Source organism: Carcharhinus amblyrhynchos, chromosome 7 (assembly GCF_965287045.1).
Source record: "Carcharhinus amblyrhynchos chromosome 7, sCarAmb.v2.hapA, whole genome shotgun sequence".
In the NCBI taxonomy this organism is placed as follows: Eukaryota; Metazoa; Chordata; class Chondrichthyes; order Carcharhiniformes; family Carcharhinidae; genus Carcharhinus; species Carcharhinus amblyrhynchos.
Window position 1 is genome coordinate 80,783,317 of NC_137330.1, and position 144,179 is coordinate 80,927,495.

The 144,179-nt window shown below is 41.6% G+C and overlaps 1 protein-coding gene across 5 annotated transcripts; it reads right to left on the reverse strand.

The window, feature by feature from the left end:
- Nucleotides 1–11,532: 11,532 nt before the first annotated feature.
- Nucleotides 11,533–109,045, reverse strand: fbxl4 (F-box and leucine-rich repeat protein 4). Of its 5 annotated transcripts, none has more exons than XR_013887028.1 (9): nt 108,921–109,045; nt 100,720–101,315; nt 92,452–92,782; nt 42,711–42,955; nt 40,062–40,275; nt 26,231–26,302; nt 22,809–23,121; nt 13,372–13,825; nt 11,533–12,190 (listed from the first exon to the last, which is right to left on the reverse strand). XR_013887028.1 is itself a non-coding variant. In XM_080192653.1 (8 exons), the coding sequence occupies exons 2-8, from the start codon at nt 101,220–101,222 to the stop codon at nt 13,662–13,664; spliced, it is 1,842 nt and encodes a 613-aa protein (XP_080048779.1). In that variant the 5' UTR covers nt 101,223–101,315; nt 108,921–109,045; the 3' UTR covers nt 12,985–13,661. The 5 variants fall into 5 exon arrangements, 1 of the variants encoding a protein (XP_080048779.1); XR_013887025.1 differs by having other exon boundaries at nt 11,533–12,429; XR_013887027.1 differs by lacking the exon at nt 108,921–109,045 and adding an exon at nt 101,866–101,891 and having other exon boundaries at nt 11,533–12,429.
- Nucleotides 109,046–144,179: the final 35,134 nt, after the last annotated feature.

A 144,179-nucleotide genomic window follows, 5' to 3' on the forward strand; every position in this document is an offset into this window, starting at 1 on the left:
TAAGAGAGGGGATTAAGGGTTATGGGGAGAGGGCGGGAAAGTGGAACTGAGCCACGACAGATCAGCCATGATCTTATTGAATGGCAGGGCAGGCTCGAAGGGCTAGATGGCCTACTCCTGCTCCTATTTCTTATGTTCTTATGAATCTAAAACCTTTGCTCTTGCACCAACTCTTGAGCCACACATTCCTCTACCCTATTTTCCTATTTCTATACTTGCTAGCATTTGGCACCATGAGTACAAAAAGCAAAGAAAATTACAGCACAGGAACAGGGCCTTCAGCCCTCCAAGCCTGCACCATGTGGCCCAACTGAACTAAAAACCCCCCACCCTTCCAGGGACCATATCCCTCTATTCCCATCCTTTTCATGTATTTGTCCAGATGCCCTATAAAACTTACTGTTGTACGTGCTTCCACTGCCTCCCCCAGCAGCGAGTTCCAGACACCCACCATCTTCTGTGTAAAAGATTTGCCTTGTACATCTCTTTTAAATTTTGCCCCTTGCATCTTAAACCTATGCCCCCTAGTAATTGACTCTTCCTCCTTAGGAAAAAGCTTCTGACTATTCACTCTATCCATGCCCCTCATAATCTAGCAGACTTCTATCAGGTCGCCCCTCAACCTCCGTCGTTCCAGTGAGGACAAACCAAGTTTCTCCAACCTCCCTTCATAGCTAATGCCCTCCATGCCATGCAATATCCTGGTAAATCTTTTCTGTACCCTCTCCAAAGCCTCCACATCCTTCTGGTAGTGTGGCGACCAGAATTTAATATTATATTCCAAGTGCTGCCTAAATAATGTTCTATAAGGCTGCAAGGTGACTTGCCAATTTTTAAACTCAGTGCCCTGGCCAATGAAGGCAAGCATGCCATATGCCTTCTTGACTCCCTTCTCCACCTGCGTTGCCACTTTCAGTGACCTGTGTATCTGTACACCAAGATCAATATTCTATCTCCCTATCAATATTCTTAAGGGTTAAGCCATTTACTGTATATTTCCTATCTTTATTAGACCTTCCAAAATGCATTATCTCACATTTGTCCGGATTAAACTCCACTTGCCATCTTTTCAACCCTCCAACCGATCTATATCCTGCTGTATGCTCTGACGGACCTCATCGCCATCCGCAAATCCACCAACCTTTCTGTCATCCACAAACTTACCAAAACAGTGAGTTTTATAGGGCATCTGGAAAAATACATGAATAGGATGGGAATAGAGGGATATGGTTCCCGGAAGGGTGGGGGGTGGGGGGGGTGGTTAGTTCAGTTGGGCCACATGGTGCAGGCTTGGAGGGCTGAAGGCCCTGTTCCTGTGCTGTAATTTTCTTTGCTTTTTGTACTCATGGTGCCAAATGCTAGCAAGTATAGAAAAAGGAAAATAGGGTAGAGGAATGTGTGGCTCAAGAGTTGGTGCAAGAGCAAAGGTTTTAGATTCCTGTAATACTGGGACCGTTTCTGGGTAAGATGGGACATGTATAAGAGGGACAGTCTGCATCTGAACCACATTAGGGCCAACATCCTTGCGGGTAGCTTTGCTAGTGCAGGTAGCTTTACTAATCAAACCAGTTATATATATAAATCATTTGGAGGAAAATGTATTACAAACAGCAAAGGTCCCAGCACTGATCCCTGAGGAACACCACTTGTCACAGCCCTCCATTTTGAAACACACCTTTCCACTGATACCCTCTGTCTTCTATGACTGAGCCAGTTCTGTATCCACCTTGCCAGCTCACCTCTGATCACATGCAACTTCACTTTCTGCACCAGTCTGCCATGAGGGACCTTGTCAAAGATCTTACTGAAGTCCATGTAGACAATATCCACTGCCCTATTCTCAATCATCTTTGTCACTTCCTCGAAAAACTCAATCAAGTTAGTGGAACATGACCTCCCCTTCACAAAATCATGTTGCCTCTCGCTAATACGTTCATTTATTTCCAAGTGGGAGTAAATCCTGTCTCGAAGAATGCTCTCCAATAATTGCCCGAACACTGACGTAAGCTCACTGGCTTGTAATTACCTGGATTATTCTTGCTACCCTTCTTAAACAAAGGAACAACATTGGCTATTCTCCAATCATCTGGGACCTCCCCTGTAGCCAGTGAGGATACAAAGGTTTCTCTCAAGGCCCCAGCAATTTCCTCCCTTGCCTCTCCCAGTATTTTGAGGTATATCTCATCAGGCCCTGGGTCTGTCTAAGTTTTGCATGTTTATTGATGTCTTTTCTTTTACTTCACAGGTGATTCAGTCCGACTTGTTGTCCAACAAGGGGCATACACACGGTGGGTCGTGCGAGGGCTGCTCTTGGATATTGCTTCGAGAGTTGCCTACTGCTTCATGTCGTTAGTGTATGCTTAAACTGGACCATCTGACAGGCAACATGACAGCTTGGTGACTATCACTGTTTGCTATGCAGATACATGGATTTGGACCAGTGTCTGCGGGAGTTTGTGCATTCTCCCTGTGATTGCATGGGTTTTCTCCAGGTGCTTCGGTTTCCTCCCACACCCCAAAAACGTGCCCTTAGGCTGATTGGTGTAACAAATTGTCCCTAAATTACTCTTCCCTCAATCTTCCCCAATAGGCGTAGACAAAGGTCATAGGTAGAGGAGGGCACTCAATGTTAAAATGGCGGCGCGGGCTCATTGAGCCGAAGGGCCTGTTTCCCGTGCTGTGTTGTTCTTTGTTCTTTGATTTGTCTGCCTTAATGTTTCTCAAGAACCCAAATACCTCCTCCTTTTTGATCTCAATATGACTATCTACATACCCTTTCCCAGGTTTCATAGAACATAGAACATAGAACATTACAGCGCAGAACAGGCCCTTCGGCCCACGATGTTGCGCCGACCAGTTAAAAAAAAACAACAATGACCCACTAACCTAAACCAATCCCTTTTCGTCCATAAACCTATCCACAGACCTCTTAAACGCCCCCAAACTAGGCGCATTTACAACTGCAGCAGGCAGGGCATTCCAATCCCTCACCACCCTCTGGGTAAAGAACCTACCCCTGACATCTGTCCTATAACTACCCCCCCTTAGTTTAAAGCCATGCCCCCTCGTGCTAGATTTTTCCATCCGAGGAAAAAGGCTATCACTATCCACCCTATCTAAACCTCTAATCATCTTATATGTTTCAATAAGATCCCCTCTTAGCCACCTTCTTTCCAGCGAAAACAACCCCAAATCCCTCAGCCTCTCCTCATAGGATCTCCCCTCCATACCAGGCAACATCCTGGTAAACCTCCTCTGCACCCTCTCCAAAGCCTCCACATCCTTCCTGTAATGTGGGGACCAGAACTGCACACAATACTCCAAGTGCGGCCGCACCAGAGTTGTGTACAGTTGCAACATAACGCTACGACTCCTAAATTCAATCCCCCTACCAATAAACGCCAAGACACTGTATGCCTTCTTAACAACCTTATCTACTTGATTCCCAACTTTCAGGGATCTATGTACACATACACCTAGATCCCTCTGCTCCTCCACACTATTCAAAGTCTTCCCGTTAGCCCTATACTCAACACATCTGTTATTCCTACCAAAGTGAATTACCTCACATTTCTCTGCATTAAACTCCATCCGCCACCTCTCGGCCCAGCTCTGCAACCTGTCTAAGTCTTCCTGCAAACTATGACACCCTTCCTCACTATCTACCACACCTCCGACTTTGGTGTCATCAGCAAATTTACTGATCCACCCAACTATACCCTCATCCAGATCATTAATAAAAATCACAAACAGCAGTGGCCCCAACACAGATCCCTGAGGCACACCACTTGTAACCGAACTCCATGATGAATATTTACCATCAACCACTACCCTCTGTCTCCTATCCGCTAGCCAATTCCTAATCCAGTTCCCTAGATCACCCCCAATCCCATACATCTGCATTTTGTGCAGAAGCCTACCATGGTGAACCTTATCAAACGCCTTACTAAAATCCATATACACCACGTCCACTGCCTTACCCCCATCCACCTCTTTGGTCACTTTCTCAAAAAACTCAATAAGGTTAGTAAGGCACGACCTACCCGCCACAAAACCATGCTGACTATCTCCAATCAACTCATTACTCTCCAAATAACTATAAATCCTATCCCTAATAATTTTTTCCAAAACCTTGCCCACAACAGAAGTGAGACTCACCGGTCTATAATTCCCGGGGAAGTCTCTGTTCCCCTTCTTAAACAATGGGACAACATTCGCTAACCTCCAATCATCTGGTACTATACCAGAGGCCAACGACGACCTGAAGATCAGAGCCAGAGGCTCTGCAATCACTTCTCTTGCCTCCCAGAGAATCCTGGGGTAAATCCCATCCGGACCAGGGGACTTATCTATTTTCAGACCCTCCAGAATATCCAGCACATCCTCCTTATCATCATCCATCAAGTCCTAAGGTCGTAATCCAGAAATTATAACCTTAGAGATCCCGCTATTGCCTAGCTCCCTGAACTCTTGATGCAAGACCTCATTTTTCAGTTTACCTATATTGTTGGTATCAACATGTCTCATGACCTCCAACTCATCATCCTCCCCTTTCAGGATGCTGTGCAGCCAGTGATATCCCTGACCCTGACACCAGGGAGGCGACACACCATCCTGGAGTCATGACTTTGGTGCAGAAACATCTGTCTGCTCCCCTGACTAAAGTATCCTCTATCACTATTGCTCTTCCTTTCTTCTTCCTCCCCCACTGTACAGCCAGACTGCTTATAGTGCCAGAAGCTTGACTCTGACTACATTCCTCTGAGATACCTGCATCCTCATCAGCTTCCAAAATGGAATACCAATATCTGAGTCCCCAGGGGGCTCCTGAACTACCTGCCTGTTCTTTCTGGACTGTCTAATGGTCACCCATTCTCTTCTATCCTCTAGTCTCTTGAGCTGAAGTGTGACCACCTCTTTAAAATGTGCTCTTTAAGACATAACTCTTAACCATGCGGATGACCATAAAACCATAAGACATTAGAGCAGAATTAATTCACTCGGTCCAATGAGTCTGCTCCACCATTCAATCACAGCTGATATTTTTCTCATCACCATTCTCCTGCCTTTTCCTCATAACCCCCGATTCCTTTATTAATCAAGAACTTATCTATCTCTGTCTTAAAGATACCCAATGACCTGGCCTCCAAAGCTTTCTGTGGCAAAGAGATCCACAGATTCATCACTCTGGCTGAAGAAATTCCTCCTCATCTCAGTTTTAAAGGATTGTCCCTTTAGCCTGAGGTTGTGCCCTCTGGTTCTAGTATTTCCTACTAGTGTCCACTCTATCCAGGCTTCACAGTATCCTGTAAGTTTCAATAAGATCCCCTGTCATCCTTCTAAGCTCCAAGGAGTACAGATCCAGAGTCCTCAACCGTTCCTCATACGACAAGCTCTTCATTGCAGGGATTATTCTTGTGATCTTCCTCTGGACCGTTTCCAAGGCCAGTACATCCTTCCTTAGATATGGGGCCCAAAACTGCTCATAATACTCCACATGGGTTCTGACCAGAGCCTTATACAGCCTCAGAAGTACATCCCTCCTCCTGTGTTCTAGCCCTCTCGACATGAATGCTACGGTTCCATTTGCCTTCCTAACTGCTGACTGAACCTGCGCATTGGAGAACATGGATGCTCTCAATATCTCCAGCCACTGCTCAATCTCCAAAGCCCAGAGCTCCAGTTTCTTCAGCTGGCAGCACTTCCTGCACATGTGGTCATCTAGAATGCTGGCAGTGCCCATGTGACAAGCCACACATTCCACTTGGCTGACCTCACCACACATGCGTTAAATGTAAAACTTACGCCTTGGACTAGAACAAATCTAGATAAACTAAGTGACACTTTTCCCAATAATGCTTTTGGTTTTAGCTAGTTAAACACAGTTCCTCATCTCAGTTCCTCATCACCCAATCAGTTTACCACTTTCCTATGACACCACTCTTGGATTATTTCTAAACTCAGTGTGCTGTTTGAACAGGGGCTGTCCGGGTGAAGTAAGTCTGGTCCAGAGCTCTCTTCTGCCCGAAGGTGAGTGATGGCTTTGAACATTAAACTCTTATATTGCTGTCCTGGTGAAAAGTGTTCCTTGCAGGTCCGGTGTTCTCTGCTGCTCGAAGGTGAGTGACTGCTTCGCACCTCACGCTCGAGGTGATCTGGCTTGGGTCACTGTCTGTGGGGAGTCTGCATGTTCTCCCCATGTCTGCATGGGTTTCCTCCAGGTGCTCCAGTTTTCTCCCACAGTCTAAAAGATGGGCTGGTTAGGTGCATTGGCCATGTTAAATTCTCTGTCAGTGTACCCGAACAAGTGCCAGAATGTGGCAACTAGGGGATTTTCACAGTAACTTCACTGCAGTATTAATGTAAGCTACTTGTGACACTAATAAATAAACACTTAAACATTTAAGCAAAAACTTTAGTAGTGGATCTTCAGATCTTGTGGCTGTTTTTGCTTAGTGAGAAGATTCTGAGCTTCCAGTTCTGGTTCTGGCGGCGACATCAGCCAGAGAGGAAACCTGCACAGAAAAGACTCTGGGGTTTGGCTTGGGACAGGAAATATAGATAAATGTGAGTCTGTTTCCGCACAGTTTACATCAGGTGCACTGGCCCATCCCAATGCTGAAACAGGAATATAAAATCTGAATGTCTTTGGAACGTGACCAGGAATAGCGACACTTTCATAACATTAGAAATACATTGTAGGAAGGTTTGAAAGTGCTCTGAAGATCCAATGGACTTCCAGACCAATTTTAACACCCAGCATCGCACTTTATCTCAGCAACATAGTGGACAGTTTTGATGACACTTTCATGGTCCAAACTTTACCAGCCTTTGGAGGCAGGCTGAGAGGTGGGAGGTGTGGTAAAATGGCAGTGATGGTGTCACATGGGGGCGGGGAGGTGATCACAGTGTCTTCCTGCCACATTAGGAAATGCCTGAATTGAATCCAACCAGAGAGAGGTGGCCAATTAATCAGCCTGGTGATAGCCATTTTACGAACCTGAGAACAGCTCCCCACCCCATGGTTTTCCCCGGAGGGTAAGGGAGTGGAGGAATTCTTTTCAGACTGTTCCATAGTCAACCTTAAAGCTCAGCACAGCCTGAGTGTTCACCTCTTTGATCATCAGGAGCAGTCTGCCCAGGCACCTGGACATTCAGTAACCCAACCCTCTCCCTGCAACCTTGGCAGCACCTGTCTCTGTTGGTATCATTGCCGAGAGTGCAAAGTTACTGGCCCTCTGATTGGGCCGGCAGCTAGGAGAGGCTGGGTTTGTCCTTAATGGGGGGGATGGCAGCCTCTTAATTGGCTGCCACCAGTAAAACATCCCCCAGTGCCTGTGCAAACTCAGGAGCTACTTTGATCACAACATTGGGAATCAAGGTATGCTTCTGGCCTGAACAACTGCATCTTTGTATGCCTTTATTTAAAATAGGTTTTTAAATCCATTTTAAAGCTTCTTATTAGGGTTGCTATCAATCTTTGAATGAAGCCTTTTGGCACATTCATTTAGAAGTAAACGATCTCGAGACCTTTCTTTCCAATATCTACTTGCCTTTATTTATTCAAAATCCTATTTTTAATGAAGTACACTTGTTGCATTTAATATCAGGCAGCATGAGGCTTTACAATCAAGGTCACAATTAGCAATTACAACAGCAAAGCGGTGAATGGAGAATTGTGAAACTGCACCCATGGAATAATAAATAGCACCCTTATAATTAGATGGTAGCATTGAAAGATTTTATTTATACAAGAAATATTTATAAAAATAACGACTTTCTTAAGCATCAAACACAAACTTACTTTTATGTAAATAATTATAGGGATGGTTTTGCATTATAACAAGCCTTCAAAAATACAATTCATTAAAAAGTGACTAGATTTGTTAACACACTGCACAAATCAGTGTCAAAGTCAATTTACTGTTTCTACAAAATGCATTTGCAGATATAGTGCAATCTAATGTAAACTAAAATTCAACAGGAAGTTGTATTTTAAGTTTAAAAATGGTCAGATAATACGCTTGGTGTGGTAACTAAGGTAAATCAATAGCAAGAAGAACTTCTTCCATCTGCATTTATTTCACCCCTATGCATTGTTTCTTCAACTGGGTGAGTAGGAAAACAGGTTGTCAACCCTTTGTGTGATCTCCAGCCACCATGTAAATTTGTGACTCTTCCAACCAAAAGCAGATGGTCAGCAGGATGGGGTGGGCAGAAGGCATATTTTTTGCTGAAATGCACTCTATGGCCCTGACAGCATGTGCTACACTGATTCCCGAGTAGTGTGTCATTCACCTTGAGAAGGTTTAAATAACAATGCTATAAAGGAAATGTCTTAATTCCAACACATTTAACCAAGGTTGCTCAGATGTATCAGAACTTTAAAAAGAAACTGCCTAAAATACAAGAAGTGTTTTGGAATTCTGGCAACAAATAAAAGCCTACAAAGCCTAATTCTGCAGAACAACATATGTCTCCTGTAAATCTTTTAATTTTTTTTTAGAAATAGAATCCCTACAGTACAGAAAGAGGCCATTCAACCCATCGAGTCTATACCAATCACAATCCCACTCCCTTATCCCTTTATAATTTACCCACTCATCCCTCTAGCCTGCACATCTCAGGACACTAAGGGGCATGACCAATCAACCTAACCTGCCCATCTTTGGACTGTGGGAGGAAACTGGAGCATCCGGAGGAAACCCATGCAGACAAGAGGAGAATGTGCAAATTCCACACAGACAGTGACCCAAGTCAGGAATCGAACCCAGGTCCCTGGAGCTGTGAAGCAGCAATGCTAATCGCTGTGCTACCGTGCCGCCTATAATTAGAAGTTTCTACTTCCTTGCAATCAGAACATGAATCCCTAGGCTCAAAGTCTGACAGACACCTCTGATGATATACCCACCCACCTCTCCATCATCCACCTCCCCATCAGATTTCCTTCATCTATTTAGAAAAAACAAATTTATCCCTTTCCAATCTCCAAGTCAATTGGAGTTCACTGGTCAATGTTGACACAGATAAGCAATACGAACATCATAAACATAATTAACAAAAACTATCCCCCTCCTCTTTTTCGAATGAATCAATTCACTAGTTCGTATAAAAGGCTAAATAAACAAACAACAAAATTAAAGAGACAACGATAGACTAGTTTACTGGCGTCCTTTGAGAGGAAGGGGAACAACATAGATTACAACATTTAAGATCAATCTTAAGATATTCTAGTTTTGAGCATTATAGGGTTCTTGCGGGACCCAATTAGGTGCCAGAGCTGAAAATGCTGGCTCTTACAGACATTTACCTTGGGGATTTACTTCAAAAAGAGCTTGCTCCAAAAGCTTTCTTTAAGCATCAGTGATTTCACAAGGTTGGACAAATGAATAATATTTTCATAACACCTTTCTTTCTTTCTGATAAAAAAAACATATAGCTTGCTCATTTCCACACCACAGATTGCAAAAACATTTGTAGGATTAAAATCAGCATCCTGTTATATCGTAAATTCTTTATTCTGCTCAAGATTTGCACATATCTTCCAAGGGGGGGGTGGAGGGGGGGGTGGGGGGGAGGGGGAGGCGGTGAGAGAACACCTTAAGTTAGCAAAGTAACTAAATTAATGCTGATTATTTGTAAAGATCCAGCTTTATAGACCAGTCATTTTTTCTTAATGCAAACAGCAGATCTAAGAAAATTATAGCTGTCAACAATATGTACTTGGCTTAGAAAACAGATTGCAATCCAATACTTTACACAAACTAAATAGATTTCCAAAATACTGTACCTTACAGTAACATTTAAACAAGACATTTGACAGAATATTTTGAAACCTGGAAACATATTTTAAGAAAATGAATGCAGAAGACTGTTCTTTTAAGTATCTGTATTGGTGACTCACATTCAAAGTACAATTGGTACAAGCAGGTGTAGAAAGAAGTTAACATTTTGGGACAAAACAGTTTTCCTGCCTTCTTCATTTCTATTGTTTTTAACGGTAAGTAAATTATAAAGCATTTTGGTGGCAATTTCTTATTAGCATTATGTGCAAAACATTACTCATTGCAGGAAGGGAAGTTCTTTTTTAAAATAGTTCAATATGTTTGTCAACTTTTTTTAAAAAATGTTATTCCGGCCCAATCAAGTCAAATTAAAGCCAATTCAGAGTCCCAACAAGTTAGGACATTCCCAATCCAAGCTGACAAGACAGGGCTCTCCCTCCTGTCTTGGGCTTGACCTACATGATCCAAGCTGATTGGAGTAGGTGTAGCTCCACCTCCAAGGCTTGATCTAATTTGCATCTTAGCCAAAAGGCCGAGATGCTGCTTTAAAAAATTGCTTCAAAAGAAGCTGAAATGTAACCTAATGACTTCAATCAAGCGCAGCATGTCGATACTACACTTGATCTTAACCAAGAGGCCGAGAAGTTTTTTTGTCAACTTTATATACACTGCTGAGAATTTAAGGTTACCGGTAATTTAAAAATAGCATGTAAATGTCATCATATACTCTTACCACTACATTTTAAAGTCATTACAACATGACTTCAGTGGGTCATCTAAATACCTGTGGGCATTATTTTGAATTTCCCAGAAATTGATTTCAGTTTAGTTCTTTCATAAACCTGCACTTGCATGATGACAGTCTTAATTCTCTTGTGTGAGTATTATCAGAGATTAAATACACAAAGGACCACATTACCATTCACACTGGCAACAGCTGTCAGACAAGGAAAAACCCACCTGAACTAAAACAACATGGATTGTAAACAAAACAGGCATCAGGAAGTGATCTGAAACAGGATTGCTGTTTTATCTTCATTTAGAGGTATTCTTGACTTTGCTTTTAAATAACTGTCCACAATCTGAGGACTTTGTGGAAAAATTGGGCAATTAACACCTGAGCATTATACAGGAGATCAGAGGTTGGTCAAGATATATATTAAATAATATTTCACATTTATTTAATTTATTGTGCAAATAAGTCCATATTCAGTGAAAACTGTCTTTTCAAAACAAATATACACATATGTAAATCTGATAAGTAAATCCCTGATTTAAGCTATAATAAAAACAGAATATTTTTGAAATACTCAGCAGGTCAGGCAGCACATGTGAAGAGTGAAACAGAGTTAACATTTCAGGTCGATGACCTCTCAGCATTGATCTGAAACATCTCCCTCCACAGATGACTCCTATCTTGCCAAGTATTTCCAGCATCCACAGTATTTTGCTCCTGACTGGAGCCATTCTTTTAAAGTCAAAATTTGTTCCTGATTTAGCGAATGCTGGCATAACTATAATTTTATATAGCATTCAAGTTCTAAGTAACTCTTATCCATTGCAAAATATATTTTCACCCATAATCAAAATGGGAAGGAAGAATCAAAATAGAAATTACAGATACAATATCTCACTGCAGAAGAGAGAGTGAAGAGGAAATTGACCAGCATGTTGCCTGGGCTGGGGTGTTTCAGGTATGAAGAGAGACTGGTTAGGCTGGGGTTGTTTTCCTCAGAAGGCTGGGGGGGGGGGGGGGGGGGGGGAGCTGCTAATTGAGGTGTACTAAATTATAAGGGTCACAGATGGGGTAGATAGGAAGCAACTTTTCCCCTTACTAAGGGATCAACCACCAGGGGGCATAGATTTAAGGTAAAGGGCAGACAGTTTAGAGGGTGTTAGCAATCTGGAATTCACTGCTTGAAAGGGTGGTAGAGACGGGAACACTTCAACATTTAACAAGCATTTAGATGAGCACCTGAAATGCTATAGCATACAAGGTTTCAGACAAGTGATGGAAAGTGGGATTAGGTGCTTGATGGTTGGCACAGGCCTGTTGGGCCGAAGGAGCTCTTTCTGTAAAGTTCTCTTACTCTAAAACCAGCAATCTTAGTACATGGCCCATACCAAATTTTGGAGCTTGCTGGTTTTTGAATAAAGCAGTTCGGGCCAGGTAAGTTATGCAGTGTGTTGACAGTATGTTTTTCCAAGTAAGAATTGCAAAGGGCAACTTTGAAAGAAACAAGAGTCCATGCTGCAAAACCAGCCAAGGCAATTCTGTGGAGTTGCTTTAGATCCGTCAGTGTTACATCGCTGGAAGCATAGCAGTAGTTCTGTAAATGGGGTTCCTGCTGCACTTCAATGACATGTTGATGGTGGGATGGGAGAAGCTCCAAGGAATTTCCAGCCTTACAGTTAGACGAAAGATATCAGTGAAGGGGAAAAGTCAGGTGATTACAGCTTTGAAAAAATGTCCAATTCTCAGACATCATGGATTTTCAGATAGCCAGTTTTGAGACACCGAGCCTGCATCTTTTTAAATATTAACTAAATAATTACGAAATAAACATTTCAGATTATCTAAGAATACATTTCATATCTTTAACTCAAATTCTTTGTATTCTAATCTTGCATCAGGTTTTTCTACCTGCATTAAAATAAAGAAAATCAAACTTATTTTCAAGCATTGTCAAGAAAAAAGGTAGCATGCATAAATTTACTGTTCTAAAGCATTCGATCCCACAACATGGGTAAAAGAATTCTGTACAGGGATAATGTGGTGTGAAATATCAGTGTAGTCACCTTTCAAAAGATTTCCGTCAAAAGTTGATTAAAAGTTTGGCCATATCAACTCAACTCTCAAATGGCCACGTTCCAGCGGGGGATAATGAAAGTACTAATGTTCGCCTTGAAGCATGGCAGCATTGACTTAAATGACTGGAGCTTACCACCAGTCGTTCAGAATATAATTTGTCCATCAAGTTGTATCACGCTTCGAGTTCCCAGCATCTTAATGATGAGGCACAAGAGTGGCAGGGGGGAAAGAAAAGGAAGCAAATCTTGCACTCTGGATCCCACTACCGCATGGAACCTCCTAACCCATGTGCCCAAAGTTGAAACTGGCCTGTTCAATCACATGAAATCCTATGATAAAAACTAGCGACCCTGAGTAGACGTCATCCTCAACTTGGGGGGGGGGGGGGTCAGCTGACGATGCACCAAGATGTTTCATCTTCAGCACTATAATGTGCACTGGAAGTTTTAACTTGTAGCAGGCACACCATTCTTGAGATACTTTGCTCAGTGAACAATCTAATTGTCAGAATGCAAAACAGATTCTCAATGCAAGCTTTCAAACAATGCACCACCACCTTCTGTCTAAACTTCCTTTCTATTCACTCTGCTTCACACCCATTCTATTAAACTACTCCATAACTGGGAAGTATAAAATCTTGTGGCATTTAAAAAATATATGTTTGAGGAAGGAGGAAGTTCCTCAGCTATTTTAATTTTTACTGAAGCAATATATGGTAGTAAAAATACAATTAAAGACAGATCTGTTTACTGTACATTATCTTTATGTACTTACTGAGTGATGAGAAAAACTCATGTCCGGTTCCTTGCAAACCTCCACTTTAACTCATTCATTTCACATTGTCATCATTAATTTAGTTGTGAGAGCCCAGATCAACTCTGCATCGACTGCAATAATTACACCTTTTGGCATCTTCCCAGAATGAAGGACTGCAGTGGGAATGGTGCCAAATGGCAAAGGAATTAAGCTTTTGAATTAAGATTCATTTTGTTAAACCCCAGAAACCAAAACAGGACAAGAGAACTGATTAGTCACTTTGGGCAAGGAGAAACAGTAAGCTTGGGTCACTGGGTGTAACTCTTCTTAATTGACACATTTGGAAAGTTGGCACTCAGTTCTTGCACCACTCGACTATCAATCTGGGAACAGAAGGAAACGTCTAGCAGACAGAGCTCCTTACAGAACTGTAGCAGCTTTCGTAAGGCCCCAGGGCTCACCATTCGTGTTCCTATAGGAAAATTCAAGGAGAATAAGTTACAGGTTGAACAGTCTCAAGGGGTTATTTGATGTGCAACAAAATAAGCCCAGAAAAATATCTCAAAGTTGAATCTATAACAACATTTTTCTTTCAATTCTAACATTGTTATAAAGCCTAGTTTATTGGGGAGCAAATTAGCTATCAAGTGTCATAGTAAAATCAATAACAGAGCATAAACTCCCAATGAGAGGTAATAGGAATGTAGGAAGAGGAAACGACCATTCAGCTCTTTGAGCCTGTACCACCAATCAATTTGATCATGACAGATCTGCATCTTAACTCCATTTAGCAGCCTTGGTTCCATAAATCCGAATACCTTTGTCTAACAAGAATTTTTAATTGACAATTTAGGGGTGAGGTTTGCAGATTACCACTATCCTTTGTGCAAACAAGTGCTTTCCAACAATACCCCTGAATGGGTCAAGCTGCAACTTTAAGGTTAGACTCCCTTGTTCTGCACTCGCCCCCACTGAAGTTGTTTCTCTATATTTACTCCACCATGTCCTTTAATCATCAATTAGATCATCCGTAAATCTGCGACAATTAAGGGAATATAAGCTTCATCAATGCAATGCTTTTAGTTTACAAAATAAATTTTTGTTTAAATTCCAGTGGGATGGTGATTTATCCTATCCAATTTAAGAGTCTTTTGGCTGCTGTCTAAGCAACATACAGGTTTGAAACTGTGCGGAACATTCCGGATTCATTTTATACGTTAAGGTTTCTGAACTTTAAAATGTATTCTTCAACTCAGATTACATGACTGGAAATGACAAACCGTTGCAGCACAACCCGTATGCCTGTGTCTCACAGAACAATTAAAAATTTTTGAGTAAATGCTTCATTCAAGTATCCCCAAAACTTGTTCAACTAGCTTCTTCCACTCTGTCTGAAATCACTCACCGGTTTCCTGAGATTATTTCAGATATCACTAAATTATCTCTTATGGCACTGTAGAGGGGGAGCCAAGGGAAAATTCAGTCTTCAGATAAAGTTGGGTTAGAGGCAGGGAGTGCTAACTAGACCAATGCACGCATACTTCAGTCCTCACTTTAAAGTCAATATATTTAGTTCTCGTTTTTATATTTCAATTACAGATTCCTATGAGCATATTTATAGTATGAACAATCTATCTAAAGTATTCACAATTTAATGATACCATCCTACCAGTTATAGCACCAAGCATCCTTATGTTGTTAACGATGATATATCATAGAATCCCTATAGTGCAGTAGGAGGCCATTTGGTCCATCAAGCCTGTATCCACTCTCTGAAGTATAGTCTCTGAGTATTTTACTCAGACCCTTTCCCCTACTCTATTCCTGTAACCCCACACATTTTCCATGGTCAATCCACTTAGTCCGTATCTTTGGGCTGTAGGAGGAAACCGTAGCATCTGGAGGAAAGCTACGCAGACATAAGGGGAATGTGCAAACTCCACACCAACAGTGACCCAAGGCTGGGATCCAACCTGCGTCTCTGGCTCTGTGAGGCAGTATGTTAACCACTGTGCTGCATCTTCACCAGGGTTGATGCAAATACATCATGGGATAGGCAGTGTCCATAATAAATATGGTCACAGGAGCTCATTATAGAAAAACAGAAAAATCAAATCAAATCAAAAATTTGTCCAGCAGACAAGGGAACCGGTGAAATTCATTGCTAACATTGTCAGGGTGCATCTATTCTGATTAAATATATGTCTGCTTAAAATTATGGAGGGCAATTAATGCAATGAGATTGAGGAGAGTATGTTCCAACTGCATGTCCATGAAAACCAAAGCCTTTTTTTGCAATACCAAGCTGAATGGATAATCTAATCTATCATCTTCCAAGATTCTTTATTATAGACTGTTGGGGCATACTCTCATGACTACTGGTATAGAATAATAGAATGGTTACAGTATAGCAGAAGGCCATTTGGCCTGACATGTCTGTGTGACTCATAATTCCCCACTTTCTCCCCGTAGCCTTGCACATTCCTCTGTTCAGATAATAAGTCAATTTTCTCTCGGATGCCCCGGTTGAACCTGCCTCCACCACACTCTCAGACAGTGCGTTCTGGGTCAAGCCACTTACTGTGTGGAAAAGTTTTCCTCATGTATCTGTTGTTTCTTTTGCCAATTACCCTAACACTGTGCCCTCTGATTCACAATTCTTCCGGAATGGGAACAGTTTCTCTCAATCTACTCTGTCCAGTCCCCTCAATTCTGATTTTGAATACCTCTATCAAATCTAACTCAGCCTTCTCTTCCCATGGAGAACTACCCCAACCTTTCCAATTTATCTACACAACTGAAGTTTCTCATCTCTAAAACCATTCTCTTGGACCTGCCGATCCTCTCCCTAAGACTTTCACATCCTTCCTAAAATATGGTGCAGTTTGGTTAATTAAAAAATGTTTTAAATTGGAAATTCATAAGATGTAGGTTAAACACTGTTTTCTTACAAAATAAATAATTGTAAACTGCAAAGGTGGAAGAACTGCTGTGTAAATGGCTATGAAAGATGTTGGATGCACTGAATAAGTAAGGAGATTTGAGCTAAGGCAATACCAAATGGGATTTGGTTGCTTTACGTTGTATTAATAAATTACCCGGTATATTCTGACAATTTTGGTAACGCTTGAATGCTCTGGATTATTAAGAATTACATAAAGGAGTAATGTCTACAAAGAAAAGTAAGGAAAGAGTTCAGAGCCATAGTACAGATCACCAGTAGATTTGGGTAAAATAGAAGGCAAGATGTAGTCAATGAGGAAATAGTGTATAGGAAATGCCAAGTTTCAGCTTTAAAAGCTCAGAAATTGAAGGGGAAAGGGAAGTTCAGATGAAGTATAGACCTTGAAGTATAGATCAAGGAACAAAGAACAAAGAAAATTACAGCACAGGAACAGGTCCTTCAGCCCTCCACGCCTGTACCTGCTATGCTGCTCGACTTAACTAAAACACCCTACCCTTCTGGGGACCATATCCCTCTATTCCAATCTTATTCATGTACTTGTCAAGACGCCCCTTAAAAGTCACTACTGTATCTGCTTCCACTACCTTCCCCGGCAACAAGTTCCAGGCATCCACCACTCTGTGTAAAAAATCTGCCTTGTACATCTCTTTTAAACCTTGCCTCTCGCACCTTCAACCTATGCCCCCTAGTAATTGACTCTTCCGCCCTGGGAAAAAGCTTCTGACTATCCACCCTGTCCATGCCTCTCATAATCTTGTAGACTTCTATCAGGTCTCCCCTCAACCTCTGTCGCTCCAGTGAGAACAAACTAACTTTCTCCAACCTCTCCTCATAGCTAATACCCTTCATGCCAGGCAACATCTCGGTAAATATTTTCTGTACCCTCTCCAAAGCCTCCACATCCTTCTGGTAGTGTGGCAACCAGAATTAAACACTATATTCCAAGTGCAGTCTAACTAAGGTTCTATAAAACTGCAACATGACTTGCTAATTTTTAAACTCCATACCTCAGCTGATGAAGACAAACATGCTGTATGCCTTCTTGACTACCTTTTCCACCTGCATTGCCACTTTCAGTGACCTGCGTACCTATACACCCAGATCCTTTTGCCTATCAATACTCTGAAGGGTTCTGTCATTTACTGTATATTTCCTATCTGTATTATACCTTTCAAAATACATTATCTCACATTTGTCCAGATTAAACTCCATCTGCCATCTTTCCACCCAAGTCTCCAACTGATCTATATCCTGCTGTATCCTCTGATGGTCCTCATCGCTATCTGCAAATCCACCAACCTTTGTGTCGTCCACAAACTTACTAATCAAGTTATATTTTCCTCCAAATCATTTATATATATTACAAACAGTAAAGGTCCCAGCACTGATTCCTGAGGAACACCACGTGTCACAGCCCTCCATTTGGAAATGCACTCTTCCACTGCTACCCTCTGTCTTCTTTGACCGAGCCAGTTTTGTATCCACCCTGCCGGCTCACCTCTGATCCCATGCGACTTCACCTTCTGCACCAGTCTGACATGAGGGACCTTGTCAATGGCCTTACTGAAGTCCATGTAGACAACATCCACTGCCCTACCCTCATCAATCATCTTTGTCACTTCCTCGTAAAACTCAATCAAGTTCATAAGATGACCTCCCTTTCACAAAACCATGTTGCCTCTCACTAATACGTCCACTTATTTCCAAGTGGGAATAAATCCTGTCTCGAAGAATCCTCTCCCTACCATTGATGTAAGGCTCACCACCTTGTAATAATTTGGATTATTCTTGCTACCCTTCTTAAACAAAGGAACAACATCAAGGACAACATGAGGAACAAAGAAACAACATGAGAAAGAATGAAGTTGACCTCCGACAGTGCAACAAGTCTTTTTTTTTCAGAAAGTGAGAGGACAGGAATGAAAGAAGGCAGAAAAGAAAGAGAAGGAAAAAAATCTTTGAAATTGATAAAGAAATGTCTTGCTGGGGGCACATGCACGGGGTGGGCATCACAACCACACACATTTCAATCATGAAATTTTTCTTAAACTTAATGACAATTGATTAATGCCTTCTAAAATTTACAAGTAAAATGCTTCAATTCTGTAAAATTAAAAAGCACTGAATACTATCCCACAGTTGCAAAAATGGTCCCACACTTGCAAGATAAATACAATGACCCAAGTAAATACCCCAGAATAACAAGTAAGGAATGGACAATCCACATCATCACAGCATAAATAACCTTTTCAGTTGCCCTGCTATGAAATATGCACTTGTCTTTGGCTAGAGCATCTATACCTGTTAAATAGAGCCCTGCATTTAGATTACTGACAAGATAGTGCACAAGATGAAGATGTTGGTAAGCACATACAAATTGCAATGTTTCCCAAATGATTTGGTTTGTAACTTTTTTGAGTACACTATCATTTTAAGTTGGCAGTTCAATGTAATCATTGTAAAGTCAGAAATTTTAAAATAATTTCTCTTGCACCTTTGTTTAAATATTTTCGCAAACTACAACAGTAAAAATATAATCACTGCATTGACATTCATACCTTTGCATACTAAGTACACTCATTTCCTTTTTTATTTCTTAGTGCCGCAGAACTGTACAAGTGGGAAAAATTGCAACTAATGAATATTTGAGTATGTTTAATAGAAAAAATATTTGATTTGCAGCAATATTGAGAGGTTAGCGGGCTAAAAATGTTCATGTATTGCCACTTCAAAGCAGTGCTATATAGACTAACTCGATTCCCCAGAGGCAAACAGTGCTGTGCCTTCTACCTGCATGACTGTGCAGCATTTCTCATTAACAAAACTGAAGAAAGCCACTTTAAAGTGCACTGTGTAAACACATCATCTTTACTTCCATTCATCCATCATCCATGATTGATTTCTAAAAATCTTCTCCAGGAATCCCTCGTGTGCAACTAGAGTTTGGAAGAAGTTTCCCCTCTTCCTAGTAACAGTTTATTTTGCTAGCAGCTAAATATTAAAACCAACGGACATTGTTGTTGGTGAAAAATATTTGCAAAATCCCTTCCTGTTGAATATTACAAGCAGTATTCAATTACAAACACAAACTAATAATTTTGAAAGATATGCGGATGAATAATTCAAATTGTTTTTACTCAGTTTAGCTCAAAGTTTACATTGTTTTAAGGCAGAATCGCAATTTGTCTTTATTTTACTGATGACAGTACTTGCCACATTAAATTCTCATTGAAAGGGAATAAGAAAATAGATGAAATATAGATTTCATTTAACCAAACATCCCTTTCTCTCACTCACACACACAGACACACACACAGGAGGCGACTCTCCCATCCTGCTGTGCTAATTTTTTAGCACAGAAGGCTGGGAGATTTCAGGGGGGCTGGATTAGCGTGATCCGCACTGGGTGTCCAGCCCTGAGCACCTCTCTCAGCGCCAGATTTCTGGCATCGGCAGCCCTGTGCTAGAAATGGGCATAGAGCTGCATTAGGTATGCAGGGGGGATTTTAATAAAATTAAAATACGATTAGTGGGCCCAGGACTGGTTCTCTATCTCTTTCCTGTGCTCCATCTCGTCGTTGTTTGAGATCCGACCAACTAGATGGTGTCATCACCAAACTTGAAAATTGAGTTGATGGGGAATTTGGTCTTACAGTCATAGGTGTATAAGGATTATAGTAAGGGCTGAGGACACAGCCTTGCGGAACACCAGTGTTAAGGATGATCATGGAGGTGTTGTTGTTGCCTATCCTTACTGACTGCGGGATGTGGGTTAGGAAGTCTTGGATCCAGTTGCAGAGTGAGGAGCCAAGCCCCAGGCCATGAAGTTTGGAGATGAGTGTCATCAGAATAATGGCTGAGCTGTAGTCTATGAACATAGGTGTTTTTGTTATCTAAGTGTTCAAGGGTTGAGTGTAGGGCCAGGGAGATGGCGTCCGCTGTGGATCTGTTGTGGCAGTAGGTGAACTGCAGTGAATCCTGGCGGTCTGGGAGGTAGGAATTGATTTATGCCATGACTAGCCTTTCAAAGCATTTTATTATGATGGGACTAAATAAAGAAACTAATACAAGACTTGATGATGAATAACAAATCTGAATTAGTTAACAATCCGATGGTGAGAGAGAATCTTGCAAAGAGTGACCATAAATGATTGAATTTCATCTTAGCTTCCCCAGGTTTCAAATTTAAGAAAATAAACTTTGGACGGACAGAAAATAAATTAAACACGACAAACTAGGCTTAACCATCAATGGATAAACCAACAGACGAACAATGCAAAGCGTTCAAATAAATGACCGATGCAATATGTCCAAGACATTTCTGAAAAAAACAAAATATCCATTTGTGTGGTTGAGGAAGAAAACGAGTTATGAAACAGTTTCAAGCTAAAAGAAAAGGTTTACCCAAATGCAAAAAAAAAGATTTACCCAAATGCAAAAAGTGGAAATCCAGCAAATGGAGTGATGAAAGGCCACAAAAGAATACAAAAAAAATACAAAAGGGGGAATATGAAAAAACATAAGGATATGAAAGCAAACTGCAAAATAAGGAATGAAATTGGAAAGAAAGATGCAGAAAATCAGATAGATGCAGGCAAAACTATAATGGATAATAAAGAAACTGCAGATATGTTAAATCAATGTTATGTGCTGTGAATGAACAAAGGGACTTAGGTGCACATGTACATAAATCACTAAGAGCTAATGCACAGGCATAAAAAGTACCACCACTGAAATGTTAGTCTTTACCCCAACATATTATACATCTCCTAGGCTTTTGTCCAGGCATTCTCAGAGTGGTGTTTTCTGTCTTAATCCAGAGTGATTGCTGAAAGTGTTGATTCACATGATACCTTCCATATCCATCCCTGTATATCATCCAGAAAGTGTAGATGCTGCTTGCCCTTTACTCTGGTGTCTCCACAGGAGCTGCTCACTATTGGATGGACTAGGTTTTTTTCTGGTGGTCTGGACTGGTTATTCCAGTTGGTCGGCTTGATCATGATGATAACTCCCTTGTCCATATAATGTTGCTGTTGCTTCTACTGTGCTGCAGTGTGGCATATTTATCTCTCTTACACATCATTTTAATAGGTGACCAATAAGCAATAACCAAGACACAGTAAAAAGAGAAAACTTGTATGTTCTGCTTTTTGACATACTATTTTACCAATAAATTTCCAAAAACATTAAAGTACTGTACAAATTTAGGTATTAGGATCGTATGCTCAAGATAGGTGTCTATTAGTCTTTTTCATTTACTAATCAGAAATGCAATTAGTGACATCTGGATCCCCAATTAGTCTCACTGGGCAACATTGCTCTAAATTATACATGTGCTCAAGTTTACTTTGTCCTCGCTCTGGATTTTTTGATCTTGTGGCAATTCATTATTTGTCTATATGAGCTATAGTACAGGTATGTTTTTTATATATATATATACACAAATGTAGAACTGGAGAGGAATCAGATTTCTTTTGGTCAAGTTTGATTTTTGTTTATTTTTACGCAACATATTGAGCTGAAGAGGAATGGGGTGCTTCTTTTTGAAATGCTGCTTTAAATTACTAAAATAGAGTCAAGAAATAGTGTGCCTTGCTACTGGACTGACTTCAATGAAGTTCACTAATGCTTTGTACTACATGACATACAGCTCCAGACGTTAGCAGGAAAAGGTGTTTGATATTTAACACGCTTGTCTTTTCTGACTTTTTTGAGGAAGGCATCTTTTGTGAACACAGTATAAGTGGACAAAGCTCATTTCTCTTCATTGGTGGAAGTTTCCTGAATGTTGCTATGTGCAGGTCACATAACACTAAGTTAACAAGAAACAAAGGTTAGTAAGACTATCATTCGTATCCACCCTGCCCTACTGGCACACAGCTGCTGCTTAGGGTGTTTGGAGGCAGGGGATTATCAGTTTTACTGATAACATTCATTTAATTAATAAGAGTATTTCCCTCAGTATATTAGGGATGGGGGAGGGGAGGATTATAACCAAGAACCGCGTTGCTTTAAAATAACATTGTAGTCTCTAAGCACGATTCAAAATGTCACAAACTGCAAAGAATACAAACCAGCTTAATTTTATTGTACAGAGATTAGGCATAAGATCAGACATAATGAATTCCTGGTTTTCTAATTCAGAATATATAAAAATAGATTGGAAGCTGGATCAGAAACTAAAATAAAACTTTCATTTAAAAGTCGAGATCTTTCTGCTTTTCCTGGAAACTTTACCATAGCATGAATATTTATCATGTGTCCAATTTCAGTGGGGCAGTACACACCTGGTTGATACTGAGCTTAGTAAATGAAAGATGAATGCTTTCTGAAAGAATTCAACAGGTGTGACCAAGAAACTGGAAACTGACTTACAAGGGAAAACATATTTTGCAATCATTTTTGAAATCTAACCATTTTTTGTTTTATGAAAGATGCAGAATTCCAAATTACATTCACAAGTCAGTCTGCTAAATTATTTCCTTACCTAATATATCCACATGGAACAGACGAGGGCAATTTGCGGCCAGCTCCTCGATATCTGTGTCACAGACAGATCTATTGGCTGTCAGAAAGATCTTGCGTAAGTTGGGTAGTTTGCGAGCAAGCTTTATAAAGCATCCTGTACTGCTCTGTAACGTCGGGCACCACCCAAGGTCTAGTTCTTCCAGGAGCCGACAGCCAGATACTATAGCAGCGATGCCATTTTCTGTGATATTTTTGCATCGCCACAGATCTAGCGATCGTAGCTTTTTACACTTGGCACCAATCATGCTAGCCACAAGGTCATAGTCATCAACCTAGACAGCAGAAGGTCAACAATCAATAGTGATCCAAATCTCATTTGGGTAACTGTTTTTCATGCTCTTTAGGAACTGTGTTCTGACAAAAGAAAATGCACTTCCATGAAGGCAATTTTGGGGATTTATGCAAGGGTGTGCACTGTACAAATAATATAATACAGCCAACACTTGCTCTGCCAATGCCAAACTAATCAAATGTGCTTTTCCTCTCAATAAGAAATTATCTTCACTGACATGATTTGTAGTAAGAGTGGCCCTCGGCTTATTCTACCAATCTGTTGTTCAGATGGCAATACACATCATGGTAGGAAGGTAACAAAATGATCTCTAAATAATTGTTCTTTCCATGGAAGGTGGCAATATGCGCTGTCAAACAGACTTTCAAATTGGGGGAGGGGGGTCATTAAAATGAATGAAGCTGCTCCAGAAACAAATATTAGTAACATCAACGGAGCAGTTCTGAGGGTAGCAGACCCCAAAATGTCAGGAAACATCCTGAAACAAAGAAGTAATAGACATTTTTCTTCTCCCAGAAGAGAAACACATGGAGCATTTAAAACAGAAATTAATCTCCCTCCACTGGCTTTTCTTCCCCTATATAAAAAGGTACACATTTTCCTCAGGTTACTTGTTATTTTGCTGTGAAAGAATTGCAGCTTAGTAAATGCATTGTTGAATATTTCAGGGTAAATCCAAAAGACAGGGCTATAAAATGCAGAACTGATGCACTTATTTAAAAGAAAATTGCAGAACTATATAAATTAATCACAAATATTTCTCATATATCCAAGCTTATCTTCCCACAACCAAATTAAATGCAAAATGTTTGTTGGATTGTACTGGTCCAAAAGATCCTGTACCCTACCCTTGTTAACACCCGAGTCACATCACAAAAGCCTCAGAATGTTTGAATATTCTTAAGAACTGGATATATACATTAGTTTCACAGGCTGCTACAGTTCTCACAATTATAGGGCTAATAGTTTACTATTCAAGATATTTGAAACCACGCTGTGGAAGACCAACTTAAAAGCATTTAATGCATCTGTCTGAAATTCTTCTCTGATGCGATTTAACAGACACTTTAGATATTTATTTTAGGTTAACATCTCCACCAAACAGCAGAAAAAGAAACTTCATTCAAATGAAGTTCTCCTGACAGAACAATTTCAAAGTCAGTGCCCTTTACTTTTATTAAAAATGATTCAATTGATTTATTTACTGATGGTAAAGGATAGTTTGATTCCTGTTACAGGGATGTGGTGGTAAAACAAAAGTTGCAAAAAAAACAACTCTTTAGATTACAGTAGCTCAAAATCTAACTATTTTAGTTCATTCAAAATATTTTGTTTAAAATTACATTGCATTGAATTGATGGTGAAATGCAAATCAGATATTTTAGCCCAGGGAATTGCTGCTATTTTCAAAAATGTCTGAAAATAATATTTCACCCTAGTGAAATGTAAAATAATTAAGTGTGAACTCATCAACCAAAGAGTGTACACTTCTGATTTTATCCTGAGAGGATTTTAATCTCAAGGTCAACAATATTCACAGAATTCGGCTGCAAGTACAGAACGTTTTGTGTTATTTTCCCCTCATGAGAGGAACTATGATAATTCACTAACACCCATGTTTGCCTGAGTTAAGAGTCTTGCATATTCCTAAAAAAGATCAGTGGGAAGATGCCAAAGTTAACCTGCAGTATGGAGTAGAACCTCATAACAGCATTTCTAATAAAACAAACCTTCCACTTGCATTAGCCGATCTCCTTTAAAGTCATTGAAAAGGCACAAACTATGAAGGGAAGAACATTTTTTTTTGAAGGAATTGCTTTTCTGACTTGGTCAAAGAAAGCTTTGACTATAATTGTAAACATGCTTGTAAAGATTGTAGACCATTTTTACAACCCTTTTCTCACATACAGATAAAGTTTGTGAGCCTTGATATTGTATTTAAAAAGCTTACTTTAAAATAATCATTGCCACCAAATAACTGATGGGATTCACAGTAAATGGCATTTCAGAAAACATCCGAACATGATCTCAGACATTTACTGAAATATAAATAAAAATGTTTGTTTGGAGCAATCACAGGCTGCTAGTAGTAAGAAAATAAAATAAAGATATCTATATTTTTACGAAAAAAACCCAAAATATTTTGCCCCAGAGATGAAGGACCGTTTCTGCATCCTTTTCCTGTGGCATTTAAGCCCACCTTTAAAAAGTAAAATCCAAAGAAAAAAATCTAATTCTAAACAACTGTAAATCTTTAGCAAGCTCCTGTTTGTTTTTATATTTACACCTTTTACATGCCATGTCATGTGTGATCTGCCTGAAGGCAGATCCTCATCTCATAATCCGATCCCGAGCAATTTCCTTCACCGTTTCAGTCGGTAGTTTGCCATTACCTTCCACTCTCAGGGTCAGAATGAGGAGCCAGGTTGCAATCTAGTTCAGCCAGAACTGGAATCAAACCTATTTTGTTGGTGTCATTCTAAACCACATACTAGCTATCCAGCCAACTGAGTTAACCGGTCCCCTCACCTCTTACATACAAGATTATAATTGGAAGTGTTAAGTACAAAACAGAAAATCCCTCACTTATTGCATACTTGTGCATCTTTTGCATCTGTAGATTTTAGAATGATTTGGTTCTGACAAAATGTGGCAGAATTCCTTTGCTCCTTTAGATTTTCAAATTATTTGGTTGTGACAAAATACGGCAGATCAACTTTTCACAAAAGATAAATTAATAATGTAAGTATGGGATAGGTCACCCAAGCCTAAATGATCAGTTAATTTACTCACTGTCTGTTCTCTCATTCATACTTGGAACAAAATTATCAGTTAAGTATTACTTAAGGTAATGGTAAAATTACCTTAATGTGACACCACATCTATGCTAAAGTTTTTTTTTGTTCCATACTTTATATATAAATGAGACAAATGTTTATTGTGAAATATAATAATGTTCTATGAAATGTTTTCTTTTAAAAATGTTACAAAATGGAAATAGGAGCTTTAGAGATTTGTCAGCGCTCTCAAATAAGACTATGCTTGACCTTAAAAGAAAATGATTAGTTCATGCAACTCCAAGTTCTTACCATGACACAGCTGCCAAGGCTGAGGTGCTGAAGTTCCAAGCAGAAGTTCAGAATGCTGAGCAGTGCTGTTTGCTGCCGTTATGGGACACATCAGAGGCAACGTGTATAGAGAAACAAAGGGAAAAGAGGTCAATTAGGCATTAAAGCCTGTCACTGCCTTTCTCAAAATACTGCTCTAAACTTAGGTTACATCTACCACAAATGCAGTTTAATGAGTCCCAAGGTATTCAGACCATCGATTAGCTCATGGCCAAACAAATCATTACAGGCTCAAAATGCAGTTCCCTCTAGATGTGAATCTGCACAGATCGCAGTTACCAGGGGCTCTCTGCCTCTGAACACCTCTCCCTAAGGAGAAATCTTGAAAATGCTGAGACCTTTCACTAACATGCAAGGCTGCTGTGTGGCACCAGAATAGATCAGTGGTGTCCCAGAAATAAAGTGGCAACCGTGACATTCACAGATCAGACAAACCAGAGAAACTGTCAATAGCAAACCACATAGAGTGGCAGGAGTGAACAGTACTGACCACTGTCAGCCAAAGGGTTCTAGTCACAGTTAACTGGAGTATCTGCATGTATAACATACAGAGTAATGTATACTGTGGATGCAGTAAGGATACAATTCAATTAACTAGCTGATTACTGCTGTAGAACTATAGTTAGTCACATCATTTCACCCCCTATGCAGAATTGGGTTTTTGTAGAATAGAATAAATCAGATCATACAAGAATTTATCAGGACCTTATTGGTTATGTAGCAAATCTTTGTGGTGAAATGACAAATTGAGATTAGTCGTTGTTCAGAGCAGTTGTTAACATAGTTACATTCGTTCATTTCACCTGAAATTATTAGGGTTATCAAGTATTTACAGCACTGAAACTAGCTGATCAAGTAGATCCATGACAGGGTTTATGCTTCACGTAAGTTTACTTCCGTTCTTCCTCAACAAACCCCATCAACATATCTTTCTATTCCTTTCACCCTCATATTCATGTCTCGCTTCCCTTGAAATGCATCTCTACTATTCTGTGCCTCCATATCATTTACAGATCCGGGGGGATTCAGAGTTGGAGATGGAAACAAGGATTGAAAACAGCAGAATAAATGAGTCACCGGACCCCATTTACTATTCAACTCTAAACCTGAGTTTGAAACTTTCCACCTCGCTCGAAATGAGCCATAGGCTGAAAGAAGAAAGGTTAAGTCATAAAATTAAACAGATAGATTATTTAGAAAAATACCACAGAAACGGCCCAGGAGAAATAATGCTGGAATGAGATGGTCTTCAGAGGGGGACGGTAGTCTCACACCTCGATCTGCTGCATTCAATCCTCTCCTTAGTTATACTGTTATTTTTGCTTTGATCCAAAACTCTAAGTTGTCCATAGTATTTTATGTTCAATGTATGGTGCTCAGGCTCATGTCAGATGGTGCACAGTACTTTCCTGTATTCATTTAAAATTTAATTCACCATTCACACTGAATTAATTTACTTTCTTGTATCTACTTAATACCAGAGAGTGTGGGGGGGGTGGGGTGGGGTGGGGTGGGGTTGGTGGAGGGAAGGTGGGGACAAGGATCATTTTGATAATTTTCTTTTTTTTGGCAGCAGAATAAACCAAAATCATTAGGATTTAATTTGGTTGTTCATCTCTTTCATTTGGTGTCAGAGGCTGACTTGGATAAGCACATCACTGAATAGATAAACAACAACTCCCCGCACACTGGATACAATTCAGGTTCCTTCTCCTGCTCTGTTCAGTTTAATCTGATGTAGAAATCCTGCCACTTTATAAGGTGTTCTCGTATGAAAAATCAAGCGGCCAGAACTTGGGAAGATATGCCACAGTGTAAAATTACTGGGCAAAATAAAACAAATGAGTACATAAATCAAACCTAGCTGCTGTGGAAAAAAAATGGGACAATATTTTATTTTGGAGTAAGCAATTCCAAGAGATAATGCAGCATGAGTAGGTGCACTCTCATATTTAGCATCTTATCTCACTAGACTGTTTTTGAAATAATAAAATGTATATCACCATGACAAAACTGAAAGAATAACTGTCTCTTACACATATGTTGTTATATCATTTCAACATTACAGTTGCCTTTCATCTCCCTCTACAGCCTCTCTTTTCTCACAAGAAAAGCATACACATGACATATTATTGACACTTATCTAGCCCACACATAGTTAAAAAAAACAACAGAGTTTACAACACCGATATTATCACCCACTCAATTAATCTCTAAACCCCAAAATTAAAAAACACACCAAAAATTTTTATCTTCTAAAAAAATCTACAAAATACATTTAGCCTGTAACAAAAGCAAAGTCTACTGCTGTATATTTAAATCAATCACTTAAAGCAACACATAAAATCAAAAGAATTTTGTTTTTTTTAAACCAGCCTTTCCTTTGCACTGCACCTTCGTTTCTTTGTTCATACCCATGCAATGGGACTATTTTAGCAGTGGCAGTGTGGTATTCATATCTAGCCTTTTAATGGTGATGGTGATTTCACTAACAGTTAAAGACTGAGGACTAGTTATCGAGCTTGTAGCTCGAGTCAGGAATTTTCCTGACTTGCTGGGCCCACTTTGGTAAGAAGTACCCAGAATGTGCTGATTTTTGTCGTGGGGTGGGGTGGTTGGCAGGTACAGATGTGGGGCCTACAGTCCGCAGGAACAGAGCGTAGGTAGCAATGGGGGCAGGTGAATGCCAAGGTGGGCTGGTTAGAAGGTCTGATTTGGTTGTCTGGAACATCCTTCCAGTAGTTTACGAAGTTGTTAGGCCTTCTAGCCCTCACCCCCACACATAGCCACCCCACCACCCTCATACCAACTCATATTCCTCACCCCGACCTCTTGTTCCCTCATACCCTTTGTACCATCTCATGCCCCCTCCCCTTCACCTCAACCCTCCACACCATCTCAATAGTCACTCTGCCAGATATCTACCATAGGAAAACCTCAGGAGGCATGTGGAGAAAAGAAAAAAAATTCTAACAGACTTATACAACTCCCACTCCTATGAAAGTTCAGAAAATCCATTCAAGGCTTTTAAACCTCACATGGTTATTGTAAATTCTATTCTATTCAGATCCCACATCGAAGGCCTTCAATAGTCTCTTTAAGCTCTCAGTCAAACTGTGAACTCAGAATATCCTGCTGAGAAACACTGCTTTTGATTACCTGTCCTAATATCTGTTAACTTTTCTAGAGTTGAACTTTCATCTGGGTGCAAAGATGTGCTTCAATGCATGAATCGCCACTTTTTATTTGGAGGAAGCCTGATTTTCCACTAGAGTCCTGAAAACCATTTTCCACTGACCTTTTTGCAGGGTGAGAATATCTAAGCCGCAAGACACCCACCTAAACCCCAATGAAGTTGTGCTCCCTATTTTAAGTGGGGGGGTGAAAAATCAGATTTCCTCCCACATACCACTTTTGTCTGGTGGTGCGGGATTTCGGAAGCCCACTGAGGGTATGTCAGGTTTTGACTTTGTGAAGAAAATGGAAAACCTGGGAAAATTCAGCCCAATGACTTCATGTTAGTAAATTGTGATTATTTTACCAAGCAATAACAACCAAAAGCACATTGACAGTTGCCTTTCTGACAGGTAGGCACAAAAAAACCTCTAGAACATAAATTTATAGGAAAAACACATACCATGACATGTGCATTTATGCCAAGAAACCACATGAAAGGCCCTAGTGATATCTAAGAGTTCTGAAAACTGTTATAACCATCATACCATAGCATATCATCTGAACGCCATTACTCTTTCTTGTAAGGACTCCACACAACTTCCATATAATAAACACTGAATGTCACGTTCTTCAGTAACCTATTGCAGACCACCCATGCAATCATCTTCTATTGTCAATCTCACAATTATCACAATACATCTGAACACCAATTAGAAGACACCGGACTCAAATGTTATGAACACAATTATGAACAGCTGATGAACAATGAAGATGTCAAAACGAAGTCATTCACATCACACTGCACATACAATAGTAAAACATAGCGCATTTAAATTGTTAAAGGTAAACATATAAAATAGATACTGTGCAAGGAGTTAAATAATGACAGTATTCATCTGGCACTCATAAATCACTTAACCTTTGCTCTCGCATTTTCTCTTGTCATTGGAAAACCTAAGCTGCATCAGTCACATAACTTTAGCATCAATTACTGCAAATAGAAGATTATAAACATACAGAGCTCATCCATTGTGAAGGGAACCATAGAAAAATAGATATATAAGCTGATAGAGTGTGCTATCTCATCCGAACCAATGGCCCCTTCAAATTTTTAGCTCTTGTGGCTCAGGTTTCTTTGTGTATCCCCCACCTCTTTTGCTTTGCCCCATCGTATTTAACCATGCTTTCAGCTGTCTGTGTCCAACACTCTGTAATGCACTCACTCACCACCCACCTAACCATTCCGTTTTCCTGCTTTAAATCCATCCTTAAAATCCACCTTTCTGATCAAGCATTTAATCCTTTTTCTTAAATTTCTTTCTTTGACTAAGTGTTCATCTTTCCTTGCATCTCTGCAAAGTGCCTCAGAACGCCAGTCTTTTTCTCTTTCATTCTTTGAATAGAGACAAATCTTCACAAACTCCTCTGTGCTTTTCAAATTGGTTTTTTAGAGAGTATATATGCGAAACACAAAAGAAATGGTCTTCTATATCAATCTGAAAAGGGGTCCACAGTTTCCTTCTTTTTAAAGACAGACACCATGCCTGCACAAATTTTGATTTGACCTGGGCTGCAGCAACTAACTTGCAGATATTCTCCTAAAACTAAATAGCTCATCTTTCACCAAGGCCTGTGGTGATAAGTGGATGGGATGATGGTGTGGTAAGTATCGCTCTATTCACAGAATGAAGATGATCTTACCACTTTGAATAATCTATTTCCTTCTTCAGATAGCTGAGTGGTATAACTGAAGAGAAGGGAGAATTAAAATGAAGGTTTAATATCAGCTAACAGGATATGCTTCCAAATCTAATGAGCAGTGCCAATAAACATAATTGGAAGTGTCCAAAAGGCAACAGTGGAATGGGTGAAACGGCCTCTGTGCTTTCTGACAAGGGCGATGTAAAATATTCTCATGTATGCTCCAGTACAAAGCATGGAAGGATTTTAATTTGGTCACAAAGTGGATTGGATTTAGGTGAAGTATTTAAACACTCATTTGAGGAAGGCCTCTTCTATGGTATTTGCTGAAGTGATAGTAATGGACTAACAATTCAGGGCTCAGGAGTTCAACTCACCACAATGGAAAGCTGTAAAAATGAATGTAATAATGTAGGCTGGCACAGGAAAATGGCCATTTGGACAAAAGGATAAAACATTTCCCGGAAAATGCTGGAAATACTCAGTATATCCGGCAGCAGAGAGAATTCGAAAGAAAGGACTTCTCCTGATTATTAACCCTGTTTCTCTCTCCACGAGTGTTGCCAGCTGCTACAAATTTCCAGCATCTGCAGTATTTTGCTTCTGAACTGGAGGAAGCAAGCTACCCAAAGTCCACAATGTGCAACTGAGTCTTAATGTTATCTGAGGTGGTGTAAGCAAGTTACTCAATTGTAAACAATTTCTTTACAACACCAATACAACAGAAACATCAAATGCACTTAAGTGTGACGACCCAGGCAGAAGCAGCATGGGACTCAGGTGATTCTGCAAAAATCTTCCTCATTAACGTATTAGCCGATACGCTTTGACACCATTCTGCTGGCTCTGAATCATTTTCACTCTCCTGTGAATATCTTCCCCCAAATCTGTTTCAGCAGCAAAAGGCTGATTGTTAGTACAATATCTTCCAACAGTTGACTTTTGAATTTTTTTTCCAAGGTGTGAGCATTGTTGGCCAGGCTTTGGGAAGGTAGGTGAGTTACTTACTGCAAGATTTCTGGTCTCTGGCATGTTCGTGCAGCTCCAGCAATTACGTGGTTGGTCCAATTCAGTTTCCAGAAATAGGAGCCCCCGAGATGTTGAAGGAGGTAATGCAATTGAATGTCAAGTGTGTACATCAAATTTTTTTTGCTACTTTAAATGTTTTTTTTAAACAGGTCACATAACTTATAGAATTGACAAGAGATAACAAGAACAAAAGAGTTTCGATCTCATCCTTGTGGAATCTCACACTTCATTGTAAGACCACATTATAATCAAGAAAATAGACGACTAACGGATAAGTTGATTCCCCAGCCAGGAAGATAACAAAGATAGGAACATTGAAATTCCTTATAACTGAAGAGGTTGACAGCTAGAATTTCACTAAAAGAAACAATGGATTTGGAAAGCAGGGGGGAGAGCCACTTCTGGATCAAGGTCCTATCCACTGCTAATCAAGAAATGAGTCTCCTCAACTCAGCAAAATCCTGCCCGATATTTCACAAATCTTTTTTAGAGAAGATAAGTGCCAGAGGATTGGTGACTGGCCAATGTATTACAGATTTGAAGAGGGGGAACAGAGTTCACCTGCGCCATAAAATATGCTTGAATTCTTGAGTGTTGAATTAAGGATAAAATATTGAAATATCTACAGCATAAGAAAATAATTAAAAGCAGCCAACACAGATTTCAGAGAGTTAGACAGTGCTTGACAAACTTCATATAAAGTCCTTTGATGAGGTGACAGCTTTGGTAGATGGAGGAAATGCAGTGGCTGTAACAGCATAAGAAACAAGGAGTAGAAGCAAACCACACAGCCCCTTGAGTCTGATCCATTTTTCAATCTGATTATGGATGAACCTTGGCTGCAACACCACTTCCCTGCCAGTGCTCATATCCCGAGATTACTTAAGAGACCATAAATCTATCTCAACCTTAAATATATTTAACACGACTCAATCAAGCATCCACAACCCACTGGGATAGAGAATTCCAAAGATTCGCACCCTTTGGGTGAAGTAATTTCTCCTCATCTCAATCCTAAATTATTGACTCCTTATCTGGTGCTATGTAATGAGGCAGGTAGAATTAGGGACCTTGCAGTGAAGGATCCTCTTGGAGAGAGTGATCATTGTATGGTGGAGTTTCTGGTGCAGATGGAGGAGGAGAAAGTGGGTTCCCGGACGCGCGTCCTTTGTTTGAATAGAGGGGAGTACGGTAGGATGAGAGAAGAATTGGCAAATGTTGACTGGGGGAGCGCGTTGGAAGGTAGGTCTGCTGAGGAGCAGTGGAGGATCTTTAAGGAGATCTTTCTTGGTGCTCAGCAGAAATTTATTCCGATGGTCAAAAAGGACCGTAGGAGGAGAGGTAATAAGCCGTGGATAACGAAGGAGGTGAAGGAAAGTGTTAAATTAAAAGCGGAGGAATTTAGAGTAGCTAAGAGTAGTGGGCGAGAAGAGGATTGGGAGAGGTTTAAATGTCAACAAAGATTGACAAAGAAGTTGATAAAGGAGGGTAGGAGAAACTATGAAGCTGGGCTAGCGCTCAATATAAAAAAGGATAGCAAGAGTTTTTATAAATATATAAAAAGGAAGAGGCTGGCTAGGGTGAACGTTGGTCCTTTAGAGGATGAGAAAGGGGACCTAGTGGTAGGGGATGGGGATATGGCTAAGGTATTGAATAACTTTTTTGTTTCTGTCTTCACGGAGGAGGTGAATAATTTGCCGGGTGTTAGCGATGGAAAGGTGGTAGGACTGGTGGGTCTTAATGACATTACTGTTACTAGAGAGGCGGTGCTCGACAGACTGGAGGGGCTGATTGTGGACAAGTCCCCAGGACCGGATGGAATGCATCCGAGGGTTCTGAAAGAAATGGCGGAGGTGATAGTGGATGCCTTGGTGGTTATTTTCCAGACGTCGCTGGATTCCGGGGAAGTGCCGGATGATTGGAAAACGGCTAATGTTACGCCGTTGTTTAAGAAGGGTGCCAGGCAAAAGGCGGGGAATTATAGGCTGGTTAGTTTAACGTCTGTGGTAGGTAAAATGTTAGAATCCGTCATTAAGGAGGAAATTGCGAGGCATCTTGAAGGGAATTGCTTGATAGAGCAGACGCAGCACGGTTTCATTAAAGGGAAGTCGTGTCTGACAAATTTACTGGAGTTCTATGAGGATGTGCCTAGGGCGGTGGATACAGGAGAGCCGGTGGATGTGGTCTTTCTGGATTTTCAGAAGGCGTTTGACAAAGTACCTCACAAGAGGTTATTGCAGAAGGTCGGGGAACATGGAGTTGGGGGTAGGGTGTTAGCGTGGACAGAGGATTGGTTGTCAAATAGGAGGCAGAGAGTGGGGGTCAACGGGTGCTATTCGGATTGGCGGATGGTGACTAGTGGAGTGCCCCAGGGGTCGGTGCTGGGGCCTCAGCTTTTTACCATTTATATAGATGATCTGGAGGAGGGAACCGAGTGTAGGGTGTCGAAATTTGCTGATGACACCAAGATTGGGGGAACGGCAAATTGTGCGGAGGGTGTGGAGAGTCTGCAGAAGGATCTAGATAGGCTGGGCGAATGGGCCAGGAAATGGCAAATGGAATTTAATGTTGGCAAGTGTGAGGTGGTCCACTTTGGTAGGAAGAATGGTAGGAAGGACTATTACTTACGGGGCGAAAAACTGCAGCAGGCGACGGTGCAGAGGGACCTCGGGGTCCTTGTGCATGAGTCGCAAAAACCCAGCTTGCAGGTGCAGCAGGTGGTCAGGAAGGCGAATGGGATGCTGGCCTTCATAGCGAGGGGGATTGAATATAAAAGTAGGGAGGTCTTGCTGCAGCTGTATTCGGCATTGGTGAGGCCGCAGCTGGAGTACTGTGTGCAGTTTTGGGCGCCGCACCTGCGCAAAGATATTTTGGCCTTGGAGTGCAGAGGAGGTTTACTAGGCTGATACCGGAGTTGAGGGGGTTGAGCTATGAGGAGAGGCTGAATAAACTGGGCTTGTACTCGTTAGAGTTTAGAAGAATGAGGGGAGATCTCATTGAGACGTATAAGATGATGAATGGGATGATAGGATAGAGGTGGAGAGACTCTTCCCGCTCAAAAAGGACAGTAGGACTAGGGGGCACAGCCTCAGGATAAAGGGGGGCGTGGTTTAGAACGGAGTTGAGGAGGAACTTCTTCACTCAAAGGGTGGTGAATCTCTGGAATTCTCTGCCCGTTGAAGTGGTGGAGGCTGCCTCGCTAAATATTTTAAGACGCGGGTTGATGGGTTTTTGATAAGAGAGGGGATTAAGGGTTATGGGGAGAGGGCGGGAAAGTGGAACTGAGCCATGACAGATCAGCCATGATCTTATTGAATGGCGGGGCAGGCTTGAAGGGCTAGATGGCCTACTCCTGCTCCTATTTCTTATGTTCTTATGTTACCTTCAGATTGTGCCCTCCCCCTGTTCTAAATTCCCCAGGCAAGGGAAACAATCTCAGTGTCGGCCTTGTCAAGTCCCTTCATAATTTTGTATGTTTCAATGCGATTATCTCTAATTCTTCTAAACTTTGGCGTCCCAATTTATTTCGCTTCTCATTCCAGGGACTAATCTTGCAAACCTTCACTGTAGTGCCTCCAATTAAAATATCCTTCCTTAAAGATGGAGAGAAAAACTGTGGTCTGATCAAATCCCTGTATTACTGTAGCAAGATGTCTTTATTCTTGTATTCCAATCTCCTTGCAAAAGACTAACCTACCACTTTTGTTCCAATTTCTTATTGTATTAGAATGTTAACTTCTTGTGTGTGCTAAGAAAAAGAACAAAGAAAAGGACAGCAGAGGAATAGGCCCTTCTGCCCTCCAAGTTTGTGCTGATCATGATGCATTCATTAAAAAACCTTTTGCCCTCACTTGATCTGTATCCTTCTATTTCCTCCCTCTTCATGTACCCATCCAGATGCCTCTTAAATGTTGCTAATGTGCCTGCTTCCAGCACTCTCTCTGGCAGCGAGTTTCAGGCATCCACCACTCTTTCCTTAAAAACGTTCCCCTGCACATCTCCCTTAAACATTCCCCTCTCACCCTGAATCTGTGCCTGTTTGTAATTGACACTTCCACCCTGGGAAAAAGCCTTTGACTATCCAGCCTGTCTATGCCTCTCATAATTTTGTAGACCTTTATCAGGTCTCCCCTCAGCCTCCGTTTTTTCAGTGAAAACGATGCTAGTTTATTCACCCTCTCCTCGTAGCCAGCACCATCAAGGCCAAGCAACATCCTGGTGAATCTGCTTTGCACTCTCTCCAAAGCTTCCACATCATTTTGGTAGTGTGGTGACCTGAACTGCATGCGATACTCCAAATGCAACCCAACCAAGGTTTTATATAGCTGCAACATGATTTTTCCAACTCTTGAACTTAATGCTCTGGCTGATGAAGCATGCCATATGCCTTCTTAATCACCTTGGTCACTGGTGTTGCCACTTTTTGAGGAAGTGTGGACCTGCACGCCCAGACCCCTCTATATGTTAACGTTCATAAGGGTTTACCATTTACAATATAATTCATACCTAAATTTGATCCTCCAAAATGCATCACCTTGCATTTGTCCAGATTAAACTCCAACTGCCATTTCTGTGCCCAAGCCTCCAATCTATCTACATCATGTTGCATCCTCTGACAATCCTTGGTACTATCAGCAACTCCCGCCAATCTTTGCGTGATCCGCAAATTTAATAATTAGACCATCCACATTTTCCTCCAGATCATTTATATATATTACCCAACAACAAAGATCCCAGGACTGATCCCTGCGGAACACCACTAACCACAGATCTCTACTCTGACACTCTTCTACCACTAGTCCCTGTCTCCTGTAACCAAGCTTTTTCTGTTTCCAGCTAGCCAGCCCACCCCGAATCCCATCTCTCTTAACACTCCACATTAAATGCTTCATATTTTAAAAAATGAATCTGGTTTACAATTCTTAATACCAAAGTAGCACTAGCAATTACACTTCTCCACATTATACTCCATTTGTCACTTTGATGTCCACACACTTGACTTTTCACCATCGGCAAACCTAGATTCATTCATCCCAATTTCTTTGTCTCAGATCATTAGTACAGAACATAAATAACTGAAGCCCTAGCATTAATCCTTATGGCAACTGGTCACAACTTAAAAATACTCTGTTTAACGCTCCTCTTTGCTTCTTGTCCATTAACTAATCATCTGTCCATGCCAATATGTTACTCCCAACTCCATGAGCCTTTATCTTCTGTGTCAAACTTTTGTGTGGCAATTTATTAAATGTCTTCAGGAATTCTAAATATACTACATCTACTATTCGCCTTCATTGGCCCTGCAGGTCATATCCTCACCTAATAAATTTGTCAGACCCAATTTTCCTTTCATAAAACCATATTGACTTTGCCTGTTCATGCTCTGATTTTATCAGTGTAATGTTAAAACTTCTTTTGTAGTATATTCTCGTATTTTCCCAATAATGAACATCAGGTTAACCAGTTTGCAGTTCCCTGTTTTCTCTCTCTTCCTTTCTTGATTAACAGTGTTACATTTGCTAACTTCCAATCTGCTGCTGGAAAATATCCAGGAATATCAGAAAATCACAACCAGCGGATTTACTATTTTTGTAACTACCTCTTTCAGGACACAAGGATTTTTCTTCATTCTTTCCTGGGATCTGGGCAACACCAACAAGACCAGCATTTGCTGCCCATCCTTAATTGCCCTTGAATGCAGTGGCTTGCCAGGTTCTTTCAGAGAGTAGTTAAGAATCAACCACTTCACTGTAGGTTTGGAGTAACAATCCTTCCATAACTATAACGTTCATGGTGGGAGATATAGGAGGGATGTCCGAGGTAGAGTCTTTACTCAGAGTGGTTGGGGTGTGGAATAGACTGCCTGCTGTGATAGTGGAGTCGGACACTTTAGGAACTTTCAAGCGGTTATTGGATAGGCACATGGAGCACACCAGAATTATAGGGAGGGGATAGCTTGATCTTGGGATTGGACACAGCTCGGCACAACATTGAGGGCCGAAGGGCCTGTACTGTGCTGTACTGTTCTATGTTTCCTTGTTGGAGCATTAGTGAGCCAGGTAGATTTTTATGACAATTGAAGATAGTTTTATGATCACCATCACTGAGACTAGCTTTATATTCAGACTTATTAACTGAATTCAAATTCCACTGGCTGCTGTGATGGGATTTGATGTCCCCATGTCCTCAGAGCATTAGCCTGGACCTTTAGATTACTAGAATGTGATATTACCACTGCACCATCGTCACCCCTCAAGCACTAGGATGCAGGCCATCATCCACTCTAGTGTATCGACTCCATATGAACCACAGCAATTCAAGGCAGCAGCTCACCACCACCTTCAATAAGCAATTAGCGACGGGCAATAAATGCTGGGCTAGCCACACACACATCCTAAGAACGAGTGAAAGAAAAGTTCCTGGGAATTTGTTGGATTTTGGTCACTATGTTTCTTTAATACTTATTCTCTGTTGATAGCAATTATCTTATGTTTCTCACTCTTTTAGCTCCTTGGTTACCCTCTATTTTTGGCATGTAATTTGTGTATTCTATTGTGAAGGCAGACACAAAATACCTGTTCAATGTCTCTGGCATTTCTTTATTTACCATGTCCCTCAGAGACGAGAATTTACTTTAGCTCCTCTCCTTCTGTTTTACTTGTAAGAATTCTTACAATCTATTTTCATATTTCTGGATACGGTGTACATGGGCTGTCAGAAAGCTTTTGAGAAAGTACTACACAGGCTGCTGGAGAGAATGAAAGAGCTTGGAATTCTGAGGAAAGTTGTAAACTGGACTAAAAACTGGCTACGAGGAGGAAAATACTATTCTCAAAGTGTTTGAAAGCGGGGAGAGGAGTCTCACAGCTTTCAGCTCTGGTACGTTTTAAAGTTTATTCATTAGTGTCACACGTAGGCTTCCATTGACACTGCAGTGAAGTCACTGAAAATCCCCTAGTCGCCACACTCTGGCACCTGTTCGGGTACACTGTGGGAGAATTTAGCATGGCCAATGCACCTAACCAGAATGTCTTTCAGACTGTGGGAGAGGAAGCTGGAGCACCCAGAGGAAGCCCACACAGACATGGGAAGAACGTACTGTGGAAGTTCAGGTGGATAAAACTTTTTATGCTGCCTTTATGATTTTACCCTTTTACATCAAAGTGTAGCAAAGTGCAGTCAACCACCAAGTGAAGCTATGGAATCAGATAGAGGGTATTCTCGATAATTGGGCCTGGTACTAACTTGAAGAAAACTGCAATGCAATGGCAAGTTGTGTTAAAAAAAAACTCCTGAGAGAATATTCTGCAACTTCAGTATACTTTATAACTACAGCAGTTTTTTCCATGAAATGTTTTCAGTTTGGACTCTACTACCCACACTCTTAAAACTTTTAGAATTCATCTGCATTCACACAGCTTCATCATTACAGTGAGAATGCAAATTTGCAGCCAGGTAGCAATATAGCTCCCACATTGCAGACAACTCACTGCAGCTCAGACCCGTAGCATAGCATAAACACCACCTTAATTAGCTTTCTACACTCTCTTGATAAAAATAGAACAAGCAATGAGCATTTGTGAAATACTTATTTATCCTTAACTATTACCTGTGATGCTCTAAATCAGGTAAAATTGGCATGATCCATCCAGGTGGCTGGGGTATTTGCAAGTCCACAGGGCAAATGAGTATGACTGTACACAGTCTTAAATCAAATAGAAAATCAAAAACAATGGGACTACTCAAACAAGACAAGATTGTTCATAAAATCCGTTCAGATATTGTGTTAAATTTGTTAAAGACGTGCATTTCCTTCATTTAAAAAAAACACACAAGTATCGTTAAGCAATTCTCTGTCAGTGCCAATCGCCACAGGAGTTCCTACCTCAATTTTTGTGCGGTAAACGACCAGACGTCGGAGACCTGAGATCTTAGCAATATGGCAGAAAGCCCGAGTGTTTAGTTTATCACAGGATGAAAGGTTCAGCTCCTGGAGGTTTGGGCACATCTGAGCAATAACCTCAAGGCAAGTTTCATTCAGGAAGTGGCAGCAGGCCAACTCCAGACGCACCAGCTCAACTCCACACACTTGCATGAATCTGCACAGGAAGCACAGCAATCATAGGGTTAAATCCTGTCAAAGAAGTAGGCGTCAAGCTGTGAGCGTATGCGCCAGACATCACATAAAGAGGCAACGTCAGGAGTAAGCTATAGAAAAACAGCAGATGTTTCACTGGAAGTGAAAAGGTGCAAAGTTCTGAATTAATATATGGAACAGATCTGAAAATGGGTCACTGCTTGCAGATATATTCGTCCAATAGGTAAACTGACACCTTAATTAAAACAGTCAAGTACTGCTGCTTATTATTTTTAAAAATAATCCAACTTGTCAATTAGAAAATTCAGTTCATACATGAAATAAAACAAGTGTGCAAAAACAAATGTCACGATATGATGAACAGTCTTAGCAGCAATGTTATGTCATCCTTCACTTTCAGATGCTGACTGACCTATTGTGCATTTTTGTCATTTCCTGATAATACAGGAGGCAAAATACACTTTATTACCACTTCACCTAGATGAAAAATAAACAAGTGGCTGCGAAGAAAAGCTGGCTCTGTCACCATCATTCAGTGACAGCACAGGCAGGAACAGTTAAAATGATCTGCAGAGTGTAAAAGAACCATAGAACACCAAAAAAATTACAGTAATGATGTAGGATGACAAAAAAGTATCAAATAAGAATTAGTTTTTATTTTCACAAGGCCTCCTCAATGCGCCACATCTAATATAAACATTTGAACAACAGCAAAATACTGAAAAAAGGTGCACTATGCAGTTAGTCAGAAGTTGGCTTTGGTCAAATGTTTATCCCCAGTTCCTCTTCAATGGCAATGTGTAAATCTTTAATTACAACCATAGAACCCTGGAATGTTAGAGTAATTCCTGCAATGTTAGAAAATGGTGAGTTTGATGGCATGTTGCTTGGACACTTTGCAATTATGGTTTGTGCACTTTGAATTGAGGAAGAGAAGAGCTGGCAATTAAAAAAATTGAAGACAATTTTGATTAGTCTGGGAGCACAGCATCTTAGGTTCATAGAATGCTACAGTTCAGAAGGAGGCCATTCAGCCCATCATGTCTGCACCATCCATAATCCCACGCAGGCTCTGTCTCCATAACCCCATGTGTTTACCCTAGCTAGTCCTCCTGACACTTAGGAGCAATTTAGCATGGCCAATCCACCTAACCCACACATCTTTGGACTGTGGAGGAAATCCATGCAAACACAGGGAAAATGGGCAAACTCCGCACAGACAGTGAACCAAGCTGGGAATCAAACCTGGCTCCCTGGCTTTGTGAAGCAGCAGTGCTAATCACTGTGTCACTGTGCCGCCTAACAGTGTCCTGTAGAATGGAATTAATATTGGTTTCGCAGACAATTCCCTTCTCAGCAGCACATGGAAATTCAGGTAGACTGCTGGTTATGTACTTTTCAAACTGCTGGCATGACAACAACTTCAGTGAATATCTGCAGGCACGTCTTCCAACCTGACCACTTTCCTCACAAGAAATATGTTTAGCGAGGTGGGGCGGGGGAGGGGGCAGAGGGGGAGATAAAAAAGATTTCAAACCCTAAACTAAAAGAAAAGGGGACATTTAAAAATGGAGAGGTACTGAATTAAACTTCACAATTTCAAATATACTTAGTGCTCAAACAAAGGTATTCACAAACCCTTTTCAAAAAGTAAAGCCAGAAGCAAAACAAAACAATAACACAAATGTTTTGCTGGGAGAGATGTTCCTAAAATAACAAAAACCAATAATCAGGCTTTAACCCAGTGGATATACTTCATAAACTCATGGATGGCCTGACATGAAACGTCTCAGTTCTTGGAGCATCTGACTGAGCCTTGTGTTATCAGGCACAGAAAAAAGGGAGACCTATCATCCTCTGATCAGTGTTGCACATTTCCATTTGCTGAAGCAGTGTAAAGTGCTTTGGGAACCAGCGTACAAACTGTGCATCGGGTGCATCAAAGCTAATTAATCAGGGTTACTCTCTATGATCTAGCTTCACCATCATCCAGAAGCCCAGTACCCATGTGGAACAGGTGTTGTAGGGGAAAGCCAGTTTACAAAAAAAAAATCACGGTGGTCTTCTCTTTCCAATAGGGTCAAAGCTCCTTCCTCAACTTCACTTATTTGACTTCTAAAGTCTCTAAGGGGTCTTTACCCCCTATACTGGTATTCTGTCAAAGAGACATCCTGCCAGAGCCGTCAGCCGCCCTTCAACAGCTGCTGGGACTTGCTGTTCTCAGTGCGTCATCGACAGGCACAAGGAACACCACATACAATTTAAATGAGCTGTCTTGAATCACTGAATGAGGTGAACTCAACAACCACAGGCTGTTTCACCAAGCCCATAGTACCATCTCTATGGTCTCTGATCACTAATGACACACTTGGATGTTCAACAATCTTTGATGCCTGCAGTAAATTAACTTTCCTCGGGAATTACATTAATACTGACCTGCTGAAGCCTTGACTGGAGATAGATCCCCTGTTCCCAGTCCAAGACAGATTTAAATACTGCACAAGAGCACATCGCGACTGTAGGTGTTCCAGAGAGGTATCATCCAGGCCTGCCCAGTAAGGCTGTAAACTGAGCTGGACATACTGAAGGGGATCGTAGCAATGCTGGTGCAGCAATTTGCAGGTCTGTGCCAACTGACAAAGATCTGGCACTGTCAGATGACTGAGTATCAGCTGGATTAACTGTGGAGGGGAAACAAATAGCAGAATGAAAACCAGGTACAAACATTTCACTCTCATATCGACTTGTACAGGAGAATATAGCAGCTTTCATCATTACCTTAGAATTTCAGCCTTTTGGGGAAATCTGGAACATGTAGAGGGGCAAGTTTGTTCATGGACCACACCGATTGCTCAGGATAGCACTGACAGTCACCACATACTAAACCCCACACAGCATTCACCACTGCTGTCACTGAGGAACCTTGTGCAGATCACAGTTAGTGGTATTGTCTGTCTCTGGGGCAATCGAAGTAAACGTAATTTGTGTAGTTTTAAAACATGCTAATGAACAAATTTTTCCCATCTTATTTCCCCCAGCAATTTACTCCTCTTCTAAAGGATTTGATTCCTTTTGGAGTGCTGTTCAATAAATCACTCAAGTGGTTATTAGTGTTGTGATAAGTTGCTAGTACCCACAAGCTATTCCACTGCAAGAGCACCACTGATAACTGTAAACATGCCCACATACAGCCAGATCACGATTTAGCAATCAGGAGTGAGATTTTTCACTCCTCAATGTAAAAGGAGCGAGTGAATTATATTATCCGTTCATCAATTTTTCAATAGAGACCAGTGAATTCAGCACAAACCAGGGATCAAACCTGAAATCTTATCAGCTCACTGACCACAGGAACTCCAGAGAAAGCTATTATTATCAATGGACAAAGGCTTTGTCTTACTTTCAGAATAACATTCAAGTTACATAATAGAAATACAGATGGAAAACAGTTGAGCATTTGCTGAAAAGGTGCCTGGGATCTGAAATTACATTCAGTAGTGCCCAATGTCTGGTCATTAAGTGTGCCACTCGGGAACCAACATGGCGTCTGGTACAACTATTATTCAATATAGGTGAAGGTGTTAGTGTGAGTTTAGCTAATGTCTGTCGGAAGCATGCTGAGTAAGCAGCTCATAGCATTAATCAGCAAATGATACTGATTTAACACAAACACTGCCAATTTGGAGCCCAATGCTCCATCCAGCTCATGCTGTTTCTTAACCTCACTCAACTACTTGCAGGTTTCTTTTGGCTATTGGTACAATTCCACAAATGTTTTGTTGGGGTTTCCACAGTTGCTTCAGATTGCAAAAGTCATCAAGGAGTGGTGTGAGGAGGTTTTTGTAAATTTCATTACCTCTGCACAAAACAGTTGCTCCCAGAGATGGTGCTTGAGCAGGCATTTCCCTTGAAATACAACATGACTGCGAGGATGAACTGAGGTCACACAGAGCAGGTTAAGCTGATAGAAAGGAATGGAGGGAGGGGAGAGGAAGAGAAGGTGGTAGTCTATTCCCTGCCTATTCATGCATCTATCCAGATGCCTCTTGAACGTTGTTATAGCCTTCATATGGCCTTCATAGCGAGGGGGATTGAATATAAAAGTAGAATATAAAATTTTTCTTATCACTTCCTCAAAGAACCCAATCAAATTTGTGAGACATGACCTCCTCTTCACAAAACCATTCTGCCTATCATTAATAAGCCTGTTCTCTTCCAGATGTGAGTACCTCCTGTCCCTGGAGGTAATATAGATAGTACACTAATGCTTGGAATGTACGTGAAGAATCATTTAAATTGAAATACTAGCAACTAAAACCTTAATGAACCATTTGCTCACAATTGTACACATCTTACTGTTATGCCATAATGCATACAAACATCAACAAATTATACTTGGGCATTTCTGTAGCAGCTGTCATTTATGTACATGCCCCTTTGCTTGCCCTCTGAATTTCAGAGCAGGAAATAGTAGAGGATCCCAGAGGATGACCCAGACCAACCCTGAGCTTTGAAGGCCTGGCTCATGACTGCATGAGTGGCAGCATTTTGAGCTGGGCTGGCCCATTCGCTGGTGGATAGCAAGGGCACTGGCTGAGTGGCAAGGACAAGAGCGCAAATAGTGTCATTTTGAGAGAGGACAGCAGATTTGTACTTCACAGAGCCATTGCTACTCTCCATGGGCGGCATCTCAGCAACTTTCAAGACCACGTAAGCCACTTTGAACACTGGTGTCTGCAGCCATGAAAGCAGCAGTCTGAGCCTGCAAGAGAGCAATGCAAAATTACATGTCTTCAGTCTGAGCTTCCACTACAGTAGTCAGACGCTGGGTGGAAATTGTTGATGCTGCAATTGGAAACTATGAAGCTGGGCTAGCGCTTAATATAAAAAAGGATAGCAAGAGTTTTTATAAATATATAAAAAGGAAGAGGCTGGCTAGGGTGAATGTTGGTCCTTTAGACGATGAGAAAGGGGACCTAGTGGTAGGGGATGGGGATATGGCTAAGGTATTGAATAACTTTTTTGTTTCTGTCTTCACGGAGGAGGACGTGAATAATTTGCCGGGTGTTAGCGATGGAAAGGTGGTAGGACTGGAGGGTCTTAATGACATTACTGTTACTAGAGAGGCGGTGCTCGACAGACTGGAGGGGCTGATTGTGGACAAGTCCCCAGGACCGGATGGAATGCATCCGAGGGGTCTGAAAGAAATGGCGGAGGTGATAGTGGATGCCTTGGTGGTTATTTTCCAGACATCGTTGGATTCCAGGGAAGTGCCGGATGATTGGAAAACGGCTAATGTTACGCCGTTGTTTAAGAAGGGTGCCAGGCAAAAGGCGGGGAATTATAGGCCGGTTAGTTTAACGTCTGTGGTAGGTAAAATGTTAGAATCTGTCATTAAGGAGGAAATTGCGAGGCATCTTGAAGGGAATTGCTTGATAGAGCAGACGCAGCACGGTTTCATTAAAGGGAAGTCGTGTCTGACAAATTTACTGGAGTTCTATGAGGATGTGTCTAGGGCGGTGGATAGAGGAGAGCCGGTGGATGTGGTCTTTCTGGATTTTCAGAAGGCGTTTGACAAAGTACCTCACAAGAGGTTATTGCAGAAGGTCGAGGGACATGGAGTTGGGGGTAGGGTGTTAGCGTGGATAGAGGATTGGTTGTCAAATAGGAGGCAGAGAGTGGGGGTCAACGGGTGCTATTCGGATTGGCGGATGGTGACTAGTGGAGTGCCCCAGGGGTCGGTGCTGGGGCCTCAGCTTTTTACCATTTATATAGATGATCTGGAGGAGGGAACCGAGTGTAGGGTGTCGAAATTTGCTGATGACACCAAGATTGGGGGAACGGCAAATTGTGCGGAGGGTGTGGAGAGTCTGCAGAAGGATCTAGATAGGCTGGGCGAATGGGCCAGGAAATGGCAAATGGAATTTAATGTTGGCAAGTGTGAGGTGGTCCACTTTGGCAGGAAGAATGGTAGGAAGGACTATTACTTACGTGGCGAAAAACTGCAGCAGGCGACGATGCAGAGGGACCTCAGGGTCCTTGCGCATGAGTCGCAAAAACCCAGCTTGCAGGTGCAGCAGGTGGTCAGGAAGGCGAATGGGATGCTGGCCTTCATAGCGAGGGGGATTGAATATAAAAGTAGGGAGGTCTTGCTGCAGCTGTATAGGGCATTGGTGAGGCCGCAGCTGGAGTACTGCGTGCAGTTTTGGGCACCGCACCTGCGCAAAGATATTTTGGCCTTGGAGGGAGTGCAGAGGTGGTTTACTAGGCTGATACCGGAGTTGAGGGGGTTGAGCTATGAGGAGAGGCTGAATAAACTAGGCTTGTACTCGTTAGAGTTTAGAAGAATGAGGGGAGATCTCATTGAGACGTATAAGATGATGAATGGGATGGATAGGATAGAGGTGGAGGGACTCTTCCCGCTCAAAAAGGACAGTAGGACTAGGGGGCACAGCCTCAAGATAAAAGGGGGGCGGTTTAGAACAGAGTTGAGGAGGAACTTCTTCACTCAAAGGGTGGTGAATCTCTGGAATTCTCTGCCCGTTGAAGTGGTGGAGGCTGCCTCGCTAAATATTTTTAAGACGCGGGTTGATGGGTTTTTGATAAGAGAGGGGATTAAGGGTTATGGGGAGAGGGCGGGAAAGTGGAACTGAACAGTGACAGATCAGCCATGATCTTATTGAATGGCGGGGCAGGCTCGAAGGGCTAGATGGCCTACTCCTGCTCCTATTTCTTATGTTCTTATGAGTGGAGACATCAATTATCACACACTGCATCTTGGATAAGTTCCCAAGCGTGCTAATGGAGTTGGTGACTACTTTCATGTTGAGAGTAATGGGCTCCAAGTTCTGGACAAAGCACTTTGCTGGTTTGGTGGTGGGCTCTTCCATCCTCTTTAACACTGAAACTTTCTGGCAGGTAATGCAGCAAGCTATATGCATAGTCATCAGGTGCTTTTCAACGTGTTGCTCCATTTATTGCTCACTGAGTTCTCACCCTCTGAACATTGGACTATCCAGCCCCTGCACTGGCTGTCGCCCACTCATACCTAGTGTCTCACTATGTGTAGATCTCATCTCTAAGCCAAAGCTCTAAATTATGTGCAGTATCTGAGCTGCTGGTAGCAATTTGAATGATGATTTGCCTTTATTATCACTGCCTTCTTGCAGTTCCTTTATTTCCTTGCACTTCTTGAGTGGTAAATTAAAATGGGAAGGGGAGGTGGGAGAGAAAGAGATGAATAATTTCAAGTCTTTATAATTTTGCGATGAGGAGGAAGTGGGATGCGAGAAGAAAGATCATGTGCGAGGATATCATCATCTTCTTCAACTCATTCAGCCATGCTGCCAGCCACAGGCCCAGCAATAGATGCTTGAATTATAGCCACACATCTCCTCTAAGGAAGGTACCTATTCCTTTCTGATTTGCTCCCATTGCCTCTGATTGTGCGCTACTTTGTCCTACAAGTGAAGGGAAATGTGTCAGTGAATGTGGTGCAATGTTTCTGAGTGATCTGCCTGACATAGTTTACCAGTTGGCAGTGTGTGCATTTTGTGAGATGTGGGTGTGGTTTGCAGCAGTGCTTGCAGTATGAGAGTGAGGTGAAACTATGAATGTTAGATTTGACTCCCAATTAATAGAGACTGTTGGTAGTTGAGTGATAGGGGGGTAGGATGAACTGAGGCATGTCTGAGGCTACTGATGTACATGGTACAATGTGGGCTTTGAAAATTCATTCACTTGACCTTGACTATTCATGCGAGGTCACTGAATTTCTTGCAGCGCCACATCGAGATCCTCAAAGCTTGATCCCTCGCATTAACCTAACTGCTATCTTGCTCTCAGTGCCATCTGAGCATATGTCTGGTAGGTCTCCTGGTGCCATGGGACCACTGACATTTTTCCTACTTTCCAGCTCCTCCACCAAGCCCTCCACTGTGATGCCCCTTGGCACCAACACTCATCTCCCATCTTATGCCATTTTTCACTCTGTCCCAGGTCAGAATCACTTCACACATGACTGTCAGCATTGCTCCAGCAACAATGAACCCATTAAGAGGTGTTTTAAGAAATGTTGAGGAATTATGATTTTAGGTCCCATGCGGCCAATGAAAAGCACCATCCCATTTGAGGCTATCTGATTTAGCACTCCTGTTTTTTTGGAGAGGGGCAAGCAAGGGAAAGGACAAAGCTGAAAATAGGAGGAAGAAAATCAGATTCTCACTCAACTTCGTACCATTTGATCACATGTAATTTCAGAGAACATTGTCCTTTTGAAGAGCAGAAATGAAAATCCATTTGTACATGAAAACTTAGTGCTGACAGGGTGGCAGTGCCCTGACAAGAGCATTTGCAAAGTGTACTGTGGTGGTGCTTGCCCTGGTGCTAAAAATGTGGAACAGCTGCTTAGTTACTGAAGGCGTACACACCATGCCAGTGCAAGCCTGTTATCACACATGCAAATGCAGCAAGAATCCAGCATCTGTTCCACAATTTGATTTATCCAAGGACTTTCTTTTATTATCTTAAAAAAAACATTTGTTTCACCTGTAGCAGTCAACAGTATTTTTCAGATTTCTCCTAAATGTGGTCATACACCAGCGTTGACTTTGTTGCCTTTTGAAGACTATCCAAATTCATTATGACTATGGCCAAACAGAAACTATTCGTGTGGAAAAAACACCCATGAGATTTTTTAAAATAAATTGGCTGATGGGTTTGCTCTTCTTGCTCACAGCTGTCCCCTTTCTCTCCAGTGGCCTACACACCCTGATCAATCCCCAGGCAGGGTTCTCCAGTAATTCATGCCCCATTTGCTCTCAAGAGCAGACCCCCCCCAACCAATGCCCCCTTCCACCCTTATATATCACATCTTGTTTGATCTTCAATCTAATAGCTGACTACAACACAGGGTTTTTCCAGTATTAAAATCATGCCTCGTTTTTACTTTTGCATGCAAATGACTGGGGCTGAATCAGCCTCAAGTTACCTCTTCAGCCAACCTCACTATTGGTTTGCAGGTCACTATGAACTTAAGCATAAAGGTCACTGAAAATGTACAGTTCAGCTGAAAAGGAAACTCACGCAGGAATGGAACACAAACACAAGATGCTGGGAGCACTTAGCAAGTCAGGCAAAGCATCTGTTGAGAGAAGGGTCAAGTAAATGGTCAATGCTTCACCATTACCCTTCAGCATAACTCACGTCTGGAACGACAACCTGTCAGCTCAATCAGACAGTTGAAGAATGTTTCTTTTCCCAGTAGCTTCAATGGTCGGGCTCCAGTCCCAAACTTGCTGGTTTCTATTTCGGGGGCTTCTAATGTCATTTGGACAGGTTTTGTGTCACTAGGCCATGGGATGTTACTTTACGCAAAACTGACAAGACCAGTTCTGCTCTTCTCAACTGCAGGACTCCATCCCCTCGTCCCATCAGCCAGTCAATGTGACAGCTTTGGGGGAGGTCTTGCACACAACACTCCTGTCTGCTGAAAGGGGGCAGCATTAAGAATCCATTAGGATAGGGATCAGGGAAGCCTGTTTTCTGACTGTGAAACAGATCATGCTTTTAAGCAAATTTTGTTTTAAATTAGTTATCTATTTAACAAAGCACTTTTTGTAGATCGGCTTCTGTGACAGCTATTAAGAAACAAGCATAGGAATAGAGGATTTTAGAGCAGCTTTGGCCATTAAGCTCTTTAAGCCTGCTACGTCATTCACATCTGATCTGGTTGTGGTCTTAATTCCACTTCGTTGCCTTTCCCCCATTACCCCTCACTCCCTTGTCTATCAAAAATCTATCTAGCGCAGCCTTGAATCAATTCAATGATCTATCCTCTGCTTATAAGTAACTCACGTTAATTCTGAAGTAAAAGCACCTTTATTCAATTAAAATCAAATAATACAAATGAAAACAAAACCTATTGTTTTCACAAAATTAGACAGCTTGACTTTAATCAAAATTTTTTTCAGAAGTCTAAGGAAATTTGGCATGTCTGCTACGACTCTCATCAACTTTTACAGATGCATCATGGAAAGCATTCTTTCTGGTTGTATCACAGCTTCGTATGGCTCCTGCTCTGCCCAAGACCGCAAGAAACTACAAAGGGTCATGAACGAAGCCCAGTCCATCACTCAAACCAGCCTCCCACCCACTGACTCTGTCTACACTTCCCGCTGCCTTGGAGAAGCAGCCAGCATAATTAAAGACACCCACACCCCAGACATACTCTCTTCCACCTTCTTCCATCAGAAAAAAGATACAAAAGTCTGAGAACACGTACCAACTGACTCAAGGACAGCTTTTTCCCTGCTGCCATCAGAGTTTTGAATGGGCCTACCTCACTTTAAGTTGATCTTTCTCTATACACCAGCTATGACTAACAGTACATTCTGCATTATCTCATTTCCTTCTCTATGAACAGTATGCTTTGTCTGTATAGCACGCAAGAAGGAATACTTTTCACTGTATACTAATACATGTGATAATAATAAATCAAATTTAATGCAGCCCTTTAATCTGGATAACTGTTGTGCAGTACAGAAAACAATTCCAAATCTAATGGGATTTATAGCTACCAAATAGTCTTTCTTTAAAGCACTTGTGCAGTGAGTGAGTACACTCACTCCTTAACTGTGCGATACAACACATTTGGCACTCTGCACAGGCCAACCCCAAGGAACAATCCATGCTCAAACACTGTAGTTAAAGTAACATTATTACACTAAACATTGTGGGAAAAGAGTCCACTTTTAAAAATCAACTGGAATCAAGGCAACAATGAGCACAGTGGTAATGTTCTGCATTTGGATAGGCTTCACACTCTGTGAGGCCCATACGCATTCACAGAAGAAGGTCTAGAAGCTGCAGTCAACCGCTCAATGATTGATCACAATCAATCAATCATAACAACATTCAGGAAGATTGAAGCTTTAAAGGTTTGTTCATTAGCTGCAATAAGTCCATTGGAATATATGTTCCTCAATCTTTCATTGTTAATTTTCTGCCCAAGTCACATGCTTAATAACTTTCACAGCATATTCAAGCCCAGGAAACTAATGCATTTAGCATCATGGAGGGTAGGAACAGAAGCAGCCGATCAGCCTCTGAGGCCTGTTCTACCAATCATTTATATCATGACTGATCTGCACCACAGCGCCATTCAGCCATCTTTGCTCCATATTTCTTGATAGCCTTTCCCAGCAGAAAAACAGATTGATTTTTCAAGTTGGAATTTCAGTGATGAATTATCCACAGCTCTTTATAGAGCAAATTCCAGATTTCCACTCCCTTGTGTGTGAAGAGGTGCTTCCTGAATCTACTCTGAAGTGGGCAGCTCTTGACACCTGCAAGCCACTTATAAAGATAGTGAACATTGAGACTGAAAATAGGGAGGCAGTTGCTGAGGAACACGAATTCTGGAGGCCAATGGTTTGGAAGAGCATTGGAAGAGGCAGAAAGTATCAAAAAGCTCAGCTGGCCGAGAAGAGGGCCCAGTGAGAACAGAGGCCAATGAATCATGTACCTTCTTAGCCCACTACAAATGCAATGACTGCCATGCCACTTCAGTTGCAAATATACAATGTTCTGTTACAGAGTGTATTACTGGGGAATAATCACATCCTCAAAATGTTTCCACAGAACATTTAGTAATAGAATAACAACAACTAATATTTATATTGCTGAAAGGCACAATGTTAAAGCTTTTTCTCTTGAATTCAATTCGGACAAATGCAAGAATACCAAATTTCAACGGCAAACAGGTATTTACACTACATGAGAAAAAGGTGTTGATTGGTTGGCAAGCAGAGTCTGATTAGGTCAAAGCTTTGTCATGGAGAATGCACCAGCAAACAGTTATTGCCCATGTTCCCTGGTACATTTCGCATGGAAATGCCTTGACCAGAGTCTACTTTTCAATCAATCAGTATTTAAAGATGGAGATGTACAATGGTCAGAATTAGAAGATTGTAGATATCTCAGAGGGCTGTGGGCTAGAAAAGATTAGGGAACAGCCAGGCTGTGGAGGCATTTGAAAACAAGGATGAGAACTTTAAAATCAAGACGTTATTTGACCTTGAACAAACGTAGATGAGTGAGGATAGGATGTGAGGGGGGAAAACACGACTTGCTTCGAGTTAAAGATGTAGATAGCAAAACTTTAGATGATTTCAAGCTTACAGGGTCAAATGTGGGAGACCTGTCAGCTGTGCTTTGAATGGTCAAGTCCAGAGATAACAAAGGCAATAATAAACATTTGAGCAGCAGATCAGCAGGGACATGGGCGAAGTCAGGTACTGTTATGAAGGTGCAAACAGATGGTCTTAAACAGGCAGTTTTAGTGATGGCAAGAAAATGAGGTTGGAAGCTTATGTGGCTCATATGTCACATCAAGATGGCAAATGGAGTGGCATGATTTTTGATTATTGCCTGGAAGAGTGACAGAGTTTGTAGCTTGCAACGGAAACTTTGGGGGAATCTTACCAAAAAATGGCAAAGTGTTGTTTCCAGGGTGTTTCTCTCCAGTTTTCCCTTCAGATTTTACAACACTTCCAAAATAAATCAAAGGGGCGTGTTTCATGCCATCGTGCAGGGGATGGAGCCTCAACAAGCAAAACCCGGCTGCACATAGATCAGGGCACCACCTTTGATGGGTGCCTCAATCATAACCTGTATATGCAGCATGGCGGCACAGTGGTTAGCACTGCTGCCTCACAGCACCTGAGGCCAGGATTCGATTCCCAGCTTGGGTCACAGTCTGTGTGGAGTTTGCACTTATCCCCATGTCTGCGTGGGTTTCCTCTGGGTGCTCTGGGTTCCTCCCACAGTCTGAAGGACATGCTGGTTAGGTGCACTGACAATGCTAAATACTTCCTCAGTGTACCTGAAAAGATGCCAGAGTGTGGCGACAAGGGAATCTTTATAGTAAATTCATTACATGTTAATGTAAGCCCACTTGTGATATTAATAAATAAATAAATCTCACCCCAGCCCACCACAGAGATCCCAGGGTTCCCCTCCCATCTATGATTGGAGTCAGCACTTCTCTGTCCCTCCTTCCTGATCATTGGCCTCTTCCCTCCCCACCATGGTTGAAGCCAATATCCACCTCCACACTCCCTCCCCCATCCCGTCCCCAGTTTAATGATACTGAAATGTATTGAATTTCATGTAAATCAGGTTCAGGCCTATAATGATGATGTTGCCAGTGAAGGGACAAGGAAGTTCCAAGATTGTGATCTCGCTGGCAAGATCTGCGACTAACAGATCTTCAGATCCCGTTGATGACTGCACCTCTTGGCCTCAATTTGGTCAACAATTTTGGTGATGTTTAATTGGGAGAAATTTCGCTGATCTAGTACTGGATATCAGATAAGCAATCTGAAAACTTAGTAACTGTGGAGGTGTTAAAAGTGGTGATGAAGTGGGGATGGGTGTCAACATTCAAAATTAACACTGTGCATTGGATGATACACTGAGACACAGTGTGCCAACAAGAAATAGAAGCAGTCGAGGATAGATCCTTGGGGAACACCAGAGGTAGCGGTGCAGGAGCAGAAAATGCAGGAGCATTACAAGTGATCTGCTAGTTACAATTAGATAATTGGAATTGGAACTATATGAGAGGAGTGTCTCTCAGCTGGACAACAGTGGAATCACTGCAAAGGGAGCAGCAATGCACAAAGAGATAAATCAGAACTTTCTTGGTTACCAACATTTCAGTATCAAAGGAATAGATATAACTGCAAAGAGCTGAAAAATGAACATCCAGTCGACTATGACATCTTGCAAGTTCCACCCTTCCCCAAATATGGCAGCCCCTTGAATATCTCCAACCCACATTACAGTAGAAATGAATTGCTTGATTTTCCAAAAGGATGAGAATGTGAGATAGTTATTGGCGCTATTTTCCTGACATAATATACAAGTTGCTTTTACACTGGCCACTAACAGTAGTAGTACCAACGTAGGCTTGTCAAATTTACTGGACAAATCCGTTCAGGCCAATGTCAAAGATTTCCTTCTGCTCTTGCCACACCTTATCCCTCTTCTGAAAAAAAGCAGTTAACCTCTACTCTGCTGAACAGAAAATTTGCACACAGTTAACACAATAATTGCTGTGTACAGTATTTTAAAGTGTTCTAAATTGAGTCATTAACTCCACACAATGACAAAGTGGTGAACACTACAATGAAATCAATGGAAGTTTCATCAAACATAATGCATAATATAGATTACAAAATAATTAGTTCTGACAACTATTCCATTATTCCTAATTTCAGACGATTAGCAAGTGCTGACTTGTCACCAGGAGGGCAAAATAAATCTGCAGTATTACTGGATAGAATCTGCAGGGCCTATTTTGCAAAAATATGCAATATTTTCAATAAATGCAAAAGAAAATCCATTGAAAAGTGGATATAGTTCATGCAAATGACTATTCTTCATTAGTGAGCCAAGACAGCTAGTGCTGATACTGCTTGATTGTTCTGAATAACATAGTTGCAATTAAAGCACCTTCCAACAGAAGATGCGAAATAATAATCAGAAGTGGGAACTTGGTTTCACTCTTACCCTCCCTAGCCCAGGGACAGTGAAGGCATATGCAGCAGCCCTTCTTGCCCCCGCTCTAGGTGACAAATCATCTTACTGAACAAAGCAGACATGAAGCTGAGACTGTACTTGCCTGTATAACTCAGTGCATCTCCACTCAGAACTACTGGAGCACCATGAGCTGATTCTTACTGAGTGTTTGCGTTCCAGAAGTATTTCCTGAGGCTCATTGTGTATCGGTATATGAGCTTTATCCCAATGAGTTTCTTCTACTTTGTTTGAATTCCAACAAACATTACTTCACTCCAATTTCTGTTTGGATGAGCAAGGTTATTTTTTCCATAGTCAATTTTTTAGATCTTGTGCAGTCTATGTTAAATGCTTATTCTGACAGGGGCAATACCTCTTCAATCCTTATCCTCCAGCAACTGTCATGTCTGCATCAACATCTCAGCTTGCTCAACAAGTCATGCTGCAAGTTATCGAATGTGGACTGCAAATCCAAAAATACTACATTATCTGCCTGTCTCAGATCTCCAATAACTTCTGGTCATCATCAGGAAACAAGCTGTCAAATCCTGACTGCAAACTGAACTATAGGCATCAAAACTAAAAAAAAAAATCTATGAATTGCAGGGACAACCACAAGAACAATTGAAATTGGGGTAGCACAGTGGCACAGTGATTAGCACTGCAGAGTGTCAGTGGGTCTCCCCCCCCCACCAACAACCAATCACCCCCCCAAAAGGCTGCACCTTCCCAATAGGCACCGACTCCTCTGGCCCCAGTCCCTTGGCACTGCCCCAGGCTGCCACTGCCAAAGGGGTAACTCCACCTCCCTAACCCTCGACCTCCCAGGGTGGCCTCAATGGCCTCTGTCTGCTCCTGCGAGATCAGACACGGTTCCTCATTATTGGGGATGGGGGAGACGCAACAGGGCCCAGAGAATACCATCCTGGGCCCGATAATCACTTGGAAATTCAAATTTCCATATGAAAATCAGCTGTGTGCCGATTTTCGGCATGGATCTGATGAAGCTGGAAACTCACCCTGGAAGGCTCGCAGGGCCATGGTGCCCAGCGTGAATCCCACTGAATGGCCGCAGCTGATGTCTCCTGGCCCACTGTGCTAATTGAGCAGCACAGTGGGCTGGGAGAACCGCCGCATCATCTGTAAAAACTAGAACCATCATGGAACAACTCCAACATAACTGGGAACATTCTTCTTACAAGAGAAGATGGATTAGAGCTTTTTCCATAGTAGGTGCAGCATTTTGGCACAAACACCCTGTAAATCTTATTGACTTTCAAAAGAAGGTAATTTCTGTAATTTTTTTTGATTATCAATTAAGTTAATGTTCTGTCAAATATGCAGAGCTTAAAACTGGACTTGACGTTTAAATTCAGTCCCAGTATTCATTATTTTGATGACAGAAAATTTGCTTCTTTCTTAACCTTCGTGCCCAAAATTTCTAAACTGATTTTGTAATTGCAAATGTAGGGGACTTGCGTTCTTTTGTTTTCTCGTTGTTTATCAAAATGGTATTTTTCTTGATTCTTTTTCCTTCCTTTCATTGTTTTGTTAACTATATGGGAACTGTACACTGTTACCTCTGGCTCAGTTGGTAGCACTGGAGTCTATATCAGAAGGCTTTGAGTTCAAGCCTCACTCAGACTCGTGCACAAAAATCTAGGCTGATTCTTCAGTGCAATATTGAGGGAGTGCTGCACGGTTGGCAATGCCATCTTTTGGATGAGATGGTAAACAGAGGTCCCTTCTGCTATCTTAGACGTACGTAAAAGATTCCAAGGCACTATTTTGAATAAAAGCCTGGGAGTTATTATCCTGGCCAAAATTTATCCCTCAATCATCATAAAAATGGATTATCTGGTCATAATCACGCTACTGTTCATGGGATCTTACTGTGCACAAATTGGCTGTCACGTTTCTTCTTTTTCAATAGTGACTGCACTTCAGACATACTTCATTAACTGTGAAGTGCTTTGGGCATATATTTGGAGGGAGTGGAACTAGAAGTTAGATTTTATGCAGGATGTCTGCTCTTCAATAACTGCATCTGGAGTTGTAAAATGCTAATATAGAAAACAGTGTTATAAACTCGACTGCTACTACTAAACACGGATATAACGTAGGAATGAACTGTCATTGAAATAAGACTATTTTCAAAAGTTATTGTAATAAAATAATATTTCAGAGTCAATAGTCAGTCATTTCACTCTACTTGATTCCCTTGCATCAGTGATAAATTACTGTATTGGTGATGACCACAGTACCATCCAGAATAAGGGGGGCAATTCTCCCCAAAATTTTCTAAGTGGCAGGAGAAATGATGTAATTCACAATTGTTTTTTCAGTGGGAGTTCAGACTTGAACCAGCAACACACTGTGCCATGCAGAGGTCACAATCAGGAATATCATTAAAAGCTCAGGGGTGGGGCCTATTCACGCCAGAGTCTGACAGATCCGGAGTTCTGCGCATGCACAGTGGCCCCAAACTTTGAGACTCCAGTTTGCTGGTGAGTCCGGGACCTTCGCAGTGCTGCCTCTCCAGCACCCCTCTATTGCCCAATCACGGCCCCCACAAAAATTCTCAGGCCAGCCCCGACCCTCCTCCCATCCTGGAGCAACACAATCACCAGCTCCCACTCCCTAACTGGGCAGAACCCCTCCCCACGGCAGGCAGACCCACCCAGCAAACTATTACATCTCCAGGTCTCCCTGATTGCTGGCCTCCTTGCAGCCCTGACCAATCTCCATGCACAGTGGCAGCGGGACCTCCACCTGCACTGATCATCCCTAAGCCACATCCACAATAGGCCCCACGCCATGACACTGCCTGATGCCCGACTAGCAGTGCCTAGGTGCCCCCAGGCATGGGCACTTTGCCCCTTGGGCAGTGACAGGGGCATAGGCTGGCACTGCCAGGGAGTCCATGCCCAAGGGTACAAGCCTCTGCCTGACCCCTGAAGGGGCCCTGATTGCGCCCCACCCCCCCGCCCCGTTCATTCCAGCAGGGTCTCTCACTAGTTCCCTAAAGTGGGGATGTACTCTAGCCCTGCTGGAGTGAAATACTCCTGGCGGGGTGGGAGATGCTATCGGGCCTGGAGAATTCAGCCCCGGGCCCAACAATGACACTTAAATTACATTATAACAGATTAAATCACTTACCTGGTCCTCCCACCGGTTTCCAGTGTGATCTTGGCCCCCTGCTCTCTGGCAGTGGAAGACGGGCACATGTTGGGAAAGCATGGGCGAATCCCACAAAATGGCTGCCACGTCCATCTCCCAACCCGATGCATCAAAAATTAACCAGTCATGATAGGAGAATTTTCAGCTATATTAAAGATAATATCATCAACTGGAATCTGGAGCAGATTTTTCTATTGCGATTTATTTTCGGGTTCAAAACAGTTCTAGACATCGCATGTGCTAAACCATCCTGCCCAACATCAAAATCAATTCTTAGGCAGTGGCTGTAGGTGAAATTTTCCCAGGCTGGTGGAGACAGGTTTGAGGTGGGAATTCTGCAGCAGATGACACTGCATCAGGATCCGAACATTATCCCAGCCCTTTCCAACTTTCCCAAGAACTATCTGGGAGTGGCAGCCGAAGTGGGAAGTCAGCTGAAGAACTCAAGATGGCAATTAGGAACTATTTCCTCATTCCCAACAGCACAGGACTCCCATATTCTGTCTGCAACCTGGCAGGTTGGAGAAAGCAAATGCACAGTGGGAAGAACATCCTCCTTGATACTGACAAGCTGGGAAGGCTTTAATCAGTCACATGCTGTTCAAAGCACTCCTTCTATCCGAGGATGCCTGCACTGCTTGATAGGTGATTGCCAAGTTTTTGGAAGACACTTTACTCACCTTCAGCCACAGTTCCCAGCTGCCAGCATTCAGAGTGCATGGGAACAGCTGATGCAGTTTCACCATCCATCTCTGCTGAGACTCAAGGGCAGGGTACTCACCACGGCCAACTGCTTCAGTTGCAGCAACAGCTTCCTTCTCCTCAGTAACATGTCCCTCCGCAGGGCAAACAGAATGTCTGAGATGCAGCTGGGAGGAGCTGACAACTCCAATACGGGGTCACACGATCAGCTTTCTTTACATGGCTGAGCACCAGTGCCTCAGGAAACCCAGGCTCTCATAGAAAGTCACTGCTGACATCAACAACTTCCTGGAACAAGGGTCTCCTTCCCAACAGAGCAGATGGGCACAAACTGCTAGTAGCCAATAAGGTAACTGTTACTGCACATCTCAAGTCTCCATCTCACGCTGTGAGCTCTCTTTTCCTACAAGGATAAAAAACAGAGAGGTGCAAGTGTTGGTAACAGCTTGCATAAAGAGGAAGATGGCTGTGAGGCATCGGTGAGGGTGAACGTGTGTGTTTGCTGCTCAGATGGATGAGAGGTACCTGCAGAGCGAGAGGTGAGTGTAGCTGGAAGGTGTGATGTTGTGAGGAAGGTTGTGCAGGAGAATGCTGGATGAGTTGGGAGTGTGGATCTTGACACTTTAAAGCGTTGCGTCACTCATCTGTTCTGCCCTCCTGCGGTCCTGGATCCTCTTGCTGCATGGTATCCAGGCTGGAGGGATTACACTCCTGCTACTAACATCCACACTTGGTTAGAAAAGTTGTCCTCTTCCTCCTGTCAATGGGAGAGTTCGCCTCACTGCAACCCCTCAAATCCTGTAGCAGGATCTCCAGATTATGAGGGCAACACCCAGTGAGCAGCCTTCTCAGCTCTCCACTTCATTGCTGTGGGCAGTGAGCCCAAAACATCCAGATGCTGCTGAGCTTTTCTGAAATCCTTCCTCTATCAAAATAGCCACATCACCCCATTTGCCCTCCCTAATTGATTGGGAAGTCTGGAGCTAAACTTTTAATTGGTTTGTTCTGGTAAAGACCAACCTGAAGATCTGCCAATTGGGAGGGTTAACTTGTGACCTGAAAACAGTCCTATCTTGTGTCAGAGACTCAGATAGTCAGGTTCAGCCTTAATGTCACATAGTCATGTTGTCTGAACTGTTCATCATGATACTTTTATCAGCAAAACACACCCATACAAAAATTAGTAAACCAATGACTTAATATAATTTAATACATATATAAATAATATTTTAAATTATCAGGAAATAAAACAGCAAGATTTGCCTTTATATTGCACTTTTGACGATCTCAAGAGTGCCCCAAAGCATGTTTTCAGCCAATGAAGTATAGAAGTTGTAGACAGTAATGCATCTTCAGTTGAAATAATGTTAATATAAGTTAATTCAGCCCTGGTCTCCTAGTTTGTGATCATTTTCTGACTAAGATGACCTCAGAAAAGTACTCTACATGTTATGCTGCATGTCCCAGATTGCAATTACACTACCACTTTCAACAAGATGTCGGGTGCCACTGGATGAGTATCAACATTAAAGTGGTCATAAAACTTAGGACTTGAGCAATGATCCGATGACTCCTAAACACACGAAAGCAGGAGATGACAGTTATCCTTCAATCAATGTGTCGCCAAACATCACACGAGTTTGCCGCTGGGTACCAGGTTAGTACCCTAACTTTAGTCTGATGCAAAGCCAAGTTGAAAAACTGGCCAGAAAATCTACTGGACCTCTGGGGAATATTTTATTCTTAGTCAAAAATTATCTTAAACGAGTGTCCTTGTCAAACTGTATCAGAACATGAAAAGCTAACTGTGTGTGTAGAGCGCTCTCCAGGCTAGTGTGAATGTGATGTGCAGTGAGGTTTACCCAGAAAAATACATAGTATAATAACAGCCTAAGGGCAACTGGAACTCTTACAGAATCAACTCTCTTTTGTTTAATTTTGGGACTTTCAGGTGCACGGAATACTGAATGCCATCTTGCGACTGGAAGGAATATCACCACAGGGGTCAGGGATTCCAATAACAAACAATACTGTCAACAGCAGAGAGGTGAACACATATGGATTGCTGTGAACTAGACCTTCTGGAATCAGAGCCCAGCTGCTGCTGAATAAGATCTAAAGCTGTGAAGCTTTGTTACTGCACTACAGTAATGACTTTTCATTCACACTTACAAAGATAAAGCAAATTGGTGTCGAACAGAAAGGTGAAATTCCTGATTCGATTTTCTTTAAATAATGAAGATTGCAAAATTTAACTAGGCATTCATCATGCATATCCGGGGGGCAAAGAGCAGGAAAGGTGCAGAAATAATTTGCAAACTAGCCCACAATACTATAATTGCAACAATAATAGTAATCTAAATCCAAACTTGATTTCAGAACGAATACCAACAGAAACAAAGAACTACCCTACAACACTTGCCATAAAGATTTTGGCCAAAATTTTCTGGGCTGTTCATGCCGGTGGGATTCTTGGGACCCACAGCAGCGAACGAAGATTTGTCACAACACCAAATTCTCTGTCCTACTTGCAGCAGTGGTGGGGTGTGAACGGTGGAACATTCCGGCCAATCTTCCCCTTGGCAATAGTGATCTGATTGCATAATTCCACGTGGTGCTCTTAAAAAAAACTGAACGGTTTAAGCGACAATGATAGTCACTTCTATCAATCGCATCTACATATTGGTACATAACTGACAGTATATAATTCCACCTGTCTTGGTCAATGCACTATGAACCACTGCTCCCCACTTCATCCCACCCTCAGCTCTGTGAAGTGTACCGCATATCGCACGAGCTTGGCACTGTGTGGAATACAACTCCAGTGCAATATGGGGCAGGTTTAAAAAGTACGCCAGGTCATCTGGTCAGTCACTAATTACTTTTTACACTGTTTAACAACGACACTCCTGTCTTGTGTTCTCCTTACATTTGGATTACTGATTTATGTTTAAAAATACAAGTGTCAACGAATTACAAGACCAGATGGCAAGGTAGTGGTTGTCCATTAATGCACTGCTCCTCAACTACAAACATATCATCATCCCATGACCTCTTCAGTCTCACTTTATTGAAATCAAGGGTCACTGTAAGAAGAGGATTTCCAAAGAAGTCATATTGAAGGTGAAACATTAATTCTGTTTCTCTCTCCACAGTTGCTGCCAGACCAGTTAGGTTTTCCAACATTGTTTTTATTTCAGATATTGAGCATCTGCAGTATTTTGCTTCTATGTCTATATATTATGGCCCAAATCTTACCTGCATATAAATTCCAGCCAAAATCTTTATGGGAAGGGTTGTAGGGTAGTTCTTTGTATCTATCCACCTCGGACAGATTCGTACAGATCTCGGGTGGATGTGGCCAGAAAAAGTCTACTCTATGTCGCCAAGCTCTTTATCTCACTTTAAGCTAGGTTTTCACTCTCAAGTCAGGTTATGCTAGTTGGGAAAATTCCAGACCCAGCCCACCTACCTCAGGAGAAAGTGCCCAGTTAGGTAGGATTTTCCTTCCCTGGGGGAGGGTGTGGGCTGCAGTCAGGCCAGCCGAGCTGGGAAAAAGTTGGAAGCAGCCACAGGGGATACCGGGTGTGGAGGTGGACTGTTTAAAAGGCCCATCTTACTGCTGTGGGACTTCATCCCTGTTATTATGAAAGAAAAGTCCTCCCATCCTTACCCATCACACCTACACACTTCCCATGCCCTATTCATGCCACCTCATACCCTCCACTCACCCATTCTCCCTCCTACCCTCCATGTCAAGGCATGGCCTCACCCATCACCTCTTCCCCCTCCATAGCCCTTATACCATCTGTGCCAAGGCATGGCCCCCACACACCACTTCTGGCCCCTCATGGTCAAATATGCCCTCTACCCACCCTGTAGGGCAAATCATACCTTCATGCCAAATATGTTCCCTCACCTTAAACATTAGAACATACATAAGAACATAAGCTATGGCATATCCATGCCTACCACTAACCCTCTATACATTGTATAGACCCAGTGAAACCCATAGTGACAACAGGATATATAAGAAAATCTTACAGCAGTCATTGATTGATAACTTTCCGATTTCCTAAAAAAGGCTCCTTTTTACCGCAGGCTAAAAACGTTTTCACGGTCCAGACCCTTTGAAGTATCAATGGCAGAAACTGCAAGCACTTGATTGTGAACTTGACAGCACAGATCAGTGAGCTAGAGCTATGAATCAAGCAATATTTCCCCTGGGACTCAGATATTTCAGCACTCTAATGAATAAATGGGTTCTCAAGATTGACTAAGAGCCAAGAAATCCATAAAGGATACTTAAAGACCTGAACCCCAGGGAAACCACTGCTTGACTGACAGCTCCGGCTCTCCAATCTATGCTGTCAAACACACAATGATTATTTACACAAGGTAAAGAGGTTTCAAGTGCATGTAGTTTCAGCTATTGATGTAGTTCCAGCTATTGATGTAGTTCCATACAATGTATAATGGGAGAATGGGCATGGAAGTGCCACCACTTGACATGGGGGCATAAGGGGTGGGTGAGGAGTGGGTGGGGGAGGGGGGCATGAGGAGGACCTCTTGAAGTTACCTTTCAAAAAGCTCCTTTGTGCAAATTATGGTTCACAAAACCTCTTGCGGTTCTGTGAAAAGCTGACCTGAGAATTGTGGAGAACTAGGCTGTGCCTACTCACTCAATGAAGCTAGCCAGGTTGAGAATGCAGAGTGTGGACTCGCAACCTGAACCGGCCCACACTCTTAAAAGCACTGCCAAAAATCAGAAACCTGGGAAAGGGATCCAGATTTCAGGATTCAGTTCCTAGCTGCCATTTCTAAAGGCTCATAGAGTCTCCCTGACTTAGTGAAAACCTAGCTTCCTTACAATCTAAACTCTATGGTCCTTTGAAACTCTACCATAACAATGCCTTGCATTGGTATACCCAGTAAAAAATGGTCTTTCTCCCTTGGCCTAGGCTGAATAAAAAATGTTAAGTTTTTATGAAGTGGGTGGGCAGGTCACAGCCTCAGAATAAGGGGCCTATCATTTCAGACTGAGATTGAGGAGGAATTTCTTCACTCAAAGGGTTGTGAATCCTTGGAATGCTCTATCTCAGAGGGTTATGGATACTCCACTGCTGAATACGTTTAAGGCTGGAATAGACAGATTTATGGTAACTCTCAGGGAATTAAGGGATATGGGGAGCTGGAGGAAAAATGGTCTTGAAGCTCAATACACCCCGTGATGACACCGAATGGCGGAGCAGGCTTGATTGATCATGTGATCTACACCTACTCCTGAATCTTCTGTTCTTAAAACTTGTGCGTCTTCACATTAGGTGTGGCAAGCATGGAATTGGAATATCTGCCTTATGAGCCACTGGTAGTCACTTACGGGAAACAAAAGATCTGCAGGTTTGAGAGTATCAGCTTTCACAGTGAGGAATACAGGATAAAATTTATTTAAAATGTGACAATTCCCACTGCTAGCCATAGACGGCATTTTTCCCACTTCTTCACACCTGCAATTAAGAATGACAAGAACAGGAGGAAAATAACTTAATACATCACAAGCTTTACACAGAGTTGCTTTTGCTCTATAGCCAAAAACAGGAACAGGTATAAGTAGAAGTTTATCTTAATCTTCTCACCTGTATTTCAGATAATTTTAAAATAAAGCATCAAGGTATGAAGATAACACAAACAGTAACCCTGTTCAATTAAAGCAATGGACCAAAACCCATTACATGAGTGTGAAGTCCACTCTTGTACCGATAAAGCCACTCTAGTCTTACTGACAGATTCTCTTTCCATTTCAGTAACTGCCTTCCCTATAATGCATTCTGAATTTAGCTACATTTCATCACTTTAACAGTGTTGCAGTTTCACACATCAGTGACACTGAGAAGTGACGTTCTGCGAGTCACTAAAGTGTCAAACTGAGCTCCCAGAGGCTAAGCCTTTTCACACTGGGGTGATCTGTTAGCACTAACAGCTTGTATTAGACCTAGGCAAAGGGCAAACCTCAAGGGGGCACTAAAAATATGCAGAAGCCTATAACACAACCTGACAGTTCGACTTGTCAAGCTCTTTTCTTCAGCTCACTGAAAAAGAAATATTGTGCTGGTTGGTGCTGGAGTGCCACAAATTATGCAGAAGGGTAATCACACCGGAATGGATTTTAAAAACCTTTGCAAGTACGGAATAATTGGGAAATAGTTTAATAATCACAGCAGTAATATTTTCAAACAAGGCACCTTATAAAACAGGAGAATGAAGCTGAATTATGTTTCTGGTTTTTAAACTTACAATACCACTTCAGTGGACTTTTCAAATCTATGTTGCAAAATTATGCGAAAATGCTTTTTCCAGTATTTTTAATCCTTGTTGAGTTGGCACTAAGTTATAAATGAATAAAATACAGCAAAATCAATCTAGTTTTCCTTATGAATCCAATTTCTTATTCATATATCCCAATTCCAAACAAGGGACGTGCACTTTGCAGATAAGAAGTTCTGAATTGTAAATGTTATTTGGAAAAAATCTTAACAGCTTTAGCATGCAAAACAACTGCTTCTTGTTATAGCTTTGGAAGGGCATAAGAGAAGTACGGTTTCAGTAATATGGTAGCAGTTTTGTTTCAATTCAAGCAAACAGGATTTCAGCATTTGAACTTACTAACAGATGTGAGGCAGCAGAGAAAATCTATACCAGAATGATAAAAATTAAGATTGTGAAGAAATGTTACTGACTCAAACATGCCATACACAATACACTTTTAAAACTTAATTCTCAGCTACAATCCTTTAAAGATTGAGACTAGTGTCGTTGTATGAAACTGTCAAAAATAAAAAGGATACTGCATATTCAGCCTCATGTATGGCCTAACCCACTGCACCACCCACCCACTCACCACCACCACTCCATCTTTCCACAGAACCCAATCTCCTTTGTCCAGAATTTCAGAATTGTATTAATAAATACACCAAAATGTAAATGGAGTTTGGGCCTATCACTGATTCTGGTGAATCTTCATGACAGGTTAAACAGAATTGACAACGTAATATAGACGTCTGAACTGGACATGCAAAGAAAGATAGGGGTATTTTTCACATCATCTCACACACTTGCTATAAAATAGTTGCAAAAATTCTACTTTAAAAGACATTCAGTATCGACTGAAAACAGCCCCAATTAGCAGCGCAATTTGATAAATATCCTCATTCAGGAGAATGATCACAACTCACTTGCAAATTTGTCACTCATGAGTTATCTGGTCAGCTTCATTTGTGGAGATATTTATCAGATTTCACTGCTGGCCCGTGACATATCCTTGTATTGATGTAATATTGTGCGCTCCAGACCTATACACTCGGGTCATTGGTTATGCATTTACTTCACATATTTTATAAACTGCTTAGTGATTTATATAGTGGATTATATTAAATTAACTACAGAAATTTTTATTGAACAGGGCAGATTAATTTGGGTTCCAAATTCCTCCTTGTGTGGCAGGCTGTATATGCTGCACTATAATATTGTGATTATGCAAAATATTTCAAAAACAAAAGAGAAAAAAAGTATAATACTGACAAAGCAGAGGATATAACTTGTTCCACATATCTTAATTTAAAAAAAAATTAATTTCAATAGATATAAAAGAGCAAACCTTCCTGTTCTGCCTGAGCAGTCCTTCCATATAGGTGTTCAAACAATGTTTCCCTCAGGCTCAAATCTTTGTGCACTACTACTGCAGGACGGAAGTCACAATACAGCAGGGTATGCATCATGTCTATCAATGCTCTCCAAAAGCAGAAATAGGCATTTTTTCTTTCTCTCTCTTTGCTTACCTATAATATAGGTGACAGTGAAATCCACAAGCAAGCAAAGCAATGTCAGATTCTGAGCACATGTTGTGCAAAATGTTTGTATGCTGGGGTATCACAGAGATAGCAGCCCGTTTGCACTTCCTCTATCTAAATAACTAATACGGGCTGCACTTCTACCACCAATGCTGAAGATACTGCTCCGAAACTCCAGCGCAGCATTCTCATTTTTTAATTGCAATCTTAGTTAATCCCATAAGATCAAAGCCCACAAGTTGTACTTCGGATATACCACTAGTGCAAAGTGGATCTGTTTGAAAGCAGCTGCACTTAACTTGGATGTGCAAATGACAACCCACCCCAAATTGTGGCTCTGATGCTACTTTGGCTCAGCCGGATATCCTCTCCGCCTTTATGAAAATTCAGACCCATAGTACCATAAATATATAACAAAAAACACCCCAACGTGTTCTCTAGAGCTAAATGAAACAAAAATCAATGCATAACCAAACAAGAATGTGTTGCTGACTGAAAAGCTGGTCAGTGAAATGGGTTTTAAGGAGAGTCTTAAAAAACGTAAAGTGGAGAGGAGGCAAGAGTCTAGGGAGGGAAGTCAACAGTAACTTCATTGCAGTGTTAAAGTAAGCCTACTTCTGACATTAATAAATAAACTTTAAAACTTTAACGATGCCTTCCCAAATGAATCTTCTTCATTTTGATCAGTCACAAACCAGGGTCTCCCATCATTTGGCAAGAATGTTTGACCTTTCCATGGATGCTTTGAGAACATCCTGGAATCATTTCCACTGTGCTCCTGGAAATCTCCTGCTGTGACTGAGTTCTGAGCAGAGTAGTCACATCTGGAGTCTAGTGTCAGGCTACATGTCCAGCCCAGGGAGCCCAGTGTCAGGCTACACGTCCTGCCCAGGGAGTCCAGTGTCAGGCTACACGTCCTGCCCAGGGAGTCCAGTGTCAGGCTACACGTCCTGCCCAGGGAGTCCAGTGTCAGGCTACACGTCCAGGCTAGGGAGTCTAGTATAAGGCTACACGTCCCACCCAAGGAGTCTAGTGTCAGGCTGCATATCCTGCCCAGGGAGTTTAGTGTCAGGCTACACGCACTGCCCAGTGGAGCTGGTTTTTGAGTGATTAGCACCTCAATATTGGGCATGTCACCTTGGGAGAGGACACTGCTATTGGACCTCCTTTCTTGCCACTGCTTTTGGAGCAAGATGCTATTTTTCCAGTGCTTTGCGATGCCTGTTATAGGTTGTCCAAGACGCTGAAGCATATAAGAGTCCAGGGATCACTACCAGTGATGATCTTAGTCTCGGATCAGAGCTCCTGATCCTCAAATACTCTTTTCCTCAATGTGCAGCACATTATGTGCTGTAAGTTAACTAGTTCCAATCATCCAACAGAAACTTTGACAGAGCGTCTGGTATTTCGAAATGAATAAAGATTCGAGCAGAGGTATTGATCAACTTTTTCCAAAAATCACACCATTAAGTGAAAAATATTGTTAGAACTACTTCAAGTTACAACTATTTACAGGCACAACAAAAATTCAACTGCTTTTCTTTTTAAAAACATAGTAGAATCCTACAATAGCTGCAAAATCAATGAGTGCTTTTAAAGAAAAATTGCAATCTACACTTACAATTAAACAATAATGCCCATTTGTCAGGTGTACACAGCTCCTGAGCTCATTAACAGCCGAGGCCACAGGCCAAAGAATTTAATTAAAATGAGGGAGCCACTTATTACCATGGATACTCTTGGCAAACTAAGGTTATCACAGCGACACCACTGTATATTTTAGGAAATTAAAAGATTTAGGTTGATAATATCAGGAAAACCTAAACAAGCTTAAAATTAAAAGGAAATGTCTCGCCAAGATAGAATTTTCTGCATTGGAATTGGTTAAATGTTGTGATTGTTTTGTAACAATGCAGTAAATTATTTTAAGAACTTGTTTTAAAGACTTGGTGCTTACTTTCACAGTGGCAACCATGTCAGGGCAGTTTTGTGCTGTCACTTTGCTGCAGCATTAGCACAATTGTTTTGAAGTCGGAAAGTCATTGGTTCAAATCCCACTTCAAGACTTAAGCACATAATGCAGTCTGACACTTCAGTGCAGTGCAGAATACTACAGAGCTCGAGGTGCCATCTTCAAATTAGTTGTTAAAAAAATGAAGCCTGAAGTATCTGTTTTAATAGAATATTTATTGACAATTTAAATCATGTCACTGTTTGGAAATTAGGGAATTCTTCAAGCCAACAGTGCTCCATTATCTACCACCATCAAAAGCAGATTAAGGGGTTACTGATTGCATTGCGGTTTGTGAAATCTTGTACACACGTAATTGCTGTGTGTTTGCTCTTCTAACAAGAGCTTCACATACAAAGTATTTCATTGTATGTGAAATGTTTGATAAATATAGTTTCTTGAACTTGTAACATCATTTGAGACGTTGGCCAGAACTTCACCACCCCGCCCGCCATGGGAATTGGAGTGGGCGAGGGCAGAGCATGGGAAGGTCTGTTGACCTCAGTTGGAATTTTACAGTTTTAGGACAAGTGAGACCGTAAAATCCCACCTATTATGTGAATTGTCACTGCATGTTTTATCTGTGCCTCATGTGTACTATGGTAAACTGACTTGTTATGTAATGGTAAATCAACAATTTCTATAGGTGCATGTGGAAATATTGCCTCAGTTTTCCAATGAACTTGTATAGAATATTTAACAGTTATACTGTAAAAATTCTCATTGACAGCTGAAGCTTGTCCTTGTTATGTTTACTGAGCAATGTATTTAAAGAACTGATCATGACTCTTAAACAGATCGTACCCACACTTCAAGAGTGATTACGTTTGTGCTATCAATTTGGAACTCCCACATTGTGGGTTAAGGCCCTTGGACCAGTCAAGATGGGAACTGTTTGAACTCAGCACTGAGTTTCAAGGACCCTGCTGAGATTGGTTCTGCTGTCTGTGTGATTCACTCCATGTCAGCAAAAACTGAATGTCGGATCTTGCCTATCCGCAAAAATCCTGCCCGGTGATTCTCTGACCTTCAGCCTCCAGTTCACAAGAACCAAGTCTTACCAATTCACAGAGACTCCTAGTTGCTACCTGATTGTGTGTTGATGTGAAAAAATTATTCAACTATTTTCTTCACAATTCAAAGCAGTTTTAAGTAGCGAACATTAAAAAAAAGCTTTTCCACATTTTATGTCAATCCAATAGGCAAACTTCCTTAGCTCTATTTTAAGCCCATCAAATTAAAACAGAAGATGCTTATCTTGAGCCAGTGTTATCAATTCAACTTCCGTCAAATGAGTGTTACAGAAGTTGCAATCTAAAAACTAACAAACACCTCTCTCATGTGTGACAGCATGGTAAATTTAAAATTGAATTTGGTAAACCTGAACATTTGTGGGCGAGCTCATTGTTGTGTCAATGGCTGGAAACAATATTCTTTATTCTTCTTCCATACCTATAGCAACCTTAAAAATATGTATATATTGCACCTTGTTTTTTTATTTCTACTGGGCAGCACACATCCACACATTGCCTTGAAATTAATGCAGATAACATAATTCATTCTGCACATCAATGGGGAAAAATAGAGAGAACGTATTAGTAGTCAAATAGAGGTTGTTTATTAGTGGGCAAAACAAGAAGCAGAAAGATAGTAGAAATACTGAGTGAAAAGAAATCGCAATGGTTATAGACCAGCTTCCAAGCAATATTTATGCAATTCTCAACACAATTCTTCTCGTACCTGTTTGGGCATCTTTTCTATTGTTTGTTCTATGCAACAAAATCAATGGATGTTTTCCATGTCACTAATTAAAAACCTACAGCAGATGATGGGGAAACAAAGAGGGGAAAACTTGTTTAATCATGCCTTCCATCAATCTAACCTCTGCAGAAGCATCTATTCATAACAATATAGACAGGAGTGACAACAGCATACTCCCAGTGGAGACAATGCTCATATTGTGCAGCATCATCCAGGGTGCTAAGTGGGATAGATTCAGAACAGTTCCAACAACTCAAAACTAAACATCCACAGTCCATCAACAGAACTATATTCAATCACAATCTGCAGTCTCATGACGCAGCATATCCCTCACTTAACCATTACCAAAAAGCCAGAGCTTCAAGCCTGTTCAATGTTCATGAAAAAAAAATGGCATAGGCAGTACCAGGCATACCTAAAAATGAGATTTCAACCTGGTGGAAGTTACAACATAGGATTGCATGCATCATAAATAGGAATGCCATAAGAACTAAGCAATCCCCCACAACCAACAGGTCAGGTCAAAGCTCTGCAGTCCTGCCATATCCAGTCATGAAAGGCAGTGAACAATTAAAGGGAGCCAACAAATATCCCCATCCTCAAATGATGGGGAGCCCAGCACATCAATGCAAACGACAAGATAGAATCATTTGCAAACATCTTTTGTCAGATGGGTCCATCTTTGCCTCTTCTCAAGGTTACCCCCGCCACAGATGTCAGTCTTCAGCCAATTCAGTTCACTCCACTTTAAGGCAGAGCATTCTTTGCATGGAGACCTTGGGTGGGAGAACAGTCTCAGAGAAGTCTGAGCCTGAGAACCAGGTTGTGTTCTCTGCATGCTATTTAATATAAATAGAAGACAAATCGTAAGTGTAATAAAACTTGTTATTATAAAATACATAAGCAGAGTTATTGTCTTAAAAATAATAATAGTTTGTTACAATGGTAATCATAAATAACTCTGCCAACAGTAGTCCAATATCAGAGCCAGATCCACATTCAGAGTCTGTCCTGGTCCCTCCATGCTGACACTACAGTTAAGAAAATCAAGAAACAGCTGTGGAAAACTCCAGAAAAACTGCCCACAAAATGCAAGACAAACTGCTCAATTACCACACCGTCAGTTCACTCTTAACAATGGAAGGTGTCATTGACAGTGCTATCAAGCAGCACTTACACAGCAATAATTTGCTCACTCATGTTCAGTTTGGGTTTTGCAAGAATAACTGGATTCCTGACCAGCTTTGGTCTAAACATGGCAAAATGAACTGAACAAGTGTTGAGATTTCCCTTGACATCAAGACAGCATCTGACCAAGTGTTGCATCGTTCTGACATCTGCACAAATAGTCTTTCCAGTACAAAATATGTTACCCATTTTTGTCCATATTTATCTGCATTTCAATTTTCATGACTTCTATTTTTTTTCAACTGATTATAGCCATGGCATTTAAACAACTGCAGACAATTAAATCATGTAGCATATCAAGTGGATGAGTTCCCAACCGAAGTTATCAGTAATACTGAGAATCTGCACGAAAATATTCTCACAGTTAATCTCTTGATGGTGTCAACGCCAGTGGGGTAAGATATTACACTGTACCCTGCCCTGCAGCACTTCCAGTGATTACAAGCCAGAAGAAAATCTGGACTACATTCACTTTTGACTTGATTTATTATTGTCATATATATCGGTATACAGTAAAAAGTATTATTGCTTGCAAGCTATAGACAAAACATATTCTTCATGGAGTACATAGGGGAGAAGGAAAGGAGGTGGTGCAGAATATAGTGTTACAGTCGTTGCTAGGGTGTAGAGAAAGGTCAGCTCAATATAAGGTAGATTCATTCAAAGTTTGATGGCAGAAGAAAAGCTGTTTGTCAGTTGGTTGGTACATGTCCTCAGACTTTTGCATCTTCTTCCTGACAGAAGAAATTGGAAAACAGTATGTCCAGGATGCATGGTGTCCTTGATAGTGCTGGCTGCTTTTCCGAGGCAGCAGGAAGTGTAGACGGAGTCAATGGAGGGGAGACTGATCTGCGAGATGGACTGAGCAGCGTTCGCAAACATTTGAGGTTTCTTGCAGTCTTGGATTACAGCAGGAGCCATGGTGAGAGTCGTATCGGACAAGCCAAATTTCCTTTGCCTCCTGAGACAGTAGAGACATTGATGGGCTTTCTTAACTATAGTGTTGGCGTGGAGGGACCAGGGTAGACTCTAAATGCGGATCTGGCTCTGATATTGGACTACTGTTGGCAGAGTTATTTATGATTACCATTGTAACAAACTGTTATTATTTTTGAGACAATAACTCTGCTTATGTGTTTTATAATAACAAGTTTTATTACTCTTACGATTTGGTCTTCCACTTATATTTAATAGCATGCAGAGAACACAATCTGTTTCCCAGGCTCAGACTACTCTGAGACCATTCTCCCACCCAAGGTCCCCTATGCAAAGAATGCTCTGCCTTAAAGTGAAAACAGCTTCTACTCTTATAATACCATCTTGGATTTTGTTCACGCAATACTTAGGTAACTATATGTAGACTGAACATTCAGCTGAGGCTGTGTTTTAAATGTTTATTCAATTTCTAATATTTTCAGTCTCTGAGCAACAAGCTTTGTTTATAATGCAGTAAGAGCTTTGGCCAAATGAATGCACTGTTCCCAAGATCTGAAGGTTTCATTTTCTGCCCTTGCATTCCAAGCTGTTTATATTTTCTATGTAAGACAAGAATAACAATTCCAATTCTCCTACATTTGCTCTACCACTGTAAATGCTTATAGGAACAGATGTTGCCTCATGTCTAATATTGACATGTCAGATTATGAACTTTCAGTCAACAGGTTTAATAATCAAATACAAACTTCAGGTGGCTACCACAATTCATGTGACTTTTGGCATTTGGACTGCACCCAGCACCAAGTCTCTGGTGAATACCAAATTAAAATGTACACAGGCATGAGTACTTCACAGATATTTGTGAAATTCACACATTTTATTGTTTAAGAATAGGCCAACAACTGAAGACTATATAATTTCCAGACTGCCAATGTCCATGTTCCATACTGAACATAAGAACATAAGAACTAGGAGCAGGAGTAGGCCAGCTGGTCCCTCGAGCCTGCTCCGCAATTCATTAAGATTATATATGATATATATATATATGGGATATGGCTAAGGTATTGAATAACTTTTTCGTTTCTGTCTTCACGGAGGAGGACGTGAATAATTTGCCGGGTGTTAGCGATAGAAAGGTGGTAGGACTGGAGGGTCTTAATGACATTACTGTTACTAGAAAGGCGGTGCTCGACAGACTGGAGGGGCTGATTGTGGACAAGTCCCCAGGACCGGATGGAATGCATCCGAGGGTTCTGAAAGAAATGGCGGAGGTGATAGTGGATGCCTTGGTGGTTATTTTCCAAACGTCGCTGGATTCCGGGGAAGTGCCGGATGATTGGAAAACGGCTAATGTTACGCCGTCGTTTAAGAAGGGTGCCAGGCAAAAGGTGGGGAATTATAGGCCGGTTAGTTTAACGTCTGTGGTAGGTAAAATGTTAGAATCTGTCATTAAGGAGGAAATTGCAAGGCATCTTGAAGGGAATTGCTTGATAGAGCAGACGCAGCACGGTTTCATTAAAGGGAAGTCGTGTCTGACAAATTTACTGGAGTTCTATGAGGATGTGTCTAGGGAGGTGGATAGAGGAGAGCCGGTGGATGTGGTCTTTCTAGATTTTCAGAAGGCGTTTGACAAAGTGCCTCACAAGAGGTTATTGCAGAAGGTCGAGGGACATGGAGTTGGGGGTAGGGTGTTAGCGTGGATAGAGGATTGGTTGTCAAATAGGAGGCAGAGAGTGGGGGTCAACGGGTGCTATTCGGATTGGCGGATGGTGACTAGTGGAGTGCCCCAGGGGTCGGTGCTGGGGCCTCAGCTTTTTACCATTTATATAGATGATCTGGAGGAGGGAACCGAGTGTAGAGTGTCGAAATTTGCTGATGACACCAAGATTGGGGGAACGGCAAATTGTGTGGAGGGTGTGGAGAGTCTGCAGAAGGATCTAGATAGACTGGGCGAATGGGCCAGGAAATGGCAAATGGAATTTAATGTTGGCAAGTGTGAGGTGGTCCACTTTGGTAGGAAAAATGGTAGGAAGGACTATTACTTACGAGGCGAAGAACTGCAGCAGGCGACGGTGCAGAGGGACCTCGGGGTCCTTGTGCATGAGTCGCAAAAACCCAGCTTGCAGGTGCAGCAGGTGGTCAGGAAGGCGAATGGGATGCTGGCCTTCATAGCGAGGGGGATTGAATATAAAAGTAGGGAGGTCTTGCTGCAGCTGTATAGGGCATTGGTGAGGCCGCAACTGGAGTACTGTGTGCATTTTTGGGCGCCGCACCTGCGCAAAGATATTTTGGCCTTGGAGGGAGTGCAGAGGAGGTTTACTAGGCTGATACCGGAGTTGAGGGAGTTGAGCTATGAGGAGAGGCTGAATAAACTGGGCTTGTACTCGTTAGAGTTTAGAAGAATGAGAGGAGATCTCATTGAGACGTATAAGATGATGAATGGGATGGATAGGATAGAGGTGGAAAGACTCTTCCCGCTCAAAAAAGACAATAGGACTAGGGGGCACAGCCTCAAGATAAAAGGGGGGCGGTTTAGAACGAAGTTGAGGAGGAACTTCTTCACTCAAAGGGTGGTGAATCTCTGGAATTCTCTGCCCGTTGAAGTGGTGGAGGCTGCCTCGCTAAATATTTTTAAGACGCGGGTTGATGGGTTTTTGATAGGAGAGGGGATTAAGGGTTATGGGGAGAGGGCGGGAAAGTGGAACTGAGCAGCGACAGATCAGCCATGATCTTATTGAATGGCGGGGCAGGCTCGAAGGGCTGGATGGCCTACTCCTGCTCCTATTTCTTATGTTCTTATGTTCTTAAGATCATGGCTGACCTTTTTGTGGACTCAGCTCCACTTACCCACCCACTCACCATAACCCTTAATTCCTTTACTGTTCAAAAATTTATCTATCCTTGCCTTAAAAACATTCAATGAGGTAGCCTCAATTGCTTCGCTGAGCAGGAAATTCCACAGATTCACAACCCTTTGTGTGAAGAAATTACTTCTCAACTCAGTCCTAAATCTGCTTCCCCTTATTTTGTGGCTATGCCCCCTAGTTCTAGTTTCAAATGAGAAAATCAAACCTAACAGCCACTCAACTTTTCATTGACTTCCCCTAACCAAACTAAACTCCCCTTTTCCAAACTAGACTGAATGGACCCCAGAAGTGTTAGCCCAGCAGTCATGTGATCAAAAATATGTTTGAGGGACTGCACCTTATTACCCCAGGAACCAGCGGATGCCTTAGAAAAGTCAGTCTGACAACCAGATTTTGAAACTGGCTACAAGTCATCAAGCAGTTAATGGATTTAAGCTACATCAGTTTCAAAATTCACCTGAGAACCAACTTCCTAGCTATTTGACTATAAGAAACCTCACAACCTGCTGTGAACCCTTTGCTCTACAAAGCCCTCACTTCAGCTCTACTTCATCAAATCCATTCAAGAAACCACAGGTCCCGCACATGGGTGACCAGACATCACAAATCAGAGACTGAATTAACTGTAATCTGTAAATGCGCACCTTCATTATCTGTATCCCATTTTTGTGTGTGCATGTGCACAAGGATAGATAAAAGATAGATAAATAATGTGCGCATGCATCAGACCAAAATGTGAGATCTTGCATTAATTTGAGGCAAGTGTATGTGAATAAACAACATTATCTTTAAACTCACAAAAGCTTGCTGCTGAATGATTTAATTGGAACACACACCAAGAGTAAGAAAAAAACACACCTCTTTCCATGCAAAATACACTGATTATGGACAGTAAGACAGCACAATCATTTTGTCCACGACAGCTGGGATAGACAGACATTTTAAATCATCTCAAATATTGCAACAACTACCAAGAATCAAACTCATCATTGATATCAGATTTCCCTTGCTCAAAACATATGTTAACCATCAAAACATCGCTGTGTATGTGGATCCTGCTTTTCATGCAGCTCCCTGTTATCTACAATGTCAGGCCATTTGCAATGCCTGTTCAGAATACTTGCCTTGGGTTTCTTTTCAAAAGAGGGAAGTTTAGCAAATATTGGCAATAGAACGGAATTTCAGCATCTACCAAATAGAAACAGAAAGTACAAGTTACAACTGGGAAATGGACTATTTATCTCAACCAGTACATGCTGGCATCTACCCTTCTCATGAGCACATACTTCTGATCAGATTTATCCATCCTGTTCCCAGATCCTTACACTCCTTTGCTTTCACCAAACTATCAAGTCTAATCCAACATTCTCATCTTCTCAGCTCTAAAATATCTTGCATTTAAATCTTACATCCACGAGCCCGCATTCTAAAACCAACTACCAGAAACAGATATTTTGCAAATTAACTCAAATAATTCAATATTGGTCCTCCTGACTTTCAGCTTAGTTTGGCACTCAGACTAATGAACTGTTTATCGCTGCACTGTTAATAACTGCTATGAAATGCAGGTGGAAAATTCACTTTGAAGCAGGGTTTAATTAAGTACAGAATATAAAAAGCAAAACAATAATTGATGCTACCAACCAGCTGCTGCAGGAATACTTGGTGTGTAACATACAGCCAGGTGCAAAACGATTTGAACTGTATTCACAATGAATCTGCATTCATATTAAATAACATCCGCCCACCTCAAGTCACTACTTGGGGTAGGCTACATTTCATATCTGCAGGAATGAGGGAAAACAGGAAACAGTAACCAACAAAAACACACCAACAACTTGCATTCGCATGACACCTTTAAAGATATTAAAATCTTTCAAGGCACAGGCAGAAATGTAATCAGGGCAAAACACAAAATGAAGAAAGCTATACTTAACACTATATCCCATATCCTTACATTCCTTTGCTTTCACACAACAATCAAGTTTAATCCAACATTCTCAGCTGTAACATATCTAGCATTAAAATCTTACATCCATGAGCCCTCATTCTAAAACCAACAACCAGAAACAGGTATTTTGTTGACAAAAGAGCCTTGGTGAGCAAATTTACATTGTCTAGACATCACTGATTCAATTATATCATCTGAATGATCATGATGCAGAGATAAAGAAGTTTCAGTCTTGTTTGTCCCACAACGCTGCCATCTCTTCCCCTCCACCTCCTCAAAGGGTTTGTGAGCACAGGTTGTTGAACAGGAATAAAAACCATTAAAAGTTTAGAGAGGTCAAAGCTGTATTTTTTTTCTAATTACAGTTATGAAAGTACAAAGTGGATTACTTAAAGAAGAAATTTTATTTGTCTGAACTTAGCTACATAAAACAAAACATGAAGATTGTGTGGAGACAGTTGCTTTTTCCATTCGCCAATGAAGGCAGAAGTGAATAAAAACCTTTGGTGAATTGCTGCAAGTTCATAGGCAGGATCTCTGAAGGAACACACTGCCCTCTGCCTTTGATCTGTTACGTGACATATTTCTACTGCACTTTGGAAGGAAGTTTTTAAGCTTAAAATATTTCCATTCACCGCGTAAACAAAGGCCAGACACCCTCAAGGTCTTTATATTTTAAAGAAGTAAGCCACTGGCCATTTCCTCTCTGGTTTGAGAAACACCATATTAGATTTTTGTAAAAGGTATAAATCCATCAAGTAATTTTTGGGTGTCACAATGGAAGTAAATACTGCCCCGGCTCATTTGCAGACTACAGTACTTCCTCTTCATAAACAAGTACTCACTCACTCCAAAAATCACAGCACTTTTATTCTCTCAAATTTTACGTATATTTTGTCTACTATATATCATGTCATCTCAATTTACTGCAGCATTTTCTAACTGTGGCAGATGGATAAAAGTTCAGTTATACAGTAACAATAGCAAGTCACATAAGTTGTGCCCTGCAAACTACATACAAAAGAACACACAGTTATACTGCTGTTTAAGCAAGTTTAATCCGACTTAATTTTACACAGGATACATTATATCCACAGCAATATTGTACTGGGGTAAAGTGAATATGACAATACTTATCTACAAATGATACATTAACTCCAATTTAAAAAATATTTGTTCATTTGCAATAACACAAAAGAAATCTGACAAACCTTTATTGCCAGTTATAGCCCTGATGTTTGTGGGAGAGAAGAAAGGAATCTGAAACTTATTTCACAACTTTCCCTCCCCCCACTCAACACAAGTTAAATTCTGAATAAAGGTCATAAATTACAATATGAAATGGATTTAGCCTATTTTCCTGTCAGAAACTAGATGCACGGGCCAATTTCTCCTGCAGTGCATCTTTGAAATCCTGATAATAGCAAGCTACATTTTCTGAGAATATGGACCTGGGACAGGGACCTGGGTAAGATTCCAGACTTGGCTGACTGTCTGTGTGGGTTTCTTCCAGGTGCCCCAGTTTCCTCCCATAGTCCAAAAATATGCAGGTTAGGTGGATTGACCATGCTAAATAGCCTCTTGGTGTCCAAAGATATATAGGTCATTGGGATTAGCAGGATAAATGCGCAGAGTTATGGGAATAAGGTGGGGTTGGATCTGGGTAAGATGCTCTGTTGGAGAGTGGGTGCAGAACCAACAGATCGAGTGGCCTCTTCTGCACTGTCGGGATTCTATGATTACAATAAGATGGTATGTCCACTGTAATACTTTCACTGAAAAAGTCAGGTAGAGCAATCAGAACAAAATGATACGAACTGTTAATACTAAACACAATGCCATATATACTCATGTGAAAGTTTACTTCCGGAGACCCTTTAAGCAAATAGTTAAAGGGGTCGACTTTCACAGGCATCATATTTTCTGGGGCTTACTTTAAATTACTGATGCTCATGTTTCACATGGCCAGGACAGAACTGTGCTGGGTTTCCAATCTCTCAGTTCTAGGTACTCAGGGTTGGCAAGGAAGTGGGGTGGAGCAAGAAGGAAGCCTAAAAAGCTAAGTTTTTAATAATTCTTTTTCTTTTCCTATCAGGCCAGGGAGTGTTCAGGACTGTTCAATGAGCTTCATTCCATTTCTGGGAAAGTTCAACATGCTCACAATTCACACACACTGTGCACACTGACTCTGCAGTCTGTTCCCATCTTACCTCTGTCATTTCAACAGGAAAGTAAACATTTGCTAAAGTTCCACAAGATCTCATTGGGAAAAATGTATTCTGTGATCCAGCAGCAAGGCCGAAGATCAGAGAACTCCTACTTTAAATCCTGATTACTGCTGCGATAGATACTCCGAATGCAAAGTGGGCTGAGTTAGAGCAGACCGTCAAGAATTGAATTGACTGTCAGTTGATTTTTATATGCAAAGTATATGAAAAATTAAGGATTTCTCTGGCTAAAAGTTAGGAGGCGTCTCTTCAACCAGATCAACCAATGTTCGATAATATACAGTAGCAACATGCTCACAAGCGTGCCAATTTCTACTATTTTATCACAATTTTGGACAGAATGGAACATCCACTTAAAATATACCATGATAAAAGAAATACAAGTTATTGTGACTCAATATTGATGTCTGCTTTACAAAGATTCACATAAGGATTTTTTTTTCCTATAATTATACTCTGCCTTTATAATTGATCATGTTATTGAATTTGAAAACACTGAGCTACTCCCAAATGAAAATCTCAAATGTTACCTAGGTCATCAATAAAATGTTGTCCTGTGGTGGCAAGAAATGTTTACATAAAACCTACTACTCTAAGTCATAAGTAATCAAACGTCAGATGCAAATCATACTACCCCTATGAGTCATCCAAATATATTTACAGAGGAGCAATTTGATGATTTCACAGAATTCCTGAAGTGCAAAAGGAGGCCATTCAGCCCATCAAGTCTGCACCAACCCTCCAAAGAGCACCCCACCCATGCCAAACCCCTGCCCCCATGACTGCAACCCACAGATCCACCATAGTTAATTCATCATATCTAAACACTAGGGGCAGTGTATTAGAGCTAATCCACCTAACCTGCACATCCTTGGACTGTGGGAGGAAACTGAAGCATTCGGAGGAAACCCACGCAGACACACTGAGAACGTGCAAACTCCACACAGACAGTGACCCAAGGCTGGAATCGAACCCAAATCCCTGGAGCTGTGAATCAGCAGTGCTAACGACATTGCTAACCTTGCATTATCTGCAGGCAGAAATAGTAATTTTGCATTCTTATTGCACACTAAAGAGTACAGATGCGGGAGCAAAATATAAAAATATACACATTAAAACTTCACTGAATAGTGGTATACATGCTGTGTTTCCAGAAGTCAAAGCATGTTACAATATATATCAATATTATTACAATGCACATTTAAAAAGAGGAGGTGAAATAAGTAAACTAAAATAGGTGAAATCAGGGGAGTCTGTGCAGGCTGCAATGAAGAAAATGCTTATTCTAATCAAAAGGTAGCATCAGAATAATATTCCACTCAGAGTAGTGCACTCTGAAATTTGCATGGCACAGGTTACATTCTATCTTGAGCAGCCACAAGGGTAGGAGTGTAACCAATCTGTATCTGAAATGTTGGCAATTAATGATATTAATGATCTGGATGAGGGTATAGTTGGGTGGATTAGTAAATTTGCTGATGACACCAAAGTCGGAGGTGTGGTAGATAGTGAGGAAGGGTGTCATAGTTTGCAGGGAGACTTGGACAGGTTGCAGAGCTGGGCCGAGAGGTGGCGGATGGAGTTTAATACGGAGAAGTGTGAGGTAATTCACTTTGGCAGGAATAACAGATGTGTCGAGTATAGGGCTAATGGGAGGACTCTGAATAGTGTGGATGAACAGAGGGATCTAGGTGTATGTGTACATAGATCCCTGAAAGTTGGGAAATCAAGTAGATAAGGTTGTTAAGAAGGCATACGGTGTCTTGGCGTTTATTGGTAGGGGGATTGAATTTAGGAGTCGCAGCGTCATGTTGCAACTGTACACAACTCTGGTGCGGCCGCACTTGGAGTATTGTGTGCAGTTCTGGTCCCCACATTATAGGAAGGATGTGGAGGCTTTGGAGAGGGTGCAGAGGAGGTTTACCAGGATGTTGCCTGGTATGGAGGGGAGGTCCTATGAGGAGACTGAGGGATTTGGGGTTGTTTTCGTTAGAAAGAAGGCGGCTAAGAGGGGATCTTATTGAAACATATAAGATGATTAGAGGTTTAGATAGGGTGGACAATGATAGCCTTTTTCCTCAGATGGAGAAAGCTAGCACGAGGGGGCATGGCTTTAAATTAAGGGGGGATAGTTATAGGACGGATGTCAGGGGTAGGTTCTTTACCCAGAGGGTGGTGAGGGATTGGAATGCCCTGCCTGCTGCAGTTGTAAATGCGCCTAGTTTGGGGGTGTTTAAGAGATCCGTGGATAGGTTTATGGATGGAAAGGGATTGATTTAGGTTAGAGGGTCATTGTTTTTTAACTGGTCGGCGCAACATCGTGGGCCGAAGGGCCTGTTCTGCGCTGTAATGTTCTATGTTCTATGTTCTAACCTTTATGGGTTACCAGATACACAAGGACAAAAGCAAAATCAAACTTTATTCCTGTCAAGATACACGGGGACCCCAATGTTCTGCCCACCTCCACAATTTGTGACTGACAAAAGTAGAGACTGTCCTCTCAATGTGACAAACTTCAAACTTACAAAGCCAAAGAGCTGTGAATCATTTCACATTTACATTGCCAATTTGTGAGTTAAATCTTGTGTAGTTATTATTGTTTTCTATAAAGCGATGGTTCAATATACAAAGAACCTACAAGTAACACAATTTATTCTTCCAGGCAGAAATCTTATCGATTGAGGAGTTCAAGGTCTGCAACAATGCAACACCTTCCAATTTTCGATGCTATTCCTAAATTGGACCATTCTGACAGATGTGGTGACAAATGGAAAGCATGAAGTATGATATGATGCACTTCACAGAGATACATTACAACAACAGTATCACTGGAATAATTAAACTACACCATCAATAAAAGACCATTAGCATTTCAGTATTCAAGCTTGTTTTAAACCCGCCAATGTGCAAAGTGCAACAAAAATAAATAAAGCTATATTTGTGATTAAAAAATCAAACTAAAACAAATGATGACATTTTTCTCCCCCATAACTGTGTTAAAGGGCATAAAAGAGCCTCCAACATAGGTACAGGACCTGAGTATCACTTGTTCTATACAGAATGGCAAACCAATGATGTTGAACTTCCAGATAGCCTACATCGCAAAGAGGATGAACTGTCAAGTTTAGCACTACCAGCTAGAAATTCACCAAACTGCTCAAGGGGAAGTATCTTCTACTTTGAATAGGTAGATCTGATTCGAAACCGGACTCCTCTAGAAGATTGGAGCTGTCTATGCTGTCAGGACATGTTCTTTTTGGCTCAGAATGATAATTCTGTTGCCATTGAGAAGACAAATATGAGATTAATTACACAAGGTACGGAATTGTATGCATAAAGGAAATAGCCAGGAGTTATTTCTGGTGGTCTGGTTTGGACAGGGAAATTGAAGAGAAGCTGGAATGTGTTCTTCATGTGTGAAGACACCTGCCATCCTTAGCACCGCTGCACCCATGGGAATGACATGAAGAGGCTTGGCAACAAGTACATGTAGATGTTGCAGGACCTTTTGAAGGACATATGTTCTTAGTAATGTTTATTATTTATTCAAACCTTGTCAGCATTGCCCACATCCAAAAAACAAACTTTAGCAAAACAGATTACTAAGTGACACTTGGCTCAGTGGGAATCTCAATAACCAGAAGCATGAACAACTAATGGTTACTCTATTACTGCACGTAATATAAAAATATTTTATTCTCTTTTTGTTCACTAGATGAAGCAAGCTTAATCAGTTCTCTAAAATGATTATAACGGATTCAGAATCAAAGCTCTCAGAAAAACTTCTCCAATGCTTCTAAAGCTTTTGCAAAAGCAGTTAATAGCATGTTTGACGTTTTTCTTTATCTCTATGGTGCTAGGATGAACAAGGAACTATGAAGTTTAAGAACACATTTTCAACCAAGTGAGTTGGAAGAGTTCAAAAAATTCTGTGAGCAAGTAACAGAAGCCTCAAGTTGAACACGTACGACATATTCTCAAATAACAGGGCTCAATGTAAAATGAAAAGCTCTGCATTAATTATCACAGCGTCATGAAAAGACACACCTACATGATGGAAATTCTGCCTTGGTGAATCCAATATAGAGGAAAGGAGTCTCTGAGAAAAAAAAACAATAACTTTTTTTCATGGGTGTTATGACCTTAAGCATCATTGGTATGCAAGAACTAGGAACAGAGTTTGCATTTAGCTCCACCCTCAGCATTAAACATTACTTAAAGTAAGGTACCTTTCACTGACGACTCTACCCTGATTGTCTCATCCCCTTTCTTCAATTTTTCAACCTGATGTAGGTGTCTAGAGTTATTCTCCAATAATATTTTTTCTATTTACCCTCAGTTTTGTCTACTTCCTCCACCAACTCCTGAGCTGGTTTCCCATATCTATTTTCTACCACCTACCAACCACAATCTTTCTTCCCATTGATCATTCTACAAATATGAGATTTGTAAAATTGCAATGTTTTGGGCTGTGTCTTTAATTTTAACTTGAGTAAAATGAATGGGGCCAAGTGACCTGTTGAGATCTATCTGTTAACATGCTTGGGTGATGTGGCTGTTAAAGATTAAAGGAGGCCCTGGCTTACTTCCCTGGAAAGAAGGTGGTGAGCCATTCACACTTGGAGACAACAACAACTGCATCTGTGTTTAACATGATTAGACTGCTGATCTCTGAAGTCCCAGTAAAGTATTTAGTATCAAGTTATAAACAATTATACCTTAAAGTGCCCATTTACTTCCAAGGTAGTATTAAGTTGGGGGTCTAGACACATTCTACGAGGATGTGTCTAGGGCGGTGGATAGAGGAGAGCCGGTGGATGTGGTGTTTCTTGATTTTCAGAAGGCGTTTGACAAGGTGCCTCACAAGAGGTTATTACAGAAGATCTGGGGGCATGGAGTTGGGGGTAGAGTGTTAGCGTGGATAGAGGATTGGCTGTCAAATAGGAGGCAGAGTGTGGGGGTCAATGGGTGCTATTCGGATTGGCGGTTGGTGACTAGTGGAGTGCCCCAGGGGTCGGTGCTGGGGCCTCAGCTATTTTCTATTTATATAGATGATCTGGAGGAGGGAACCGAGTGTATGGTGTCGAAATTTGCTGATGACACCAAGATTGGTGGAACGGCAAATTATGCGGAGGGTGTGGAGAGTCTGCAGAAGGATCTAGATAGGCTGGGCGAATGGGCCAGGAAATGGCAAATGGAATTTAGTGTTGGCAAATGTGAGGTTGTCCACTTTGGTAGGAATAATGGTAGGAAGGACTATTACTTACATGGCGAAAAACTGCAGCATGCGATGGTGCAGAGGGACCTCGGGGTCCTTGTGCATGAGTCGCAAAAACCCAGCTTGCAGGTGCAGCAGGTGGTCAGGAAGGCGAATGGGATGCTGGCCTTCATAGCGAGGGGGATTGAATATTAAAGTAGGGAGGTCTTGCTGCAGCTGTATAGGGCACTGGTGAGGCCGCAGCTGGAGTACTGTGTGCAGTTTTGGTCGCCGCACTTACGCAAGGATATTTTGGCCTTGGAGGGAGTGCAGAGGAGGTTTACTAGGCTGATTCCGGAGTTGAGGGGGTTGAACTATGAGGAGAGGCTGAATAAACTAGGCTTGTACTCGTTAGAGTTTAGAAGAATGAGGGGAGATCTCATTGAGACGTATAAGATGTTGAATGGGATGGATAGGATAGAGGTGGAGAGGCGCTTCCCGCTCAGAAAGGACAGTAGGACTAGCGGGCACAGCCTCGAGATAAAGGGGGGGGGGGGGGCAGTTTAGAACGGAGTTGAGGATGAACTTCTTCACTCAAAGGGTGGTGAATCTCTGGAATTCTCTGCCTGTTGAAGTGGTGGAGGCTTCCTCGCTCAATATTTTTAAGACGCGGGTTGTTAGGTTTTTGATAGGCAAGGGGATTAAGGGTTATGGGGAGAGGGCGGGAATGTGGAACTGAGCCACGACAGATCAGCCATGATCTTATTGAATGGCGGGGCAGGCTCAAGGGGCTAGATGTCCTACTCCTGCTCCTATTTCTTATGTTCTTATGTCTAAAGGATAGCTGATCAGGATTTCTACCTAGATGTAAGACCCATGTGATTCACATTGCCACAGAGTTGGGCTTTGATATTTTCATATTCTGCTGCACCATACTCAATTGTTATATTAATCTTCTTGAGAAGGAAACTCCTTATGCTGTCCATCTGACAAAACAGTCCTCACAGGTTTCTACTGCACATCTTTAATAAGAACATAAGAACTAGAAGCAGGAGTAGAACTAGGAATCTTGCCCCTCAAATCTGCTCAGCCATTCAATAAGATCATGGTGAACTTTTTGTGGAATCGGCTCCACTTACCTGCCTGCTCACATAACCCTTAATTCCTTTACTTTCAAAAATCTATCTATCCTTGCCATAAAAATATTCAATGAGGTAGCCTCAACTGCTTCAATGGCAGGGAATTCCACAGATTCACCACCCTTTGGGTGAAGAAGTTCCTCCTCAACTCAGTCCTAAATCTGGTCCCCCTTATTTTGAAGCCATGCTCACTAGTTCGAATTTCAAGCCAGTGGAAACAACCTCACATCTTATCTATTCCCTTCATAATCTTACATGTGTCTATAAGATCTCCCCTCATTCTTCTGAATTCCAATGAGTCTTGCCCCAGTATACTCAGTCTCTCCTCATAAGCCAACCCTCTCAGCTCCAGAATCAACCTAGTGAATCTCCTCTGCACCCGCTCCCGTACCAGTATATCCTTTCTCAAATAAGGAGACTACAATTGTACATAGTATGCCAGGTGTGGCCTCACCAGCACCTTCTACAGCTGCAACACCACCTCCCTGTTTTTGAACTTCATCCCTCTAGCAATGAAGGACAACATTCCATTTGCCTTCTTAATTACCTGCTGCACCTGCAAACCAGCTCTAAGTGATACATGCACAAGGACACCCAGGTCTCTCTGCACAGCAGCATGCTGCAATTTTTTACCATTTGAACAATAGTCTATTTTGCCGTTTTTCCTACCAAAATGGATTACTTCACAGTTACCAACATTGTACTCCATCTGCCAAACCCTTGCCCACTCACTTTGACAATCCGTATCTCTTTGCAGACTTTCAGTGCCCTCTGCACACATTGCTCTGCCATTCCCTTGAGTGTCATCTGCAAATTTTGACACACTACACTTGATTCCCACTTCAAATCATCTATGTAAATTGTAAACAATTGTGGTCCGAAGAATGATCCCTGAGGCACACCACTCGTCACTGATTGCCAACCAGAAAAACACCCATTTACTCCCATTCTTTGCTTTCTGTTAGTTAATTAATCCTTCATCCTGAGCCACAACAGATCAGCCATGATCTTATTGAATGGTGGGGCAGGCTCGAAGGACTAGATGGCCTACTCCTGCTCCTATTTCTTATGTTCTTATTACCCATAACACCATGCACCTTTATCTTATGCAGCAGCCTTTTGTGTGGCACCTTGTCAAATGCCTTCTGGAAATCTAGATACACTACATCCATAGGTTCTCCACTGTCCACTGCGCATGTAACGTTCTCAAAGAATCCCAAATTAGTCAAACACGACTATCCCTCATGAACCAATGCTGCATCATCCCAATGGGACAATTTATATCCAGATGTCTCACTATTTCTTTCAAGCATTTTCCCTACTACAGAAGTTAAGCTAACCAGCCTATGGTTAGCCGCCTTTTGCCTACCTCTTTTTTTAAACAGTTGCTTCACATTTGCTGTTTTCCAATCTGCGGAAACTACCCCAGAGTCCAGCAAATTTTGGTAAATTACCACAAATGCATTTGCTATTTCCCCCGCCATCTCTTTTAGTAGCCTGGGATGCATTCCATCAGGCCAGGAGACTTGTCTACCTTTAGCCGAATTAGCTTGCCCAACACTACCTCTTTAGTGATAATGATAGTTTCTAGGTCTTCACCTGCCATACTTTCCTTGTCATCAATTTTTGACATGTCATTTGTGTCTTCCACTGTGAAGACCAACCAACCCGTTCAATGCTTTAGCCATTTCTTCATTTCCAGTTATTATATCCCTCTTCTCATCCTCTAAAGACCTAATGTTTACTGTAGCCACTTTTTTTCATTTTATATATTTGTAGAAGCTTTTGTTATCTGTTTTTATATTATGAGCTAGTTTACTCTCATAATCTAACTTACATTTCTTTATAGCTTTTTTCATGGCTTTCTAGTGACCTTTAAAGATTTCCCAATCCTCTAATTTCCCACTAATCTTTCCATTAACAATGGACAAGAAATAGAATTAATTTATCACTTTTTAGTCCATTGCCAACAACATCTTAGAGTAAATAGAGAGATGCTACATCACAGCACCTTCTCATCTGTGAGTTGTGACCTCTATTTGGATCGCAGGATGACATTTTGGGGTCTTGAGTGCTGAGGCAGCAATGGCTGCCATAGAGCCTGAACTGAGTGCAGACAGATGTGAGACTCCTTTAGACACTGGCATTTTTTTTTAAAATGGTGACAATGTTAATAGATCTTTGAGGCCTAATTGCTATAGCAAAAAAAAAGGACTGTTTTTTGATTTCTTACAACAAAAATCCTATTTAAACAATCACTATCAAGCTCAATCTCACCATCCACCAAATCCTCACTTCCTCGTTCAGCAACTGAAAACCACGCATCCCCATGAAAATCTCCCAAACCGCACCCCTACCCCCAACACCCAAAGTTTTCACTCTGGGGCTAAGCAAAGTCTGGGGCAGTGGTTCAGAGAATCTTCACGAAATCTCACCTGCAGCCATCCTAAGAAGAGCCATCCACACACGTGGTAGAAAATGTACAATCGCAGTGAGCAAGTAAACAATGAATTAAGAATCCAAACATGAGTTCGGGAATACACATTTGTAGTAAGTTCAATTAAAATATCATGGAGCATTTTAACATGAATGAGCCGGTAATTACCATTAACAGGCACAATTATAAGTTCACATACAGTTCCCAGCATGTTCATTTTCAAAAGCTTCCTAATATCTCAAAGGATTCCCCCTATGAAATCTGATTAAATTATAGCCACTCAGCAGTTTCCAACAAGTTTATGGTCATGGAATTCAGCCAGCATTGTAAATTAAAACTACCACTTCCAGCAGCAATGCCTTTCTCTTTTGAGAATCAAATGTTTTGTGCACTACATCACAAAACAAAACTGAGTAACGCGAGGCTTTCTCCTACATTTCACAGAATCCAATAATTCCCCAGAAAGGAAAATCTAGTTGGGAACCTGGCATTAGCCATCTGGTTTGCAGCCAAGTCTTATAAGAATACATTTAGAACGATCAGCAAATAAAGTTGTTTCTGTAAAACCCAAGTTTCACATTCAATACAAGTAAAATTAAATTGCATTGTATTCCTATAAAAGGAAGCTTCAATTAATTTCCAGAGCTGGATAAAATTGCATAGATGTTGGGGTTAAAAGAAAGGAAGCAACTTTAACTTTAATGCCATATAGCTGAAAGAGAAACAGCATAAATCCTTTCTTCCTAATCCAAATTCATCTCACACTGACAGGTTGCAATGTTGCTTCTCATTGTTATTTACACATTTATAGAAAGTTCAAAATTAAATGGTATCGTGCAGTTCCTGGTGAATAGGGTAGGCAGGAACAACAATGAAACTTTGTATATGAAAGTGGACTACAGCGAATTATATGACATTGACCATCCCCAAATAAACAACAGTACATCAAAGTTCCAATGAAAGATCATGGACCTGAAATCTAACTCTGCTTCGTTCACCATAGATATGGTCAAATTTGCTGAGTGTAGATTTCCAGCATCCACAATATCTTGCTTTTGTACATCAAAGTACTACAAATACTGAGGGTAGGATTCTGTGAATCTCAAATGTTAGCCAGAAGCACAAAGGCACCTCCAGGTTCCTGCCTCGAGGATTGTTTAAATTGTGTGATGAGATTAAATTGTACTAAAGTTGAACTTTATTTTGCAGTTAAAATTAAACCTGACCTGGGGGTACTTTGTGCTGGGACCCAATACCTGAAGGATACCCCTTGCTAACAACAGGTGAAACACATTAACACACTCTGAACATTCTGTGAATTCCCACATGCCTGTACCCCATTTTTCCAGGGTTTCCCTGTCTTTGCTATTGGGGTTATGGCAGATGAGTGGAAGAGTTGTCATGGAAACTCATCCTATCAGTAATGGCATCAAGCGATTATGCACCAGGTACATCATGTTGATCAACCAGTCATTGATAGGCACTGGCAGAATCTTGGTTGAAAAATTCATTACTTGCCCACTGCTTCAGTCAAGAAATCATGTGAAGAAAATGAACAGAAATTAAACTTATTAAAACATAAAGGTGTATGACTTTTCCTCATTATTAATAGCCAATCTGATATTCCAAAATCTTCATTTTGGTTTGCATTCAATTTTGTACTATCTTTTATGAACATGCCATGTGAATTACTGTGTATGACACAGACTTACAAACATATTGATGTATATTGTACATATAATATTTGGCAAATTTAACTAGGGATTAGATGGCTGAAAAATCCATGCAAGCAGATTCAGAAAGAGTGGGGATTGGAAATACTCTACAACACTAAGTGGGCGGCACAGTGGCAGAGCGGTTAGCGTTGTTGCCTCTTAGCACCAGGGACCCGGCTTTTATATTCTAACCCGCTCACTATAAAGGCCAACATTCCATTCGCTTTCTTGATCACCTGCCACACTTCTTGGTCCCTCTGCACAGTAGCATGCTGCAGCTTTTTGCCCTTTAAATAATAATCCCTCCTACTTTTATTTCTAGCAAAGTGGATAACCTCACATTTGCTAACGTTATACTCCATCTGCCAGGTCCTCGCCCACTCACTCAGCCTATCTAGATCTCTCTGCAGACTTTCTGCGCCTTCCACGCAATTCGCTTTTCCACTCATCTTCATGTCATCAGCAAATTTTGTTACCCTACACTCAGCCCCTTCCTCCAGATTGTCTATGTAAATGGTAAACAGTTGAGGAGCCAGCACCGATCCCTGCGGCACTCTACTAGTCACCAACTGCCAACCAGAAAAGCACCCACTGATTCCAACTCTCTGCTTCCTGTTAGACAACCAATCCTCAATCCACGCTAACACCTTACCCCCAAGTCAGTGCACCCTAACCTTCTGCAGAAACCTTTTGTGAGGCACCTTATCAAACACCTTCTGGAAATCTAAAAACACCACGTCCACCGGTTCTCCTCTGTCTATCACACTAGTCACATCCTCATAGAAATCCAATATATTCATTAAACACGACTTCCCCTTCACAAATCCGTGCTGTGTCTGCTTGATCAAACAGTTCTTTTCTAGGTGTCTTGCTATTTCTTCTTTGATGATGGATTCCAACATTTTTCCAACTACAGACGTTAAGCTAACCGGCCTATAATTCCGTGCCTTTTGCCTGCTACCTTTTTTAAACAGCAGCGTAACGTTAGCCGTTTTCCAATCTTCCGGCACTTCCCCAGAGTCCAGCGAATTTTGATAAATAATTACTAAGGCATCTGCTATCACCTCTGCCATTTCTTTCAGAACCCTGGGATGCATTCCGTCCAGTCCTAGGACTTGTCTACCTTCAGTCCCGTTAGTCTATCAAGCTCTACCTCTCTAGTGACAGTAATTGCATTAAGGACCTCATCTCCTACCATGCTTCTATCTTCAATATTCAGCAAGCTATTTGTGTCCTCCTCCGTGAAGACTGACACAAAAAACTTATTTAAAGCCTCAGCCATTTCCTCGTTACCTACCGCTAAATCTCCCCTCCCATCCTCCAAGGGTCCAAAATTCACTCTAGCCAGACTCTTCTTCTCTATATATTTGTAAAAACTTTTACTATCATTTTTTATATTTAGAGCTAGTTTAGCTTCATACTCTATCTTTCCTTTCTTTATCGCTTTCTTAGTCATTCTTTGTTGTTTTTTAAATCTTTCCCAATCTTCTAATTGCCCACTATTTTTAGCCACTCTGAACGCATCAGCTTTTAATTTAATACTCTCCTTTATTTCCTTCGATAACCACGGCTGGTTATCCCTTTTCTTACAGTTCTACTTTACCATCAGAATATATTTCTGCTGAGTACCGAAAAAGATCTCCTTAAAAATCCTTCACTGTTCCTCAGCCATCCTACCAACCAATCTGCACCCCCAATCTACATTCGCCAATTCCACCCTCATCTTATCATACTCCCCTCTGTTCAAACAGAGGACACTGGTTTGGGACCCTACTTTCTCATCCTTCTTCTGCATCAGAAATTCAACCATACTATGATCACTTGTCCCAACAGGATCCCTCACAAGAAGATCCCTAATTCTACCTGCCTCGTTACACAGTACCAGATCTAAGATAGCTCGTTTCCTCATAGGTTCCGTTACATAGTGTTCAAGGAAACTATCCTGACAGCATTCCAAGAGCTCTTCCTCAAGCCCACTGCGTCCGACTTGGGTCAACCAATCAATATGCAGATTAAAATCCCCCATAATTGTCGCCATTCCGTTTCTTACTTAGTTTCTTGCTTTCATACTTAATGACATAATTATAATTTAGATTTTATTAAACTGGTATAGAGATTTCAAACACATTTACTAGTAGTTTCTACACTACGCAATAAAACAACAGTGAAATACCATCAGGGCAGATAAAGATTCTGTTCTGTATACTGAAACCACGCCAGTGCTGAAGGAGAAATAATGTACTAAATGATCCAAGATGCACATTAAACCACCTGGATGCAGAGTGATAGGCAGATAAAACCAGCAAATATCCACAGCATTGGTAAAAAGTTGCCGCTCATGGATTTGCAGGAAAATTGATTTAGCTTTGGCAGTAGGTCACTCATTCATTCTCATAAAGTACTGCATTAAATCTGAATCACAAATAACTTCTTACCTCATAAGGCAGTTTTTCAAAGTAACCATTCTTGGTATATTCAGGCAAGGTCATTCCAGTGAATCGTCCATTGAAGAACTCCAGACTATGGTCATCCTTATCATCATCATCATCCAGATCTAACATAGACGGTTTATGCAGGGAAAGAAGCCTGTCCCTAACACCATGCAAAAGGACAGCATCCAACTCTGTATAGTAATCTAGGAGAGAACTGTTCAGTTCCAAGCGAATCAAGTTTGTCATGAAGTTAAGTTGTTTAATGCATGGTGTAAACTGGCGAGCCTGTGAGGCATTCACTTTCTCAGGGTCACCTGCCCATAGTGTCTCCCATCTGTAGGCACACAAAACATTTAGGATGTCAGGACTAAATCAGCCTCAATCTATTCACTGAAAGCATGTATTCATGCAATATTTTCAAATTCCAGTCTTTCTGATGCCAAAATGTGCTTTGACTGAAATCTCACAGAAAGTGTGCAACTGCTCAGTAACTTCCTAAGCAAACAATTTATGTGACAATTGTTGCTAAGTACTATATAGTCGACCATAGGATAACTGTGATGTGAATAAAAGTGTATTAACTTTGGCAGCACTGCATCTCACCTAAAATTATTTTTTGAATCATCCCAAGAACACAGTTGTTCTCTTTGTCCCTGCATCACATACTTCCATTATAAACAAAACCATGTACTCAAAGAACACAAAGACTCGCACAGGAAGGAAATCTTCTTAAAAAAAAGAAAATTATTGGACCATCAATTAGTACATTTTTTGTGGATGCATTCTCTTCTACATGCTAAACAAACACTTTAGGATGAGGGAAAAAAAAAGAAAAATACTGCAGATGCTGGAATCTGGTACAAAAACCAAAAATATTGGAAAATCTAAGCAGGTCCGACAGCATCAATGGAAAGAGAACAGAGCCAACGTTCTGAATTTGGATGACCATTCATAAAATCATAGAAACCCACAGTGCAGAAAGAGGCCATTTGGCCCATCAAATCTGCACCAACTACAATTCCACCCAGGCCCTACCCCTATATCCCGACATATTTACCCATTAATCCCTCTATCCTACACATCTTGGGACACTAAGGGGCAAATTTAGCATGGCAACTCTCCATTCACCTGAAGAAGAGGGAAACCCCTCGAAAGCTAGTGAGTTTACTATCAAATAAATCGGTTGGACTAAAACCTGCTGTTGTCAGGCTTTTTACTATACTCAACCTAACACAGACGTTTTTGGACTGTGGGTGGAAACCGGAGCACCCGGAGAAAACCCACTCAGATACGAAGAGAATATGCAAATTCCACACAGATAGTGACCCAAGCCGGGAATCAAACCCAGGTCCCTGGAGCTGTGAAGCAACAGTGCTAACCACCGTGCTACCGTGCCACCCATCAGCAGGCTCTGACAAAGGGTCATTCTCTCTGCACAGATGTTGTCAGACCTGCTGAGATTTTCAGGCATTTTCTGTTTTTGTTAGGATGAGGGAATCTTAGAATACTGCATTTCACTAACATTGGTCAATAGGAATAGTTTAGACCTCTTTCTCAACAGGATCAACACTAACATGTGCTCGCTTCTGCAACGGAAACTATTTATTTAGCTTCTCCTTTTCAGCCATGGCTCAGTTGGTAGGTAGCACTGTGGCCTCTGAATCACAAGGTTCTGGGCATACATGGATTTGGGCTGGTGTCTGTGGGAGTTGCGTGGGTTTTCTCCCGGTGCTCCGGTTTCCTCCTACACCCCAAAGATGTGCTGTTAGGCTGATTGGCAGGAATAAATTGTCCCTAAATCAGTTTTCCCTCAATCTGGATGGCCATAAAACATTAGATAGGGGTCATGGGTAGAGAGGTGGTGTTGAGATGGCAGCGTGGGCTCGTTGGGCCTGTTTCCCAGACTGATTTTGTTCTTTGTTCTTTAAATCACACTTCAGGCCTGAGCACAAAATGAAGGCTGACATTCCAGTGCAGAGCTTTCTTTCAAACTAAGAAGTTAAACCAAGGCATGGCCTGCCTACTTGGGCAGATCTAAAAAAGATCTAAAAGATCCCACAGCAATATTTTGAGGAATGTGGGAGTTAACCCCCCGGCCTAGTCAATAGTTATCCCTCTATTAACAACGAAAAATGAGATTACTTGGTCAGCATCACATTACTGTTTGTGGGAATTTGCTGGGCGCAAATTGGCTGCTGAATTTTAAGTTTAAAAAGTTTATTTATTAGTGTCACATGTAGCTTACATTAACACTGCAAAAAAGTTACTGTTACAACAATGGCTACAAAAGTAATTTACTGTAAAGTGCTTTCAAACTTCTGGCAGCTATGAGAAATGGTACATTAATGCAAATCTTCCCCTTTCTTTTGATGGTGTACAGAATGAAAGATTCAATGATTGATATTCTACAGGCAAAACTACATTTAAGCAAAATAAAAACACTTTCAATGTCCCCATATTCAGAGGGTGATGGGAAGCTGGAATGCACTGCCTGGAAAGGTATCGGAATAAGAAGTCTCACAACACCAGATTAAAGTCCAACAGGTTTATTTGGTAGCAAAAGTGGTTTGTGAGACTTCTTACTGTTTACCCAGTCCAATGCCAGCATCTCCACATCAAAGGTGTTGGAAGCCAGAAACCTTACAACTTTAAAAAAGTATTTGGATGAGCACTTGAAACATCGTAACATCTAAGGATATAGGACAAGTGCTAGAAAATAAGATTAGCATGACTTTATGGAGTTATTGTGGGCGCAGACTCAATGGGCGCAAGAGCCTTTTCTGTTCTGTACAAAACTATATTATGTTTTGTATGGTACTTCTCATTCATCATTTCAATTTACAATAGTTACAAATGGCATAATGATGCACCAGGAACATTTTAAATCTTCTGCATCAGTACTTATTTCCAGAATTTCTTTTGTTGATGTTATTTTTCTACATGCCATCATGATGTTCGAAACTGAGCATTCTGAAACAGGGACAAAGGACAGAAGGGTACTGGCATTTTCAAATTCAGTAATTAAACACCAAAGGGAAAAGATTGCTTCAAGTATTCGAGAGGGCTAGAATACATGAGCAGGGATGTACTTCTGAGGCTGTATATGCTCTGGTCAGACCCAATTTGGAGTATATGGGCCCCATATTTAAGGAAGGGTGTGCTGGCCTTGGAAAGGGTCCAGAGGAGGTTCACAAGAATGATCCTGGAATGAAGAGGGATGTCGTAAGAGGAACGGTTGAGGACTCTGGGTCTGTACTCATTGAAGTTTAGAAGGATGAGGGAGGATCTTATTGAAACTTACAGAATGCTACGAGACCTTGATAGAGTGGATGTGGAGAGGGTGTTTCCACTAATAGGAAAAACTAGAACCTCAGGCTAAAGGGGCGATCCTTTAAAACAGAGATGAGGAGGAATTTCTTCAGCAGAGTGATGAATCTATTGAACTCTTTGCCGCAGAAGGCTGTGGAAGCCAGTCACTGAGTGTCTTTAAGACAAAGATAGATAAGTTCTTGATTAATAAGGGGATCAGGGGTTTGGGGGAAAAGACAGGAGAATGGGGATGAGAAAAATATCAGCCATGATTGAGTCTGCTTTGCCATTCAATGGGCCAAGTGGTCTAATTCTGCTCCTACGTCTTATGGTTTAAGCGTAGGGACATTACCTCTGAGCTCGAGTTGAGACTGTGTCAAACATCTCTAAAAATGGAGGGAGAGAAGGGATGCAGGACTGCATTTAGTTGAAGGATCAAGTGAAGAGTCTCAGATGCTGAACCGAAAAGATGGGTATAATTTTATATTTTTATAATTAGCCAAGGGAGGACAACTACATCAGTATATCCTACATAAACTGAATTTTTTTTGGGGAGAACGCTGGCCAATGTGTCAAATTCACCTAAAACTGGAGTAAATCGCACTGGTCTTTTCAACAGGAGTTTCAAAATGAATCTCCCACTCTTGGTGCACTGCAGAGAGCACCAGTGCAGTTCACTCCATAATTCAATGGGCAGGGCCTATCCCGCCTGGGAGGTGCCAGCATAGTGGTGCGCATGCGCCGATCAGTGTTTTCATATGCCGGCCTTTCAACTGCTGGCAGCCCTGCAATGCCAGCCGTCCACCCTACTACAGCATGATCACTGGCCCCCCACAATCACGTCCGGCCCAGCCTCCACACCCCACCCTGCAGCCTCAATCTCATGACACCACTCCCTTGATCTCCCACCTCTCCCCCATGCAGCAGTCACAAACTCCTATCCGCCCCCCCCCAAAGGCAGTCTCAATTTCGCCCCCCCACAGCTCCAGTATCATGCCGCTGCCGCACCCCCCACCCCCGTCCCACTGAGCCTTATGCAGAGTGGCAGCAGGGTACCTCTCCCCCACTAATTACCCACCAGACCCCACCCCCACTGGGCCCCACCCTCCCAATCCCCAGTATGCCTGATGGGAAGTGCCAAAGTGCCCCCTGGACATTGGCACTTTGCCGTTGGACAATGCTAGGGAACACACACTGGCACTGCCAAGGTACCAATGCCCAGAGGGCACCCTCACCCCCACCGACTGACCATCTGGAGGGCCCTGATTGCACCCCCCCTCTTCACTCCAGCAGGGTCAGGCCACTAGCTCCCTGAAAGTGGGGAGTTACTATAAACTTCACTGGAGTGAACGACTGTGCGGGGGGGGGGGCGGGTAGATGCTAGCCGGGCAGCAGATTTCAGCTCCAGGCCTGCTAATCACATTTAAAATATACAGTAATGCGTATTACCATAATTTACGCATCACCCCGCCAATTTCTAGTGTGGATGCGATGCTGCCGGAAATCCGGCACTGGGAGTCACTAGTAGGCTGGGCACCCGGCGCTGATCCTGGGCATTAGGCACCGCTGGAATCCCCCAATGCACTGTGCTAAAAAATTAGTGCAGCAGGATGGAAGAATTGCCCCCATTGTGTCCTTCAAACAGAATGAGATTTGGCAGAATTAAAATTGGCTTCTACAAAATTTATGCCCAAGAACTTTGAACTTCTTCTTGTTCATCAAGAAGGTCTCTACCTCTACCAGATGTTGCATGCTGATGTACTTTCACAATCCTGTTGATAAATAAGGGTACAGAATCAACTTCTGGTGAGAAAGAAACATACAAAGTAGAAGCAGGAGTGGTCCACTGTCACTTCAAGCCTGCTCCAGCATTCATTATGATCACAGCTGATCATCAAATTCAAAATCCATATGCCTCATTCTCTTTAGCTCCAAGAACTATATCTAATTCATTTTTGAAATCACACAATATTTTGGCCTCAACTACTTTCTGTGGTAGTGAATTCCGCAGATTCACCACTCTGAGTGAAGAAATTTCTTCTTACCTCAGTCCAAAAAGGTTTACTCCCTATCCTCAAACTATGACCCCTAGGTCTGGACTCACCCAACATCAGGGAAATTCTTTCTGAATCTACCCGTCCAATCCTGTAGAATTTTAAGTTTCAATGAAATTCCCTCTCACTCTTTTAAACTCCAGTGAATATAATCCTAACTAGTTTAGTCACTCCTCATTTGACAAATCTGCCGTCCCAGGAATCAGTCTGGTAAACTTTTGCTGTGCTTCCTCTATAGCAAGGACATCCTTCTTCAGAGGAGGACACCAAAACTGTACACAATACTCTAGGTGTGGCCTCACCAAAGCCCAATGCAGTTGCAGTAAAACATACCTATTCCTATCCTCAAATCCTTTCAATATGAAAGCCAAAATACCATTTGTCTTCTTTATAGCCTGCCGTACCTGCGTGCTTATTTTCAGCGACTGATGCCCGAGGACACCAAGGTCTTGCTGAGTATCCATCTCTCTCAATTTACACCCATTCAAGTAATAATCTGTCTTCCTATTATAGCTACCAAAGTGGATAACTTCACATTTATCTACATTCTATTGCATCTGCCATGCATATGTACACTCACTCAGCCTGTCCAAATCACATCAACAGTCAGGCAGATTGAAGATCACCATGCAGCATTAGGTCAAGTCAAAGAGAAACGCTCTCGGTTGGACATCTTCATTTAACTACTTTGAATAATTTGTGTGCAAGTTCCACCCCCGAAACGATGCTGCAATAGTGCAGAAGCATAACACATTTAAGATAAAGAGTCTGATTGCTCTGCCGAAACAATAGAAATTAATTTCTTACATAAACGTTAAACATTTGTGCTGTAAGACCCAGCAGCATGTCAGGAAATTTACATCTCTGTAATCTGCAACACTCATTCTCTCTAGAATGTTATCTAGATGATTCCAGATGATTACCCTAACTAAGAAATGGTTTGATTTCTTCCAACTATGATCAAAACATTCCTTTAACAGTGCCCCTTCAACCATCTTCTAGGCCATTCTATTATCGTTATTTCTCCTCTGTTAAGCTACCTGCCAAAGACTAGAATTTCAAATGAACACATCGCATATTTGTAATAACACCCCAAAGTGGGATTTTGGTTCCATAATTGCTCAAGTAATTATAATAAACCCAGGTGAAAATAGTTCAGTCACTTGTGACACAAACGTATGGCACAACATTACTCATTATTTGGCACTCATCTCTCACAAGGATCATTTCACAATATGTATCATATTTCTGATCAGTCGAGTACTGAGGAAATTTTAGCTAACTGCATCTACTGGTACATGTGCCAATGTGTAATGCAGATACCAGCGACATAGCAACAAGAACATTTCTCTGGTCTACATGAGGCCACATACACGGACCGAAAAAGCAGAAGGGAAAGGAAGAATAAGGCAAACATAATTCCAACATAAACATGTCTTGCCAAACATTTAAGCAAGCTTGAAAAGTAATAATGTCCTTCAAGGTCTTGCAGCTGAAACAAGTGAAAAAAAGGCTTGTCCTATTCAGACCAGCATAAGTACACACAGAATATATACACCTCACCCAAAAATCATAACATGTGGGTAGGAACTGATTAAAACCTAATGCAAAGCAGATTATCTAACTGCTAACAGGCTACTTTATTCTGCCCAATCACACCAGAGCCTAGCTCAATCTTATCCTGACCCAGTGTCCTTAAGAGTCTTTGTTCTCCCTGCATTCACTTACCTTCTCTCCATAGCTTCTCAAAGTGGCTTTGGGGGCCTGCCAGAGTATGGCAGCTTTGCATCCCCCCAGCAAATCTGCACAATGAAGGAGGACTTCCAGAATAAGTAAGCTCTGCATTTCTGGTTAAGAAGTCCAGGCAACAATGGCGACAATTTCCAGTGCAAGGACAGAAAATAGGAATGGAGTGGCAATTTGATGGTGATTTGCCACTCAGAAAATATGGGCCACTGCATAATTAGAAAAATATTGTGTGGAAATACTGTGAAGATTGTCTCTCATCAATGTTATTCTTAACTGGAAATGCTTAAGCACACTGTTGTGACAGCAATAGCTATCATATTACTGTTTTCAGAATTCATATCTCATAATACTGAAAGTCACAATACTAACATTAAACGACTTAGGCAAGCAGTAACTACGAGTTTACATAATAAAAGCACAATATTGTGGATGTTGGAAATCCAAAATAAAAACAGAAAATGCTGCATAATCTCAGCATCTGTGGAGACAGAAATAGAGTTAACGTTTGGAGTCTGTATCTGCCTTGAAACATTAATCGTGTTTTTCTCTCCACAGATGCTGTCAGACATGCTGAGCTTATCCAGTATTTTCTGTTTTTAGTACTGTGGGTTTCTATGATGGTCAGACCACCAGCATCTGTGCAAAGCTTAACTGGAAGATAGAATACATTTTGATATCTGCACTTAACTATGGGATTTTTGTGAACTTTTAATTTCCAGAGTGATTATGTTCTATTCACCTAATCTATTCTAATAACGTGAGAGCGGGAACAATTATTTCTATTCAATTCACTGAAATGGAATGGGATGGGCAAACAGAACTAACATTTTTTTTTAGAAGTTCAAAGAATGCATACATTTGTGCCAAACTAATGGAAAAGAACTGGAAATGAAGCTTTGAATATAAGGAAGCTGACATTTAAAGTCTAATCCCTTCAGACATATCAGTTGTTACTTGAGCTATCACATAACACCAAATACTGACCATCAATAGAAACATTCAGAAAAGCAGATTCTACTTTCATCAGCTGCCCTCAACTGATTCTGTTTATACTCTTCCTCTCCCGAAAAGACAGCTATGGGAAAATATTACACACACCTAAACTATGCAATTGTTTAAATAATCAACAAGTTGTCACAAATTCTTTAGTTATGTTTACCTAATTTCTGATGGAGGTGTCTGGGAATAAGGATTTGCTGAGCAAGCCAAGATCCTAACAATTGCCCCAGGGTGGTACGTTTCCAGTACATCAATAGCTGTCGGGTACACAGGCTCCTCAAATACCAGCTCAACGTATTCCTGGCTATGAAAACTTCGAGGGTTCCGTCTGAATGGCAGAGGCGAACTTGGGCAGCTTTCCCACCATCGCCCATAGGTCCGAAACACTGCGGTCTGGGTGAAATCACCCGAACTTGGGTAAACATTTGGCAGTCCAGCCAAATTCCACATAGTGTAGGACAAGCTGTTCTCGCTGCCATACTGAGAACTGAAATCCACCACTTCTTTGGCATACTGCACCACTTCAACGCTGAGAGGTAGGATGCGGTTGCTTGACTCAATAGCTCGTCGACTGTTCATTATTTCTCCTCTTGTACCAGATCTGGCTCTACGCCGTAGGCAGATGTAATAAAACATGCTCAAAAATGTTAACATGGGATACATTGAGGTTAGTTTGGGTGCTCCCCGCAGGGCCAATGCCTTGTCTTCCCTCGGCACGATGTTTTAATTCTTCATTCGCGTTAATGCAAATTAGCCCTGCGTGCATGAAGCAGAAAAAGGACGTCATGGTGGTCTCTTTAAGAATATTCAGAAAAGTTAACAAAATTAATTGTTTCATTTAACTTCAACATTCAAAACATCAGAGCGCGTCAACTCATTTTTCACTTGAGCCACTGACCGTGCATTTCCTCCTGCATATTTTCTGAACAGTATTACAGAAAAATAACATGCCAGAAACTTGATCCATCAATGCTCTCCCTGCTGTCTCGAAATAAAGTTTTCATTTTCTTCGCAAGCAGCAAAATGTGCCAAAAATTGTTCTAGTTTTCCGCTGAAGCTACGCTTCAAACCTCCATTCAAATTCATTCTTGTAATCACAAGCATATAATCGTCCATCAGCCAGCACAACAGAACATTATTTCCTTGATACTTTTAAGAGCAATAACAGCTGATGTCAGTCTGAAAGTTGCATTTTGTTCAGAGTAAAGAGATCACAAGGAGCATTATTTCTACAAATATATCTTAAATTAACAACAGCAAAATAAGCAGGTTTAAGGTAAAATACAGCGGCAATGCTTGATTTTACTTCTTTCGACGTTCACACAATCTCTTGAACATCTGCTTTAGTGATTACTTAATCCTTGCAATGCAACACGATGGTCACATGGATTATTACCAACATTAACTATAACTAAGTGCAATCTAAAAGCTCTGAACACATGTTGGTACATAAATAAACATGTTATATTAACAGGGCGCTCCAGAAACCGCTGAATTGCATAAAGGATTTCTGTGAACGGTAATAAATTCAAAACAACGAATAAAAAGTTCTAAAATGTTGAGTGCAAAACTGGCCAGTTAAATACTGAACAATCTGTTAACTTTTGCACAATTATAAATAATACAAGTTCCTCAGGACACATGGGTAAGTAAGTAACTCATACTGTTTTCTATTCCATTGACGTTGATTAAAAAATATACATTTTGCAATGATTTTCCATACTAGAAAGTAAAAATATAACATGACTGATTATATTTATTTACATTTAATTTTTGTTTACCGATAAGACACAAAATATACAAAGTAGGCACAAGGAAATCATGAAATTAAGAATTACTGGTGCTTATGTTTAATTATAGAGCATAAAATATAATGGTCAACATGATTACATTTAGCTTGGATCAGACTTCATCACAGCTACAGGCAGGAGCTTTTAACATGGAAGAATATTGCTTCCAGTCATAAGAATTCCCACTGATTTGAGTAAAGTGGCATAATCAGTATTCCAATACTCTTTTCAAGGATTATCTCTTGAATTTATATATATCCTTAAAATCCCCTCTCATATAGCATATCAGAAAGTGTATGTTATGTTTTCATATCCTTCCAAGTGAAACTCAGTGCTAAGTAACCACATCAAGCTCTGGCCTCAACAATATCCCTTTTAATCCCACATAAAACATTAATATCAAAAAAGAGTATGTCAGTTAGGCAACATTATCTTACCATGTTACAAAATTAAGACAAATAAAGGATAAGCTTTGATTGGTTTTGACACAGTAAATGTTTAAATAAAATGCAAATAAATTTAAAAAGCAAACACAAACAATATACCCAAACATGATTTTTCTGTCACTCTGTAAAATGCATGTTTCAACAAGGACTTCTTGCATGAACACCTATTGCTGAGTAAACGCTTTTATAATATCTGTTTGCGAGAGCAGTCTTGCTTTTTAATCAAGTAGCATTAGTGTATTTTCAATATTTTCTTTTCAAAAGCACTTTAACAATACATAAAAAGGGTACAATTGCCTAGTGGTTATGGTGTTGGTCGAGCAACCTAAAGGTTGAATTTGAATCCCACAATAACATGCTATGAAATTACATTGAACAATTCTGGTAACATGGCACCAGGAAAAACCTAAAAACTGTCCTTCAAACACAATTTGTTCAACAATGCCCTTCAAAGAAATCCTGCTGCCTATACCTATTCTATCCTATGTGTGACTTCAATAGCACTATTTGATTGACTCTTGATGCCCTGGGGCAATTAGCAATGGGCAATGATGCCTGGCCAGTGTTGCCAAGGTAAAGATAAAAGCTTAGCATACACAGACAGGCAAAGTTATGATTTCTACAGTAACACAAACTGTTTAATTTCAAAGAAGTTATGATGAACCTTTATAAATACTACAGTTAAGGCTGAAATAGAGTTTATGTCCAATCCAGGGTATCAGCCTTTAGCAGGGATTTGTTGGGGGGCAGGGGAGTCTGCAGAAAGGATCTCCTGAGATGAGGAGGTTAAGTTATGTGGATAGACTGGAAAAGTTGAAGCTGTTGTCCTTAGGGGACAGAAGGTTGAGAGAAAATTTGATTACAATGATGAGGGATCCAGACAGTAGATAAATACTGTGGAGAGAAACTGTTCCCGTTCACAGAGGGTTAACAACCAGAGGTGACCAATTTCAGGTGACTGGCAAAAAAACCAACATGAGGAAAAAAAACTTATTCAGGCAGGGAGTGGTTAGAATCTGGAATACGTTGCCTGAGAGTGTGGTGGAGGCAGATTTCATCCTGACTTTCACAATGAAACTGAATAAGCATCTGAAAAGAAAATAAATTGCAGAGCTGGTAGGAAAGGGTGGGGGAGTGGGACTAGCTGAATTGTACTTGGCAGAAAACTTCTACAGTGTTAAATGGCTTCCCTCTGTGCAGTAACTACTTTATTACTCAATAAAACCACATTAAAAAAAAAATTAAATTTTGACCACACCATCAAATATTTGAACTTCTGTATTTGGTCTCTGGATTTAGAAGCCCAGAATATTTTGCCACATATAACTTCATGACCAATGGAAGCAAATATTAAAACTATTATTTAATCATAAGTAGTTTTTTTATTCTTTTATAGGATGTGCACATCACTGACAAGAGCAGCGTCTATTGCCCATTACTATTTGCCCTTTAACTGAAAGGCCATTTCAGAGGGTAATTAAGAGTTAACCACACTGTGTGGGTCTGGAGTCACATGGGTAGGCCAGACCAGATAAGGATGGGCATTAATGAGCCAGATGGGTCTTTAGGACAATAAATGATAGTTTCATGGTCACAATTACTAAGACTCGTTTATATTTCAGACTTATTGATTGAATTTAAATTCCACAAGCTGCCATGGTGGGCTCTGAACCTGGTCTCCACCTGGGCCTTTGGGATGACTAGTCCAGTGACATTACCACCATCTCCCTTTGATGATGGGTACAAAGTTTAAGTGTTTTACAGACATCATCTGAACCCCAAGATGAAATTGGATGGATTGTTTATAATTTTTATTTTTCCTACAGTATATTTTAAATAATATCAAGAAGTATGGAGAAACAGAGAAATGTATGGGTTCAAATACATAATTCCCTGAAAGTGCAAGTGGAGGAAGAAAAACCCATGAAACATATGAGCAACACTTTGGATTTTATAAATTGATCATAGATTAAGAGAGTGAAAAAAAGTAGTAAATAAATTGCACAAAACATTAGTTAGGCCACATTAGAGTAGTGATCAGTTTGATGAACTTTTACAGAGAGAACACTGAAGCCACAAAGAGTATGCAGTATAGATCCACCAAGATAATTCCAAAGGTGACACTTGAGATACTGGGTCTATTTATAGTGGAGCAGAGAAGGTTATGCAGAAATTTAATACAGTTGGTTTTGATACAGTGAATAGAGAAAAACTGGTTTTAATGTCAGTGAGGAGAGGTCGTCATTTTCAAATTACAAAAGAAAGCATACAAAAGCGAAATGGCTTTAAGCATAATTACTTGAGCATGAAACATTTTGCCACAGGGAGAGTTTAAGGCAGAGATCTTTTAAGGAAAAATTGGTGAAATATTTAAAACAGAAGAGTATACAGGGCTGTTGGGGAAGAATAGGATAGGGAGATTGAAACTTTAGTTCAATCATAGTAGTTTTTGATATAAGTCACAAGAACAAAGCTCAAGTTGCCAGTTGATCATATCATCCTCCTACAATGCCTCTCCACTGTCATCAGTTGGTGTTCTCACCTTGTTCCATTCTTATCTATAAGAACATAAGAAATAGGAGCAGGAGTAGGCCATCTAGCCCTTCGAGCCTGCCCTGCCATTCAATAAGATCATGGCTGATCTGTCGTGGCTCAGTTCCACATTCCCGCCCTCTCCCCATAACCCTTAATCCCCTCTCTTATCAAAAACCCATCAACCCGCGTCTTAAAAATATTTAGCGAGGTAGCCTCCGCCACTTCAACGGGCAGAGAATTCCAGAGATTCACCACCCTTTGAGTGAAGAAGTTCATCCTCAACTCCGTTCTAAACCGCCCCCCCTTTATCTTGAGGCTGTGCCCCCAGTCCTACTATCCTTTCTGAGCGGGAAGAGTCTCTCCACCTCTATCCTATCCATCCCATTCATCATCTTATACGTCTCAATGAGATCTCCCCTCATTCTTCTAAACTCTAACGAGTACAAGCCTAATTTATTCAGCCTCTCCTCATAGCTCAACCCCCTCAACTCCGGCATCAGCCTAGTAAACCTCCTCTGCACTCCCTCCAAGGCCAAAATATCCTTGCGTAAGTGCAGCGACCAAAACTGCACACAGTACTCCAGCTGCGGCCTCACCAATGCCCTGTACAGCTGCAGCAAGACCTCCCTACTTTTATATTCAATCCCCCTCGCTATGAAGGCCAGCATCCCATTCACCTTCCTGACCACCTGCTGCACCTGCAAGCTGGGTTTTTGTGACTCACGCACAAGGACCCCAAGGTCCCTCTGCACCACCGCCTGCTGCAGTTTTTCGCCATGTAAGTAATAATCCTTCCTACCATTATTCCTACTAAAGTGGACCACCTCACACTTGCCAACATTAAATTCCATTTGCCAGTTCCTGGCCCATTCGCCCAGCCTATCTAGATCCTTCTGTAGACTCTCCACACCCTCCGCACAATTTGCCGTTCCGCCAATCTTGGTGTCATCAGCAAATTTTGACACCATACACTCGGTTCCCTCCTCCAGATCATCTATATAAATGGTAAATAGCTGAGGCCCCAGCACCGACCCCTGGGGCACTCCACTAGTCACCATCCGCCAATCCGAATAGCACCCATTGACCCCCACTCTCTGCCTCCTATTTGACAACCAATCCTCTATCCACGCTAACACCCTACCCCCAACTCCATGTCCCCTGACCTTCTGCAATAACCTCGTGAGGTACCTTGTCAAACGCCTTCTGAAAATCAAGAAAGACCACATCCACCGGCTCTCCTCTATCCACCACCCTAGACACATCCTCATAGAACTCTCGTAAATTTGTCAGACATGACTTCCCTTTAACGAAATCTATAAGTAGCCAGAGAATCATTTACAATGGCATCTGTTTCTGCTCCTGCACTGTTAGTTCTGGTGTCGCCCAACAGTCAGTGATTTCACAGGTCTACTTACAAACTTTGTGTCACATTTGATCAGAGATGAGCTTCTGACCTTTTTTTAATGCCATGGCTAAACCTGACCATCTCCAGCTCCGTATTATTATCCAACTTCATCCCTGTCTGAGCTGAAATCCTCATTCGTGCCTTTAATGTCTCTCGACTCAACTACTTCAAAGATCTCCAGGCTCGTCTCCCACATTCTACCTTCTGTAAACTTCAGGTCATCCAGACCTCTACTGCCTGTGTCTTAATCTGCAGTAAACCCCAATCACCTTCACCGTGTGTTCTGACTTACACTGGCTCTTGGTCAAGCAACATGATTTTAAAATCCTTATCCCTGTATTTTCAAATCCCTCCATAGCCTCATCCCTTCCTATTTCTGTAATCTCCTCCAACCCCACAACCCTCAGATACCTGTGCTCAACTAATTTTGGTCTTTTGAGTACTCCTGATTTTAATCACTCCACGACCGGTGGCTTGTGCCTTCAGTTGTCCGGACCCTAAGCCCTGGGATTCCCTCCCAAGTTGCACATAGCAAGCCGCCACTAATAGCAATGTGATAAGAACTAAATAATCTGTTCTTGTGCTGTGAATTAAGGGATAAATATAAGCCAAGAATGCTGCTCTTCTTCAAAATAGTTTCATGGAATATTTTACTTCTACCAGAGAAAGAAGGTGGGCCTCAGTTTAACATCTTATTTGAAATACATCATATCCAATAGCACAGCACTTCCTCAGTATCAGGCAGCACTGGAGTGAGCAGCTTTTATCTTGTGCTTAAATGCTGGTGAAGGGACTCCAACTCACAAATTTCTAACCTAAGTAGTGAGAATACTGAGCCACAATTGATAGATACACTGTGGACTGACTAAATACTAACAAGATATTAACTATATAGAATATATTGTCTTAAAAATCTAAATGCCTGACAGTAGCCTAGTAACTTTCCCACAGTACTGAGGGACCACAGTGCAGGGACAATGAGATTTTTACAGTAACTTCACTGCAGTGTTAAACATAGAACATAGAACATTACAGCGCAGAACAGGCCCTTCGGCCCACGATGTTGCGCCGACCAGTTAAAAAACAATGACCCTCTAACCTAAACCAATCCCTTTTCATCCATAAACCTATCCACGGATCTCTTAAATGCCCCCAAACTAGGCGCATTTACAACTGCAGCAGGCAGGGCATTCCAATCCCTCACCACCCTCTGGGTAAAGAACCTACCCCTGACATCCGTCCTATAACTACCCCCCCTTAATGTAAGCCTCCTTGGAACACCAATAAATAAACTTAACGTACAATACACAAGCAATTAAAAATAAGATGGATGCAGAATGGGGGAAAAAAATAAACTAATTGTAAATCATCTCAACAGCATTACAGGTAACGTAACATAAAGGGTAAAATGTGGGGAAAACGTCCGTGGAGACTGAAAGGATGTTAACATTTCACATCCCTTTGACTTGTCTGGAGAAGCCCCAGGCAACGCACACTTGTTACGCTCACACGTCAAAATCTAATGTGCAGTTGCATCATGCAGTGGTCCTCTCCAGTTTCCTGCCACTTTGGTACTGATGATAACCCTAAAGCCACTTGTTATCGATGCAATATAAACTGGGCTGTTGAGTATGTCTATAAAGGGCATTAAAAGAGGGAGGGGGGAACTTTTTGCTTACTTTGATTGACACACATCAGCAGGTCTGCTTTGAGGTCTTTGCAAGAGCCAAATGTGGTGAGAACCTCCTCCTTCCCCCCCCCCCCCCCCCAAGTAGCCCCCTTCCCCTTTCCCTCCCCCCCCTTGAGGAAGATGATGATGGTACAAGCTCAGCGTGAGGAGGAGGCTCATGGCTGCGGGACGAGGAGACAGTGAGGACAGTCTGTGTAGGGAATGTCGGCCTGGCTGTCTGATCCTCGGCCCACTGTTAGCAGCATTCCTGGAAGTGGGAGGCGGAGTTCCAAACTCCGGCTGCACACATTCCCCCCCCCCCCCCCCCGCCCCATCCCCTGTCTGTGTCCTCCCCACCCCCAGCTCCCTCTGTCTCTCACACACACACACACACAGACTCTTGTCAGTTAAACAGCCAGGCTTGGGACGGGGGGGGAGGGGGGGAGGTGTGAGCTACAAATACAACATATACTTCCACCCAACACACACACACAATAAGCGCACATTTACTTGTACCTGTCTCTCAGCATTTACAGACGCTGTGTAACTGCGGGCAGAACGGGTGGTTTGTTTAATAAAGCGGGTTTTATCCATTGTTTTATTCAGTCTCAGGGACTTGCTAGTATTTTTTTTTGCCTCTCTTTCCGCTCCCTCCGTAATGTAAACATGTCACTTACATCCGGGAGCTGCGGGCCGTCACCGCCAAGCATGCCGGGAATTGTAGTCTCCTCCAAGCAGCTCCCAGTTTTTGGGGGGGGGAATGAGGAACAGAAATTGCTGGCCCAGCAGGGCTGTCAAAGTTTTCTTTTTTTTTTCCTAAAAATAATTGTAAATTAGTGTCGTAAGTAGGCTTACGTTCACGCTGCAATTAAGTTACTGTGAAATTTCCCCCGGTCGCCACGCTCCGGCGCCTGTTCGGGTCCACGGAGGGAGAATTTAGCATGGTCAATGCAGCTACCCAGCAGGTCTTTTGGGAGGAAACCGGAGCAACCCAGAGGAAACCCACGCTGGCACGGGGAGAACCGAACAGAGTGACCCAAGCTGAGAATCAAACCCGGGTCCCTGGTGCTGTAGGTCATAGATCATAGAGCTCTACAGTGCAGAAAGAGGCCCTTCGGCCCATCGAGTCTGCACCCAACACAATCCCACCCAAGCCCTACCCCCATATCCCTACATATTATACCCACCAAACCCTCTAACCTCCGCTACCCTGGACACTAAGGGGCAATTTCTTAGCATAGCCAATCAACCTAACCCGCACATCTTTGGACTGTGAGAGGAAACCGGAGCACCCGGAGGAAACCCACGCAGACATGAGGGGAATGTGCAAACTCCACACAGACAGTGACCTAAACCGAGAATCGAACCCAGGACCCTGGAGCTGTGTAGCAGCAGTGCTAACCACAGTGTTACCATGCTGCCCTGTGAGGTAGCAGTAATAATCACTGTGCCGTCATGTCAAATAATCTGATCTTGTGCTGTGAATTGAGGGATAAACATAAGCCGGGGATGCTGCTTTTCTTCGAAATAGTGTCATGGAATCTTTTATCAGAGAAGGCAAGTGGGCCTCAGTTTAACATTGCATCTGAAATACGGCATATCCAACTGCACAGCACTTTCTCAGTCTCCGAGAGAGAGAGAACAGAGCCAATGTTTATCCAGACTCAAAATGATGGCTCTGTTCTCTCTCCCCAGATGCTGTCAGATCTGCTGAGATTTTCCACATTTTCTGTTTTTGTCTCAGATTCCAGCATCCGCAGTATTTTATTTTTATTAAAGTTGGTGATTATGTTCACTGTCCCCCGCTCCCCCACTTCCTTTGAACGTCCAAATCAAAATGAAGTCAGTTTGCCAAGATTTGTCTTTTAGCTCACCTCTTTAAACATGTCCATGAGCTCCTATGATACTGGATGTGATGATCAGGAAGGCAATAGATGCAGCATATGATTAATTGCATAATAAACGTCTCCAGCTCATTTATGTCAAAGTGTAACTCTACACCAGCAAACATGTATCCAAACCAAATTACAGGTTTTTCAGCAATCTAATTACAGGGTTAAGAATCCATTTTTTAAAGATTGTCTCAAAGCCTGCAAAGGATGTATCCCCACCACTTGCCCAACACCAGTTCATGCAACCAATATAGGCATAGCATAGGTAGCCCCCGCTTCAGGAGTAAATTCTCAGTGACAGCAGGATGAGGCCTTTATGTGGCTATTATTAGTCAATATCTGAATCAGCCAGCAAAGTGAGCATGCCAGTGCTGCAGAGCAAAGCACCCCCAAAGGTGAGATCAATGTCCTGCAATTTCAGTCCAATACCAATAAACCCACAGGAACGCTCTTTCTCAAGGAGATGACGGAAGAAATGAAGGAAATGACAAGGAGGCAAATACAATGTGTATGCACAAGAAACAGATAGAATAGCAACTATCAGCCAACGCAACAGAGAAATTGACCAAATGCAATTTAATACAAAAGAATGGAATAAAGGGATGAAAACGTACCCAGATGCCAGAACAATCTCTAATGTACAGAAAGAACCAGTAATTACAAAGCCAATCACTCCTCTGACTATAACGCATCAAGATATGGAAGGATCACAAAGCCTCCAGAGTATTTGAACCTTTGAATTTAAATACTTGAAGAAGGGAGATGGAGAAATAATAATATTGTAATAACAATGTAAATGTGTGATACTAATAACAACATAAGACATAAGATAAACTGTAATCACTTAAAATACACTGGATAAAGATTTGAGGGGAGGTGTAGTACAAGTCACAGTAAGAAGTCTCACAACACCAGGTTAAAGTCCAACAGGTTTATTTGGTATCACCAGCTTTTGGAGCGCTGCCCCTTCATCAGGTGAGTCAGGAGCAGTGCTCCTGGTGTTGTGAGATTTCTTACTGTGCCCACCCCAGTCCAAGGCCGGCATCTCCAAGTCACAGTATAAGTCAGGCACATACTATGTTAATGTGGGACTGAGCACAGTGCTGCCCACATGTCATGCAAGAGAGCACATGACCCGCACTGAGGATCGATTTAGTATTGGACAGAGCTAAATGCAGTCCCAAGCATGGAGACAGCTCCTAGCCTGTCCCCTTTACATTTGTAAATAGTTCTAATAATTAATAAGGACTTAATTAAGACTACAGAAACTTAATTAAAACCCATTGAGATGTAACACCCACAACAGAACCCTGCATTAAAGAAGTTGAGACTTCACCTTAAGGAAAGGAAGGTTGAGAAGAGATTTGATAGACGTGTTTAAAACAACAGTGTCTAAATCTTACACTCCCCCCCAGTGCCCCTTGGTGGGTTTTGAAGCATTGGGAAGGGGGGAGGAGCATATAAAAATGCCAAGATGTGTTCCCTTCAGGATCGCACCTGCTCAACCTGGACATAATTTTATATGGGGCCATGATATGGAGATGCTGGTGTTGGACTGGGATAGGCACAGTAAGAAGTCTCACAACACCAGGTTAAAGTCCAACAGGTTTATTTGGCAGCACTAGCTTTCGGAGCGCTGCTCCTTCATCAGGTGAGTGGGAGTTCAGTTTACAAACAGGGTATATATAGACATAGACTCAATTACAAGATAATGGTTGAAATGCGAGTCTTAACAGATAATGAAGTCTTTACAGATGCAGACAATGTGAGTGGAGAGAGGGTTAAGCACAGGTTAAAGAGGTCTGAATTGTCTTAAGCAGGACAGTTAGTAAGATTTTGCAAGCCCAAGTGAATCGTGGGGCTTACAAATAGTGTGACATGAACCCAAGATCCCGGTTGAGGCCGTCCTCGTGTGTGTGGAAATTGGCTATCAGTTTCTACTTGGTGATTTATATGGGGCAGCTGAGCACTTGGAACAGAAGCCCACCCTTGCCCTTATTAAGGTCCATCCAGCTTCAATTTTCAGGCTGATGGATAGCTGAAAAAATAAAAATAGAAAAAAAGATCACAGTTTCTGGGGAGGAAGTTTCCATCAGAAGCCCCTTTGTGATCAGGAGTGCTCTCCCATTCATGGACCTGACACTTCTGGACCTCCCTCCTGACTTGCCCCTCGTCCAAGACCCAATAACTCACTCGCCACCCTCCTTGAGTCCCCAGGGCATTCCTTAATCTACCCTTGTCTCCCCGAGTTCCCTGCACTTCATCCCAGACACAGTGCTGCAGTGCCTTTTCTGGCCACTGCAGCATTGTGCCTGAATGTGAGAAGAGCTGTCAATCAACCTGTTTGGCCGGACCTCCTTTCAAATGTGGACAGAAATCCCACCTGCTGCCAATCAATGTCACTTGAGTGTGAAATGGCAGCTGGATTGTTGGAGTTGATAGGGATACGTTCCCTGCCGACACTCTGAAAAAATTCAGGCCAAGAGGTCTGGACAGAGTAGATAGGCAGAAACTTCCTAAGTAGTAAAAACATGGAGAATCAGGGCAAGACCTGCTGGGGGAATGGGAGGAAGAACCTTTCTACACAACCACTGGCAATGACCATGAAAGTGCAGATGCAGAAACAATCAATGATTTCAAAACGAGATTGGATAGGCACTTGAAGGAAATAAACTTGCTGGGCTACGGATACATAGTGTGAGGAGTGAGACTGATTGGATTTCTCAGAGGGTCAGCGTGGATTCAATGGCTGAATATCTTCCCTCTGCATAGAAGATGTGGACTCCGTGACTACGAATTTTCAGGATTATTTGTGCCATAACATTCCCATATCTGCTAAAAAACTCAATAAGATGGATAAGATTAAATAAGTTAAAACATAGCTATTGTGTCAATTTTGCTAGGCTTACAATATCTAGACAAGTATTCAGATTGTCAAGTCATATATATGATTTTCTGTCATTAAAGTCTTATTGTGTTGGGCATGATAGGCTAATTCTTGTGTTTTGTTTTAACCAATCACCACGTGCTTGTAGAATTATCTCGGAACATTTGATTATTGAATCTTGTACAGTTGCCCACTGGGAGAAGCATTTGTGGTCAGCTTATATTATCTGAAATGATGGCTAATATAACAATCATCTCTTAGCACAGCAGAGGGATGGTACAGCTGTAGACACCTGTACAATAGATTTTTTTCATTTTAATGATCATTCCACAGTGATCAGTGTTGCATATTATACAAAATGTTATGCAGTTTTTGATGTTCAATAGATTAAACCTGAACCTCTTTTATAAGGTAAGGAATGCATTACGTCTTAACATACTGTATGCTGGATTAGCTAAATGGTTTTATAAATGAACAATTCAACAAAGCCAAGTTTAAAGGTTGGTAGGAATCTAGCTGTTCATTCATCAATGAGCTGCTTTGTTTATTTTTAAACAAAAATCTTATTCAGTTATTTGAAGTTGTAAAGCATTCAAAGAATTGTACATTAACACAGTCCATCTTGGTATTTACCCTCTAGTTTCATAAGATGCCACTGGCAGTGCAGTAGCTACAGATAACAGCTGACCGAAGGCTGTCCAAGCTAAAACAATGGCAACTCTTTAACAGTATGGCAATTGTTTCCTAACAATAATGCTTTTTCATTTTTGAATGTCAGCAATTCAGAACCTTGATGTGTTGGACCATCAAATAAAATGTTTTCAGAGACAGTTTAGTAATTCAATAGTAATTATTTGAATCATTGCTGGCAAAGGATGGTTTCTAATGAGCTCTTGCCTGTTGTGGATTCCAGGGAGACTGAATTCTCTTTGTGTTGACAAAGAGGCCCAACTCACTGGAGAACAAGAATGGCTGGACAAATCATTCATCTATGCAAATGCCAGTAGTGAATGGTCAAATGCATTTATTACTAACCTCATTATAGTAAACAAGACAAGAATCATGACTGGCAGTCATTGACATGTTGGCAAGAATGATTTGTGCCCCTTGCTAGTATTCTAAGGATAGGAAAAAGCCTGCCACCAGGGACTAGTTTATGAAAGAGTATATGACATGTAGTTAGGTACTTGAAACAAATTTGATTGACAAACATTATTCAGTTTTGGAAAAACTGTTTTCTATTTAATTAAAGAATGCACTAAAGCGAAAGTAATAGTCATTACTTATAAACAAGCATTCTTATTCATAAATATTTTGAACTGGTTCTTTATTGCAATATTGAAAATTCACAGATGACAATCAGCAATAAGAACTTTGCAGCATATGTATGGATTAAATAATAGATACAGTATTAATGAGACATTCAATGTACTGGTTTAAAATCAAAAATGAAACCCATAGATATTCTGATAAAGCCCTTTTGAATGTAGAAAACATTAACATAGAAGATTCTTCAGGGGAATTTGGTTTGTCGCTCAGAATCTCAATTACAACAGTCGTGCATACAAACCATGATGAGTACAATTAATGCTCCCCTAGCCAGCTTAGTTAATGAGGTGCCTTCTCCTTTCAGCTGGGAATGTTGGCATGGATGTGAAAATTTGAAGACATTGAAGAGAGAGTGAGCACATGAAAAGTACTATTCCCTGCAACCACACAGGAACCAGAGGTCAGTGCCACTGACATTATCACTGGGTGCCTGGAACAAGAAGTTGGCACCCATCCTGCCCATTGGCACATGCTCAATCCCTGTTGATGGCATCATTGACTGCCCGTTGCCTGTTGAACAACGACACCCACCTCCTTGCTCTACTCATTCCGCTCTCCTCTCTATTCACCACTCTGCTTACTGCCTACCTGACTGCTTACCATTTCACTCACTGTTATACACAAGATCTGAACACTTCAGGAAACTTGTGCCTTACAGATTTAAACAAACTGCCCTCTCTGCATTACAAGTAGTTTAATGTTCTTTGATGCAGATAACTACTGCAATATTTTTGGCAATAGTGTTGAAGGTGACTGTCCGTGTGATCAGCGTGTGTGTCCTGCAGTTACAGTGGTTGCAAACACAGAACAAAACATGAATAAGATTGATTCCAGAAGTGAGAAAATTCAGTCACTGAGAGTCTCAGGAAAGGTGTTCGTCAAGGTCATTGCATGTCCTGCTGCCGTTATTTTGATGTCTGTTGTAGGCAAATATCTCAATTATTCGTAAAGACTTAAATCAACCACATTTAGTGCAAGTTTCATTATGAATGCAGTTTCAGAGGTCAGAAGACAGAACATTGTCTTCATAACAATCAAAATCAAGAGGCTGCCCTAACTGGCAGAAGATGTGACGGACACATTCAATCGTGAATGTCCTTCCTTGGTGCTTTGTCAATTTCAACAATCATCCTGCTGAACAAAGCAAGTAGAGAGGTAACGGGCACATTAGCTTTGACTGCACAAGGGATTTGAGGGTTGGATCTAAGAGGTGTGTGTTCATGGCTGAAGTCTTCGTCAGGCCTACCGACAGAGTCATCTGTCCTGCTAGTATCCTTATCAAGCATGTCACTAGATCTCAGATAAAGGTTTAGCACTCAAATTGATTTGGAACTCATTGAGTGACAGGACTTTTAGTGAATTAGGGGACAGAGTGTAGAATGGGCCTGTGTGCTAATCTGTCTTGAAGACTGTGATATATCAATGCAATGCATTGCCAGCTTTATCAGACCTCTGCATGAAAGATTTCTACCTTTGCTGGTGACACTTCACAGTCTTGATCTAATGCTAAGGTCATCAAGGGAAGAGACCTTTAGGAGTTTTGATAATTGCAGGGTCCCAAGGGGTTGAATTTCAGCGACCCATGGAACCAACTGAAGCACACTCAGTGAGCGTACAACAAAGAAACCTTGTAACTTCTTGGCCAAAATTTTACATTTGGGAGCTGGGTGTATGGTCGACCAGACTAAATGTAAAATTTCATTAAAATGATATTGGATGTGCTTCCCAGCATCACTGCACGTGCATGCGATTTCAAAGTGGGTGGGCACCTGTGCAAATGAAGTGTGTGTCCACTAATAATTAAAGGCCAATTAAGGCTATTAACAAGGCAATGGACAGCAATTTCACACTGCCCATGCAATTTTTAACTCATCACACAGGCAAAATGGGTGGGTGCCTATCATAATTTTGCATTTCCTCGTCCAAGGATGGGATAAAAGGCCCCTGGGTATTCATCAATTTCTCTGTCATTGCCAGTTCACTTCACTGTGTGAATACAGAGTTGCCGCTGAATTTCTTAGCAATTCTTCAGCTTTTCAAGAATATCTTTGGTGGTGGGTCAGAGGGAGAGCCTGGAAAGGCTCAGGGTGAGGATTTCAAGCTGGATGATTGGAACATTCAGGGGCAGGGGCACCAGGAATGCATTGAGCCAACAAACTTCAGCTAGGCATCTGAGGCATCGATGTTGACTTGAGCCAATGACACTGTCTCCTTTGCACACAATCATTAAATGACAGCTCAAACCAGAACACCAGCTCCATGCAAATCATGTATAAGATTGCAGGTCCAAGCACCACTCCAGGACCCCCGATTCTGCTCCTGTTGCTGCCATTCCATGAGAACTGCCACTCTCTTGGAAGAGGCAGTTTCCTCACCATTATGCATGAACTTGCAGGGCTGACAATCTAATGCCCATTGGCAGGTGCTGGTGCTTGGTTCAGAGAGATGGTTAGATGCTGGTGAACATAGTAAGAAGTCTCACAACACCAGGTTAAAGTCCAACCAATTTATTTGACAGTAAACTCACAAGCTTTCGGGGTTTGCCCTTTGTCAGGTGAAAGCTTGTGAGTTTATTATCAAATAAATTGGTTGGACTTTAACCTGGTGTTGTGAGACTTCTTACTGTGTTTACCCCTGTCCAACGCCGGCATCTCTGCATCGATGCTAGTGCAACAGCAATGTTTTCCTGGAATCTTAACGGGGAATTCTTGGGGTCGCCTTCATCTCCTGAAAATGGCACATCTGTGGAAGGAGATCAGTAAATGCAATCATCATAGTTATTATACGTGCTAGGTGTGCTGCGGAGGTAATAGATTTGTGTTGCATGGTGCCTTCTGCATTGGAACTTCAAAGGATACTCTGGCTGCAGCAGCTCCTTTCTGATGAGAGGAGCCCATAATGTTTCCTGTACCTGTGGCATACACGTCTAGGACCTGCACTCTTACCTTTGTCCACGACCCCCTTCATCATCATGATCAGAGGAGCAAGACAGCCAGTGGCGCACCAGCTCCAGTTAATTACTTTCATACTTTGTTAGCACAAACAGATTTGGGACTCCCCCACTGGTTCTGTGGCATTCTGCCATTTTGGGACTTGTCTTCTGACAAGAAACAATAGAAAGCCTGATTAGTGTTCTGTCTCCCTAAAGGTCCATTTCAGATCCCCTCTTCCCTATCCAGCATTAAACAGGCCATTTCACTGTGGCGCACCATCCCTCCAATGCACTGTGATCTATTGTGCTGACAGTCCAGCCTTAGCTGAGTAGGCTTCAGTGTCAGTCAGCATACACACTCAGACCCTTGAGAGAAATGGGCACCTGACTACATTTCTCTGCGCAGGTCCATGCCATCTATGCACTTACCCTCACTGTCCACAGAAGATCATTGAACCTTTTGTATCACTGAAACCACATGTGGCACACCACATCACACCCACTAACCTTGGCTGTGATCATTGACTGTGTCACCCAGCACTGACCTCCTCCACCAGGAATCCCATCCGAGAAACGGGGCACAGAATGGCCCCTGACTTTCTTCCCACATTCCATGACCACCAACTGCTGATGCCATTGCCAGGCAATGGGAAAGGTATTATAATGGTTGCAGACAGCTCCCTCATCTCCTACCATAACACCCCCTCCCAACCCCTCAGCACAACCCCTCGCAGCTTTCAAGGAGTTGCCAGTTGCCTCTTCAATTTTTAAACATCCCGCCACCACGACCCTTACTGACCCCCCCTTATAATCCTCAACCCCCACTCCCCAGCTGGGCTCCATTGGATCATAATTGGCTGCCCAGCTTTAAATTGTGTTAGTAATGTGATCTCAACCAGGAGAGGGTTTTAAATCTGCTTCTGGCTGTGGCAACTTTGGGTGCACCCTGAACGTAAAATTCAGGTCCTTGCCATGATAAAGATGTCAAGAGTTGTGGCTTACGATGTGTGAATGGTGAGTGCAAAGGTGTGGGGTAGGAGAATGATTATGCCTCATCAATCTGCATTGAACAGCAACCACATGTTCTCATACCTCTGTTCCCTGTTGACCCATTCATCTGGTTAGACCTGAAAGAGTCAACCCTCACTTTGAGAGCAGGTATCAGGGAAAGAGGAGAGCATTCCTGGTGAAGTATGACATTTGACTGCTTATAAGCTGCTATGCTAACACTGACTTAGTGAGGCATGGTAAAATCACTATTCTAATTAAAGTTGCCTAAGATCCTGGGAGAAAAGAATGCTATTTAGATGTGGCCACTTATCATTGGGCCTATTACAGATGATCACCAGGCCTATACATTTAACTATTGTTTAGTACATTTAAATGATCAAACCAATGTCAGGCCGGAACTGATGAGTGTTGATATTAAATTAAGATTACAGAAAACATGAAATTTTGAAGAGAAGTAATGTCTGTGCTTTTCAGCCAGCAAAGGCTGGTAAACCAAAATGCTTAACCACTCGCGAGAAAAAAAAATTCCCTCATGTCTCCATTGCTACTTTTGTCAACTACTTTAATTTGAGCCCTCTCATTCTCGATCCTTTCTCCAGTGGGAACAGTTTTTCCTATTCACTCTGTCCACACCCCTCATGATTTAGAATACTTCTATCAAACCTCCTCTCAACCTTCCATTCTCCAAGGACAACAGTCACAACTTTTCCAACTTTTCCAGCATGATGAGCTATAAGACATGGTTGACATGAGGAATGGCAGGACAACACACTGACAGCTAACTGGTGGCCAGTGCTTAATCTTGCACATGTGGGATTATAGATAATTATACTATGGGAGGACTGAATCAAAAGGTGTTCAGGATCGGACTCTGCTGGGGACCAACATCCCAAATCTTAAATGCCCACGGAGACTGAAACAACTATTAGCAAGACGGGATCCATGAGACTTATGAAACTTAATTCAGCATATATTTACAAGTGTCCAGATTATATACGGTGGGTGTGTATCCATGCTATCTTGTGCAACTTTAACACCTTTTAATTTTTCAAACTCTACTGCCACATCTGAGCTTCTGGCCTGCAGTGAGCGTATAGCTGTCTGGGACCTTTTTAAATATGGCCCCCAGACATTGGACACCCATGAAAGTAACAGTGGAGTGTGCAACTTTCTGCCAGCCCCATCACAAGATTCACCTTGCTCTTCACGAATGTATAAATAATGACCTGAACAGTACAAGATCGCACATGTTCAGTTGTCCTGCCACCCAGAGGGAATCAGTCTGATACTTCCATCCGCCACTGAACTTAGAGTGGAGAATCCTGTCCTATGTATCAGTTGGCATAAGTAGTTGTAATGCAGGAATTCGTTCTGCTTTAGCAGCTTACTTCTGTGTACCCATGCCTTGTTTTGGGAGAGAATCAAAAATAACATCTGGTAAGGTTCCTTCACTCACTAGCCAACTAATTTAACAATGAGTTACATTTTGACATTGGTGTAATGGTAAAAACACAGTTCATGCCAATGCTAACAGATGTTGGTTCTTGATGCTAATGTCTAAATTGTGTGTTAAGCCCAATGAGGCAACTATAACAAGGGCAAATGTCTCACAAAAATTAATCCTGGTGATAGTTCTGATCAAAAAAAAAGCCAGGAAAGGTTATACCTGGTCCCTAACGTGCAAGCCTTCTGATGTTTGTTTCATTTTCCAATAAGCCAAGTTCACTATTGGGAAAAAGAAAGCTCTATTAACTGATAAACTAGAAAGCGAGAGAGGAAATGCTCACTTACACATCCCAAACAAAAATAGTTTATGGTCGCTGTGAAAGTTTGGGGCACTAAGTGGTTGACATTTCTTTAGATACAGAAAATGGTGGAAAATCTCAGCAGGAAATAGAGTAGAAAGCCAGGGGTAGGTGCGAGCTGGGAGAAATTGGACAAAGATGTCATAGGCACAGGTTAATGGGAGTGTCAATGGTAGTGGAAAGAATTAGAGAAGGTGCTGGCAGTGGGATAAAGGTAAGATAGCAGGATGTATCAATGGCAGAACAAAGATCTGTGGAAGCAAAACTTATTAAAAAGTGACATTCTTAGTGCACACTTAAACCAAGATGGCCCTTTGCTCTTGAGGCTGGCTAATCAGATTATGCAACTCAAGACACATCCTGGCTCTCCCAAACACTCTTTAATATATAGAAGCCAGAATTTAGTCAGCACTGCAGGTGCCACAACGATGGCCTGGAAATAACTCTAAGGAAATTGGTCCTGGATTTTTTTAGATGTAACTCATCCTGTCCATCTCCCCAGAACTGACTCCAATCCAAGAATCTAAAGCCTTTCCTCCTGCACCATCTCTCCAGCCACACGTTCAGCTGCTCTATCCACTTATTTCTATATTCATGTGTGCACAGTATTGGTAGTCACCTGGAGTTAACTACTTTTGAGCCCCTGCTTGCTAATTTCCTACCTAGCTGCCTAAACGTTGGACGCAAGACCAGATCTCTCTTTTTACCAATGTTCTTAACACTGATGTGGACCTTGATTACTGCTGGCTATTCATCCTCTCTCCTCAGGGGATGCTCTGTAGCAGTTTCACAACATCCTTGAACCTGGCAACTGGGAAACATGATAATAACCTTGATTCGCATTTGCAACTGTCGAGACACCTGCCTGCTCCCCCATCAAATCTCCCATCACTATTGTTCTTCCAGTCTTCTTCATGCCTCCCATGGACTTGACTCATGTTGCATTCTCCAGATGAACCATCTGAAAGGCTGCACTCAGGACTGTTCTACTTATTTATTTCTTGTATTCTTATCTTGTATTTATTTCTTCTTGACTGACTGATGGCCCTCAATTCTCTCTCTTCCTGCATTCTGTTAAGCTGCAGGGTGATCACATGTGTAAATATGCTATCCACAAAGCTTTCAATCTCATGAATGCACTGGAGTGACATCAACTGCTGGGCAAGCTCCAAAACCCAGAGCTCAAACTGCTGCAGCTGGTAACACTTGCTGCACATATGGTTATCCAGTACACAGGAAAAGTTCTGGCAATCCGACATCGAACAGAATGCACTCTCCAGGGGTTGGAGCTGTCCTGTCATTCCTCCTTTTTATTAGACAATAAAACTTACTTGTTTTTTTTATGCTGTCGCTTAAATATTGGGAGGTTAATTGAAGTGCTTTACTTGAGCCATATGTAAACCTTGAATGATATATAACAGATATATTTTTAATTTCCTAGTTCCTTGGACTATCATCCTAACTTTGTAGAAAGAGAAACAGAGCTACAATACTCACCAATCAATCAACCTTGGTGAAACCACATTTGGGATATTGTGTGCAGAAGAATGTGAAAGCATTGGAGGGAGTGCAGAGGAGATTTACCAGGATGCTGCCTGGTTTGGAGGATAGGTTATATGAGGAAAGGTTGAAGGAGCTACGGCTTTTCTCTTTAGAGCGGACGAGGATGAGAGGCGACCTAATAGAGGTTTATAAGATGATGAGGGGGATAGATAAAGTTGACGTTCAGAAGCTATTTCCTCAGGTAGATGTAGCTGTTAGTAGGGGGCATAACTATACGGTTCATGGTGGGAGATATAGGAGGGAGGTCTGAGATAGGTTCTTTACTCAGAGAATGGTTGGGATGTGGAATAGACTGCCTGCTGTGATGGTGGTTTTGGACACTTTAGGAACTTTCAAGCAGTTATTGGATAGGCATATGGAGCACACCAGAATTATAGGGAGTGGGATAGCTTGGTCTTGGGATTGGACATAGCTCGGCACAACATTGAGGGCCAAATGACCTGTACTGTTCTATGTTCTATGTTAACTCATGGCCTTCCTATAATGTCACAGATTGATCATTTTTGTCTTTCCCTCACTGCATGATCCTGACCTGTTATACTATCCTCCCGGTCTGCTTCACTGCAATCCTGATCTGCTTCCCAATTCTCCTGGAATGCTTCACAGCAACCTGATTTATTACATCAGTCATGCCCTCTGCTTCCATACAAAAATTCCTTTTTGGGTCCCTAATTGGCCCCACTCCTCTTTTTACCATTGTTTTACTAATCACACATCTATAGAAGTTTTTTAGATTTTCTTCATGTTGATTGCCAGTCTCTACTTATAATCTTTTAGATTTTATTTGTTTTTCTAGTTTTTAAAAATTTGTGCTTGGGACATGAACATCGCTGGCTGGCCAGCATTTATTGCCCATTCCTAGTTGCCTGAGGGCAGTTGAGAGTCATCCACATTGCTGTGGCTCTGGAGTCACATGTAGGCCAGACCAGTTAAGGTAAATTTCATTCCCTAGAGGATATTAGCGGCCCAGATGGGTTTTTTCCAACAATCGACAATAGTTTCATGATCATTAGTAGATTCTTAATTCCAGATATTTTTTATTGAATTCAAATTCCACCATCTGTTATGGCAGGATTTGAACCCAGGTCCCCACAACATTAACTTAGTTTCTGGATTAATAGTCTAGTGATAATAACACTAGGCCATCACCTCCCCCTATATTCCCCTCCCCTAAATTACCTTCTGAACCCACTGTATTGATCCTGATTCTCAATTGTATTATCCACTTAACATCGGTCATGTTACATCCTTTGTCTGCTTCATCTTACTCTCAATCTCTTTCACCATCCAGGGATCTCTAGATTTGTTTACCCTATCTTTTCCTGTTATTGGAATTTATCCTCAACTGAACCTGAGTCTCCTCTCCAAAGGCAGCCCAATGTTCAGTGAAAGTTTTTGCATGTCTCAGTCTAACAACAACTTATATTTTTATAACAAATTAAACATAACCAAACAACTCCAGAAAGTTTACCAGCATCAGTGACAAAATTTTCTTACATATGCAAGATCAGAAAAATTCTGAGGGATGGTGGCTTGCTGATTTTTAAAACCTTATTATATGAATCCTGGCCAATAATCAAGCAACATGCTAAATAATTTTTAAAAATGTACCCGTGTTATAAATTCACGGCAAAAGTGTTATGAATTTATAACAAGCAAATTTGTTGCTGTTCTAGCTTTCTGTAAGTCTGTTTTGGCTGCTCAGAAAATGTAGGAATCAAGACAGTCAGCTCAGCATAACCATTTGCTCTCAAATTTTTAAAACTATCTTTATATCAATTGCTATATAACAGTATGTCTTGCATCCTCCAGCCATCAATACTTATCTTTAGATGCCAGGTTTTTACATTTCTGCTTCTCCCTAGCAATTAGAATCCTGATCAATGTCATAAGCGATACAGAAAGTTCAAGCAAAAGAAATCTCCTACTGTTGACTAAAATCTCTGCTCAGAGAATAGTGCAGAAAGAAGTTTGTTTTGTACCACACATTGGAAATATGTAAAGATCTCTGCCTAGTCAAATTAATTATCATAAAAACTCCACAGAAACATCTCAGGCAATATGCACCAAAAATCTTATTAGATTGCAATGTCTTACTACTGTACTAGGAATAGTTAGATTATTAACCATAGTCGACAAAAGACTGGAGGCATCTTTCTCCAATAGGGAGAGACAATGGGTTATATATAGCTTCAGGGGCATCACTCTACATAAAGCATGGGGTAAGTCAAGAAGGCAGTCAGCCAGTATAGGGATTGAACCTGCACTGCCAGCGGCATTCTGCACCATACTCTTGCCATCTATGTTAACTGACACCCACTAGGAATATGTATCCTTACAAAAATGCTTACCTATTGGAAATCCCTGCCCAGAATTATGTTTGAAACAGAAATGTACAGTTTGAGATTTGTCACTACCGATGAGCATCAAATCTTAGAAAAACAGGTGATCTTTGTCCATTGCAAGTTAAGCAATTGACCTTCACTGTAAGTGACCTCTCAGCTCACCCATGATTACAAAGAAAATTGAACTCTCCTTTAACATTTCAGCACACAGCCTGTCACGACTATCAAAAGAAGCAGTGTCTCTGAAATACATAAAGGTCTGTGGGAAAACTTCACTGAGTAAAAAGCCAATGAATAAAGCCAGTCTCCGCTGGAGGAAATCACAATGAAGTTTTAGGATTTTCGACTTCTCTGCCCATTACTACTCCTACACTGCTTTAGCCCCTGCACTCTTTGTACTCGCTTCTGACAGCAGATCTTTTCTTAATCTTTATGGGAAAATGTTATTTCGAGAAAGGTACTTTTAGAGAAATTAATGGGGAATCTGCTAGTAGATAAACCGGACATTCAATTTGATATAAAATGTCCAAACTGTTATTAATCTTGCTTTTCCCTTCAAAGCCTGGTTTAGTTCGTATGATCATTGAGGGTTTTTGCTTTAGAGGCAGTGCTCTATAGTGGAGCATATTGAAGCAGCTCTTGTCAGAATGTTGTAGCACTTCCTCAAGAACACAGGCAAGTACCTTTTTTGGTTTATTTAATTACTCCAAATTCAAGCTTTGAGTTAAAAATAGCATGTCTGAAGATGGACATAATCAAGTTTGATAATGCATAAATCTATTAGCAATTTATTGAATCAAGCATTCTGCACTAAGACCTTGCCAGTTGCATTCCCAGTCCATTCATTAATTCAAATAGCTCTCACACTTCAGTAATATTACTTGTGTTGCAAATTAGTCCCAGTGGATTATGATATGACAAGTACTCTGCCCTGTACTATTTACAAGGTCAGTGGTTGCAAGATTATCAAGTAAAGTCCAGTTAAGTCCTCCTTCTCATGAATCCCTTTAGATATACATCGGTATATAAATGCTGATTAACCACAATGCAAATTACAACCAATTTTATGCTTGCTGGGCAGTTTTAAAATTTTCATGATGCCAAAGCTTTTTGTCTTTCACTTATCAGAAAACTGCAAGAATGCCAGATTTCAAATAATCAAACAATTTATAGTCCAGGCAAAAAGGGTGCTTATTTGTTGGCAGGTCAACTCAGACTGGCTGAGGCATTGCCATGAGAAAGAAAAGGGGATAAGGCAGAGAAGTGAAACATTGCTTGATTGACAGTTTTATGAAGTTATAACAAGTTTTTTCTGGGTTTTTTTAATGACTCATAAGAACATAAGAACATAAGAACATAAGAAATAGGAGCAGGAGTAGGCCATCTGGCCCTTCGAGCCTGCCCCGCCATTCAATAAGATCATGGCTGATCTGTCGTGGCTCAGTTCCACTTTCCCGCCCTCTCCCCATAACCCTTAATCCCCTCTCTTATCAAAAACCCATCAACCCGCTTCTTAAAAATATTTAGCGAGGCAGCCTCCACCACTTCAACGGGCAGAGAATTCCAGAGATTCACCACCCTTTGAGTGAAGAAGTTCCTCCTCAACTCCGTTCTAAACCGCCCCCCCCTTTATCTTGAGGCTGTGCCCCCTAGTCCTACTATCCTTTCTGAGCGGGAAGAGTCTCTCCACCTCTATCCTATCCATCCCATTCATCATCTTATACGTCTCAATGAGATCTCCCCTCATTCTTCTAAACTCTAACGAGTACAAGCCTAGTTTATTCAGCCTCTCCTCATAGCTCAACCCCCTCAACTCCGGTATCAGCCTAGTAAACCTCCTCTGCACTCCCTCCAAGGCCAAAATATCCTTGCGCAGGTGCGGCGCCCAAAACTGCACACAGTACTCCAGCTGCGGCCTCATCAATGCCCTATACAGCTGCAGCAAGACCTCCCTACTTTTATATTCAATCCCCCTCGCTATGAAGGCCAGCATCCCATTCGCCTTCCTGACCACCTGCTGCACCTGCAGGCTGGGTTTTTGCGACTCATGCACAAGGACCCCGAGGTCCCTCTGCACCGTCGCCTGCTGCAGTTTTTCGCCACGTAAGTAATAGTCCTTCCTACCATTCTTCCTACCAAAGTGGACCACCTCACACTTGCCAACATTAAATTCCATTTGCCATTTCCTGGCCCATTCGCCCAGCCTATCTAGATCCTTCTGCAGACTCTCCACACCCTCCGCACAATTTGCCTTTCCCCCAATCTTGGTGTCATCAGCAAATTTAGACACCCTACACTCGGTTCCCTCCTCCAGATCATCTATATAAATGGTAAATAGCTGAGGCCCCAGCACCGACCCCTGGGGACTCAATGTTTATTTGCATAAGATATGGGGTGGGATTTTCTGGCCATGCTCGCCCCAAGACCAAAACATCCCACCCGGGGCCAATGGACCTTTGCATGGTAAAGTTCTGTCCAAAGAGGTGTCAAATACAAATAGCTTTTGTTATTGATACTTTAAAGGGTAGGTTGATTGACATTTTTATAGTGCTGTTCCAACTATAGTTTTTTTAAAAAAATGAGTGAATGCTTTTTTAACTGGTTTTGCATATGTCATTGTAACTATAGAGTTCAATGGCTCTGCACAGAGTGTATACTGGATGAATGGGTATGAAAATCCAATGTGTTGTGGAGGTATGTGGGACATGGAGTTTGCATGGGGTGTGGGGTGGAAGTGCAGTTGGTGATGGGATGTAAGGGCTAGAGGGTCAGAAGTGTAAGCAAACAAATCAGTCGAAGTCCCAGAGTACCAAAGTGGTCCTTTTTAACAAGTCCACCCTGGCACCTGCCTGCCTCCAATCTGCTTCTGGTGGGAAATGAGTCTCAGTCTACCCTGCACCTGCCTCCCTAGAGCTCTGACAGGGCACTTTCAGAGGTGGATCTGTTGAGTCGGGAAATTTCCCAACTCGAGCTACACACTTCAGTAATGAAAATCTAGTCCAAAACAAGGAAGTCATGAAAAATCTGTAGAAAGCACTGGTTGAGCCTCAACAGGGGCATGGTGTCTGGTTGAGGGCACCATGTTTTTGTAAGGATATGAAGGCATTAGAAAAAGTACAGAAAAAATTAATGAGAATTGTTTAAATGATGGGGAATCTCTGTTTCATGGTTAAGCTGGAGGAGCTGGGGTTACTTTCCTTGGAAAAGAGAAGATTAATGAAGGACTTGACAGAGCTGTTCAAAATCATGAAGGGCCAAGACAGCATAGCTTGAGAGAAACTGTCCCTGTTTGCAAAAGATTTGAAAACCAAGGGCACCAATTTAATGTGATTGGCAAAAGGAGTAACAGTAATATGAGGAAAGATTTTTCTATGCAGCACACGATTAGGATATGGAATTCATGGCCAGGATAATTATCCAAAAGGAAAAGTTAGTAAGGATATAGGGAAAAAGTAGGGGAGTGCAACTAAGTGAGTTGCTCTTGCAGTGAACCAGCCTGGAAAGGATTAGCTGCACAGTATCCCACTGCATTGTAATCATTCTGCAATTATATGACCAGCTAACACTGGAACCCAAGGGAAATTGGTTGGTCCACACTTCAGTTCATATAGGGAGGGAGCAGGAGGTGGGTCTCATAGAGAGCATAAGCTCAGAGAGATCATGAGGGGTAATTGAAGGGAAACTAGAGAAAGTTGCAAAGGCCTTTAGCATAGGTTTGGCCCAGTGGGCGAGTGCAAGGGAGTGTAGGTGCAAAGGTAACCAATTGGGTCATCTTAAGCTCAGTAACAATGGAGCTCACGAGTTATTTGAAAGGATGATGGAGGATACAGGGAAGCATGGAATAAACGGTGGCTTGCAGTGGAGAAAAGAAGTCAGCTTTTCCATGATGATCCTGGAATTCTGAGCATTTCTCATTAACAAGAGATAGACCCAATATAGTTTTTTGTGGACCAGCCAAATCAGGCATTGAATGGCTAATCCAGTTGTCATACATATCTTTTCAAGTTGTGTCCCTTGAACTTAATGGAGCAGAGATGGTGCACTGAGGTACTGGCCAAGGTGAGAGAGGGTAAAGGTTTTATTGGGGATGAGGATATTAAAGGTGAAGTGGGGATGTAATTGAGCAAAGCAATGGCTGCGGAAAGCTTTTAGTGACAGTTGGGATTTTGAAAGTGTAGTTGTAAAGTAAATGGGGAATAGTCGCTTTTCCATGATGACTACTGCATTGTCCTAATCATGTTAGGAGTTGTGGTTTCAAATAAAAAGCTAATGCGTGGTTTGCACGCGTTGATTCAAATTAACAACAGAATTATTCTGGGACCGCTTGCCTGTACAGAGTGTGACGATACTGTGCTTTTAAGAAATGTATTTCTATCATGTTTCTGTGCAGGATGTTTCTAGCAGGCCCTCCTATTTTATCAGTGCTGCTTTGTCTATAACTGGCATGCTGTATTGTTAGTGCAGCAGCACAATTGCTTTTAATTGCTAGAATGTTAGCTTTATTCTGAACTAATGCTGTTCTTGGTGTTCCCCTGGAATTTTGCAGACCGGGGCTTGATTGGGATGATTGACGTGTATGGTCATGTAATAGAGTGAAGTCAGGCTTACACAGAATATTCAAGCTTAGATGTTGCTTTTGAGTTGAGATAGAGCAGTCTCTCTCTTTTCTGTTCTTGAAGTCTGGAGGCTGAGAGCTGCCAGAGACTAGGTTTACTCTGCTTTACTGTTTTGAGGATATATCATAGAATCATAGAATCCCGGCAGTGTAGAAGGAGGCCATTCGGCCCATCGAGTCTGAACTGATTGCAATCCAGCCAGGCCCTATCCGCTGAATCCCACTATTTACCCTGCTAATTCCCCTGATACCTAACTCGCACATATTTGAACAGTGGGAGGAAACTGGAGCACCCAAAGGAAACCCACACAGACACAGAGAGAATGTGCAAACTCCATACGGAGAGTCACCCAAGGCTGGAATTGAACCCATGTTCCCAGCGCTGTGAGGCAGCAGAGCTAACCACCGTGCCACTGTGCCACCCAATCCTTCTCCTATATCTGTTCTCTGGATTTTTATCCAGGTTTTAAAAAGCTGGAAATCTAGTATCACATAAGCATCTTTGGTTTCTGTGCTAACTGGTTCTACAGAAGGGATTTATGTCTATGGTGGATACAATAGGACAGCTAGCTGTTAAGAAGTATACTTTGTCATGTTTAATATTTTAATTGGTAAAAGTTATGCTAATTCTTTTTGTTATACCGTAACCATGTTCTTAAATAAAGTTTGTTTTCATAAAAACTTTCTAGTGGGTCACTTGAATCTATCTGGAGTGAAACACCTTATGCTCACCCTAATGCCAAAATCAAGTGTAAAAATTAGGATCTAGGCTAATTTTATGAAGTACCTTGGAATTACTGATCTGGTCCTTAATAAGAGTACCACCTCAAACTAAAAGCAGGAGCTCATGAAACCCCTCCCAATTGCATCACCAGCATATCATGTGATCATCTCTCAAAGCAATCATGTAACCATTTAAATATATAATAAATATAGAAGGAGGTGGGGTTGAGATATGGAAGGGCAACCTATGGGAAGTGTGCAACTCCCAATATTTATTTTTCATCTTTTCAACTCTTCTACATGGTACAGCCCCTGTGGCTTCTGCAGAATGAGAGATAGGCTGGTCAGATCTCTGTTCCAACTGATCTATTGCTCGTGGTGATGTTTGGAATCTGTAAGGGTTCCACCTGCACATATAGAATCATAGAGTCATAGAGGTTTACAGCATGGAAACAAGCCCTTCAGCCCAACTTGTCCATGCCACCCTTTTTTAAAAACCCCGAAGCTAATCCCAAGTGCCCACATTAAGCCCATATCCCTCTGTACCACGCGTACCCATGAAGCTATCTAAACGCTTTTTAAAAAATAAAATTATACCCACCTCTACTACTACCTCTGGCAGCTTGTTCCAGACACTCACCACCCTCTGTATGAAATAATTGCCCCTCTGGACATTTTTGTATCTCTCCCCTCTCACCTTAAGCCTAAGCCTAGTTTTAGATTCCCCTATCTTTGGGAAAAGATATTGACTATCTACCTTGTCTATGCCCCTCATTATTTTATAGACCTCTATAAGGTCACCCCTCAGCCTCCTATGCTGCAGAGAAAAATATTCCAGCCTATTCAGCCTCTCCTTATAACTCAATCCATCAAGGTAGCATACTAGTAAATCTTTTCTGCACTCTTTCTAGTTTAATAATATCCTTTCTATAATAGGGTGACCAGAATTGCACACAGTATTCCAAGTGTGGCCTTACCAATGTCTTGTACAGCTTCAACAAGATGTCCCAACTCCTGTGTTCAATGATCTGATCAATGAAACCAAGCATGCTGAATACCTTCTTCACCACTCTGTCCATCTGTGACTCCACTTTCAAGGAGCTATGAACACATACCCCTAGATCTCTTTGTTCTGTAACTCTCCCCAATGCTCTACCGTGAACTGAGTAAGTCTTGCCCTGGTTCAATCTACCAAAATGCATCACCTCACATTTGTCTAAATTAAACTCCATCTGCCATTCATCAGCCCACTGGCCCAATTGATCAAGATCCCATTGCAATTGGAGATAACTTTCTTCACTGTCCACTATGCCATTAATCTTGGTGTCATCTGCAAACTTACTAACCATTTCCCCTATATTCTCATCCAAATCATTAATATAAATGATAAATAACAGTGAGCCCAGCACTCATCCCTGGGGTACACCGCTTGTCACAGGCCTCCAGTTTGAAAAACAACTCTTTACAACCACCCTCTGGCTTCTGTTAAGAAGCCTCACCCTGGATCCTGTGATATTTAAATTTATGCAGCAACGTACCATGCGATACCTTAACAAAGGCCTTGCTAAAGTCCATGTAGACAAAATCAACTGCGCTGTTCCCATCTATCTCCTTGGTTACCCATTCAAAAGACTCAATTAAATTTGTAAGACATGATTTTCCACTTACAAAGCAATGCTGACTGTCCCTAATCAGTCCTTGCATCTCTAAATGCCTGTAGATCCTATCTCTCAAAATACCTTCCGACAATTTACCCACCACAGATGTGATATGCGGGGCAGACCTAGCCATTGGGATATGATGTTTAATAGGTGGATATTCATTCAACGAATCATGCAGCAGAAGTCATTCTGTGATTCTCAGTTCTTTTATTGTTATGCTATAGTTTAGCACAAATACCAGTTTCCACTCTTCCTTTCTGGATCCTCTCCCTGCCCAGAAGCAACTTCCTCCTGGGGAAAAACTCAACTCTTAAGTACAAGCTTCAATGAGCATCAGCTGTTCTCAACTTGCTCTGGTTTACTCTAATAGGGACCTGCATTGCCAGATTCCTTTTCTTAAGAAAGAAAAAAATATATAGTTAGATAAAAGGACATAGATAGAGAGTATAGGGAAAATAAATAATTTCAGTTTCCCCACTCTCACATAATGAAACACCCTTCTTCTAGAACATTTTAAACGTTTTTTCTGGAGAGGCATTCCTCTTAGTGGAATGATCAGAAAGTTGATGATCAGAGTTTAGCCACCTTAGCTTAGAGATTTGTTTCTTCTCCAACATTTGTTTTAAACGTGCAATGTCTATCTTAAGCCTTTTATCATTTTCACATTATCCCATAAAGATCAAAAATCTATGTAACATTCCATTGGTAATATTGTATCAGTCTCTTTTTTATACAACATTTCCTCCAAGATCTTAGACCAATAGGGCACAATGTCAACAGAATCAGCAAGAGGAAGAGTTTCAGTGGCTAGCATGTTTTTCACCCCTCTCCTTATCTTCTTTTCCACCCAGTCTGGGAGTGGGGTTGGGTGGGGAGGGGGGGCAACTTTTCCCATCCTTTCCCACAGGAAATATCACAAACCTCTTGCACTGGAAAATCCATCGCCAAAGATTTGCATCACTAAAATTGATTAATTTTACATTATTGCTATCATGCAAAACTGGGAAATTCAGCATACATTTCTCTATTTTTGTTTTTAAAGTTTTAGTTGCCCCCCAGGCACCCCCCACCTTTAGATTTTTCAGGACTTAAGTTTCAGCACATCAAAATTTGTGTATGGTCTTGTCTCAATTGAGCTGTCTGATGGGACTCCTCAGCTGTTCCATTTCATCCTTAGTAGCAGTCATTTCTTTCTCTCCAGACCTGGTATGACTAATTGTGATAGAACAGACATTGTCCAAGTTCGATTGCTGATGTAAAATTACATCTGACTCAATTTGCTTAATCTCCATATTTGCAAACCCCAGAAGTTTGACCGCCAAATTTAAATTCCTTCCTAATTTGAATAATATTTTTTTAAAAGTCATTAGTGCTTCCCCATAAATATCGTCCACATGCCCAAAAATTTCACCTTCCAGTGCCAGTAAAACATGAGTGGGTCCGCCTTCAGTTGTGCACACCCTAACTTAAACAGAGATGCTCTGGCTGAAAAATACCACACCTGTGAGGCATCATTTAACCCATAAATATATTTATTCAATTTCCTGAACTTCCCCTCTATTCCTGGTGCTTCCATCGAGGTTGGGAGAATACATTCCTCTTGTGCAGGTTGCGTTGAAGGAAAGCCGCTGTGATATCCATGGAGGTACACTTCAAAATCACCTTGCCAGCAGTGGGAGATATCTCTAAGTCCTCCAAGCATTCCTCAAAACTTCAGGCTACCAAGCTAGCCTTATCTTCTTAGGTCCCTCTGCTGGGTCTTTTCTGTACAAATCCATTTGTGTGACAGAGCAGGTTGACTTCCATCATCATCCTCTGAATAGAGCTCAAATTCTTTCCAACTTTGTAACTCTCTTAGTTTAGCCTCTTTTATCGACCTATCTTCTAATCCATCAATAGCTACAAATACCTCTTAATCACGGGACTTCCATTTCTGTCCCTTGTCCGGGAAGGCTGTCCATTTCCCATGCTACACTGTCAGCTTGTCAAGCTGCAGCCTCTTATCTTTTGTTGAGATCTCCCTGGACTACTCTTACCAGATCTACTAGAGATTTTTAATAATGTACATGATATTTTCCTCTTCCAAAATGTAACTCCCGAATCATTACTCAAATTTGAGTTGCATTTTCTTGCTCTCCAGTCTTGTACTCCAATCCATGGCTCTCATCTCTCGTCCTTCACCTTGGACATTTAACAATTTTTATATTCTCCTGTAGACTTCCCTGCACATCCCACTATTATAGTCTCCATCTAGTTTGATCCATCTGACCTCCTGGAACCCACCCACAAACTCCATCAATCAATTCCTGCCTGAGATTATTTTCTCATGTTCTTCATGATACAAATTGGATACAAAATTTGCTTAAGAAGACAGAGGGTGGTTGTAGAGGGTTGTTTTTCAAACTGGAGGCCTGTGACCAGCAGTGTGCCTCAGGGATCAGTGCTGGGTCTACTGTTATTTGTCATTTATATTAATGATTCGAATGAGAATTTAGGAGGCATGTTTAGTAAATATGCAAATGACACCAAGACTGGTGCATAGTGTACAGTGAAGAAGGTTATCAAGGATTGCAATAGGATCTTAATCAATTGGGCCAGTGAGCTGATGAATTGCAGATGGGATTTAATTTAGATAAACGTGAGGTGATGCATTTTAGTAGATCAAACCGGTGCAGGATTTCATAGAATCATAGAAACGCTACAGTGCAGAAAGAGGCCATTTGGCCCATCAAGTCTGCATCAACCACAATCCCACCCAGGCCCTACCCCTATATCCCTACGTATTTACCCGCTAATCCCTCTAACCCACACTCTCAGGACACTGAGGGGCAATCTTAGCATGGCCAATCCTGCACATCTTAGGACTGTGGGAGGAAACCAGACCACCTAAAGGAAACCCACACAGACATGAAGGGAATGTGCAAACTCCCCAAAGACAGTCACCTAAGCTGGGAATCAAACCCAGGTCCCTGGAACTGTGAAGCAGCAGTGCTAACCACTGTGCTACCATGCCCATGGTAGCACAGTGGTTTTACTCAGTTAATGGTGGGCATTGGGGAGGGTGATAGAACAAAGAGATCTAGGGGTATAGATTCATAGCTCCTTGAAAGTGGAGGCTCAGGTGGACAGGTTGGTGAAGAAGGAATTTGTCATGCTTGGTTTCATTGATCAGAACATTGAATACAGGAGTTGAGACACCTTGTTAAAGTTGCACAAGGCATTAGTAAAGCCACACTTGGAATACTGTGTACAATTCTGGTCACCCTGTTGTAGAAATTACATTATTAAGCTAGAAAGAGTGCAGAAAAGATGTGGATTTGATGTTTTGAGTTATAAGGAGAGGCTGGATAGACGTTTTTCCCTGGAGTGTAGGAGGCTTTGGGGTGGTCTTATAGAGGTCTATAAAGTACTGAGGGGCATAGATCAGCTAGGAAATCAATATCTTTTCCAAAAGATAGGGGAGTCTAAAACTAGAGGGCATAGGTTTAAGGTGAGGGGGAGAGATACAAAAGGGTCCAGAGGGGCAATTTTTCACACAGAGGGTGGTGAGTGTCTGGAAAAAGCTGCCAGAGATAGTAGTAGAGGCAGGTACAACTTTGTCTTTTAAAGACCACTCAGCCAGTTACATAGTTAGGATTGGTGTAGAGGGCCATGCGCAGGCAATTGGGACTAGCTTAATGGTTAAAAACTTGGTAGCAGGTACAAGTTGGGCCAAAAGGCCTGTTTCCATGCTGTAAACCTGCATGTTGGAATGTATTTCTTGAGCTCTCAAATCTTGCCTTCTGGCTCCATGTTGTGTGAAAGTACAGGATGCCTCATTATCATCACCTTCTCTCACATTCTCAGAGTTTGAAAGTTCATAACTCATCCCTGTTACCTGTGAAGAATGTGCTTTCATTATCTGATTCCCATGCTGTATTATTAGAATTTTTCTGTCACATCCAATAATTTTTCCTGGACTTCACCATTCCCTCCATCCTCTCAACAATGAACCAGGTCACCACAACTGAAATCTCCCCCATACAGTCTTGCACAATGTCTTAAATCTTTCCTATTTTTCCTGATGCTTCAGCTTTGATAAACACATTCTACCAATATGTAGCACATTTAAGTGTGTAGAGAAGGTAGGGCTAATAATGGTTCTCTCTAATACTAGAGAATAATCGTGGTGTTGAAAACAATTTTGGATTCCAGCATTGTACTAATTGGTGTGGGCTTGTGGTGATTGACCCTCTAAGGGCAACACAGCAAAGGAATTTTTTGCATGTACTGCCCATGCCAATGCTATTTCTGACTTGCAGTTTGGCTAATCGTCCTGTATTTTATGTAATATTTCACCAATTATGGCATGGTTTCTTTCCCACAAGCCATTGCTGAACAGACTTCCTGCAGCATTATAAGAACATAAGAAATAGGAGCAGGAGTAGGCCACCTAGCCCCTCGAGCCTGCCCCGCCATTCAATAAGATCATGGCTGATCTGTCGTGGCTCAGTTCCACATTCCCGACCTCTCCCCATAACCCTTAATGCATGCCAATAATATTTAAGTTCTCACATATATCCCTAAACATGTCATTCACAAATTCACCTACATTATCTGTTAAGAATTGTATTCGTGAGCCAATGTCTCTGCCAACCAACTTCTCTATGACTTTATCCACTATTGTCCATCTTGTCTTTGTTGTTTATTACCGTGGATATGCCATATGTTTGCCATATTTACAAAATGTAACAAATAAATACTGCTATCCTTGTCCCATCCCTTGAGGACCATTGCTATCACTCTGTTAAATTACTAGGCTAATGTAGCACTTACAACCATGATGATATTTTCCAATATTTAATACATATATCACATGGAGATATGATCTGCTCTACTAGGGATTCATATTCTTTTTACATAGCTCTGGCATCCTTTAGTGCCACTTTTAATTTTTGCATTGAAGGATAGACAAATTGTTTGCACAATTCTAGATGATTCTCCTTTTCTTAACATGTCTCTTATCTCCAGAGGTCAATAATATTTATTGAACTTCTTGATGGGAAACTTCTAGTTTCCTCATCAGAATATAGTGAACTGTAGTTCACCACTTTGCCAAAGACAAATGCTTTGTTATTCTCCATGTACAATCACATTTTTGAAATACTTACTTAGCAATAACAATGTCACTCTGGACCACATCAGTGCAGATGAAATACTGCACACTCATAACTTCACATGGAAGGGCCGCTCTCTTTAAAGATGTTAATGTATTACCATCCCCAAATCAAAAGAATGTGGCGCTTTCACACTCCTCTACTGTTATTTCCTTTATCAGGGGTTTCCAAATACTCATTTAGCCAATTGACCTTGCACACTGTTGAGGTACAGCCACTATGTAGTACAATATACTTGAATGAATTGGCAACCAAGGTATTTATGAATAAAAGCAAAATACTGCGGATGCTGTAAGTCTGAAATAAAGACAGATGCTGGAAAATCTTAGCAGGTCTGGCAACATCTGTGGAGAGAGAAAGAGAGCAAATGTTCCAAGTCAATATGACTTCTTCAGAGCCATGGGCCAACTTAAGTTTTAGGTCACTAATACAATACTTTCTTGCCATTCATCCTTATCATAATCATCAGAACTATTTCATGAGTTGTTTCAAATACTTGATTCCTGATTTTTGGACGATTCCTTACATAGGGATTGCAAATTAACAATCAATCAAGAAGCTCGGATAGACAGATACTCCATTCCTAGAATTGAGGACCTCTACGTCAAACTAACCTAGGGCCTAAAATACACCACGTTAGTCTCAGTCACACCTACTAGCTGGAGTTAGATGAAGATTCCCAGAGGTTAGTTACTTTCAACACACACAAGGGTTTACACCAATATACAGGTTTCATTTTTGGAGCTTCATCTTTCTGTGCCATTTTCCAGCATACAATGCAAAGTTTACTGCAGGGCATCCCTAAAGTAGTGGTTTATCTGAATGATGTTCTTATTACTGGAGCCTCAGCTGAGGAACACAGATCAAACTTAGAGGAAGCTTTGAGAAGATTTAAAGGAGTGGGTGTCCTTTGAAAGAGAGAAATGCACTTTCCAGGCTGATGAAGTTACATACTTGGGTTTCAGAGTAGATGCTAAAGGTTTACATCCTTTGGAAGATAAAGTTAAAGCCATGAAGGAGGTTCCACAGCTAAAAAAAAGTCAGAATTAAAATGATTTCTAGGAATGGTGAATTATTACGGTAGACTTTTATAAAATGTGTCTACCGCTTTAGCCCCACCTTACCAGCTGTTACAGAAACATCAGCATTGGAAGTCGGGAGAAGAATAAAAAGACACTTTGCAGTTGCCGGCTCTGTTGACCTCATTGATCCAAACGAGCCATTAGTAGTTACCTGCGATGTACGACTCATCACCATCTGGAGTGGGAGCAGTTTTGTCCCACAGGATGCCTGATGGAGTGGAAAAGCAAATTTCCTCTGCATTGAGAACATTATCAGATGTGGAAAAATAGTACTTCCAGATAGATAAAGAAGGTTTGGCTGTAATCTATGCAGACAAAAATTTCCATCAGTATATTTACGGATGAAGTTTCACAATAGCATCAGATCACAAACTATTGTTAGGGTTATTCAGAGAAAATAAGCCACTGCCATTAATTGCCTCAACAATGGTACATAGGTGCGCTCCATTATTAGCAGCGTGGAGTTATATTTTCCAACATTGGCCAGGGACACAAATATCAAATGTAGATGCACTCAGCCATTTGCACTTGCCCCAGACAGTATCATCACCACTGGTCCCACAAAAGGTAGTGTTGATGCTGCACCTGATAGAAACTTTGCTGGTCTCAGCTAAACACAGAAAAATCTGGACCAAAAGAGACCCAGTGTTATCAAAAGTTAAGCTGGTGATGTTATATTGGCAATACGATAAGTCAGAGCAATTTAAACCTTACCAACAAAGAAGAACAGAGATAATGGGTGGGATTTTATGGCCTTGCTTGTCCCGAAACCATAAAATCCCGCCAGCAGTCAACAGACCTTATCATGATCCGCCCCTCGCTTTAAGCCATAGCAAGCCACCTTCAGTCTATTACAACCAATGACATACAATAGCAGCAGTTTGTACCATCTACTAGAAGCAGTGCACACTATGGAAACTCACCAAGGCTCCTAGGACAGCACTTTCCTAACCTACAACCACTACTAACTGGAAGGACAAGGGCAGCAAATACGTGGAAACACTATTACCTGGATGTTCCCCTCCTAGCCACATACCACCTTGACTTGAAAAGATATCACAGTACCTTGACTGTCACTGTCAAAATCCTGAAACTCCCTCCCTATCAGGACTATTGGGTGTACTGACACCACATGGACTGTAGAGACTCAGATTCAAGAAGGCAGCTCACCACCAGCTTAAGGGCAATAGGAATGGGTGATAAATGTTGGCCTAGCCACCAATGCCCACATCACATGAATGATTTAAAAACAATAATGGACATGTTCAGGAGATTGGATGCAGGTCATATTGACAGCCTACTCAAGGGTCAGCAAAACGTGAAGTCATCCAATAAGATCTAACATCTGCAACTTTATTTCATTAGGATTTCCATGAGTTTGCATTGGCTAATTTGCTATAAATCGTCCAAACTGGCATAAAAGATGAATGAGTTTTATGCAGAAATTACATCACACATAACTCGTACTTCTGTGATGAATATCTTAAATGCAAGTTACCCTGGAAGCCAGCCCTGCTCACAAAACTGACGATTCCCTAGAACAATATGATGAGCAGAGCAATATTTTCTTCATTTGTTCATGGGATGTGTGCGTCACTGCGTGGGCCAGCATTTATTGCCCATCCTTGGATCTGGAGTCATTTGTAGGACAGACCAGGTAAGAATGGCAGATTTCCTTCCCTAAAATCAGTAACGAACCAGATGGGTTTTTAACAACAATCAACAATGGTTTCATGGTCATCGGTAGGTTCTTAATTCCAGATTTTAATTAAATTCAAATTGCACCATCTGCCATGGTAGGATTCAACCGAGGTCCCCAAAGAATTACCGACTCTAGTCCTGTGCCAATACCACTACTCCACTCCTCCCCTTAAATAGATAGCATATGTCCACTGATTGAACCTACTCAAGAAGGTTCTTGACATTGTGATTTTTTAAGTGCAAGGCATTAGTGGGCATGTTTTAAATTTTTTTAATGGTGAACGCACCAGTGAAACTAGTAAATATGTCAGTATAATTTTTAGACCATTTTAAGTGATTTTAAAGTCAAATTAGGTGGTGGTCTTTACGGTTATTAAAATGTTTATATTTTATATAATAAAAATGCACTCAAATATGAAAAGGGATTTTTTGATGCAAGGGGAAAACTCAAAACAATAATGATACAAAACACTGAGCAACTGTGTTAGTTCAGAAGAGTTTACATTTCTGAAAGCCAAACTAGTTTGAATATAAAATTGAACTATTGCTTCACTTCAGAAAATCAGCACAACTTACATCCAGTTTGCCAATTGCATCCAAAGCAGAAACTATTTGTCTATGTGTTTAATTACAACTTCTCAATGTAAGCTATTATGTCAATGCGTTCTAACTATATCTGGTTAATCTCTCTCAAATGAGTCTGCGGAATAACATTTGTTTACTCACTGATGAGAAACTATGGGAATTAGTTACAGCATTCCTTCTTAACTCTTCTCAGTAAATTCAAAACACAAGCCTATTCATACCATTGCCTCCCTATAGTTCCTTTGATTAATTTATTGTTTATTTCAGTCTCTCCTCATGGATGCTTTATGAGGTAATGTCTCAACCAGTCCAGTCATAATATGATATAGTCATTGCAGAATCAGTACTGATATGTGGATATATATTTTAATAGCATCCTGGGGCTATTTTAACTGGTACACCTGCACCTACACCATCTGCCATAGCAGATTGAAAGTAAGAGGTCCTATGGCTATATTCGAAGAAAAGCAAATACTGGCCATCTAGCCAGTATTTATCCCTTAGCCAATACCACTGAAACAGATCATCTTGTCATTTATCTCGTTGCTATCTATGGGAGACGATTCTGCGTAAAGTCAACAGTTGTGTTCCTTACATTATAGCAGTGATGATCCAGCAAACACTCGTCATTGGCTGTGAAGCATGTTGGGACATTCTGATGTTGTGAAAGGGACTATGGGCTGAATATACTTCCCCACATTGGGAGTGTTCACTGCTTTACAGAGTGTGACATGGGGTGTGATGACATTGGGCACTGTTCGTGATAATCCAGTATGCTGGCAGATCAGAAAGTCAGAAGCCCACCTGTGTTATTTAAATTGTAATGGAGAAGGCAATTAAGGTTATTAATGACCCAAAGCACAGCTATAATATATTCAGAAGACAATAATACACCTTCAGGATGAGAGCCATAGCAGGTGGGCAAACTTGTTGGGCTGGGTTTTAAAACTGAAACTGTGTCTCAGTTTTGTTACAGAAACATAGAAACTAGAAACAGGAGTAGGCCATTCGGTCCTTCAAGTCTGCTTCACTATTTGTTTTGATCATGGCTGATAATTGATTACAATATCCTGATCCCCATTTCCCCTCATACCACTTTAGCCCCGACTGCTATACCTGATTTATTATTGAAATCAGAAAACAATTTGGCCTCAGCTACATTCAGTCGTAGTGAATTTCACACATTCACCATCCTTTGAGTGAAGAAATTTCCCCTCACTTCAGTTCTAAAGGTTTACCCGTTACCCTCAAACTATGACCTTTTAGTTCTGAACTCCCCCACCATAGACAACGTTCTTTCTGAATCTACCCTGTCTAACCCTGTTAGAATTTTACAAGTTTCTAAGAAATCCTCTCTCACTCATCTAAACTCCAGTGAATATAATCCCAACCAATTTAGTCTCTCCTCATATGTCAGATCTGCCATTCCAGTTAATACTTTTCTGAGTGCTGATGTGAATGAGGAGAGGAAACTTGTGGACATTGTTTTATTTGACAGACTCTTCTTTGATTCAGAGGGCTCTTTTGATTGGTTATTTTCCTGTCCATTACCCAGGAATGCAAAGTCTCTGAGGCATTGTGGTCCCAGCTGGAGACAGAACATCCATGGGAACGATAGAAGGATTAGGAGTAGGAGGAAGAGGAGAAGGGTGACAGTAAGAAGGCAACACAGGAAGCCTCAGAATTCTGTAGTTTATCATGAAGGGGAGAGTCCAGTATCAGACTCTGAGGATTAGGGGAACCCAGAAGCCCTCAGTGGAGGTAGGGAACTTTATGTTTTCCCCAGAAGTATGCAAGCAGTGATTTAGCTACCACAACTGATTGAGACTCAGTGCAGGAGAAGAAACAAGTTTTTAAGAACCCTTTGACATTACTTTGAGAGATACTTATGGGGAGTTGGCTCCAGCTGTGCTCAGCAGAAATTTATTCCTATGGTCAAAAGGGATAGTAGGAAGAGAGGTAATAAGCCGTGGATAACGAAGGAGGTGAAGGAAAGTGTTAAATTAAAAGCGGAGGAATTTAGAGTAGCTAAGAGTAGTGGGTGAGAAGAGGATTGGGAGAGGTTTAAATGTCAACAAAGATTGACAAAGAAGTTGATAAAGAAGGGTAGGAGAAACTATGAAGCTGGGCTAGCGCTTAATATAAAAAAGGATAGCAAGAGTTTTTATAAATATATAAAAAGGAAGAGGCTGGCTAGGGTGAACGTTGGTCCTTTAGAGGATGAGAAAGGGGACCTAGTGGTAGGGGATGAGGATATGGCTAAGGTATTGAATAACTTTTTTGTTTCTGTCTTCACGGAGGAGGACGTGAATAATTTGCCGGGTGTTAGCAATGGAAAGGTGGTAGGACTGGAGGGTCTTAATGACATTACTGTTACTAGAGAGGCGGTGCTCGACAGGCTGGAGGGGCTGATTGTGGACAAGTCCCCAGGACCGGATGGAATGCATCCGAGGATTCCGAAAGAAATGGCGGAGGTGATAGTGGATGCCTTGGTGGTTATTTTCCAGACGTCGCTGGATTCCGGGGAAGTGCCGGATGATTGGAAAACGGCTAATGTTACACCGTTGTTTAAGAAGTGTGCCAGGCAAAAGGCGGGGAATTATAGGCCGGTTAGTTTAACGTCTGTGGTAGGTAAAATGTTAGAATCTGTCATTAAGGAGGAAATTGCGAGGCATCTTGAAGGGAATTGCTTGATAGAGCAGACGCAGCACGGTTTCATTAAAGGGAAGTCGTGTCTGACAAATTTACTGGAGTTCTATGAGGGTGTGTCTAGGGCGGTGGATAGAGGAGAGCCGGTGGATGTGGTCTTTCTAGATTTTCAGAAGGCGTTTGACAAAGTACCTCACAAGAGGTTATTGCAGAAGGTCGAGGGACATGGAGTTGGGGGTAGGGTGTTAGCGTGGATAGAGGATTGGTTGTCAAATAGGAGGCAGAGAGTGGGGGTCAATGGGTGCTATTCGGATGGGCGGATGGTGACTAGTGGAGTGCCCCAGGGGTCGGTGCTGGGGCCTCAGCTTTTTACCATTTATACAGATGATCTGGAGGAGGGAACCGAGTGTAGGGTGTCAAAATTTGCTGATGACACCAAGATTGGGGGAACGGCAAATTGTGCGGAGGGTGTGGAGAGTCTGCAGAAGGATCTAGATAGGCTGGGCGAATGGGCCAGGAAATGGCAAATGGAATTTAATGTTGGCAAGTGTGAGGTGGTCCACTTTGGTAGGAAGAATGGTAGGAAGGACTATTACTTACGGGGCGAAAAACTGCAGCAGGCGACGGTGCAGAGGGACCTCGGGGTCCTTGTGCATGAGTCGCAAAAACCCAGCTTGCAGGTGCAGCAGGTGGTCAGGAAGGCGAATGGGATGCTGGCCTTCATAGCGAGGGGGATTGAATATAAAAGTAGGGAGGTCTTGCTGCAGCTGTATAGGGCATTGGTGAGGCCGCAGCTGGAGTACTGTGTGCAGTTTTGGGCACCGCACCTGCGCAAAGATATTTTGGCCTTGGAGGGAGTGCAGAGGAGGTTTACTAGGCTGATACCGGAGTTGAGGGGGTTGAGCTATGAGGAGAGGCTGAATAAACTAGGCTTGTACTCGTTAGAGTTTAGAAGAATGAGGGGAGATCTCATTGAGACATATAAGATGATGAATGGGATGGATGGAATAGAGGTGGAGAGACTCTTCCCGCTCAAAAAAGACAGTAGGACTAGGGGGCACAGCCTCAAGATAAAAGGGGGGCAGTTTAGAACGGAGTTGAGGAGGAACTTCTTCACTCAAAGGGTGGTGAATCTCTGGAATTCTCTGCCCGTTGAAGTGGTGGAGGCTGCCTCGCTAAATATTTTTAAGACGCGGGTTGATGGGTTTTTGATAAGAGAGGGGATTAAGGGTTATGGGGAGAAAGCAGGAAAGTGGAACTGACCCACGACAGATCAGCCATGATCTTATTGAATGGTGGGGCAGGCTCAAAGGGCTAGATGGCCTACTCCTGCTCCTATTTCTTATGTTCTTATGACCCACCTGATGCCTATCACATTGAAGGTGACAGTGACACTATGCCTCTTCGCAATAGGCTCATTCTAAGAAGCCTATGGAGGCCTCAGTGGGATAACACAACTTACTGCATCACGGTGTTCACAGATGCAGTGCTCTGAAGGACTGGGAATCATATCTAATTCATGCAGGATGGCTACATTCAAATGGACAGAGCCCAAAGATTTGGATCTACTATTGGTTTCCCCAGGATGCATGAAGCCATTGACTGCCTATGCTTATGCATCACAAGGTGATCCTGCCAATCTATGTACAGCTAGACCATTGGTTGAATCATGCTACTTTTAATGAGCAGCTAACCTCAATTACATCATGCATTCATTCGCCAGACCTAATACGGACTGGGCTAAGATTGCTCATACCGATGTGTTAGGGAATAGAGATAGTTTAACTAATTTATATTTGTCTTTGTGTGTGTTAGAAATTAGATATATATTAAGCTTAG

Bases quoted from the DNA above. Each gene is read 5' to 3' on its own strand.
- fbxl4 (XM_080192653.1), bottom strand. From the start codon at position 101,222: ATGTATCCCATGTTAACATTTTTGAGCATGTTTTATTACATCTGCCTA. The intron at 26,303-40,061 runs GTAGGAACTCCT...CCATAACGGCAG, and splicing joins TTTACCGCACAAAAATTGAG to CAAACAGCACTGCTCAGCAT. The intron at 13,826-22,808 runs GTAAGGAAATAA...ATTTTCCTATAG, and splicing joins GTTCCATGTGGATATATTAG to GAACACGAATGGTGAGCCCT.